The sequence below is a fragment of the Telopea speciosissima genome, chromosome 1 (assembly GCF_018873765.1).
Source record: "Telopea speciosissima isolate NSW1024214 ecotype Mountain lineage chromosome 1, Tspe_v1, whole genome shotgun sequence".
Taxonomy (NCBI): Eukaryota; Viridiplantae; Streptophyta; class Magnoliopsida; order Proteales; family Proteaceae; genus Telopea; species Telopea speciosissima.
In genome coordinates this window covers 12,804,242-12,917,131 of record NC_057916.1, presented here as the reverse complement: position 1 = coordinate 12,917,131, position 112,890 = coordinate 12,804,242, and the positions used below count along the sequence as shown (strand labels likewise).

General features: G+C 38.4%; 7 protein-coding genes and 1 non-coding gene across 12 annotated transcripts; 6 read left to right on the top strand and 2 right to left on the bottom strand.

Moving 5' to 3' along the window:
* Positions 1-12,512: 12,512 nt before the first annotated feature.
* LOC122663713 (serine/threonine-protein kinase AFC1-like) lies at positions 12,513-16,837 on the top strand. Its single transcript, XM_043859347.1, has 12 exons — positions 12,513-12,844; positions 13,642-13,810; positions 14,355-14,381; positions 14,606-14,759; positions 14,836-14,883; positions 14,992-15,107; positions 15,332-15,423; positions 15,593-15,749; positions 15,852-15,916; positions 16,200-16,297; positions 16,391-16,496; positions 16,763-16,837. Exons 1-12 carry the CDS (start codon positions 12,737-12,739, stop codon positions 16,820-16,822), a joined length of 1,200 nt encoding a protein of 399 aa, XP_043715282.1. The 5' UTR covers positions 12,513-12,736; the 3' UTR covers positions 16,823-16,837.
* A 4,684-nt stretch (positions 16,838-21,521) lies between these two features.
* LOC122663704 (U6 small nuclear RNA (adenine-(43)-N(6))-methyltransferase-like) lies at positions 21,522-36,795 on the bottom strand (the record flags this gene model as incomplete). Its single annotated transcript, XM_043859336.1, has 10 exons — positions 21,522-21,524; positions 22,701-22,713; positions 24,315-24,392; positions 25,587-25,656; positions 25,764-25,913; positions 26,004-26,108; positions 34,742-34,949; positions 35,058-35,508; positions 35,747-35,952; positions 36,563-36,795. Coding segments are annotated over 8 exons (1,491 nt in total), but the record flags the coding sequence as incomplete, so codon positions are not given.
* Positions 36,796-40,504: 3,709 nt separating this feature from the next.
* LOC122663693 (caffeic acid 3-O-methyltransferase-like) lies at positions 40,505-42,757 on the bottom strand. The gene is made up of 4 exons (XM_043859324.1): positions 42,345-42,757; positions 41,913-42,223; positions 40,915-40,979; positions 40,505-40,813 (listed from the first exon to the last, which is right to left on the bottom strand). The coding sequence occupies exons 1-4, from the start codon at positions 42,755-42,757 to the stop codon at positions 40,517-40,519; spliced, it is 1,086 nt and encodes a 361-aa protein (XP_043715259.1). The 3' UTR covers positions 40,505-40,516.
* Positions 42,758-54,061: 11,304 nt separating this feature from the next.
* Positions 54,062-78,737, top strand: LOC122663681 (serine/threonine-protein kinase AFC1). Of its 2 annotated transcripts, none has more exons than XM_043859312.1 (12): positions 54,062-54,068; positions 58,173-58,175; positions 60,871-60,897; positions 61,114-61,267; positions 61,344-61,392; positions 61,501-61,615; positions 61,840-61,931; positions 62,101-62,257; positions 62,360-62,424; positions 62,708-62,805; positions 62,899-63,004; positions 78,514-78,737. In XM_043859312.1, exons 3-12 carry the CDS (start codon positions 60,888-60,890, stop codon positions 78,670-78,672), a joined length of 1,005 nt encoding a protein of 334 aa, XP_043715247.1. In that variant the 5' UTR covers positions 54,062-54,068; positions 58,173-58,175; positions 60,871-60,887; the 3' UTR covers positions 78,673-78,737. The 2 variants fall into 2 exon arrangements, with proteins under 2 accessions (XP_043715247.1, XP_043715240.1); XM_043859305.1 differs by lacking the exons at positions 54,062-54,068; positions 58,173-58,175 and adding exons at positions 59,040-59,338; positions 60,129-60,297.
* Positions 78,738-81,580: 2,843 nt separating this feature from the next.
* On the top strand, positions 81,581-86,588 carry LOC122642671 (metal tolerance protein 11-like). The gene is made up of 6 exons (XM_043836219.1): positions 81,581-81,891; positions 82,593-82,702; positions 82,805-83,050; positions 84,246-84,326; positions 84,438-84,671; positions 86,157-86,588. Exons 1-6 carry the CDS (start codon positions 81,714-81,716, stop codon positions 86,502-86,504), a joined length of 1,197 nt encoding a protein of 398 aa, XP_043692154.1. The 5' UTR covers positions 81,581-81,713; the 3' UTR covers positions 86,505-86,588.
* Positions 86,589-89,791: 3,203 nt separating this feature from the next.
* On the top strand, positions 89,792-91,394 carry LOC122646454 (glutelin type-D 1). The gene is made up of 3 exons (XM_043840015.1): positions 89,792-90,011; positions 90,422-91,142; positions 91,236-91,394. The coding sequence occupies exons 1-3, from the start codon at positions 89,816-89,818 to the stop codon at positions 91,387-91,389; spliced, it is 1,071 nt and encodes a 356-aa protein (XP_043695950.1). The 5' UTR covers positions 89,792-89,815; the 3' UTR covers positions 91,390-91,394.
* Positions 91,395-93,399: 2,005 nt separating this feature from the next.
* On the top strand, positions 93,400-104,520 carry LOC122646462 (DNA repair protein RAD51 homolog 4). 4 transcript variants are annotated; one of them, XM_043840027.1, is made up of 10 exons: positions 93,401-93,724; positions 94,948-95,027; positions 95,108-95,223; positions 95,323-95,404; positions 95,533-95,667; positions 99,827-99,940; positions 100,024-100,114; positions 101,492-101,562; positions 103,695-103,844; positions 104,450-104,520. In XM_043840027.1, the coding sequence occupies exons 1-10, from the start codon at positions 93,637-93,639 to the stop codon at positions 104,486-104,488; spliced, it is 966 nt and encodes a 321-aa protein (XP_043695962.1). In that variant the 5' UTR covers positions 93,401-93,636; the 3' UTR covers positions 104,489-104,520. The 4 variants fall into 4 exon arrangements, 3 of the variants coding, with proteins under 3 accessions (XP_043695968.1, XP_043695979.1, XP_043695962.1); XR_006330625.1 differs by lacking the exon at positions 101,492-101,562 and having other exon boundaries at positions 93,400-93,724; XM_043840033.1 differs by lacking the exon at positions 104,450-104,520 and having other exon boundaries at positions 93,400-93,724; positions 100,024-100,145; positions 103,695-103,833.
* Positions 93,413-93,566, top strand: LOC122649269. Its single transcript, XR_006331236.1, has one exon. It is a non-coding gene; the product is annotated as a U12 minor spliceosomal RNA (small nuclear RNA).
* Positions 104,521-112,890: the final 8,370 nt, after the last annotated feature.

Here is a 112,890-nt window from a genome sequence, read left to right as displayed (position 1 = left end):
GTTTTCATAATCACATGCGATAATAGAAGGAAATAAAAGATTGGAGAAAAACTTTCCATAGGAGACAAATATGATTTCTCCCAATAGATCACGCTAATAGGAATTGGCCATACTCTATCAAAACTTGGTTTTAAAATTTTGGTGATAATCAAAATTAGATTGATTGATTTCGAGTTGAATTGATTGAATCGGTCAATTCTGATCTGAGTTTGACTACTCCGGGGTTTCGTTTAGAATCTTTTTATCTTGTCTTTTCTTCTTCTTGGTGTTATAATCTTTTTTTTTGTGGGGAAGCGCAATATCAAGTAGCATCCGCCACAGTCTATCTCTCTCCTTCCCAAGTGAAATGACCCTATATGAGAAGAGTAGAGAGAGACTGGTGCTTTCCTCCACAAATCACACTCTCTATTCATTTATTTAATTTTTGGGCAAGAGATTGTTGTTTGATCATGTAGTTATGGTGATCAATGAGAGCACATGCAAGGGGATATGCCTGAATGACATTTTTTATTTTATTGAAAATTGAGTGGTAATTTCACGCGATCTTGCATGTGTTTGAGCACAGAAACCACACGATCAGTAAGCGTTTTTTTTTCTCTAAATTTTTTTAGTGCATGCGCTTGTATGCAGGGCTTTATGTTCTATTGTTAATGTGCTTTGCTTCTGCTCTTAGTTGGACATACTGGATTGTCCACTAATAAATCCAGGAATTATAACCTATCACGGTATGGTGGTTGATAACAAATCTCTAAATAATCTCTCTCTTCTTTTTTTAATGGAAAGAAAGAACTTCATTGATAAAAATCTCTCTCTTCATTAGTTCATCCCGACCCCCACAAACCCCACCCTCCAACCTTTAAAAAAAAAAAAGGAAAGACAACTTGCCATTGTTGGATATATTTAATAAATTTGGGGGATGTTTATTTGATAGAACCCAAAATCTACCACATGCAAGGTGTTATGCAAATCGATCAAAACCTATCATTTTTTTTTTATTTGGTAAGAACCAAAGCCTATCCATAACGCATAAATAAACACAAGGTAACAAACAAAGAACAATCCAACTACCACAACACAATGATATGCATAGTTCAACACGGTGCCTATTTCCACATTGGGATGAGAGTGACTTCACTTATAATGAAGAAAAAGGTTACAAGCTCTTTCCCCCCCCCCCCTATGTAACCCCAAGGTCTCCCCTCCCCATCCCTTAAGTTCCAACTTAATTGGAGCTCTACCAAAGAAAAAAAACTAATTGGAGCTGAACAAATGGCAATATGAAGTTTTGAAATTGTGGTTTATGGGAGTAAAGGAGGGTGCATGTTGACACATGGATGGCTAAAAATACATGGGCGTAAGGATATACTCAAGAGGATATTTGATTAAATTTATATCTGAAATTTGACACATGATTAATACAGACAATTCACCCTCTCTAGTGAACGGTCAAATCATTAGATCATCATGTCCATGGCAAAACAACATGGAGCAACGAAACAATCTTATTGAGTTGGATCGTGAAATGGCAATATATATATATATATATAGAAGTGGGGGTGGGGTACAGGAGCGATGTGGGCAGGGAAGAAAAATAGTAGGGGTGGGGGGGATGACGACGATACAAGGAAGTGATGGGGTGTGGAGAAAATATCCGTAGAGTTGGGAGATGGGGGTGGGCCAAGGGAGTGTTGGGGTAGGGCAGAAATATCGTTGAGGTGGGAGATGGGGGTGAGACAATGTAGTTATGGGTGAGGGAGTTGCAAAATGGAGTAACAAGGGTAAGTAGTTGGGGTGGGGGAAAAGTATAGTAGAAGAGGGAGATGAATAGTGTCGTAGTTTACTAGTTTACGTGAAGAAGAATAGTTAAGATATATTAAGGGTAACATTGGAAATAAATTTTTTTTATTAATCTGATTAATGTTATCTTGATTTAGGTATCCCAAACATAATATGTGAAACAATATGTATCTTTGTTGTAATTATCTTTACTGTAATTTCAGCATATGACCGAGTCCCTAGAGATTTAATCTGACATGTTCTAGTGAAAAGAGGGGTGTTGAGTAAATATGTGGATGTTATTAACGATATGTATGAAGGCATGGTGACTAGTGTGGAATCTGTGGGAGGTCAATGCAAAAAATTATCAATTACGATTGGGTTACATCAGGGATCAGCCTTAAGTTTGTATCTATTTGCGCTTATTATGGATGATTAACTAAAAGCATTCAGGACGAGGTCCCCTAGTGTATTTCATTGATGATATTGTTTTGGTTGATGAGACCAAATGAGGGTTAAATGTTAAGTTGGAGATTTGAATATCAATTTTGGAACCAAGAGGCTTTAAGATTAGTAGAACGAAGATGGAGTATATGACGTGTAATTTTAGTCATACTATGATGGACATTGACTTGATGGCAATTGGGGAAAGAGGGATACCACAAAGTGATTATTTTAGATATTTGGGGTCAATTATAAATAAAGAATGTGGCATAGAGGATGATGTTTCACAAAGAATTAAAGTGGGATGGATGAAGTGGAAAGGTGCGTCCGGAGTGCTGTGTGACAAATGTATTCCTTTAAAACTTAAAGAAAAGTTCTATAAGATTGTTGTACGATTGGCTATGATGTATGAGGAAGAATGTTGGATAGTTAAGAGGTGTCATATTCAGAAGCTATGTGAAACTGAGATGAGGATGTTAAGACGGATGTGCGGAAAAACTAGGATGGATAAAGTAAGGAATGAGTGTATTAGAGTTGACTTGGGAGTTGCACCAATCAATGACAAGCTTCGAGAGAGTTGTTTGAGGCGGTACAACCATGTTCAACGAAGGCCTAGGAACGCCCTAGTAAGGAAGAATGATATGATCCCGATTAAAGGAGTCAAAAGAGCTAGGGGCAGACCTAAAATGACCATAGGAGAAGTTGTGAGGAAGGACCTGCATAGTGTAGGACTTATACCAAGTATGACATTGGATAGAGCCTTTTAGAGGGCAATGTCCATGTAGCAGACCCCATTTAGCTGAGATTTTTCTGATTGATTGGGCTGAGCCTCACTCCTCTTACCACCATTTTCATTTGTCATTTTTCAGTTTTCATTGCTCATCTCATTTTCCATCCCTCTTTTCCCCATCTCTTCATTCCCATTTTATGTGTAAGCTACAATTTTCTTTACACTACAAGAAAAATGATCTATGACGGCGTTTCTTAAACGCCGCTAGAGGGTAAAAATGTGCCACTGTTTCATTTTTCAATTTTTATAATAAACGCCGCTAAAATGCAGTGATATGTAATGCCGCAAATATACAGCGGCGTTTATAGCTTATGCCCGTGTATACATATTTTTCACGACATTTCTAAAGAAATGCCATAATATGGTAATTTACAACGGCGTTTATCATAATGTCGTTAAAGTATAAAAGTGCTTGTTTATTAACGACGTTTATACATAAATGCAGGGGGTAAATATCCTACAGCGGCGTTGCATTAATGTCGGTATATTGTTTGGAATTCTGCCGTTTCGTGGCGTGGCATTTATCTATAAACGCCGGGATATAAATCTGATTCAGTTATTTGGCGGCATTTGTAGGTAAACGCTGCTAACATTAGTTTTTTTTTTTTTTTTTTTTAAATCAGTTTCATATACTACTTCCATCCACATTAATCCTGTCACCTGTTTCATATATAATATACATCCATCCACTTAAAACAGTACTTTAAATAATGCCCAACATCCACTAAATATGAAATGTGCGTATCAAAAGTACTTAAAGGAAGTTCAAAGTACGGAGTACATCCATTAAATATGAAATAAAGAACAGTATCAAAAGCACTAAAAGGAAGTTCAAAGTACGGAGTACATCCATTAAATATGAAATAAAGAACAGTATCAAAAGCACTAAAAGGAAGTTCAAGGTACTACATCCACTAAATATGTTCAACATCAATTTCAGCCTTGACTTGACAAGAGAAAAGATAAGCCTCCAAAAGTTTCATCAACACCACCACCCATTTGGGACCAAACCAATTCAACTGCATGCTGTCAATTTATGCATATGAAGTTTTCTACATCTCATTACTTCAAGTTCGACTGCTATCCCAAGAATGAAAACTGCAATAAATACTGCAAGAGACAAAACAAGTAAAATCATTATCTTTAATTTCATGGTAAGTAACAAATATAGCATACAATCATTTGACATCACTACTGCTCAAGTCCTAGTGGGACTAGGACAGATCAAACCCCGCCAAAATAGGAATCATATAGATGAACAAAAAACAGTTCAAATTGGTCTACAGGAAATTAAATTATGTGGTCAATCTCAGGCCAAATAGATCAGTATAATATGCATGGTCTATAGGAAATCAATCTTGGAAGATTGCCTAAACGAGAGGCAATACTCCATGTACTTCCATCTTCCAAATAAGGGAGAGAGATTACCCAAAATGATAGATAGCCTTATCCAAAGAAAATAATAAATGGTTGAAAGGTTTCATACATGGTCATGTATGAACATGGTCAACACTTTAGCCCTTGGATAGGAATACTCAATTCTTGTGTGTCTATCCGACGATTGAGGTATTGATCACATTTCATACACGACCATATGTGAAAATCGATCCCTAATAAAAAACAGCAGCATATTTTACTAAAAGACTGACTCTAGAGATAGAGATAAGATGGAGATAAGTTGGATTGCTAACATCAAGCCTATTCTAGCTCAAGATAAGAGAAAATAATAAATAAGAAAATAAATAGAAAACAACTACTAAGACTCCAACTTAACATTTTGATGAGGTGGCCTTACAGCATATAATCTTATCATTGACAAAATTAGCGAGATCAAAATCCCTTCTAATGCAGTGCTATTCTCAAACCTGTGAGATTCAATGGGAGATATGCTTGTAACATGATCACACATAAGTAATAAAACCAGATTTCCAAAGAATTTTAACAACAAAGAATCAAGGGATCAGATTCAGGCAAAATTCTTGTCAAAGGCTCAAATTGGATGGGACAATATAATATCCGAAATCAAGCTTAATCCAATGGTCAGATTCTTAGGATCTAAAGATTACTACTTGAATAAGGAATTCTCAAATCTAAGAATCGATAGAAGGTTCAGACAAACCAGATTATAGATTGATTTCTGTATCAAATAACAAGCCATTAAGATAGTAAATCTTCAACAATGGCTTTGGTTGCTCAATCAATAGCACTAATAGCTCCTTCAAGGCTAACAATAACAACCAAACAATCACTAAAAATGAATAACTGAGATAGACTAAACTCATGGTTAATTGTAAATTTCAAACTCTACTTGATAGGTTGTAGAAAAAAGGTTTACCTGTATAGATTGACTGTCAAAATATAGTCCAGCTTATGAAATGGCCTCAATTATCAGCTGTTCAAATGAATAGGTGAGAAAATTAGTATATATAGTACTAAAGACCGATAAAGAAACCAACAAAATTTTACAATTTTCTAACTTACATAAGTTAACTGAACTCTGTGAACTACCTCTATTGGCCATCAACATTTGGGTGATAATATCTAGTTGGCGCTTCATTACATCCATTTTTGCCAAATTTTCTGCCAAATTTTCTGTCAAATTGGCAACTTGTTCCTTCAATTCTCTAACTTCTCTTTGTAATCTTCTTTCCTCAAATTTTCTTTTTGTGGTGCCAAAATCAGTTGGCCTTACACCCAGCCCCGCACCGCGCACTCGACCATGTGAATCAGAGCCAAACAAATTCTCGAATTGCTCATTTTGGACATCTCTATTTTCTCTCATTTCTGGGGGTAGTTCCTCCAATTTCTCATCAAGATTGTTCTGTAAACCATTGTAAAACATATTAACAGTGGAATAAAAAATAGCATACATTCTAACATGCAAATGCTTATACCATACTGATACAATCTAATCCTATTTCAATGCAGTATTTCAAGGTGCTTTTGATCTAATATAACGTGCAACTTTTATTCAAGCTATTCCTTATACAAAAAAGAACTCAAATAGGCTTCTTGTTGCATTTAGAAGGCTAAGAATTTCTAGCAAGGGCAAAGACAGCAAACAAAAACAAAAGAAGAACTAAAGAATAAAGAAAACAAGTGAGAATAATAAGAAACTTATATAACATACAAGTTAACAATACAATGGATGTTTCCCCATGTTTTCCCATCCTTTGAGGTCGGATGTTAGAAAGGGTAAGATTAAATTTGGTGGCTCCTGCCATCAGTAGTACATACATATTGGTGAACAAAATCAGCAGCTCCTGCCATTAGTATTACATACTTATGGTAAGAAGGTTTCGTCCATATTAAACCCAACCATCACTTTATTCCACGGTTCCAAAAGTCGGTTAACCTTTTGGGATTGGTGTGTGGTTTGTGTGATTACACTTCACTTTTTTTGTTGTTTCATAAAAAAAGAAAGAAAACCCAACCATTGCTGAACCAACTACCACCAGTCCCAGAGGCCACAGACATCATCTCTCCCACCACAATCAAACACCATAGTAAGTAGAACAGCAGTACTACACAAACCTAATACAATCGAACACCATGAATGATCCAATTTCATCAACACAATACGCCATAGCAATCACCATATATAAGCATTTTTTTTCATAAATACTTACTATGATATCTCTCGCAGCCTGATCTATGATGGTGCCATCTCTCCTTGTGTGGGTTTTCTTAAATATCTGTACTCTAGAAGGTGGCTCACCATTAGGGTTTTCAGCAATCTGAACAAGTAGATATGCGAGTTAGATCAAATAACTTCACAACAATTTATGATATTTACCAACTAGCTATGTGTGAAATGTGCATAAGAAACTTACTAAGTTATGTTCCACTTGTGCAAAAGACATCCTACCAGCTGTATGAGACATAACTTGTTTCGATCTGCTCTCTTTATTTTTTGTAGATTTATTCTATCATACATCAAACCCATCATTAAAATATGCATCATAAATAATAAAACAAAAGGAAATTAGATCAATACATTGATTAAAAAAATCATATTACCTGTCAAGCCTCAGATGTCCACATCCCAATGAGGAATTCCCACTGGGTAGCTGGAATGTCTATGGGATCAGTAGGGCGAGGGGCATCAAATAGATTAGGATATTTTTCCTCTGTGACTTTGTGCAGTTCTGCTTTGAAATCCCGTCATGAGTGACCCAATTTCATCATCACAATACGCTGGGCCTTGTCCGCTACATTATATTTTTCCAATTAAACAAAATGAATTAGTATGAGTCTAAACTAATCAACAATCACTACATACCTATGCATTATTAGGTCCTTTATATATTGATTATAAGATGTAATATCACCATACCTTAATCCTATTCCATATATGCATCTTCTTTGTGATGTCGTGGAACCAATCTCCAATCATTATAGTTTAATGGTAGAGATGTTGGGATCCTGGCAAAAATACCAGTGAATGTGGCCACTTCAGATGCGTTACTGCCAACCACTTGGTCGAAATTATTTAACTGAAGATCTTTCTTATCAGTACTTGGCCTATTAAGGACTCGGATGGCTCTTGTAGGACCTCTCTTACGCTCTACAATTCAAAAATGTAATGTTATTAGTGACCAAAATGGTGTTTATTTAATGTAATTAGCGTAATTATTATGTATTCAAACTAAAAATTGAAGGTCATACTTCTAGATGATGATGATGAACTAGAGCCCCCGGACCCCTGGTGCTCATCCATCTCTTGGTGCTCATCCATCTCCTGGTGCTCATCCATCTCCTAAATCTGCATTGGAACAAGACCTCTTTTCCATAAACCATCTGGTCAGGATGCAATATTGCAATTGAATTCTAGTTAATTAGAGCAATCAAGTCCATAGTGTTTAAGCTTGATGTTGTCACTGTCAGGTCTTTGATTCACGACCTATCTCTCCTAATGTCGTGACCCCATTCCCCCACTGTTCCCCTGTGTTATTCCCTGTTTTAATGCCCCATTTGGAACTGTCTTCTTTTTCTCCAACCCCCCCCCCCATTGTTGCTACTCTCTTGTTCTTTTAATTTTCTGCTTTACAGTGAAGGTAATGGACAAAACTACAACTTTATGGAAGCTGTTCACTAACTGTAGCCCCTAAAATCTAAGTGGTATTTATTTTTACTACCCTGTTCTTTAATTCCCTTTCACCTATTTTATGCTATAATTTTTCTGTGTTGGCAGTGTTGCTGTCTTGACATGAATTTTGGCTGAAATTCTTGCTATGCTTAATTAGTCTTACAATTGTTAGGATTCTTGAAAGTTCATGCATGCTAGAATTTGACTTGGTGTATACCCTCCCCCATAATACAGACCCCAACCTACCTCGCTAGTATTTGGGGTCAATATCAGTTTCTCTATGGCAAAATGAATACAAAACAATCAACCCACAATTGCTGTGATAACATACTTATAGTGGGAATTGCACCAACTAAAAATTTTCAAAGAAAAGTGACAAAATGAGAATGAATTTGCAAACCCCAAATAAATCGCCACATATAAGAGAAATCCAAACTCAAAGAACCAGAAATGTGATTAATAAACAACACTTTGACACCCACTTTAGTGGAAAATTTTTCTGATCTAGTAAGAGGGCAAACCTAATCATCTAAAATATAATAAGCTCTTAAAAGAATGCGTAATATGTTTACCAAAAAAAAAAGAATACGTAATATAGCCTCAAATACATAAGATTAAAAAATAGAAGAAATTTAAACATTCCAACATCCATCTACAATTAAATCGCTAACCTTAGAATATAAAGGGTATGGATGAATAGAAGCAGGAACCATAATATTGTTCAGAGATGGTATCCAATGATCCTCCCATATTGAAATATCCTTTCCTACCCTCAACTCGAAAACTTTTGCGATACTGTTCGTCTGTCCTATATTGCAGATCCTTTTTTCCTAAGAGTTGCCTCATGAAATAAAGACTGATTGTGGAAGTATCTAGCTTTTCAAATAGATGTACATAAAATAGAAGGGTTTTTTTAGAAGGCAATATGGCAAATTAAGGAGAAGAGGCTAGTTATGTATAGAAAACATAAAAAAGCAATAACCCAACCTTGGAATTTTGGCTTACACATGACAGACCAAGAGATAGGATACCATTTTTGGGGGGGGGGGGGATGAAATAAGAGACCATAGTCACGACATTTTTTGAAAAGCAGAATTGATAGAATCAAGGATCCTACACATTGAGGTAACAAAAAGCAAGATATCCAATAGGTTGGACACTAGTTTAACACATATTTAATTAACATACCTCTAGCAGATTGTCTTACTCTATTAACAATCTGCTCCTAGTTTGCCTGATTTCTAACCTCTATAGCATCCAATTGAACATTGTTTAGTTGAATACATGCAACCTATGATTTCTATTATTCATTGCTCACTGTTATTGTTGTCCCGCTAATGTACGTGCATCATGTATGTTGCTGCCCCCCCCTAACTAGACAGTCCTTAAGAGTGATTGTGCCTACCTTAGGTTAGCATGTTATCCTTGTAGGAAATTTTAGCATCCATTAGGTACATCTGGGTTTGGATTTTCAAGCTTGAAAGCCATGAAATAACGCAATAATATGTTGTTTATTGAAAAAGCCTAAGACTGTGTTACCATCACTATATCCGGTTGATTCCTCTCCATTGGTTAGCAGATCTCCTCCCGTCTCATTTCTATATGGAGTTTATTTAAAAAAAGTATCTTAACAGGAATTATACCTTGCATACATAAATTTAAGGAATGACATTCTGTATCAGTAGTAGACAATGGAGAATAAATGCATATAGAATAGAGAGAGAGAGAGAGAGAGAGAGAGAGAGAGAGGGAATACAGATCAAATCTTTCCGCCCACCATAATCTACGACTAACAACGCCTAAACAAGATTGCAAATGATGACATTTTTACCATGGATTCCTACATTAGAGGGAAGAGCATTTACTTTAAAGGGAAGTCCTAGAGCTGCTACGGATATAAGTAGCAGAACTAGAAGTAAAGGAATTGAATAGAGTTCTTCATAAATATTAACAGAATTTCAAAGAGGAAGATAAGTGGAACTTGTGTCTCAATTTATAGCTAAAAAGAGTGCAGTAACTAGAGAGATATAGAGATAGAAAGCAAGCCATAAATTATTCTAGAACAGGAGTATGCAGATTAGAAAAAGTAATAATAAAAATTAGGAGAAGAAGAAATGAAGAGAGAACACCTGATTTGCAGTAGAACTCAGATAGGAGAAGAAAAGCAATTGGACTTCTGGAATACCAATCCCGTATCAAAAAATCTAGAAAAAAACTTCATATCCTATGATCAAATCATGTCGAACTGATGGTGGATCCGTAGATATACATTTATATAACCTTTTGAAACTCGTAATTAGACTCATTAAATTACTCCTTATCACTTCCACAAACAGACATGACTTGTAGACTCAAAACGGAATACTATCTAAGCTAAAAGTATCCTCATCTAACTCAAATACTTAAGACACTAATCTCATGTACTACTTCAGCCCACTTTATATGCTTCTAGGTAAGGCCTAATGCAACAAATAACAAATAAACATCCATCCCAAGGCCCAAAGAACCCATCCATGCCCCAAAATAAAGTCCTCCTAATTCCTCAACTCTATTCCTTTAATTTTCTGTTGACCTTGATCTGTTCCTCTTTCCTCTTGTGAGATTTATGGAAAGGACACCATAGTGTTTGTCTCATGATCTTTATCTCTGTTGTCCTCCTCCTCCTCCACACATGTATGCAACACAAAATAATAAAATGAATTTAAAGCAGAGTAGAACAGAGGCAGGTGTGTAGTCAATCCTGGAATCCCTTCATTCAAAAAGCTAAATCCCGTAAGAAGGCAACCTTTTTCTCCTTTGCTACTCAATAAAAGACAAGTTAAGCACTTGAAGCCAAAACAGTCAGTTCGACAATATTCCATGGAGCCTTGGATTAATTATTACATAAACTAAAGAAGAAGAAATCTCCCAACTGCTCTAGTACCAAAGAAATCTCAATTCGACAGAAGGGAAATCTTCTACACCAATGCTGTCCAATTCTAGTGCTTAGCCTACACAACGCATGCTATTATTTAAATAAGAGAAACACTGAGGGGTCTTCCAAGTTTGAAATCTTTTTATAAGTGGTTATAGTAATCCATAATAATTAAAAATAGAAAAAAAACAAAATTCAAACAGAAGTTGCAGAGTACTGATCAGCATTAATTCTTTCAACCCAAATCCAAGTTAGATTTGGTCTTTCTCAGAGGTTCCAATGGGCGAGGGTTGGTTGTGTATCCGAAGAGAGAGAGAGACAGAGACTCAAACATACCTTCTGAAGCCCCAAATCCTCCACAGATGTTGCAGCGGGAGAGTGCCAAGCTTCTTCTGAAGCCCCAAATCCTCCACAGATGTTGCAGTGGGAGAGTGCTAAGCTTCTTCTGAAGCCCCAAATCCTCGGGAGAGTGCCAAGCTTTTTTCTGAAGCCCTAAATCCTCCGCAGAGGTTGCAGCGGGAGAATGATTGAAAGAAATTTGAGAGAGATTTGAGAGTTGATAATAAAGGGACGATTAGCGGGAGTGAGAATGAGAGAGATATGAGAGAGTATCGGCCTTGAGCGCGGAGGAAAGAGTGGGAAGAGTTTGGGTTTTGGTGGGAAAGGAAATATTATGCGGCGTTTCACAATAAATGTCGTTATATTGCACTGATCCTTCACCACCGACGTAAACGCCGTGGCAGCCGAATATAAAAATGGATATATTCTGACGTTTTCTAGCAAACGCCATTGTAAATAAACCAATTACGGCATTTTATTAAGAGGGCCGTTGAATATGCACACCAACAACAGCGTTTTCTAGAAAAAGGCCGCAGATTACAATTGTTTAACGACGTTACGCTCTAAACGTCGTTGTAGTGTGAGATAACAAGGCATTTATTTATAATGCCGTCAATTAGCCTATATATGACGACTTTTTAAAATAAATGCCGTTGAATATGCCTCTATGACGACATTTTTAAACAAGGCCGCCATATCTCCCGTGCTAAATGCCGTCCTTGATGCTTTTTCTTATAGTGTTACTTTGTTTTGTTTGGATCGATGTAGTCGACCCCATTAAATTAGGATAAGACTGAGTTTTTTTATTTTAAGTTGTTATGTTAGATGCCCTAGATGTTAGTTACCTAAATAAAAAACCCCAACCATGTATATGCCCTCTACGTGAGCTCATTGGCCCACACGCTGGCGCAGGGGCTAATGACAGTTCAGATCTGCTACCCACATGGGGACGAGTGTGGACAGATCTGAACCCTACATGGGGGTGTGGGACCCGTCTCTAGGATGTGGGACCAATGCCCCATGTAGAGGTCAGATCTGTCCCCACCTATCCCCATGTGGGTAGCTGATCCGGATTCTGACGGGTCATATCTGGATGGGTGCAAGTATGCAACGGTGGAAGTGGCATGGAAGAGCGAAACATGGTTTCCACGCCACACTTGGCTCGCGCGCACAAACGACTCACACACGGCTGGAAATTGGCTGAGGTTCCTCCCACCGGGTTTAGGCTCACTTTACTGGTGCAGCTCGCCTTAAAATGGGTTTCCAAAGCTTTTCAAAATCGAATCCCGTACCTATGTCGTGGTTGGGTTATTTTCACAGCAACCTGTTTCCGTTATCTGCAACTTCTCTTTGCGAAGTCAATACCATCCCGAATTAGGGTTCAATGGAGACTCAGTGGATTACGGAGCTTCCTCTAGCAAACATGGATAAGCGCCCTAGGAACCGGCCTAGATTAACATGGGATATGCCCCCTCCTATTCCTCCACCCCAGGTATTGTACTCTCCGATCTTTTGATCCACATTGCTTTTGATCATTCGTTCTAGTTGGAATTTCATTGTCAGTTCTTGAATTATGTTGAAGATTGAATTATTATGATTGTGTAGACGAAGTTCAGGTATCTTAATTCGTTTTGTTCTAGATATCCCTCTTACGTTTTGAATCTTCACTTCAGTCTCTCTCTCTCTCGTCCGCTCGTACTCCCTTCCCCTTTTGTATTTTTATCGTCTTCTGCTATGAAAACCCTCAAAATCTCCAGTCCTTCACATTTTTCGTTGCTTTTTATTTGTCGCCTCTCCGTACGATAATCTCTCCCCCCCTCCAAAAAACAAAATAAAAACAAAATAAAAGGGGAAGAGAGTGATAAAACCCTTTTTTTCGTGCTTCTTTTGATCTGGGGGTGTGTAATGCCCCTCGCTTGAATTTTCTGCATGTTATCTGTGTTTTTTCCCCTTTCTGATTTTGTTGGGAAATCTTTTTTTTTTTTTTAAGAAGTTATCTTCAATGGGTTTGTCTGGGTTTTCACCTTGTGATGTTGTTGTAGAGACTCTTCGTTCTCTTATTCTTCTATAATATATAATCTGCTGGAATATTCTCCCTTTATTGTTCTTGTTGCCCGGTTGGGGGGGGGGGGGGGATATTTGTTTTGTAATCTCTTATGCCCTTCGAGGGTGTTTGTTCTCATTTGCGGTTTCGGTTGCATGGTTACGTGAAGTTCTTGTCGGACAAAAACATTGTGGTGGTTTGGTTAATTAACTCCTATTATTAAAACAAAGTTCCTTTATCTGCAGGTCATTCCAGCAATCCACTGTGGGCAAGAGTATGCGAGTGTAGGAGTCTCCAACTATGCATATTCTTTGTATTACAAGGAATTGCCTCACAATGGATCACCTCCATGGCGAAATGATGATAAAGACAGCCATTATGTCTTTGCTATTGGAGAAAATTTAATTCCTCGATGTAATTATACTCTGTTAAACTCTCCACCTTCTGGGGGGGGGGGGGGCACTACATAACACTTGCATCCGTGAGATCTTTTATTTATTTTTTTAATGTTTTATTTTGATAAATAGCATAGGGGAAAGGATAATTCTGTTGTTCTCAAAGTGATAGGTAGGTTCCTGATGATAGTTTGTCTACATTGTCAATTAGGCCTTTTTAGTGTATTTCCATATTTTACTATTGAAGATTTTTTTCTGCTTTTTTTACACTAGTTGTTGGGTAGTTGGTACTTTCACTACTTTGTGACTGTTCTCATGTATTCAGATGGATCTGAATTTTTCTTGTCTCATCCTGACTTTCATTCGGGAACTAGAGTTGCTTTCCTTTTATGACTGGTTCACTGGTTGATCTCCATATGCCTCCTACTCTTTTCTTGCTCTCTCTCTCTCTCTCTCTCTCTCTCTCGCACACACACACTTTATTCACTCTGTCTCTCCCCCACACATGCCCCTTCCGTTCTTTACAAGTTTTTGTTCTTATATCTGGTTGTTGTTATATGCAGACCGAATTCTCAGCAAAATGGGCGAAGGTAATGGTTTTTTTTTTTTTTTGGTAAGTTCAATTTGTTTTTCATTCTCATAACATATGATTTATTCATCATCTTTTGGAATTTTTTTTTTTTCCTGTCAAAACTAATTTATGCATTTGCATGACTTTCAACAACAAGAGATTTTGAATTGGATTTAGATGTCTTACCCATGCTCTGGGATCAATCCATTTATTTCTCATCTCTCTGTGATGCAATCACTGCAGGGACATTTGGGCAAGTCTTGGAATGTTTGGATAATGAAACTAAAGAACTGGTGGCAATTAAAATTGTGCGTTCTATTCACAAGTATCGTGAGGCTGCTATGATTGAAATCGATGTTCTGCAGAAGCTTGCCAAACATGATGTCGGCGGCACTCGGTAGGACTTGTATTCTACCTTTTCTAGCTGCAGCAGTTCAAGGTGAATTTGGTATAAGTGGTTTTATTTTTTGCAGTTGTGTGCAAATATGGAATTGGTTTGACTATCGTAATCATATTTGTATTGTAAGTATTTGTTAGTGCTTTTGGTTAATTTGGGAGGCTGATGCATTTCCCTTGGTGCCTGACAATTTATGAGTTAAAACTTGTGGATGGATTTAAATGTTTTAACACGTTTTTGAGAAGCTTGGACCAAGCTTATACGATTTTCTCCGCAAAAACAGCTACCGTTCTTTTCCCATTGATCTCGTTCGGGAGTTTGGAAGACAACTTTTGGAGTCTGTAGCTTGTGTGTGGACAAATACTTGCACCTTTCTTTTCAATCTTGTTTTATTTGGTGCTTGAGTTCTTTCTGATGATAATCTGAGACTCAGGAGTCAAGGCTGCTACTTATTTTTTCCATATAAGTTGCCATGTTACATTGGAAGTAGCTATTGATAAGCATGGCAGTGGACTGAATAAAATTTTCCCTCTTCTTGGTTTGCTTATTCCTGCCACTTTTTATTCTTGCAGTTATGCATGATATGAGACTAATTCACACGGATCTGAAGCCAGCAAATATCCTTCTTGTTTCATCAGAGTATGTCAAGGTGCCTGATTATAAGGTATTGGCTCATTAGACAATTTTCCCTCTTGATTTTTCTGATCTATGTTTTTATTTGTGTGTCTGCATGTTGCACATTTTTCTGTGTGTGTGTGTTAACTAGGGTCAATGGTTCGGTAAGTTTCTTGTTTGTGACATTTTTTTTTGTTTCTTTCTGGGTTGCAATTAAGTTTCTGTCACGGTCAGCTAGGTTTGGTTCTTATTTCAAGAGCCTGCCTAAGTCTAGTGCCATTAAACTGATTGATTTTGGGAGTACAACATTCGAACATCAAGATCACAGTTATGTGGTGTCAACACGGCATTACCGCGCGCCAGAGGTTATCTTGGGTAATATATTTCTATCTAGTTTGAAAATTTTCTGGGATTTTTCTAACTCGTCATTAGTGTGAATGTGACATAACATTGTTTTTTTTTAATTATCTTCACCAGGGCTTGGATGGAATTATCCTTGTGATTTATGGAGTGTGGGTTGTATACTTGTTGAACTTTGCTCGGTAAATTCAGTTGAACTGATTATGCTTTTTTAACCATAACATAATGTATCTTTCTTGATTTAAAGAGTTAGCTAGTTATGTGGAATAAATTTTGTTTATTCTGCCATTCTGCTGTTAATGCAAAAATCTGGGGAACTTGTATTCATATGCATTAACAGTCAAGTTCCCGGTCATTCTGGAACATTATTCCACGTGGCGTGGCATGTCATGTAATGCATTCTGGTCATTTAATTGTTATCTTCATGAGTATCTAATGCTGACTTTTTTTTTGCTCGATATTTAGGGTGATGCTCTTTTCCAAACCCATGAAAACTTGGAACATCTTGCCATGATGGAGAGGGTTTTAGGCCCTATGCCACACCATATGATGATTAGAGCAGAGTAAGAATCTCTATTTTTTGTGTTCTTGCTTTTTATAAGTTCTTTGCAACTTTGATTCCTTCGGATATGTTATTTTCTGAAACTTTATTGCAGCCGCCGTGCTGAGAAATACTTCAGGAGGGGTGCACAACTAGATTGGCCTGAAGGTGCAGCTTCAAGGGAAAGCACGAGGGCTGTTTGGAAATTGCCTCGGTTACAGGTCTGTTTATGTCTCATTTTTGCTTTCAGGAAGCACTTTTGGTGTTCTTTAGCCCCTGGTGCATTTGATGTGCATGAAACATTTTTTGTTTACTGATCTCCATAAGTGTTTTTGGTGCAAAATGTACTAATGAATTTGGTAATCAGTACATGTGGTCCATGTAGATGTGATGTAACCTAGGGTTCAAAACCCTAATTAGGTCACTTGGACCCCCTTTAAACTGATGAGATCTCAATAACCCAGAACAAGGGTAAATCTGTTTTCAGGTAGGTTCTGGACCCTTTGGGACAACTGGACAAGTAAGCACAATCTGGACCAAAGGGTGAATTTCAAAGGTAAGGACCTTTCTGGATTCTGGAATTTGAAAACTTAGATCCGGAGGCAAATTAGGAAGAACTTGGAGTCAGAGGGCTTTTAAGGAATTACCAGAGAAATGTTCTTAAATGGAAATTAAAAAAAATTCCTATTCATCTTCATCCTTATTTATAGATTTTTGAGAATTCAGTTTAACATTGATGATTCTCCTTTAATACTCAACTAGTTAATATGAGATTTTAGGATATACTGATAACCCTTAGGCTTCTTGCACCTGCAAATATAAGCCCCAGATTTGAATAATTACAATTAACAAAATTCACTGTAGCAGGTCTGCAAATAAGATTGAAACTACAGAGGCTGTTTCTCAGGCTAATACTCTAGGGTCACTCTATGAAGAGTAAACAATGGCCGAAAACTGGGGTAGAAAGAAACCGGGAAAGAGTTTTCAGCTCCACCTCTTTCAATCCAGATTACGCCCGGACGAAGTATCAAAAATAAAAACTGAAATATAAGCTTGACGTACTTGACAAGATTCCTACTGAAATTCTAAAATCGATTTGAAAGAAGATAAAGGAGAAGATTTAGGTAGAAACTCAGTTCATCATGAACTGTTTCCTAGGTTGTCCATCAACTGTAGGATAGGTTTGCCCATTAAACTCTGTTTGACAAGAGACCATATCTGCCACGAAACCAAATTTCATTACCAATCTCTATTCTCTCGATCGATTCTAGCAGGTACAATTTATAACCTAAATTCTATCTAATGAAGAAAATTAGAAACTTTCAACTTACCTAATATCCTTCCCCAAAAACAAAACTAACATCATCTCAGCCCAGGCCCAAAAGGCCCATTGCATAATAACCCAAATATGAACACTCAACAACCCAAAAGCCTAACTACATCAGGATGCATGCACTGTTAACTGTATTGATGTATTTTTATGACACTCGGGATGATGGGGGTTGAAACTCTCATCAGACATCAGCTTAACATAAACTGTAGGTTGGATTCTCACCATAGTTCGAGAACTAGCGAGATATCGCTGAGTTTCTCGGTTTTTTGAAATCCCGAGACAAGACTGCCTACGAGTCTCAAAATGTCAATATCTCGCCGAGGTCTCGGTTTGACATAGGAAAATGCCCATCTAGGTCCTTTATATGAGTGCTAGATCTCGAGATCTTGCTAGAAATTCTTGGTATACAGACACCTATCTATGCCAGGAACCAAGACAGACAAGACAGATACTTATTTATGCCTAATATCATTTAAGTAAATGTTTTTGTATTACATTTACTTAAGATTTTATTCATAAATAAGCAAATACCCCCCTATTTGAATCCAATAAAAATAGTTAAAAAATCAAATTCCAAAAGGAAAAAAAGTCAACCCCCCAGTTCAAGAACAAAAACTGGATTTTCGGCGGTAGGTGCAATTTTCAACTTTCTAATGCTGGGGTTTTTCTCAAATCTAGAAATTCCATAAATCTTATTATGCTAAAACATTGCTAAAAACTAAAAGTTTAGAAATAAGAGAGAAAGATTACTTGCTGGTTCTGCAGATCAGTCAGTAGCTCGGAAAAACGAAAGAAGAAATAGGGAAGAGAGAAAGAAGTAGAAGAAATAAGAGAGAGAAAAAGAATCCTGCTAGTGCCACAACAACAATAACATAGCCTTATCCCTACTAAATGGGGTCGGCTACATGGATCCTTGCTCTCCAAACAGCTGTATTCGAAGTCATACAAGATACGAGACATAAGCTATGCATGTCTTTCCTCACCACTTCACTTAGGGTTATTTTAGGCTTGCCCCTGACTCTTTTAGTTCCTTCAATCTGATCACATCACTCCTCCAAACTGGAGCATCCCAAGACCTCCGTTGAACATGGCCATGCAACCTCGAATGACTCTCTTGTAGCTTATAATGTATTGGAGTTACTCCCAATGGCCATGCAACCTCGAAGACTCTCTTGTAGCTTATAATGTATTGGAGTTACTCCCAACTCAGCTCTGATATGATCATTCCTTAATTTATCTTTCCTAGTTTTGCCACAAATCAATCACAACATCCTCATCTCTACCACACTTAGTTTGTCTATATGACGCTTCTTAACTGCCCAACATTCCACACCATACATTAGAGTCAGTCGTATGGCAATCCTATAAAAATTTCCTTTAAACTTTAAAGGAATACGCCAATCACACAACACTCCGGACGTACCTCTCCGCTTCATCCGTCCGATTTTAATTCTTTGGGAAACATCATCCTCCATATCACCTTTTTTATTTACAACAGAGCCTCGATATATAAAATAATCACTTTGAGAAATCTCCCTCTCATCAATATTCACCACCTCCTTAACCACCCTAGTGTGGCTAAAGTTACACACCGTATACTCCGTCTTTGTTCTACTTATCTTAAGACCTTTTGATTCCAAGGTTGATCTCCATAACCTCCAACTTGGCGTTAATCCTTGTTTCTGTTTCATCCACCAACACAATATCATCAACATAAAGCATACACCAAGGAATCTTATCTTGTATGTCTATGGTCAAATCATCAATGATAAGCGCAAGCAAATATGGGTTTAAGGTTAATCGGTTGATCCTTGATGAAGCTCACTTGTAAGTAGGAACTCAACTCACTACCTTGGCCCCTATTGTTCTTACGCTAGTCACCAGTCACCACACCATAATACATATCTTTAATTATGTCCACATATTTACATGACAATCTTCTCTTCTCTAGTATATGTCAGATTAACTCACTAGGGACTCTGTCGTAGGTTTTTTCTAGGACAATAAAGACCATATGGATATCTTTCTAGCCTTCTCCATATCTTTCCATGAGTCTCCTAAGTAAGAAAATAGCTTCCATCGTGGATCTTCTTGGCATAAAGCTAAATTAGTTCTCCAAAACAGTAGTTTCCTTTCTCATGTGGGTTTCAAACTTTCAATAACTCTCTCACATAGCTTCATTGTATGACATTAGTTTTATGCCTCTATGGTTATTGCAGCTTTGAATATCACATTAATTTTTGTAAATTCGGCACCACAATGCTTCTCTATTTATCTGGCTTTCTCTTTGTGTTCGTAATCGTGTTAAATAGCTTGGTTAGCCAAGATAAACCATAGATACCTAAGTTCTTCGACACTTTTATTGGAACTCTGTCTGGGCTTGGTACCTTGACTATTTTCATCTTTCTTAAAGCTTCTTTTACTTCAGACTAGGGGTGTCAATAGCTGGCCCGCACCGGTAGGCCCGACCAATACCGATCGATGAAAAACAGTAACCGACACGATCGATTCCTAAATGTGCCGGGCTCATAAACCGACCGATTAATAATCTATTGTCCCCAGTGCATAAGAGAAGGCCGACGGTCGCCCGACTGACATGAACGAACGCATGAATGAAATCTTTTTTTTATGAAATGACTGAATACATTATCCATTAAAATATTAAAACTTTCAACCGTCATGGCTCAAATACTAATGTATAATATGTAATAGTGAGGATAAGGGATTGTGATATAATATATTATAACTGAAAATAGTCATCCTACACTCCCACCCACGTCACTTCATTTTACTTTTTACCTTTAAATTGCCCCACCACAACCAGTCTTGAATACCCATATCCCCATAACCTTTCTGTCTTTTAGATCTAGAACTTCTAACTAAGACGAAACCTCCTCTCTCTCTTATATCTCTCTCTTTTAGATCTGGATTATCTCTCTACCTATTCCAACTAAGACGAATCATACGCGAGGAAAGAAGAATTGATTTGTTGAAAGGAGCAGAGGTTTCGCAACCCTCATTGAATACAACAGGGGTTTGGATCTATCGTTACCTCCCTATGAACATCCACAAAGCTCCGCTTCTACACAAAACACATTCACACTTGAGAGATCAAAACCTCTGCGAAACCCCCTCAGCGGACCCAAAAGCCTCTACATCTCTCTATTAATCTCTCTTATTTTCATTTTTTGTTGTTGTTCTACTTCATTATCGTCTCTTCATCTAGAGTAAGGAGGACAACAAGAGGAGTATTTCATTTTAAGCTGATAGAATCGAGAAGCTCATCAATCTCTGCAAGTAGAATCATACGGGACCCCTTACCAGCATTCTGTGTCTTTTGAAGCTCGCCAATCTGATACTCTGACCTCACACCGATTATGACCCGATAACCGACCGACCGAATGTCACCATGTCCATGCCTAACCTTTCAGTGACCAATTCTATAAACAATCGGGAACGGTGCTAGGTTTCAAATTAGGGGTGCCCGATTAAGCCCGACCGAAATCGACCGATTGATACCCCTACTTCAGACACCCTAATTTTGTGTATATATCTACAACATGTGGTGTCTAGATGAGTAGCGCATCCTTCTGGGGCACTATTACTCGAAGATTCTTCATTTAGTAGGTTGTAGAAATACTTTTTTCATCTCTTTTTAATGTCCTCGTCCCTTATGAGTAATCTACCATCTTCACTTTTAGTACATCTGCATGATGGAAATCTCTACTCTTTCTTTCTCTTACTTTAGCTATCTTATAGATAGCTTTTTCCCCTTCCTTTGTGTTCAAATTGTTATAAAATCTTCATATTTCCTCGCCCTTGCTTTTCCCATAATTTTCTCAGCTTCATTTTTGGCAAAATTTATACCTTTTTAGATCCTCGACCTCTTTAGTCCTTTGCCATGACTTAAAACTAGCTTTCTTAGTCTTAATAGTTGCTTGGACCTCATCATTCCATCACCAAATCTCCCTAGGGATATGACGTTTATCTTTCGATTTCCCCTAGTACCTCTTTAGCAACCATCTTGATACAAACCGTCACCTCGTTCCACATCGTATTAGTGTTGCTTTCAAAGTCTCTCTTTATCAATGAATGAATTCAAGGAATCTCCTTTTAAGCTCCACCACCTTATCTTAGGGCAAATAGGCTCCCCTATCTTACGATTCTGCATAATGAGGCACATATCCAGGACCACCAATCTATGTTGTGGTTAGACTTTCCCCAGATATAAACTTACAGTCCTTACAAAACAATCTGTCTAACCTTCGTGTTAGAAAGAAATCTATTTGGCCGATATAATGCCCACGTTTGTAGGTGATTAAATGCTCATGTCTCTTTTTAAAAAAGTGCTCACAATGGATAAATCATAGGTCACCGCAAAGTCTGCAGTTGAGGTTCCCTCTTCATTCCTCTCTCCAACTCCATAGCCTCCATAGACGCCTTCATAGCCTCAATGGTCTCTCCCAACAAGACCAACACTAACTTTCGACTCGTGACAGTAACAATAGCTAGAAACATTAATCAGGGTTTAGAAGGGGAACTTAAAATACAAAGACGGCAGACTAGGTAACAAAAGTTTTTTTTCTATCAAGCACCGGAGAATGCTCACAATCAACACATCATCTGAAACTCTCGTGTTTATGTTTAGAGATGCAAGCCAATCTTCAAATATTGACTTTCATGAGTTAACTTTTCATAAGAAAAAAGAGCAGCATTCTATCAGAATACCAAAATACAAGAATATCCAAATGTTATAATTACTACGAAGTTGTGTACTTTTACTTACTCGGAAACACATAGGCTAAAGCTCCTTAGTTACCTCAATTGTGGCATCACCAAAGATTGAAAGACCATCTTGTTTGGCTACATATAGAGAATAGCTCTCGTCCACACCCAGATGAAGCTGCTCAGAAACAATACCATATCCGAATAAGTACAACATAATCAAACAGTGAGTGAGAATTAGAAATGATAGCAGGATTTGGGGGGGAAGTCAGGATAATCTCCTGGGAATCAAGTCTCACCGTTTCATTGTCCGACTCTACAAGGATTCTAATCTTGCTAAGATCATATACAGTTTTCCCTCCGGGACTGTGTTTAAATATAATCTCTCTATACCTCTGAAACGCCTCTCGGATAATGGAGGAGTCTCCGCCATTACCTCTGACTTTGAGCGAAAGACCGGGATCAACGGAGATGGTAGCGTTGCCATAGCTGAATTGTGAAGGCATAAATAAACCAGAGAATCATCTGATTCCGAGTTCGACTTGAGCCCTAGAATCCGCCCTTCAACTGTAACACCAAAAGATGCATAGAGAATACAGAGAAAAGCAAGAGAGATGAGAGCGGAACTCAGAAGTTCGTTTGACATCTGGTGGTCGTCACAGATGTTCCTATTAAGGGAAATTCAACTCAGAACTGGTAGGTGGTAGCCTTCCGAGTTGGAAACTCTTATAGTGGACTCGAAATTCATAATTGGGAAGGAAGTCGGAAAAGACAAAGAGAAGGACATGACATTAGTGTGACGATAGAAGACAATGACATTAACTTAACGATTATCATATTTGATTCGATAATTGAGTTTGAACATACAAAGAGTAAATTTTACTACACTTCGAGTTCAGAGTGGTCCGGCACTCAGCGGTGACCAAAAGGGATTAAACAAATTAAAAATCCAGCTACGCATTCATATTACATTACAGGGAAGCAGTTTTCTGTACGGATGTGTGTAGTCTACGCCAGCACTCTCATGTGTCTCTCTATCTTCTCTGGCGAGAAGAGAACAGCCAGTAGGGAACTAGACTGCACCGTAGATACATCGGATCATTCCACAACTTGAAATTCACTTTGACTGATGTACAGGCTCGAATCGCTTCGATTGGATTGAACCGATTTTGGTCCGATAATAAATCAAATCAAAACCAAACCATTAAACCAAAAGTTGGTTTCGCTTTTAATCCAATTTGAATCAGTTTTTTATTGGATTAAATTAACGGGTTCTTATAGGTCCATTATTGTCTGCAACCGTTTCATTTTCTCATATAAATATTAAAAAATACTAAAAATAATGGTTTTTATCAACTTTTATTCGGGATCAGCCTCTGCCAATTCCAATTTGGATTGAACCCAATCGGCTAATGAGATCCGCTTTTTTAATCTCCTAAAATGACATTACATATGCACACAGCTTTTTTATATCTCATAAAATGTGTCGCATAACTCCACTCTGGAAAGGTATTTTTGACCTCATACTATCATAGAATAGGAGGTAAGAATTACTGTTGACATTTTCTCCTCACAATTGGTGAAAGAAAACTTAATCTAATGGGGCATGCAATTTCTCTTAATCTATGGTGAAGAGAGAATCTCTTCTTCTAGGGAGATCTGATCCTTTGATTGGATAAGGGTATTTCAAACTTTCAACAATAGAAGGTGTGAGTTAATGATACATTCACTTTTCCTAGAATCCAATCATAGCATCAAATCACCATCAACGAAGATGAAGCTACAATGAAGAAAAAACTAAATTCATCACTATTGACCTTTTACAAGTTGTCTTAATCCTTACGATCTTCAAGAGCTATGGTTTCATCATCACTATGGATATATTTTAAGTTTCGCCTCATCGAATTCTGAGGCTTAAAAAGAAAACACTGGAATTGCACTTAGATGGAGATGACAAAACCATAATCCATTTGGGTTGTATGTCATGCCGCTCATCTTTTCTCTGTGAACTCCTTCTTGAGTACATCCTCTAGCCACTGGAATATTAGTGGAAATGCTCCTGTAAATAAGAAAACAATAAAAAATGACTTCCAGCCCCAGTTGCGTACAAATGAAATGAAGTAAAATAAAATTTTAATAGTGCAATGCAATGAAATGACAAAAAAGAACTTTTCTATGGGTGTTTGCTTAAAAGAGGGAAAAAAAATGTTCTGAACTTCATCTGGGTTCAAAATCTATTAAAAGGTCCACTAGAGGTCAGAAATTGTTGAGGAAGATGCTTCTATGGCTCTTGAACTGAATCATTTCCTTGTTATCTGAAAAGAACTTCCAAATTAAGAGGAAGGAAGCTTGATCGGAATGAATCAGATTTTTTTCTTCTATGATTGATCGGTATAAACATCAACAACTTCAAATTGGATCAGTATCTCCTCAACAAATAATTTAGCTACATGGCAGGGTGATGTGACGATTTTAATTGTTTCATAGTGGATAGAGAGGTCAAGGTTTGCATGGCCACCTATCAAATTTCAGGTTCAAATTCAAGCAAATACCATCCCATGCATGCAATTCATCCTAATATTTCTCCAGTGTCCATGTGTTTCCATTCACCCTCTTGTAGTCCTAGTTTTATTTGCCACTTGAAAAATGCAGTTCACGCAGAAACTTGACATGTATGGAGACCTTGGGGTCTACCATAAACAAAATTTAGACCCCATCCGATCTATCATATGGTAGATATTTGGCTATGTTTTGGTAACGTTTGCCCATCGTAAAAAAAATCTGCTGGTTTTAAATCACTTTGACGATTACTTCAACCAAATGGACTTTTAACATATAAACTAAAAAACCGCATTGCAAAAGGGAATAGGATCCTCTTTTCGTATCTTTCTTAGCTCATGCTTCGCTTCTCCCCTTGGGAGGCATGAAAAGGCATATGTAGTGATAGGCATATAAATACATCGGACAAGCTTTAATTAGCCTTCGATTGCATGAGTGAAACATGAGTACGGAAAGGCATAAGCAGAGGATCCATCCCTGTTGCAAAGACAGTTTCCACCAATGATCTGGTTGAAATGCATTTCATCAACCGAGACATGCAAGGAAACTGATGTGCAATAGCCACCTAATTATAATAGGGAAGAATTTGTTTTCAAGGCTAGCCCTCTACACGGTCCAAATATCCACCAGGTTTGTAATAATGTACCACATCAAGATCTTTGCATAAGGAACAGGGAAACAAGTGGATAACAACCTGATGTTGGATTTTGTCTACGATTTAATGATCCTCTCACTAAAAGCGTGCCTGGGATTTGGTGGAAGACCTGATGGCAGGAGTCATCGAAATGCCCAAGACATTACCAATCACAAAAGATTAAAGATTAGGAAGTAACACTAGTATTATGCCAAATCAGGGGGTTGTGGAACTTACTGAGACACGGAAGGATAGTCCATCCAATGGAGGCTGCAAATTACTTGGGCCGTTGGATCTTTCACAAATAAAGTGGCAAGTAATTGCTCCATCAGAGTCCAGTACCCCATTTTTCAGGACAGAGTCACAGTAAGCGCTTGATACAGTGATCTGTGGAAAATGAAATTGTGTTCCATATTAGCTAACAAGATATCCATCAGAAAGCCTTCTGTTCAATTTATTAATGGTGACAAATCTTACATCAACAACAAATGAGGAGGTATTCAATTTACAAGATGCACCACCAGAAAGGAAGGACTCCACAGATTTCAGTACATCTATAGCACTGAAATGACGTTGAACCCCCTTAAATAGATAATTACACTATCAGATTAACATGCAAAAAAAAAAAAACATATATTAACTTGAGATCAACATAAAATCCTTCTTTTTTATTTTGGATAAATTAAAATGTAGCATTTATTTAAATAAGGGGAAAAAAGGAATGGAACATACAGCTAGAGGCTAACACGAGCAATCCCCAAAGAAGAGAAATAACTACAAAAAGGAGGAAGATCCTACAGAGGAAACAACCTAGAAACCTCATTCCCAGCCAAGGAATCCACTACCTTTTAAGTTGCTGTCCAAGTCCAGTTGAATGACATATTCAAGGTGGACTCCAAAGCTTTAGATTATCTAAGACAATGAAATCTCCTCCCTCTTAGAGTTGCAAGTCCATACAACACAAGTCTCCACCAGTGAGAAGGTTTCCAGTCCCCAGTGAATAAACCTACCAGTCATTGAAAGATAAAAAAGAGTTTCCTCTCCAACCACTCGCTCACAAGTAGGGCCACGAAATATGCTCGCATTGATTCTAAGATTTTGAATCTTTCGCTTTCACTTTACTATCGTTTTTATTTGCTGATCCAATGATTCCTTCTAGAAAAATGTGTGTGGAGTCTAGACCAACCATGAATCTTCTATGATTACTACTATTAAAAATGTTGCAAGCTGCTCTCCTTTTCTTCAGAATATAATGCAGTGCTGACCCCAAAATAGGAGTATCCAGTGGGAGATCAGCTTACGACAGCATCAAAGGGTATGAAGACAAACCAGAATTGAAAAATATCAGACTATCAAAGGATCCAACCTGGTCAAATATTCTATTAGGTGCAGGGGAACAAACCGTCAAAATTCCAAACATTACAATAGTCAGATTTTAAAATATGTCAGAATCCTTCCTAAGATATGAAAAAGAAATTTCTGACAGGGAACTAAAATTTGACAGCAGGAAATTTGTAATTTCATAACAGATTCAGTTAAGAGACTGATATGCTGATTAAGCAGCAAACAGAATCCTTAACTGAAATAAGAAATCATAATGGAAAGATCGATCCAGAAAATAGGAGATTTTGTAGAGAAAGAAACAAACTAGGACTCTTGAAAACAATAGGATTATATTGGGTTTTTTAAATTGAAACTAAATACAAAGTACATGATCAAGAACCACCACCTGATCTGCAGGGCTGGAGCCATGAGGCGGTTACCGACTCAATAGGGGTTTGTTTACTAGTTTAGCGGTTATTTTTGTCATTTGTTATTTACTGTTTTTTTTTTCCTTTAAATAATATTTTGATCTTCCCAACTCTTCTAGCTTTTATTTTGTATATTTTCTCCCTCCTGCCGAGTTTCATCTGCAGCCATCCTCTGTTTCTGGCGGCATTGGCAGTCCAAAAAATTTTAAATCGAACTCTGTTGACTCTTCTCTTTTCTGCTTGAGTTTTCGTGTGTTGAATATACTCCAATGGAGACTTAACCTGCCCAGTTTCGCCCCAGAAGAATGTCATAGCGCTGAGACTCGACCCAGTTTCAGATCTGATTCCCGAACCTCCGCTAGGTTCAGTTTCAGCAATTCAACATTATTTTATTATTTGTTATTTGGGTGATTACCAGTTGGGATCAATAAGTCTTCAAGTTAGCGACCTTGCCCTCAAGTTTCAGATTGATTAGCCTTCAAACGAATGAGTTCTCACTCCTGAATCAAGCCTGGGTCTCCACTGTTTCTATATGAATCAGTTTCAGACCAAGGAAGAAGGATAATCTTCTTAATTACAAAGGATCAGGTTATAATACACATAACCCCTACTCTTCTGATATTTTGTTTTGTTTTGTTCCACCTTCCTCTAAAATTTCTAAAATTCCAGAAAAGCATTCTTTCACAAAATTTAATTACAGTACTGATCCAAGGCCCTTTATTCCTTCCAATAAAGTCCTAAATTGTTTTAATATTTACAGAACTGCCATTGACCATATACTTTTGAGTTACTTTCATCTTGGTGGGCCCATAGCAACCCAAAGCAAGGTATTGGGAACCCAGGTTGCAACAAACAACCACCAGTACCGTAACTTCAGAATCACCACAGCAAGGGGTTCGGAATCACCACAAAACCAAAAGGTTGAAAGCCAAATCCATTATTTAAATTCGTGTACAAGGTTGTAGACCCTTACAAACTTGTATAAAAGATTCAAACTCAAAAAAAGGAAAAGCCTAAACCAAGGACCAATCATGAACTGATAAGATAACTTAAACTTAAAAACTGAAATAATAAAGAAAAGAGCCTGAAACAAGGCTGGACTCTTAGAAACCTATTCCATCCTAACTAAAACACTAATAACAAATACAATAAAGAAATAGAACTCTAACTAGAGTTACTTATAAAGTAAATCCCGTATTCATTACTTCTACCCATATTTTATGTTCAATAAAGTGATCCATTACAATAAAAACTCATTGGATCAAAGGCCCAACATGTATATAATCTAATCCAAGGTTTTTTTCTACTAAAATAAGCCCACTTCTAAGTTTCATCTGCTTCAGAATCATTTGAACAAATTTTAACTTCTAAATAATTACTTAATAACACAAGTTTTCAACCTTTCTACTTTTAAATTTCTTTATTTCTCATTTATGGTTCTTTTGATGTCAACAGGACCAACTACTACAAACTCGTGGCTTTTGCCCTAGTCAACTGGTGATATTGGTTTCTGAACCCTTCCTTTTGCTGGGAGAGAAACTCTCATCAATAGAGAAGGGAGAAGGTATAACAGGCAATTTGCACCCTGATGTGTCCACATGTTAATGAGCATAAATTTAAGGTCCACAGGCAATACAGTCAAATAAGTATGTTGAAGTATTAGCGTTAGGGGCAGTTTGGTCTTTCTTTTCTTTTTTTTCTATCGGTTCTTGAGTCCTTTGTAATGTTGGTTGGTTGTAGGGGCATTATTGTCCTGTCTTTTATTATGTTTTAATTACAAATAGAAGAGGGACAGACCTGCGGCTAGAACAGAAATGTTGGTTGGTTGTAGGGGCATTATTGTCTTGTTTTTTTATTATGTTTTAATTATAAATAAAAGAGGGGCAGACCTACGGTAGAACATTCTGTTCTACCTGTAGGTTCTCTCCCACCTATGGTATACGAATTTTATAAACAAAGTTGCTGCTATTGTTGCTCCTCTTCTCCATTGATAAAGAAACCTTGTGTTTGAACGAGGAAGAAGGAATTGGTATTTGATCCGATTGACACCTTACGGTGGGAAGCCCGGGTGGGTCATTTGGTTAGTCTCTACATCCTCCATATTGATTTATTACTTTGAAGTCCTGAAATCAAGGTCTACCATCAACAGGTAAGTTTAAAACTGAAACCTGCAACTAGATCTACTTCCCTTCTAGAAGGTTACATGTTACGTGTTTTTCATGAGAATTTTGCCCAGCCAAATCTAACCGTTAGAACCTGCTGAAACTTTGATCAAATCATCTTCAAACCTTAACAGAGACTCGATCCAAGTTTCATATCCATCCACTCAGCCAATTGTCTGAAATTACCTTTTTAACCCTTTTCTCCTATCTCTACTAGGATTCCTAACTCCAGAATTAACCATCTGGTTTTGCTGTAACTTTGAGCAACTTTTCTCCCTAACCTAATCCATATTCGACCTAAAATTTAAGCCCATTTAACCATCCGATTTGCTATTATCAATATTTTCCCTAATCTGAACTATCCTATGATTAAAAGATTCTGTTTGGTTTCTGGTTTGCCATTTAGCATCCTTATGATCTTGTCCTAATAGCTGGTAAGTCTCCTTATTGCGATCCATGTTCCATCGCGACCTCCTTTATTGGTCTGAGACAACTGACTAACTTGATTCGGTTGGGATTTTGATCTGGTTGGTGTGCCAAAATCCTGAATAGACGGACTCTAAAATCTGCTTTTCCCCTGGTGTGCTTCAACCCTCCGACCTTGCCCCACCAAGCTCTGGGAAATTGGCTAAGTGCACCCCTACCAATATGTAAACACACTTCAATCGGTTTGACCATGGGCATAGAACAAAAGATGGCTTTGGAGCGAATTCCTTGTTAGTGCGTGCTATCAGGACCATTTTGTGATGATTGGAAAATCTGGACAGTCCAAACCAGATAGTCGGACCATCCAAAGAGCTGAAAACTACCATAGGGAGGAGGTTCAGAGTCGAACTGATGACCTCAAAAACCCCTAAGTGATATTTGATAGCATGCCAAATGCCCACTTTTTCAGGATTATAGCTCATAAATTATTTAATTCTTCCACATTATTTTATTTAAAGGATCACTGCCCGGTCTAGATGTTAAGTGCACTGACCTCTTGGGCCAGAACAGCACAAGTAATCCCCACCACTTTTGAAAGAAACAAAAAAAGTAGCCAAGCACTTTATGTAATATGCTACATGACATGTAATTATTGTACAATAATTAATTGTTTCAGTCTCATTTGGAACTGGTTTCCGAAAATGTGTTCTGGAGATTATTCAACAGTAAAGGCCAACTTTAAAGTTTCAGAACTCAACTCAATTAACACTAGAGTCTTTTTCCTACTCTAGCCAATATTACAAAACTGTATCAAGTAATTGATCAAGCCATTCGAGTATAAAAACAGCAGTTATTTGTCCTGCTAATATTATGTGATGATGAAACTCCTACAGTAAGATATCCTCATTTAGAACTGGTTTCTAAAACATGTTTTGGAGTTACTTGAAATTACACAATTATATCAAGTAATTATCAAGCCATTTAATTATGTAAACTGCAGTTTTGTGTGTCCAACTAATAAATAAGAATGATCAAACATGAAATCGCCAATACTTTGAGAGGAAAGAGAGTACTTGGGACATACAGCTCATAAAGCAATACCTAGATTATCAGAAATTCATAACTGCATAGTGAAAGGGTGAAAACACCACACAACCAATAATTCATTATCATCTACTAGTAAATTACACTGTGAAGGGCTGAAGGTAATATGATCATAAGACATAACAAACAAAATATGATCCAAAGGCCTAAAAAACTGACTAACAAGATTAAAATTCAACCACTAAATCTAGGGATTTTGAGAATTAAAAGACTTATGTCTTTCATGGTGTTAATAGACTTGAGACCTAAGCATTCCTAAGGAGCCAAACAACTCAAGCAGACTCCTTTGCATTCATATTTCACCTTAAATCTGGTGGTTTTGAATCTCATATCTCCTCAAGAGAATTCAAAATTATGAAATTAAACCCACCTTTTAAACAAATAAAATCAACTCTCAGAATTTTACAAGTACATGACCAACATCATAAGCTCTGATACAGTCATTGTAGATGTCAATTCAACTAAGAACCACTCTACAGTAGAATCAATGATAGGCCAGAATTGATCCTCAAAATTGTTATTCAATTGTTGGACAGAATAGGAGATCGATCACTTTGGTCAGCAGCAGATTTACTCATGGATCGTAGAACTTGTAGCAGATCACACAATGCAAATAAAAAAAAGGAAAAAAATTAGAAGATCACAGTCATCACACAATGAAAATTTAAAAAAAAAAATAAATAGAAGAAGGATAATTTGGATTGAGCCTCTCTCTCTCTCTCTCCCGGGTCTCTCACCCACGGCCTCTCACCGAACCTGTCTCTCACAGGAGCTGTCTCTCACAAAGCAATAATCAGATTTCATTCATCTTTAATCGTTGGCTGATCAATACAGCCTCTTGCCTTTATATATAATTAAAGCATGATTACAAATAGTAACTCCCCTTTTGGCTGTTGGGAGGATTACAAAATAGAAATTAAATGTAACTAAAAGGAAACAAAGGACTGAAATAGAAACTTCTAAATAAAAGTTAAGCCTTCTTTCTAAATCTGAAATTAGAAACCAGTACTAACTTGCTAAAACTGAATTTAGAAACTATCTAATCTCTTATTACCACCAAACTAGAAACTAAAAATAGAAACAAGGTAAACTAACATATCTAAACAAAAATCAGAACAAAGCTGTCCATATATGCCCCAAAATCATTGTTCACGTGAACAGTAACTCGGGTACTGTTCATGTGAACGGTATTTTTCCTTTCAAATTTCTGTCTTGATCCCTTCTTTTCCTTCATGCTTCTATCTGTGGGGCTGCCTTATGTATGTTCCATTGAACCAACAAAAACATGACACATCATCAGAAACCAGGCTGCCCCTCGCAGCAGTTGAATCCAACAACTACACTGGACTGGTTTTGGGGCTTGTTCCTGAGGCTACACATGGACCTGTGATCTACATCAGTTATATACCATTGTTGAGAGGTTAAAAACTTAAAATGTTGTCAACAAATTCAGTGAGTAAAACAAATATTGTGTAAAAACTAACAGCCACCCCAGCCCAACCCCTTTCCCTTAATATCTATGTTTTCCCCAGAACCCAAGGAGATTCAGTTACTCATATAGTGTTCTCCTCATGCCGTGCTTAAAGTTAATCATCAGGTTACTGCGCTCCATAATGGAGATCGCTGCTAAGATAATCATTCTTAAAAACCAACCTATGTTGCAAATATAAAAGGGCTCCGGAGTCAGAATCTGACATCATGCATACACACAATATAAATCCGTAACTGAAATTAATGATTCACATGTAATAAGCACTATATTCAATTAAACAGCGAGACAATCTTATGAATTGTATCACATGCACATAGACGAGTACAAATAGATGTGACAATTTTATTGCTGACATGCTGCAGCTACATAAAATTCATACGGCAGTCTGTACAAATTTAATTTGTTTATAAGTATGAACCTTTCAGAATTGTTGCACTAGAATATTTGGAGTTTCAGGGACCAAAAGGTGTCTGACACAAAAACTTCTTCCAATTTAGAGCAATCCATGCAACAAGAATCCAAGTGTATCCATTTAGAGCTGTAACAAATAGCTACTGATAATCATTAAAAGCTAATAAAATCTCAACTGCATCATGGCTTTCTAATATCCCAAGGACTGTAATATGCACAGACAGATGAATACAATCCTTTCTTAGTCCCTCTCACCATCAACTGTATCTTTGAACAGAATATCTGAATTCTACGGAGTAAAGGTAGGGAAGCTGACATTTCCCCTATGAATCCATTAAATTCATGTATATAGAGTTGGTATCTCCATTGTTATACAGGATAACCAAACACATGCCAGCTGAAGTGGATAGCAACAAAAATTGAAGTGAAAAAAGGAGAACAATAAGCTCCTCCAGTCCTACATCTTAATGTCACCGGTTGTACAAGGGTGAAGTGTAAGTATTAGGTTATCGAACTATACATCCTCCATAGCTTCTCCTATTTGATAAAGTTGGGAATGTTCATGAAGACTACTCAGGCGGTTGGATATGATCAAGGTACAAAGTAATGAATAACATTATGTAGCTGAAAAAAATTTGGGAAACATAGAAAAACCTTGAAATCCTATTGTTGACAATATATGATTAAGTGTGACCTCATAAGCATAAGTTTTCTATTCCTCTTTGATCCGGTTGGTTTAATACCAGTTCCGACAAACCAAATGACATCTTTGATAGACACTTCTATTTTCAGTAAGACTACCAGTTTCAGCAATCCACTCACACAAGAGTAATATATGACTAGAACCAGAATAGGTCTAATCCCAAGCAGGATCAAATAGAAAATCTCCAAAAGAACAAGAAAGAGAGCAATGGGATCCAAAAGAGAACAATAGGATCTCAAAAGAACAAGAATGATGAGATCTCAAAAGATAACCAAGAGACAAATTGGTTGGAGGAGAATGAGATGATCTCAAATCGGTAACCACAAGTGAATAAGAGAAATAAATAATAAAACCCACAAAATTGTAACTTGTTGAAGCAGCAATGATCTTGATGTGGTAATCTTCAAGAAATCGATGTGACACTCAGTTGAAAAAAAATCCCAAAAGCTTGTAACACTCTTGAACTCAATTTGACTAAAACTAGGGTTTGGAATCAAGAACCGATGGAAAGGGATGGGGGAAGGTTGGGGTTGGCTATCTCAGCCTTGGTATCTCACCCATCCTATCTCAGGATTTTCAACATTGCATAAGCAAACTTTTCTGTTCATTCAAATTCGTGTACAATGCTGGCCTCCCTTACAAACTTATATAGAATCCTCAAAAATAGACTTAGACACCAAAAAGGAAAGGCCTAACCCAATCTTTAACTAATAAGGTAACCTAAATTGACTAGGAAAGTGAAATATTAAAGAAAACATACTCAAAATAGGACTCTAACTAAACTCATGAAGTAAATCCCGTTTTCCTACTTCCTAACCCTATTTGAGGCTCATTAAATTGGCCAATTATAAAGTAAACCCATGGGATCAAAGGCCCAACACATACATAACCCAAGCCAGAGCTTATTTCCAATAAATTAAGCCCCTTAGATGACTTATCTGCATCAAAGAGACATCTAGTTTCCAATTAGTGAGAGCATTAACATTTTATGAAGACAGAGATGCCCTCAGTCACAGCTTCAAAGATCACATAGTGCAGGCTGTGCAACTAAATGGGATTCTTTAAACTGATGAAAATAGAAAGAATTATCTAAAAAAATGATAGCATGAAAGTAGTTACAGGCAGACATGGTCTTCTCGAATGCAAGCTGTAAGAATGTCTCAGACCTCAAGCATGAAGGACAAGTTATTCTTCTCTGCCACATGGGATGATATCAACTTCTTAGAAGGAGACATGAAAGACCACGCAATACCCCATCGACATGTTTGTCCTTGAGAAAATTCAGTAATCTTCACTATGGTGACCGCCACCTCCCAGAGCTTTGAAATTAGGTAATTAAGGTTAGATTTCCTCCCAATCAATGAAGTGTACCACCTATAACCACATCAGTGAAGAGTATGACAGATAAATGTCTTCCCTCTTTCATCAAAAGTACTTAGACTGAAGGCAACAGAAACTACAAAAAACATAATAAGATGTTACCGGAAAGATTGCTTTAGGACAACACTATCCTCGATAATACGAGTGATAAATGCCTTTTCTCCACCAGGACAAACCATCTCCTCATGTGTCCCACCACATGATGTCTTTGGATTTAGTCCTGCTTCCTCCATGCTCTCGAAAAAGGGAGGATTACACATACAGAAGTCAAAACTCTCAGCATCCTTGACAACACCAAGAAGTACAGGTGGTCCATAATAACCCTTCGTTGTATCTGAAACCACGTCCTGCGAATCTGGGTCTAATGCTTTCTCACAAGATATCTCTGATGTGCCTGCTTTGGCTTCACCAGAAACCAACTGATCATTACAATTTTCTTCCCTCGAGCAGGTCTGCCCCATGTTTCCAGCCTTCCTAATTTCAATCAACTCTGATAAATGTAGATTATTCTTAACATTCCTTTCCGCCCACTCTAGTGCAACATCAGTAAAATCTGAAACAAAGTTTATCAAAATTAGTGCCCTTGTAATAAATGTTTGATGTTCAAGCAGCATAAAAATATAACCAGAATGCAACTTGGCAAAAGATGCTAGTGCCCTTGTAATAAATGTTTAATGTTCAAGCAACAGAAAAATATAACCAGAATGCAACTTTGCAAAAGATGCTAATGATACAACCACAATGCAACTTTGCAAAACATGTTAGCATATGGAAAGGACCAGAATGCCCACCTGGCCCAATAAAGCTCCAACCTAGAAGAGATGCACCAAGAAGTGGGTATATGCAGTTCGCTCCAGTTCCAATATCGAAGCCCTTAACCTTATCTTTATTGGTTTTAGTATTCGCAGTGACTTCTGATGATAAAAGATCTTCAATCCAATGGATGTAATTGGATCTGTTAGGTACGGTAGGACAGAGTTGCCCATCAGGAATCCACCTGCAAATTGGCATTAGCAAATTTAGTATCTATTAAGAATTTAAACAGTCGCAACTGAACGATGGAACCCTACACCTTCAAATCGTAAACAAGGCCAATGCAATAGTCTTTACCACCCTTTTGTCGGGATTTTTTGTTTTTTTTTCTTTTTTCTTTTCTTTCTTTTAAGAAAAAGAAAGAATAAGGAGTAAAGAGAAACATCAAAAATCCAAATAGAAACAAATCATTTTAAAGCTATCAATTAAAAGAAAGATACAGAGACAGAGGTTCATTTTCCCCCTCCCTTCAGAAAGAAGAAATAAGGAATAATTCCATTCTTTAGTTACATTTCGTCGCCCAGAAAAATAGATGTTTTCAATTGAAAACAGCAAAGAAGGTGAGCCTCGTGATTAGTTTTCTACTGGATCTCTTTTCCACATACCGAGTTGGAGAGAGTCACCAGAACCAAAACAGAAATTTACCATTCTCGAGCGGAATTTTAAAATTGTAAACCTGGAATAAGGGATAAACCCTAGTGTGACTAAAGTCTACAGTCGAGAACATGAATTCCTAAAACAGGTACAGAGAGAAAATCCATAAAACACCAAAATGCTTTTAAACAGGAGATTACCATTTGACATTGTGATCATGATCAAGTAAGACCCTTGTGAGCTCTCCTGTGGCATTAAAATCGGTCCAATCGATCTTAGGGCGACCGTCTTGAGAATAGAAGACGTAGGGTTCAAATGACGGGTATAGCGACGCCAGTAGACGAAAATCCGGTGGATTCGCGAAATATTTGTTGCGCGGATGAATGGTTGGACGTTCTGGTCTCCTTTGCTTCTTGCTCGGCGTCTTTCGGTATCATCGGAATACGTATACGGCGGCAGTTCTCAGTCTTCCGACCGTTTAAGTTCCCGCCATTAGTAGAGGCTGACCTACAGAAAACGGGATCGGTGAGGTGTGTTTGAATCGTGCAGTTCAGCCTAGCTATAAGCATTGATTGGTAGCAAGAATACCACTGACCCCGAATCCCCCTGGCCTAGCTAATTGCCATGAGGAGTACCCCGAGACCTGTATAAGAATAATAAGGTGAACCCGTGGTTAGTAGGTTTGGGTAAAGCAAAGAAAATTTTTGATTGGGTAGGGTACAATGTTACGTGGTTTAAGGTATCGATATCGGATCCTCTGATACGGCTGATACTGCATGGTTTTAAAGGTGATCGTGATGAGGCATAAAACACCCCACCTATCAGAGGCTGCCACATGGCCAACCTGACCTCAGTCCGAGAACCGAATTGAGCCGAGCAGGAAACCGGGCCGACCCCATCTCCGATAAGTCACCTGACAGAGCCAGACTCACGCAAGCTAGCCGGTGTCTGAGGCCGAGCTCATACAGGTCAACCATAAACTCCTGGCCGAGCTTACTGCCGAGACCAGCCTCTCGGGCCCACCTCCCAGGCCGAGGTGACGGCCAAGGCCGACCTACCATGCCGCCCTCCTAAGCTGACCTCCGAGGCCGAGCCCTCCTCCACTGAAGCTGCCATAGCGCCCCACCAGGGATCTCCGGGCCACATCGGCGCATCCCGAGAATCACGGGATAAGGATCGAGCCACGATCCCAGCGCAACACGGAATCACACTCTACATGGACTCTTACCTTAATAAGAGCCTGATCCCGAAAATAGCTCTCCACTCCGCTCTACGCGAGAGAACCTTCCGAAAGAAGGACTCCTACCATACTAGGACTCTCCCAACCGTCTCATTTCATCCTCACTCTGTAAATACCCAGGTATGGAGCACCATTTGTCATCAAGCTTTTTACTAGCTATTACGATGTTGCACTGGTGATCTAACTTGAGCATCGGAGAGTCCTAGGCCGGAGCCACACCGGTTCCCTTGTGCTCATCACTTGGTCTTTGCAGGCTCATCCGTGGGCGAACCAAGCATCGAAGATTTCCACACGCAACAGATATCAATACCTAGCCAATATTGTATCGGTGAAATGGTGCAGACAATGGGTAAAGTAGTAAAAAAAAAACCCATTTTTTAAGAAAAAATAGAGGTAAACAGTATCTTATCAATTTTGAAGGTGAACGTTGCCGACGTACCGCACACTAAAACCATGGTAGGGTATTAGATGGACTTTGACATCAATAATATTTTTACTATGTATTTTTCAATCGCTGAATCAGTCACCCAAAGAGTTCTCAAAGTCTAATTTTCAAGTAATTTCAAAAACTATCTATACCTCCACTTTGCAAATGGGATTAGACTGATAATAAAATTTTTAGATGAGTACAACGATGCTAGATCAGTTTCTCATATGAGAATCATTCTCGTATGCTGCAAGGCGCATAGATGCAATCCACTCATGCACATGAAATATGACTTCACAAGGAGGAGCGATATTACTGGACAATAGCACACCCATAAAAGAAAAGTCAGACTATGACACTCAAAAGTTTTGCCAAACGGCAAATATAAGGATCTTTATCCCCTCAATTTGTATGCTCCTCAATTTCCTTAATTCCATCTAATAGGTGAGGCAAAAATTACCATCCTATCCCCTGCCCGAACACACTGCCCGGTGGGATCCACCTCCCTCTATTAGAGGAATTGAGAAAATTGACGGACAGGCAAATTGAGGTGATAATATTCCCAAGTATAATGGTCTTGGTCAGTAACACATCCTCCCCCGCCCCTTGCCCGCCCAAAATTCTTTGCCAGTCATAGTCATATTTCCTTCGTCTTCAAGTCTTTTTCTCCTCCTCTCTTCAAAGCTCCTTTTCCTAAAGCATTAATAGATGAAGAATGGGTCTTGTGAGGTGCATGCACCTCTCATATAGTGCTATAGGTCCTTAATCATGTTTGCTGGTTTCTTCAACTCATTAAATTCTGAACTAATGAAGCTCCACTGTTTAAAGGAGAATTTTTTATTTTATTTTATTTTTTTTAAAGGGAGGGAGGTGGGGTTGGGGTAGAGGATATGTCATTAATGCTTAGTTGTTAGGGAGAAGTGAATATTAAATGAAGATCAATGGACCCTATAGATTTCATAAATTTAACAAGTTGTCATCATGGGTGGGACATTAATAAATGGGATAGTTATCCATATAACAATAGAAGGTGATATTTTTTAAAATTACAAGATAAATCTTAGTCATTCAATTTTATATATTTTTTTTATCAAAATTGTCTAATCTCACCTAGAGTTGTGAGAGTAGATGGTAATGTTTAGAGTATTGGTACACATGCATTGACATGCACCAGATGTATGCGAATACCAAATTGGGTATTTGATTGAAGGGAGAGAAAATCATAAGGCTAGACACAAGAGGCGAGAGGACAAGGGGTTCTTTTATAAAGGAGGAGGAGAGAGGATGACCAATGACACATGTTGGGCATCCTGACAGCGTGCCCAACCTTTTCCCTTGATTGAATTAGACTTTGAAGTTTGACGCAACTAATTTAGAGTCTAGATAGACCATGTCTGTAGATTAGGCGTTTTGTAACATTTGAAAAAATAATAGACATCTGTGACAATAAAAATTGACCTAATAAATTATGTGCCATGTTTCATTAAATGAAAAAATTCTAAGCCTATTACGTTAGGTACCTGAAGTAACTAACTTAAAGGGATTTTCATATTGACACCTCTTATAATTTGTAACCTTATTGTTTTGCCCTTTTAGAATAATATACATTTTCTTTTAGTGAGGGTAAAAATCTATCATTTCACATGTATGTCTGAAATGCGGGCAAGATAACAAGAACTCTTTAAAATGACATAGGGGGTAATTTACGCCCACACATAAGGGGGCAAAATGATTGTCGCACCCCCCTTGTTGGATGCCCTTGCACGCCCCCTAATTGACCCCGCACTAGTGTAGGGGCCATGGGATGTTGCCTAGTCACACTCCCTTATGCCCGCACACAAGGGGGCAAAATGGCCACTGTGTGTTCATGCCCCTCTTGTTGGCTGCCCTTAGGCAACCCGGCCCTCATTGGCCATCATACTGGTGTTGGGGCCATGGGACCAGGTAGCAAACCCTTCCCAATGACATAATAGTAAGTACACTTACAAATTGTTATGAAAACCCATTTTTACCCTCAACTGAAAGTTGTTTTTTTTTTTTTTGGGTGGTAATAGACTTAAAGAACTCTTGGGAATAAAACAAAGGGCAAACAAAAGAAAGTTACATATTCAACATATACCTATAGAGATGTCATTCAGAAAGCCCCTAACTTTAAAAAAAAAAAAAAAAAAAAACCATATATGAAAATAAATGCACCCAATTTATGATTTATTAAAGGAACCATAAGAGTACTTCTTGCATAAAATAACTATTCCCTTCACCAAAAATATATATTATTCCAAGAACAACATACAATGAAATTGTATGTGCCTCTTTTAAGACAAACACTAAATTTATTTATTTTTTTGGTAATGACATACACTAAATAAGAATGATAAAAATAAGACTAACATGGCCTTGTATTGTCCACCCAACAGCAAAATACCTAGTACACCAATGCATGTAGGGCAAGTAAACTTTTAGTAAAAGTGGTACATAGGTTCACATCTATTTATAGAATTCCATGACTGAGGAGGCAAAAAGACGACAGATGAGTGTAGCGCCACTAAATCCAACACCATTTGCCAAGGCCCTGTATTCCTTATCTGTCCTCTCCTTTCCTCCACTGTGTTGTGTCATCATAATCAAATCCATTCCAAATCCACCTTTTGCCAGTAAATTAGTCTCAGGCATCTCTGGAAGAATTGTTTCCACAACAACCACCTTCCCATTTTCTGGTAACGCTTCATAGCAGTTCTTCAATAAACTCAAGCAATGCGCATCACTCCAGTTATGAAGTATGGTCTACATTAGTAGTTTTCAGAAGCATATATACAACACATTAGTGGTTACTCAGAACTCTGTTAAGCATTGAAGGAATTGAACAAGTATTCAGGTGCGCTCACCTTCATAAAGATGATGTCCCCTTTTGGAACACTCAAAAACATATCCCCTGCAATATGCTCCACCCCTGAAAACCAAAGTTGGAAAGCTATCATTTATCGTTCCTATTAAAAAATTCAAATAGAAAGATAGGATGTATTGAGGATGGACCTTGGTGCAATGGTTAGGTTGCTCCATTAATTGTGACCAAGTGGTCACAGGTTTGAGTCTCTTGAAACAGCCTCTAAGTGAAACAGGGGTAAGGCTGCATACACTATGACCCTCTACTAATTAAATTTCACAACATCTAACTAAAAAGCTTGAGCTTCAGGGTGAAGAGGCCCTCCTAAAGTCATAATTAAACTTAACAGCCGCACACAACGCAACCAATGTGGGACTAAACCCCCATATTCCTGAATCCTGCCCATGGAATGCACTCACTAAATCAACTCCCCCCCACTTTGGGCCATGAGCCCTACATGGCCAGTTCATGGACATCCCACTCTAATACTATTTTAGGGCATCCAACTCTAAAGTCTAAACTTCAGGATGGAGAGACCCTCCTAAGGTCATAATTAAGCTTAACAGCCGCACACAACGCAACCGATGTAGGACTAAACCCCCATATTCCTACCCATGGAATGCACTCACTACATCAACTCCCCCCACTTTGGGCCATGAGCCCTACATGGCTAGTGCATGGACATCCCATTCTAATACTATTTTAGGGCAACGAACTCTAAAGTCTGAACTTCAGGATGGAGAGACCCTCCCAAGGTCTAAGCTCAACCGTCACAAAACACCCGACCAATGAGGGATTAAACCCCTCTATTCTTGACTATGGAACGTACTCACTACAACACAATTTCTGACCGATTCAGCCCTAAACAATCGGATGCACATCGGTATCAAATCGATGGTGACAAATACCAATACCCATAATGTGAACTAAAGCCTTGGCTTTTCAGGAACCGAGTTGTGGATGAAAAAAGAATTATGATTTGTAGGGAGAATACAATACCAGGATAGGACGGTGCATTAGCTATCACATGAGGCAAATCAAAGTTAATGCCCTTAATGGTAGGGTACTTGGAAGTGATCAAGTTAAGATTCTCCCCTAGTCCTCCGCCCACGTCAACCACCACATTCACATCCTCAAATCCCCTATAAATCTCAGCTATTCCCTTCATGAGTGTGAAGGAAGAGTTAAACATTGCTTTATTGAAAATTTGGTTGAACCTTGAATCCTTCCCAAGGTATTCATAGATTTGCATTTCATAAGCCTTGTTAAATGGAATTCCTCCTTCAAGAACTGCATCTTTCAAGTGGTACCTACAATATTCATGAGTCAAGATATATGAAAAAGACTAAATTGTAATGGATTGGTACTAAAAGTGGTAATTAACATGTAATTAAAAAACTTAAAATTTGTATTATTTATAATAAAACTAACCAGCTCTCCATGTAAACCTTGTCTTGCATCAAGAGAAGCAAAGGAGACAACGAAGATCCATCTTTGTTTGAAACAAAAAATTTGCAAACAGGAGCTAAACCGTAGAGCCTTTGAACTCGACCATCGTCACCAGTGACCAGAGAGGAAGTAAGTATAGAATAGCTGGTCAAGAGACGCAACATACGATCAAGCATAACAGGAGCTTCTGGGTTCTTTATAGGGAGCTGAGCTGCTATCTCTATAGGTGAAAGGTGTTTCCCTGGACCAGCTCTTGCCATGATCTCTAGCAGATTTAGCTCGATGGCAGCTTTCAGTACCATATGAACCAACGAGCCCGTGGCTAGTTGTAAGGCGAATAAGCAGTCTTCTTCATCTTCTTTGAATGTTTCAGAGTGGTTTTGTGTTGATGACATTTCTAGTTTTTGAACTGGGCATAATGGCTTGGACAACACAACTGATATATATAGAGAGAGAGAATACGGAATCGGTCATTGGTGATTTTGATCCGAATCAGCTCCAAATCGGTCCTGAGATCCAAAAATAGGGAATATTTAGGGCTTTTAGGTGTGAATTCGATCGTGTTGGTCAAGTGGAAATCAGGATCAATCACTGTCTATTGACTCTCCGATCTGATTCCTGATTCTTTAAACCCTGAACATGACCCAGCCTTGTAACCGCGCGGAGGAAGCTTCTCTTGTCATCATTCCAATAGCGTCGGTGACCCGAAGTCTTCTTTACATGGACTACACGACCCTACCCTTACCAACAAGTGAAGAGAATTTATAGACTTGAATGTGATGGATACTCATGAATTCAAACCCGACTGCGGTCCATTAATGGTGTAGTGGCCTTGTGATGTGCTCTTCAATGGGAGGTGGAGAGTGACAGTTCGTGATTATGGCGTCACCACCCTTGCTGCTGTGTACGTGGGCTTCGACTACCTCGATCACAAAAAGGGATTTTTATGTTGGACTTGGATCCTCCGCCAGGGAAGTTTGCCCTTGGGCGGGCTTCGGCTTCCTCAATAACAACACGAGGGGTTTTTTAGTTGGATCTTCTGTTGAAGACTTTAACAATGATATTTTCGGAGGAAATTTACACATACCACCCGTGAGGTTTGACGAAAAGATATTTTCACCTTCAATTTTGGAAAATTCTGTGTACCCCTTGAGGTTTGCAAACGGTAACAAATACGCCCATTCTGTCAATTCATGACTAACACTATTAAAAATTAGACTTAAACTGACGGAATTGCCTTTCTAAGAAGAACCCAAAAAAAAGAGAAGAAGTGAATGGACAAAATTACCCTTATAAAGGAAAAAAAATAATAATAAATAAAAAATCAATCTATAACTCATCTTCCCCAATGATGAGTTGCAGGTTTCAAAACCATAAGGGTGTTGAAGCCCTGCCATGCTCCCAAACAGAAAATTAACTAAAAGAAGAAGAACAACTACATTGAAGATGATAATAATGAAAAAGAAAAAAAATTAACATAAAAAAAGGGGATGGGCGAAGAAGAAAGTAACAGAAGAGAGAGAGAGGGCAGGGGTACCTCCGTCTGCAATAATCCCAATCCCAATCCCCGTTTGAAACTTCAAGATTGGAATTTGATTTGATAATCTAAGCAAACCAAACACTAATGCAGGTGTTGTGAAAAAAATTCTTGCACCATCAGAGCCTGAAACAGTGAAACCCTTTGCGGCTGTCAATCTGAACTGGTCTCACCTCAAGAAGTCGAACAGCTAGAACTATCGCAAAGTTTGAAGGAGAAGAGAGAGAGATGAAGGCGTCAGTGAAGATCCGCGACGAGGAGCATCACTAGAACCCATTCCTCCGAGCAAAGATCCTCTTCTGGTCCTTCTTTCAGGCTCTTCTACAACCCCAACACCACCACCACCAATCCTTTCTCTCTCACCCTCAAGTCTGGAATCGGCCTTTTCCGTTTTCCCAATAACTCCCCTCTCATCATGTCCGCCCATTTCAATCTCCTCGGAAACCCTAACCCTACTTTCTCCCTCCAAATCAAGCCTCAAGCCGGCAATTTTTCTCTCAAGAAAACAACTCTCTCTGCTTCTAGTTCTACACCTATCAACGCCAACGATAATTCTAAGGAGAATGGTGGAACTCATATCATTGGATTTGCTTGGAGAGACTTGAGTGAATTTCATAGCCGCCCAGATGGGCTTTTGTCTAGGGTTGCAGTGATGGCAAAGACGGTTTTGCCGGTGACCAAATGGGCTGTAGTTAGATTCCTGTGGGGTGTGAATTTTCCCTTTGATTTTGGTGGGAAGAAATGACCCTTTTTGACCTTTAATAAGGTTGGGTATTGAGAGGGTTGAGCAGGAGCAGGAAGTAAAGTCCAAGAGCAATGTTAGTAGTGATTTGGGTGATTTGGAGATGTTGAAGGGTATGTGTTTGTGGATGGGTAGAGAAGTTGAGGTTTTGCAGATGGAGAATAGAGAGATGAGGGACATCTTTGAAGAGATTAGGAGATCAGGGATCTCTTTGAGGAATTATCATGGGGAAAGTGATCATCTTGGGAAGAAGAATCATTTGGCGATGCCAGTTGACATGCTTATCTGTGGAATTCCCTCATCCAAAACCTCTTCGTTTAGAGTCTCTATCGTGTACATTTCAAAATCTCGATTCCTTGTTGGGTAGTTCTGTGCAAACCAGATCGGGCAGCCATTGTTGTTCCTGTCTGGTAAGCCAACATCGATGAATAGGCGACGAGGGTACTGTTCTAAAGAATCACCCATTAGGTCAGGGAGGTATTTGGTCCTCTTCAAGTACTTGTTGCTCTGTTTCACTGAAGAAACTCGTGGCGGTTCAAGCAGGACGTCTTCTAGGCCATTCAATGCTGCCCTCTTGGCTTCCGATGACAATGTGCAGAGGCGCTGGGATGGTTGCAACTCATTTTTCCCAATCGATTTTGGAAAAGATGAGTTGCAGGTTTTGTTGTTTTGGTTTTTTTTTTTTTGGTTCTTCTTAAAAGGGCAATTCCGGCAGTTCAAGTCTAATTTCTAACAATGTTAGTCATGAAATGACAGAATGGACGTATTTGTTACCGTTTGCAAACCTCAGGGGTACATAGAATTTTCTAAAACTGGGGGGGTGAAAATATCTTTTTGTCAAACCTTAGGGGTGGTATGTGTAAATTTTTCTATTTTTGTCACAAAATCTTTCAAAAAAGAGACGGATATATAATATTAATTAATGTCTTGAAACTCCCACCCTCTCACGTACACGATTTACACGATCATTTATGAAAACTTTTCTCTATTTTTAATGTTGGCATTGAGAAGACTTTGATTCTTTTTCATCCACTTTTTTTATAAAAATAAAAATGGGAGACTAATTGGTTAGACGAAAAGATCTCTTGTGCTTCTAGAATCTACTGTGAGTGAAGATAAAAAAAAAAAATGAAGGAAGGAGGGGTAGAGAAGAGAAGGTTCTCTTACGGTTATTGTATGTGAATTGTAGCGTGACGGTGTGTTCTCTGTCAACATTTGTAACATCGGTTTTGAAGTGAGAGTACTATATTCTTGAGAATCTATTTTTGTTTTTGAGGGGGGTTTTCTCTTGGATTGGACTTCTTTACTGCACGAGCTGCCCCAACTGTCACATTGCGTAGACATTGGACCACATGCAATGACCGCCTTACCCCTATCAGAACGCCTTGCCTGAGTGAGGGTAATGCGATCATTACACGTGGCCCTGTGTCTACGCAACACGGCATAGTTGGGGTAGCGCACAATAGACGATCTGAATCCTTTTCTCTTGATGCTTATTAAACTCAGCCACAGCTATTAGCTAGAAAGAAGATCTTGAAGTCCCATTATTAATTACAATGGTAGATTTTACTTGGACCAAGTCCATTGACTTCCCTTCACCGAAAAAATCCATTGACATCCTTTTCACTTTTAGAAGGTTTTCTGCATTACATTACTATGTTCTTTGTAGTAGGTTTAATTTGTTTCAGTGTATTATTATTTTACAAAAAATTAATTATCATTATGTATATATAGATTAATTTGCATACAAGTGAAAAATATATATATTTTTTTCAATACTTTTAACTTTTAAGCTCGTGAGACCCTAGAATTCTAGATGTCTTCATTAATGGCTTTTGGATTTTTTTTGACTTTTTCTACTAAGATGTTCTTTTGTAGTAGGTTTAATTTGTTTCAGTGTATTATTATTTTACAAAAAATTAATTATCATTATGTATATATAGATTAATTTGCATACAAGTGAAAAATATATATATTTTTTTCAATACTTTTAACTTTTATGCTCGTAAGACCCTAGAATTCTGGATGTCTTCATTAATGGCTTTTGGATTTTTTTTGACTTTTTCTACTTAGATGTGTCAATCCTAAGGCCTTCCTTCGAGGCAGGCTCATTCCAACCATCCAGATGGCATCCACTATGTGTGGGTCCCATCATGTGGATACCATCTGGATGGTTGGAACCCATTCTTGTATGAGAATGTGAACCCAACTCCCTTCTATAGTATAGGGGGCTGAAAGGACCAAAGGGAATCTTTTGTTTGAGTGAATGTTGAGAGGAACATCGGTTTTTTTTCTTTTGTTTTTTGGGTCTCGATCAGGAGGACCATCAGTTTTCACTAAAATTAAATTCATAGGTGGATTTCAAAATGGAGAACTGTAATAAGGGTTCATGCATTAATCATGCGACTATGTAAATATATATGATTTTATCGTTTAATTTTCTAAATAAATATGGCATATAAAACATAGATGACATAATGGATGCAATTCTGGAGGACTCCACAAGTCCATATCTACCTTTTACCATTGTAACGAATCATTCAAATTCAACTTTAAAAGTTCCAGTTCAAACTTTGAACTCACCGTTGATATAGTCAAACACTAAAATCCCTCCTACAACATAGGAAGAGATATGTAAAGGGCTCTTATCCTTTGTAACAAAATACTTGGCTGTAACATTGGAAATACAATTATAAATATACATTTCCCTATCAAAGAACGATAAGGGAAGAGTTTCACTCACATCTAATCTCTTATACGGTATCATCGATGCCACTGACTCACGTCAACAGCAAGCCATGGGTGATTCAAACAACTCTTTCACCACCGCTGCAACAGCCAACACAGAGACCTCCTTCGTCTCCCCAACCAATATTGTCTCGTTGCTTCCTGCCAAACTTGACAGAAACAATTACCTACTTTGGAAATCTCAATTTTTACCTCTTCTCCATGCTCACGATCTCTACGGATATTTCGACGGCAGTACACCTGCCCCACCACAGTCCCTATCTCCTTCACCAACCTTTACATCCACTGATCCACTTCTTCCTAACCCTGCTTATTTAGCATGGCGCAAGCAGGATCAAATAATCCTCAGTTGGATTATCTCATCCATGACTGAGAGCACCTTGGCTCAAATAGTTGGTCTCACATCATCCCATGCGGCATGGAGCACCCTTGAAAGAACCTGTGCCTCTCAATCTTAGGCAAGAATCATGCAACTGAAATATCAGCTCTTGCAATTGAAGAAAGGTACATCAACTATGGTGGAATACCTGCAACGCATAAAAAACTTGGTTAATAACCTCACTGCTGCTGCTCATCCAATCTCTGAATCGGATGTGATCCTTGGTATACTTCAAGGACTCGGCCCTGAGTACAAGTCTTTTGCCACCTCAATCACTAGTTGGCTAGAACCACTACCACTAGATGATTTCACTGGACTTCTTCTAAGTCAGGAAATCTTAAAGGAATAGAGGTCCTCTCCTCCTGACTTACCAACAGCTAAAGCCAATGTTGCAGCCCGAAATATGAACAATTCATATTCAAACAATGGTCGTGGTCGTGGAAACTATAATCAATATAGCCACGGTCGTGCTGGTCGTAGTTCAACCAACAACATGGGTCGAGCAAGGGGATTTCCAAATCAGCAGCCCCAAAATCAACAAGTTCATGCAAACCTTGGCTGTCAAATTTGCCATAGGAATAATCATACTGCTGCAACATGTTATAATCGGTTCAACCCGAGTTATCAAACTCCGACTCAACCCCCAGCTTCCACTCAATCTGAGGCATTACTTGCTACTCCATCAGCTTCTTTTGACTCAGCATGGTACCCGGATTCGGGTGCCACACACCATATCACATCAGACATGGCCAATCTGAATATCAACTCTCCTTACACAGGATCGGACCAAGTCCGAGTTGGAAACGAATACTGGCACTTCTCTCATTATATCTCGTTTCCGTCAATTTACTCTTACTGAAGTATTGCATGTGCCTAAAATCACCAAAAATTTATTATCTGTCAATAAATTTACAAAGGATAATAATGTTATTTTGGAATTTTATCCTACATGTTGCTATGTGAAGGATCCACGCACAGGGATCACTCTGCTCAAAGGATTGATTAAAGATGGACTTTATCAACTTCCACATCCATCCTCCACCTCACCATCATCATCACTATTGCCCACCATTCACATTGGCGAACGAGTAACTAAGTCGATTTGGCATGATCGACTAGGTCATCCGTCATCAAGGTATATGAATCACTTGCTCCATCAAGCATCCTTACCGCTGCAAGCATCGTCTACTACCTTTGTTTGTGTTTCCTGCCAGATGGGCAAGGCACACAAACTTCCATTTGGCATAAATAAACCAGTAGCTTCTGCACCATTTGAATTAGTGCATTCCGACATTTGGGGACCTGCACCTATCACATCAGTTCAAGGATTTAAATATTATATTTTATTTATAGATGACTTCAGTAGATTTACTTGGATTTTCCCTCTTGTATCTCGATCTGAAGCTTTATCTATGTTTATGCAATTTAATGCTCATGTTCAGAACATTTTTAAATGTGAGTTGAAATTCTTTCAGCCAGATGGAGCAAAGGAATATCAATCTATTGATAAATATTTCAAAACACATGGCATAGTTCACCAGTACTCTTGTTCTCACACATCTGAGCAGAATAGAAGAGCAAAGCACAAGCATCACCATATAGTAGAGATGGGCTTAACTCTCATGGCGCACTCTTTAGTCCCTATGTCATTCTGGGCCTCAGCATTTAACAAAGCTGTCTACTTGATAAACAGACTCCCCACTCCAGTATTGGACAATCGGTCTCCATATCAAGTGCTATTTAAGAAAGACCCCGATTATATGTTGCTAAGAACTTTTGGCAGTGTTTGTTATCCATGGTTGCGCCCATATAACAGGCAGAAACCGCAATTTAGATCCACCAAGTGTGTTTTTATTGGCTATAGTGATTGCCATAAAGGGTACAAATGCTTCGATCCATCTCTGGGCCAGACTTACATTTCACAACACGTCACCTTTGATGAAGCATGTTTTCCCTATGCCAACACCACCAAGCCCACTCCAAATTCCTTACCTAACCCTTCATCACAACCTCTTATTGTCACCAATGACAATATAGTTTCAGCAGCCTCACCAACAAGTGCTCCTCCACAAACCAATGTTGTCCCACCTATTACTCAAAATCCACCACCGAATATAGCAATTCAACCACATGAAACCATACCCATACCCACTGCCGAGCCTACAGCCACTCAAGAATCTCCACCTGCACCTCTTGAACCACCACCTATTCCCCTAGTTGCTCCTACACAACATTCCATGGTAACTCGCCTAAGATCGGGGGTAACCAAACCAATTTCAAAACTTAACCTACTAGCCACCCGCTACCCTATCTCATCTGCTTACCTCACCCAAACCCAGCCCAATGACGTGGAGCCCACGTCATACACTTTGGCTAGTAAGGATCCACTGTGGAGAATGGCAATGGGAGAAGAATTTAATGCCCTCTTGAAAAATGGAACATGGCAGCTTGTACCCAGGCAGTCTTCAATGAACTTGGTTGGAAACAAATGGGTCTACAGAATCAAGAGAAATTCAAATGGCACAATCTCACGCTATAAAGCACGTCTCGTGGCCAAGGGGTTTCATCAGCGTGAAGGGATTGATTATTTTGACACATTCAGTCCGGTTGTGAAGCCCACCACAATCAGGATGGTTCTATCACTTGCAATGTCACGTGATTGGGTCCTAAGGCAACTAGATATTCAAAATGCCTTTCTGAATGGTGCACTCCAAGAGGATGTCTATATGTCACAACCCCAAGGGTTTGTTGACCCAACTTACCCAAACCATGTATGCCATCTAAAGCATGCCCTATATGGCCTTAAGCAGGCTCCACGAGCTTGGAACAACAGACTTTGAATGTTTCTCATTTCAATTGGGTTCCACTCCTCATCATCAGATTCGGCTCTGTTTGTTCACACATCAAGGGCCAATGTCATATACTTACTCGTCTATGTTGATGATATAATTGTCACGGGAACGAGCTCTCATCATGTGCAAGCCCTAGTACAAAAGCTTGGCATAGAATTTGCCATTAAGGACTTGGGAGATCTAAATTTTTTCCTGGGTATAGAGGCCAATCAAAGCTCTACAGGGTTGCATTTGTCACAAGCAAAGTACACCCTAGACCTTCTAAGGAAGGCCAACATGACTGAAGCCAAGCCCATGGCCACCCCGAGTTCTACGATGTCACTAAGTCCAAGCACAGGATCAACATTCAAAGATCCCACATTGTACAGGAGCATTGTTGGAGCCCTGCAATATTTGACACTCACACGACTAGACATTGCATACTCTGTGAATAGAGTTTGCCAATTCATGCACAATCCCACAGATGATCACTGGGCTGCAGTGAAAAGAATCTTATGCTACCTAAAGGACACCATTGACTTGGGAATTCAAATTCGGCCTTCATAGTCTACCCAACTCCATGCCTATACGGATGCAGATTGGGCTGGCTACCCGTATGATCGATGGTCCACGAGTGGATATTGCATCTATCTTGGTGACAACCTGGTCTCATGGAGCTCCAAAAAGCAGCATACGGTAGCAAGATCATCAACAGAATCTGAGAACAAGGGAGTCGCTAATGCATCAGCGGAGTTAATTTGGCTATGCCAATTACTACTTGATCTTGGTCTGCAAACACCATCACCAATGCTTTATTGTGATAACATCGGGGCAACGTACGTAGCAGCAAATCCGTTGTTCCATGCACGCACGAAACACATCGAGATAGCGTCCAATTGTCTATGTGTTCGGTTTGTGCTAAGCCAAGATCAAGTGGATAACATACTCACCAAAGGGTTACCAGGACTAAGGTTCAAAGTATTGCGAGACAAGCTCACTGTTTGCAAGCGGCCATTTCGCTTGAGGGGGAGTGTAACGGATCATTCAAATTCAAATTTAAAAGTTCAAGTTCAAACTTTGAACTCACTGTTGATAGAGTCAAGCACTAAACTCCCTCCTACAAGATAGGAAGAGATATGTAAAGGGCTCTTAGCCTTTGTAACAAAATACTTGGCTGTAACGTTGGAAATACAATTATAAATATACATCCCCTTATCAAAGAACGATAAGGGAAGAGTTTCACTCACATCTAATCTCTTATAACCATAAATAAAAGCAGATTGGATATATCTTTACCCTTGAAATGAAACAGGACACCATAATACCATATACTGGTCAGGTGTCAAATTTGGGCTTTTAATTCAATTATATGACTCATTTTGCATAATATTTAATGATCCAAAATTTTACAAAAGATTTGCTTCTTTTTTTTCCTTTTTTTTTTTCTATGCCTGGTGTGCAAGCTGCGCTATACACATGGGGAGTGGGCGAAATGATCGCACCCCCCCCCCCTTGAATGGTGGAATTAACACCCCCATGTGTTTATGAGCAACATGCGTTGTGGCATAGAGAACATCGACCATTTTTTTTCATTTGATTTTGACGCTAGATAGGATCATGTTGAGTTTGAACTTAGTATATAAGTGGGAGACAATGAGTATTGCATCTCAGCAAAATTTGGGTTCTACACCTCTACCTGACCTGCCATGAGGCAAATATTAGGGCTGTAAATGGATAGTTGGAAATTCGTATCTGGTCCGTGTTCGAATCCGGAATTTTGATTTTCGAAAAATATCTCAATCCGTCTTAAAGATATTCAGATTCGGATATTTCAATTCAAATCTGGATAAATATCCGGTCAATTTACTATCCGATTGTAAAATGCGATTAGTATTTTTTAGTTTGATATAATATGATACCTTTCATCAGATATAACATGAATATTTCATTGTAAAAAGGGAAAAAACATAACAAGACAAAAATCATGATGAGCGCCAAAAACTTGTTTGAGTTTAAAAATTACAACAAGCGTACGGGTCAATCGTAGCTACGGGTCGAATACGAGGAGATATACGCCACTCTATTTAACTAACTTAAAAGTAATGCAAAGTGAACCAGATTAAAATGTTAAATTAAATTAACTAAACTAATGAAAATTAATGCATCCTAACTCATAAGCATCTAACAAAATTAAGGGATTAAATTGACGTCCTAACACATGAGCATCTAACCTATCAAACTAACACAAATTGGAGGGAATAAAAACAAACTATAAAACTAACGCAAATTGAAAGTAATGAAAGTGCAGCCACACATCCACAACCACATAAACAAAATAACCTCATAAAAAAAAGAAATAAAAAAAATAGAGAGAGAAGAAGAAGAAGAAAGAAAGAATGAGATAGAGAAGAGGGAGAATGAGATTGAGAGTTTAGAGAATGCAAACCTAGATGCGCTTGAACTGGATTAATTGAAGCAGTTTGAATGAATACTTGCCTGAACTTACCATGGCCTCCTCTTCTAAATCTCCAAGTCTTGTCATCAATATAGGAGCTTAGACTAGGAAGCTTAAAACTGAAACTATTACAATCATATTGAAGACATTAAAGCATAAACTAATCCTATTACAACCATTAACTAATCTTATGAAAGCAAAATTAAGAACTTGAAATAACTAATCTTATGAAAGCAAAATTAAGAACTTGAAATAACTAATCTTATGAAATCAAACTAAGAACTAAAGTCAAAAATAGGAAAAGACGAGAAAATTTCACTAAGTGAATGAACAAAAAATTAAACTAACAACTGAATTAAAATTGAACTAAAAACTGAACTAAAAAACTAACTTCTTACAACCCAAAGGGCAAGGGGTATTTATAGGGGGAAGAGAGGAGAAGAGAGAAGAGGAAAGTGTAGGAGAAATATTCCCTAATAAAAGAGAATATTCTCTTCTCCTTCCTCTTTACAATGCCTTGAATCCTAAGAAAAAAAAGAAAAGAATAGAAAGAAGAAGAAGAGAAGATTGTTTACATAGACTTTCTATTTCTAGAAAAGTAAACTTCCAATTCTAACAAGTGATTCATTTTCTTTGTAGATATCTTCTCCAAGCAATAAAATCAAAGCATTTTTGATTTTTCAACTTTCCATAGGTGAGAGAATATCTTTCAAAATAAATCTATCCCAAGTAGAATTCCAGAAGTGCCCTTGAGAATTTGGAGGAGAGAGAGAGTAAGGGTGATGACTAGGATTCCTTCAAGAATAAATAAAATACCCATTCTGTCCTTCAGAAAACGTGGAGTATGGGATGCTTATATAGGCCTCACCATTGTGTTCCTTGCGAAAAATCACCCAAAATAGACCAAAATTTCGTCCAATTTGGAGTTCGAGAGCCCAAGATATCTCAAGTTGAAGTTGGACTGTCCAGAGCCCTCCAAATGGAATCTTTCGGGTAAAGGAAATATAACTTCTGGTTATTGCGCTAAGGCCCCTAGAATCCGAACTTTTGCTTCATTTTGTCTCCGCCCGACTATCAATAATTACAAATAAACCCCTATAGACCATTTTCGTGCTTCGTTACGGAAACGGCCGTAACTTCTTCGTTTCAACTCGGAATCATGTGCCGTTTGAACCGTTGCGAAGCTGACTCGATGGGCTACGTATCTAAGCCATTAACACCTCTAAACAACTTAAAAACATTTCCTTAGCATCATCTACTCGATTTTCACAAGAATTCACCTAAACACTAAAAAGCACAAGAAAGCATCGAGTAACTCTGTCCAATGTGGTAAAATGTATGCTTTATGCCCTAAGATTTCACACATAAATGTGCTCATCAGATATCTTTTCTCAATTTCAAAATTTTTTTTTTTTTATATTTTGAAAAAAAAAATGTTTTGTACACAAACATGCATCATGCACTGCCAAGCACAGACCCTTGCCATTGGACTAAGGGTGTCAAAATGAAATCGGAATCGATTGTTTACGATCGGACCGCACTGTATAAAAATGATGTGATTTTGATTTTATAGGTTCTATTACCAGTTTGGTTCGATTCAAAATCGAAAAAGCGTCGGTTAATCGACTAGAAAACCAATATTAGGAATATTCTTATTTGTTTAAGAATGGATTTATGCACTCTAAAATATTAAGGCTCCTTACTGAGATTTTTTTGAATTTCAGTTTGAATGCCAAATTCATGAAGGGACAAAAGGTTTTAGTACGAGCATGTCTTAGTGACTGTTTTAAAGAATTGAGTGGGTTATGGATTGGTGATGTCCTCAGAATGGTTTCCCTTGCGGTACTTTGCGGCCTTGAGTAATCATTTAAAATTATCATTGCAACTAGCATGTCTAAGTGAACTTTGCCTAGAGTTAGATGTGTATGAAACAATATAATTTATCCCACATAATAAGCACATGGAAAATAAAATTAAATGGTACAAAGGTGAAACCGGTATTACAAACCACATGTAAACCGAATAATGAAAACCAAATAGAAATCGCTAAAACCGCACCGCATATAAACGATTCTTATTTTGGATGATTTTTTATCTGATGCGGTTTTGATTTCTACTTTGCAAAATGTGCATCAAATCGAAACCGCTTCGTATATTCAAAATCGCACCATTTGACACCCTTACATGGAGAAGACAGGTTAAAATTACCATCTCCTTATTTGACACATCATCACCCGTCTTGCCTAATGTGGCCGTGCATGAAAACCCTCCCCTTTTATTTTCTTTTCATTTCTTGTTTTCGAAACATAGCCTCAAAGATGGCAGTGGTAAGAACACCACTTTTCTTTTCCCCCAGCTCAGATTTCAAAAGCTCTTTCACATGATTCACATGATGAAGACAATAGACTTTTTTTTGGGTAAACGATGAAGAGAATAGATTCAGAGCTACATGCGCTGAATCTATAAAAAATGAAGAGAATAGATAGGTATAGTGCAGAACAATGGTTTGTCTTCACCCACACCCTAGGCTTTAAGACTTTGAATCGATATGAGATTGAACTCCATTGATTCAGACGTGGTCTCGATTTTAACCGTTCCGGTATTGGCCAGACTCGGTCAAAACTTGGTTTTAAAATTTTGGTGATAATCAAAATTAGATTGATTGATTTTGAGTTGAATTGGTTGAATCGGTCAATCTGATCTGAGTTCGACTACTCCAGGGTTTCGTTTAGAACCTTTTTATCTTGTTTTTTTTTTTTTCCTTCTTGGTGTTATAATTTTTTTTTGTTGTGGGGAAGCACAATATCAATTAGCATCCGCCATAGTCGATCTCTCTCCTTCCCATGTAAAATGACCCTATATGAGCAGAGTAGAGAGAGATTGGTGCTTTCCTCCACAAATCACACTCTCTATTCATTTATTTAATTTTTGGGTAAGAGATTGTTGTTTGATCGTGTAGTTATGGTGATCAATGAGAGCACATGTAAGGGGATATGCCTGAATGAGATTTTTTATTTTATTGAAAATTGAGCGATAATTTCACACGATCTTGTGTTTGAGCACAGAAACCACATGATCAGTCACCTTTTTTTTTTCTCTAAATTTTTTTAGTGCATGCGCTCGTATGCAGGGCTTTATGTTATATTGTTAATGGGCTTTGCTTCCAGTCTTAGTTGGACATACTGGGTTGTCCACTAATAAATCCAGGAATTATAACCTATCACGGTATGGTGGTTGATAACAAATCTCTAAATAATCTCTCTCTTCTTCTTTTTTTTAAGGAAAGAAAGAAAAACAAGGAAAGACAACTTGGATATATTTAATAAATTTGGGGGATGTTTATTTGATAGAATCCGAAATCTACCACATGCAAGGAGTTATGCAAATCAAAACCTATCATTTTTTTTTTATTTGGTAGGAACCAAAACCTATCCATAACGCATAAATAAACACAAGGTAACAAAGAAAGAACAATCCAACTACCACAACACAATGATATGCATAGTTCAACATGGTGCATATTTCTACAGTGGGATGAGAGTGACTTCACTTATAATGAAGAAAAAGGTTACAAGCTCTTTATCCCCCCTCGCCTATCTAACCCCAAGGTCTCCCCTCCCCATCTCTTAAGTTCCAACTTAATTGGAGCTCTACCAAAGAAAAAAACCTAATTGGAGCTGAACAAATGGCAATATGAAGTTTTGAAATTGTGGTTTATGGGAGTAAACTATGGAGGAACAAATGGCAATGATGTTGACAAGAGGTGGAGGGCTAAAAATACATGGGTGTAAGGATATACACAAGAGGTCATTTGATTAAATTTATATAGAAATTTGACACATGATTAATACAGACAATTCGCCCTCTCTAGTGAACGGTCAAATCATTAGATCATCATGTCCATGGCAAAACAACATGGAGCAACGAAAGAATCTTATTGAGTTGGATCGTGAAATGGCAATATATATATAGAAGTAGGGGTGGGGTACAGGAGAGATGTGGGCAAGGAAGAAAAATAGTAGGGGTGGGGGGGGATGACGACGATATAGGGAAGTGATGGGGTGTGGAGAAAATATCCGTAGAGTTGGGAGATGGGGGTGGGCCAAGGGAGTGTTGGGGTAGGGCGGAAGAATAGTTGAGGTGGGAGATGAGGGTGAGACAATGTAGTTATGGGTGAGGGAGTTGCAAAATGGAGTAACAAGGGTAAGTAGTTGGGGTGGGGGAAAAGTATAGTAGAAGAGGGAGATGAATAGTATCGTAGTTTACTAGTTTACGCGAAGAAGAATAGTTAAGATATATTAAGGGTAACATTGGAAATAAAAAAATATATATTAATCTGATTAATGTTATATTGATTTAGGTATCCCAAACATAATATGTGAAACAATATGTATCTTTGTTGTAATTATCTTTACTGTAATTTCAGCATATGACCGAGTCCCTAGAGATTTAATCTGACATGTTTTAGTGAAAAGAGGGGTGTTGAGTAAATATGTGGATGTTATTAAAGATATGTATGAAGGCATGGTGACTAGTGTGGAATATGTGGGAGGTCAAGGCAAAAAATTATCAATTACGATTGGGTTACATCAGGCATCAGCCTTAAGTTTGTATCTATTTGCGCTTATTATGGATGATTAACTAAGAGCATTCAGGATGAGGTCCCCTAGTGTACTTCATTGATGATATTGTTTTGGTTGATGAGACCAAATGAGGGTTAAATGCTAAGTTGGAGATTTGAATATCAATTTTGGAACCAAGAGGCTTTAAGATTAGTAGAACGAAGATGGAGTATATGACGTGTAATTTTAGTCATATTATGATGGACATTGATTTGGTGGCAATTGGGGAAAGAGGGATACCACAAAGTGATTATTTTAGATATTTGGGATCAATTATAAATAAAGAATGTGGCATAGAGGATGATGTTTCACAAAGAATTAAAGTGGGATGGATGAAGTGGAAAGGTACGTCCGGAGTGCTGTGTGACAGATGTATTCCTTTAAAATTTAAAGGAAAGTTCTATAAGACTGTTGTACGATCGGCTATGATGTATGAGGAAGAATGTTGGATAGTTAAGAGGCGTCATATTCAGAAGCTATGTGAAACTGAGATGAGGATGTTAAGACGGATGTGCGAAAACACTAGGATGGATAAAGTAAGGAGTGAGTGTATTAGAGTTGACTTGGGAGTTGCACCAATCAATGACAAGCTTCGAGAGAGTTGTTTGAGGCGGTACAACCATGTTCAACGAAGGCCTAGGAACGCCCTAGTAAGGAAGAGTGATATGATCCCGATTAGAAGTTGTGAGGAAGGACCTGCATAATGTAGGACTTATACCAAGTATGACATTGGATAGAGCCTTTTAGAGGGCAATGTCCATGTAGCAGACTCCATTTAGCTGAGATTTTTCTGATTGATTGGGCTGAGCCTCATTCCTCTTACCACCATTTTCATTTGTCAATTTTCAGTTTTCATTGCTCATCTCATTTTCCATCCCTCTTTTCCCCATCTCTTCATTACCATTTTATGTGTAGACTACAATTTTCTTTACTTTGTTTTGTTTGGATCGATGTAGTCGACCCCATTAAGTTAGGATAAGGTTGAATTTTTTTTTTTTAAGTTGTTATGTTAGAAACCCTAGATGTTAGTTACCTAAATAAAAAACCTCAACCATGGATATGCCCTCTAAGTGAGCTCCTTGGCCCACACACTGGCGTAGGGGCTAATGAGAGAGTTCAGATCTACTACCCACATGGGGACGGGTGTTGACAGATCTGAACTCTCCATGGGGGTGTGGGACCCATGTCCCATGTAGAGGTCAGATCTATCCCCACCCATCCCCATGTGGGTAGCTGATCCGGATTCTGACAGGACATATCTGGATGGGTGCAAGTGTGCAACGGTGGAAGTGGCATGGAAGAGCGAAACATGGTTTCCACGCCACACTTGGCTCGCGAGCACAAACGACTCACACACGGCTCGAAATTGGCTGAGGTTCCTCTCACCGGGTTTAGGCTCACTTTACTGGGGCAGCTCGCCTTAAAATGGGTTTCCAAAGCTTTTCACAATCGAATCCTGTACCAATCTCGTGGTTGGGTTATTTTCACAGCAACCTGTTTCCGTTATCTGCAACTTCTCTTTGCGAAGTCAATACCATCCTGAATTAGGGTTCAATGGAGACTCAGCGGATTACGGAGCTTCCTCTAGCAAACATGGATAAGCGCCCTAGGAAACGGCCTAGATTAACATGGGATATGCTCCCTCCTATTCCTCCACCCCAGGTATTGTACTCTCCGATCTTTTGATCCACATTGCTTTTGATCATTCGTTCTAGTTGGAATTTCATTGTCAGTTCTTGAATTATGTTGAAGATTGAATTATTATGATTGTGTAAACGAAGTTCAGGTATCTTAATTCGTTTTGTTCTAGATATCCCTCTTACGTTTTGAATCTTCACTTCAGTCTCTCTCTCTCTCGTCCGCTCCTACTCCCTTCCCCTTTTGCATTTTTATCGTCTTCTGCTATGAAAGCCCTCAAAATCTCCAGTCCTTCACATTTTTCGATGCTTTTTACTTGTCGCCTCTCCGTACGATAATTTCTCCCTCCCCTCCAAAAAAAAAAACAAAATAAAAGGGGAAGAGAGTGATAAAACCGTTTTTTTCGTGCTTCTTTTGATCTGGGGGTGTGTAATGCCCCTCGCTTGAATTTTCTACATGTTATCTGTGTTTTTTGCCCCTTTCTGATTTTGTTGGGAAATCTATTTTTTATTTTTTAAAGTTATCTTCAATGGGTTTGTCTGGGTTTTCACCTTCTGATGTTGTTGTAGAGACTCTTCGTTCTCTTATTCTTCCATAATATATAATCTGCTGGAATATTCTCCCTTTATTGTTCTTGTTGCCCGGTTGGGGGGGGGGGGGATATTTGTTTTGTAATCTCTTATGCCCTTCGAGTGTGTTTGTTCTCATTTGCGGTTTCGGTTGCATGGTTACGTGAAGTTCTTGTCGGACAAAAACATTGTGGTGGTTTGGTTAATTAACTCCTATTATTAAAACAAAGTTCCTTTATCTGCAGGTCATTCCAGCAATCCACTGTGGGCAAGAGTATGCGAGTGTAGGAGTCTCCAACTATGCATATTCTTTGTATTACAAGGAATTGCCTCACAATGGATCACCTCCATGGCGAAATGATGATAAAGACGGCCATTATGTCTTTGCTATTGGAGAAAACTTAATTCCTCGATGTAATTATACTCTGTTAAACTCTCCACCTTCGGGGGGGGGGGGGGCACTACATAACACTTGCATCCGTGAGATCTTTTATTTATTTTTTTAATGTTTTATTTTGATAAATAGCATAGGGGAAAGGATAATTCTGTTGTTCTCAAAGTGATAGGTAGGTTCCTGATGATAGTTTGTCTACATTGTCAATTAGGGCTTTCTAGTGTATTTCCATATTTTACTATTGAAGATTTTTTTCTGCTTTTTTTACACTAGTTGTTGGGTGGTTGGTACTTTCACTACTTTGTGACTGTTCTCATGTATTTAGATGGATCTGAATTTTTCTTGTCTCATCTTGACTTTCATTCGGGAACTAGAGTTGCTTTCCTTTTATGACTGGTTCACTGGTTGATCTCCATATGCCTCCTACTCTTTTCTTGCTCTCTCTCTCTCTCTCTCTCTCTCTCTCTCTCTCGCACACACACACCCACACACCCACACATACACACACTTTATTCACTCTGTATCTCCCCCACACAGGCCCCTTCCATTCTTTACAAGTTTTTGTTCTTATATCTGGTTGTTGTTACATGCAGACCAAATTCTCAGCAAAATGGGCGAAGGTAAGGGTTTTTTTTTTGTAAGTTCAATTTGTTTTTCATTCTCATAACATATGATTTATTCATCATCTTTTGGAAATTTTTTTTTCCTGTCAAAACTAATTTATGCATTTGCATGACTTTCAGCAACAAGAGATTTTGAATTGGATTTAGATGTCTTACCCATGCTCTGGGATCAATCCATTTATTTCTCATCTCTCTGTGATGCAATCACTGCAGGGACATTTGGGCAAGTCTTGGAATGTTTGGATAATGAAACTAAAGAACTGGTGGCAATTAAAATTGTGCGTTCTATTCACAAGTATCGTGAGGCTGCTATGATTGAAATCGATGTTCTGCAGAAGCTTGCCAAACATGACGTCGGCGGCACTCGGTAGGACTTGTATTCTACCTTTTCTAGCTGCAGCAGTTCAAGGTGAATTTGGTATAAGTGGTTTTATTTTTTGCAGTTGTGTGCAAATACGGAATTGGTTTGACTATCGTAATCATATTTGTATTGTAAGTATTTGTTAGTGCTTTTGGTTAATTTGGGAGGCTGATGCATTTCCCTTGGTGCCTGACAATTTATGAGTTAAAACTTGCGGATGGATTTAAATGTTTTAACAGGTTTTTGAGAAGCTTGGACCAAGCTTATACGATTTTCTCCGCAAAAACAGCTACCGTTCTTTTCCCATTGATCTCGTTCGGGAGTTTGGAAGACAACTTTTGGAGTCTGTAGCATGTGTGTGGACAAATACTTGCACTTTTCTTTTCAATCTTGTTTTATTTGGTGCTTGAGTTCTTTCTGATGATAATCTGAGACTCAGGAGTCAAGGCTGCTACTTATTTTTTCCATATAAGTTGCCATGCTACATTGGAAGTAGCTATTGATAAGCATGGCAGTGTACTGAATAAAATTTTCCCTCTTCTTTGTTTGCTCATTCCTGCCACTTTTTATTCTTGCAGTTATGCATGATATGAGACTAATTCACACGGATCTGAAGCCAGAAAATATCCTTCTTGTTTCATCAGAGTATGTCAAGGTGCCTGATTATAAGGTATTGGCTCATTAGACAATTTTCCCTCTTGATTTTTCTGATCTATGTTTTTATTTGTGTGTCTGTATGTTGCACATTTTTCTGTGTGTGTGTGTTAACTAGGGTCAATGGTTCGGTAAGTTTCTTATTTGTGACATTTTTTTTTGTTTCTTTCTGGGTTGCAATTAAGTTTCTGTCACGGTCAGCTAGGTTTGGTTCTTATTTCAAGAGCCTGCCTAAGTCTAGTGCCATTAAACTGATTGATTTTGGGAGTACAACATTCGAACATCAAGATCACAGTTATGTGGTGTCAACACGGCATTACCGCGCGCCAGAGGTTATCTTGGGTAATATATTTCTATCTATTTTTAAAAACTTCTGGGATTTTTCTAACTCGTCATTAGTGTGAATGTGACATAACATTGTTTTTTTTTAATTATCTTCTCCAGGGCTTGGATGGAATTATCCTTGTGATTTATGGAGTGTGGGTTGCATACTTGTTGAACTTTGCTCGGTAAATTCAGTTGAACTGATTATGCTTTTTTAACCATAACATAATGTATCTTTCTTGATTTAAAGAGTTAGCTAGTTATGTGGAATAAATTTTGTTTATTCTGCCATTCTGCTGTTAATGCAAAAATCTGGGGAACTTGTATTCATATGCATTAACAGTCAAGTTCCCGGTCATTCTGGAACATTATTCCACGTGGCGTGGCATGTCATGTAATGCATTCTGGTCATTTAATTGTTATCTTCATGAGTATCTAATGCTGACTTTTTTTTTGCTGGATATTTAGGGTGATGCTCTTTTCCAAACCCATGAAAACTTGGAACATCTAGCCATGATGGAGAGGGTTTTAGGCCCTATGCCACACCATATGATGATTAGAGCAGAGTAAGATTCTCTATTTTTTGTGTTCTTGCTTTTTATAAGTTCTTTGCAACTTTGATTCCTTCGGATATGTTATTTTCTGAAACTTTATTGCAGCTGCCGTGCTGAGAAATACTTCAGGAGGGGTGCACGACTAGATTGGCCAGAAGGTGCAGCTTCAAGGGAAAGCACGAGGGCTGTTTGGAAATTGCCTCGGTTACAGGTCTGTTTACGTCTCATTTTTGCTTTCAGGAAGCGCTTTTGGTGTTCTTTAGCCCCTGGTGCATTTGATGTGCATGAAACATTTTTTGTTTACTGATCTCCGTAAGTGTTTTTGGTGCAAAATGTACTAATGAATTTGGTAATCAGTACATGTGGTCCATGTAGATGTGATGTAACCTAGGGTTCAAAACCCTAATTAGGTCACTTGGACCCCCTTTAAACTGATGAGATCTCAATAACCCAGAACAAGGGTAAATCTGTTTTCAGGTAGGTTCTGGACCCTTTGGGACAACTGGACAAGTAAGCACAATCTGGACCAAAGGGTGAATTTCAAAGGTAAGGACCTTTCTGGATTCTGGAATTTTAAAACTTAGATCCGGAGGCAAATTAGGAAGAACTTGGAGTCAGAGGGCTTTTAAGGAATTACCAGAGAAATGTTCTTAAATGGAAATTAAAAAAATTCCTATTCATCTTCATCCTTATTTATAGATTTTTGAGAATTCAGATTAACATTGATGATTCTCCATTAATACTCAACTAGTTAATATGAGATTTTAGGATATACTGATAACCCTTAGGCTTCTTGCACCTGCAAATATAAGCCCCAGATTTGAATAATTACAAGTAACAAAATTCACTGTAGCAGGTCTGCAAATAAGATTGAAACTACAGAGGTTGTTTCTCAGGCTAATACTCTAGGGTCACTCTATGAAGAGTAAACAATGGCCGAAAACTGGGGTAGAAAGAAACCGGGAAAGAGTTTTCAGCTCCACCTCTTTCAATCCAGATTACGCCCGGACGAAGTATCAAAAATAAAAACTGAAATATAAGCTTGACGTACTTGACAAGATTCCTACTGAAATTCTAAAATCGATTTGAAAGAAGATAAAGGAGAAGATTTAGGTAGAAACTCAGTTCATCATGAACTGTTTCCTAGGTTGTCCATCAACTGTAGGATAGGTTTGCCCATTAAACTCTGTTTGACAAGAGACCATATCTGCCACGAAACCAAATTTCATTACCAATCTCTATTCTCTCAGTCGATTCTAGCAGGTACAATTTATAACCTAAATTCTATCTAATGAAGAAAATTAGAAACTTTCAACTTACCTAATATCCTTCCCCCAGCAACAAAACTAACATCATCTCAGCCCAGGCCCAAAAGGCCCATTGCATAATAACCCAAATATGAACACTCAACAACCCAAAAGCCTAACTACATCAGGATGCATGCACTGTTAACTGTATTGATGTATTTTTATGACACTCGGGATGATGGGGGTTGAAACTCTCATCAGACATCAGCTTAACATAAACTGTAGGTTGGATTCTCACCATAGTTCGAGAACTCGCGAGATCTCGCTGAGTTTCTCGGTTTTTTGAAATCCCGAGACGAGACTGCCTACGAGTCTCAAAATGTCAATATCTCGCCGAGGTCTCGGTTTGACATAGGAAAATGCCCATCTAGGTCCTTTATATGAGTGCTAGATCTCGAGATCTTGCTAGAAATTCTTGGTATACAGACACCTATCTATGCCAGGAACCAAGACAGACAAGACAGACACTTATTTATGCCTAATATCATTTAAGTAAATGTTTTTGTATTACATTTACTTAAGATTTTATTCATAAATAAGCAAATACCCCCCTATTTGAATCCAATAAAAATAGTTAAAAAATAAAATTCCAAAAGGAAAAAAAAGTCAACCCCCCAGTTCAAGAACAAAAACTGGATTTTCGACGGTAGGTGCAATTTTCAACTTTCTAATGCTGGGGTTTTTCTCAAATCTAGAAATTTCATAAATCTTATTATGGTAAAACATTGCTAAAAACCAAAAGTGCGGTAAAATATTCATTTGTTTTGATGTCCAAAAAATTATTTTCATTCAGAGCGATTTTGACAACATTCGTGCACACCGAATTAAGTTTGACCAATACATAATTCTTTCAATATAAATCAGATTTTTGCAATCTTGGACTTGTTGGAAAGCTTTCTTTTATAGAATTTTTAGATTTGAGAAAAACCCCAGCATTAGAAAATTGAAAATTGCACCTACCGCCGAAAATCCAGTTTTTGTTCTTGAACTGGGGGGTTGACTTTTTTCCCTTTTGGAATTTTATTTTTTAACTATTTTTATTGGATTCAAATAGGGGGTATTTGCTTATTTATGACTAATATCTTAAGTAAATGAAATACAAATACAAAAGCATTTACTGAAATGATATTAGGCATAAATAAGTGTGTTTGTCCTGTGTCTGTCCTGGTTTCTAGCATAAGTAAGTGTTTGTCCTGCCTTCCCACTAACTGAAACTCCTATTTGGACTTTGTTTTTGCCAAATCTGATAGTGCCAAAATGTTTAAATGGCCTAAATTAGGCTGAGTACCAAGTTTTAGACGCAAACTAGGTCTAAAACCCACCGAGATGAGGCTTCGAGTCGAGAAAAAAAAAAAAGGTGCACCAACGGTGAGATCTCGACTCGACTTGGTTTTTCAAGGGTCCGAGTTGGCACCGAGACCCGAGTTTTCGAACCTTGATTCTCACTGCCATTGGTATTGTCATGTTCCATTATAATTTAAATCTGATTCCAGAATTTTGTGAGAACTGAAATTTAACATCATTTCAGCCGCTAATTTTATCTGTGTGACTTTAGGAGAAATGGTGAGTGGTGAGAAAAGATATGCATGGATTAGGTTTGAGAACATATATGACTTTGAATTGAGTTCAATGGTGAAACAGGATCGATAGTTGGATAAGGCTTAGTTGAGCTGTAGGTGGTCTGAGTGCCCACTATAATGTTGATTACAAATAGATGGGGAGTCGACTATAGTGACAAATGATGCCCGATCTTCCCCACCTGACAGCCGAGACATTGTAAACCAGACGTCCAAAGGTTTGGCTTGTTGAGGATCCAAATAGAGAGCAAACTCCTAGAAGCATACCAGAATGGCCTGAAGTTCTATGCCATTTGTTGTTATTGTCGTGTTTCCTTTTTCTCTCCCCCCCTCTAAGAATCATTATTTTTCTGATTACCAACCGATTCTGCTAAAATCCTTGATAGGCATTGGGTGCAATGGGTTTTACCCCTTAAGATGCCATAGAATTAGGTGTTTGTGGGTACTTTCTTTGAGATGTTTATTTATTTTTATGAGTTAGTCCAATGGTACAACCAAGCACCTTTTTCTTTTATGGGAGAGGGTAATGTAGTCCTAGATAGGTAGGAAACCTACTAGAAGCCAGGTAGATTAAACCCTCACAAAGGTGCTGGCCGAATGGGTAGAATTGAGAGTTTTAGGTCAAAACTAGGGTTAGGTTTGGGTGAATGAGGTAGGGTTTTATTTAGTAAAGCTAGGCAGGTTTTTAGAAGCCTAATGATGTAGGTTGGGTGAGGTTTGAGTGAAGATTTAGAAAACAGATAATTAGGGTTAGGCTTTCGGGTTTTGGGGGAAGATGAATGTGGTGAATTTTAGGGTTTAGAGTTGGAGTTATGGGCAGGGATTCAGGTCGAGTTTCCCAATGGCAGAGGAGGTCACTCGGCCAAAGTTTGATGTTTAGATGATGGCTGGAAGTGGTTGATCTGTAATTTATGGTTTGGGTTTTAATAGAGGTGAAGGGGGAATTAGGGTTTAAGAGCTAAGATGGGCTTGGGGTTAAAGTCGAGTGAAGGGGATGAGGTAAGGTTGCTGTGGTTGAATTTTGGAGGAAAACTGACGGTAGAATTGGGCTGGACAGCTTAGTGAATGTTTAGGGTTTATAGGGATCAATTAGGGTTAAGTGGAGAATGAAGAAGAAGAAGATAATATCAGGAAAACCAAAAGAACTTACTGGATTTGCAGAGATCCAGAAGCAGCAGCTTGAAACAGCTTGGTGATTGATTGAAGAAGACCTCCTGATCATGAACAGATGCATGGAGTCACTGGAGTCCACCAGCCCTTCACCTTGAGATCCACAAGGCAGCACTCACGATTGAAGCAGAGCAGCAGCAGCAAAGGCAGCAACATAAATCGATTTTTTTTCAAACTTAAGCTGTGGGGGAGCCTCCCACGATTCTGTTTATTTAAAATAAGGCTCCTAATACAATCTAAACTCTTCTCTCTTCCAAAATCGTGGAAGGAGTGTGAATTAATTAAAACAACTCAAAGTAAAAGACTTAACTACCCCTATTAATTTAAAACACTTGAAACTCTTAAACTAAGAGGATTCCTCATCAACCAATAGGATATAAGATCCTAATAGCCAATAGGAACACTTCACTTAAATTAGACCAACTTAAATTGAACCAATTGGATGCAACCAATTTGAACCGGTTCAATTAAAACACATTAAAATAGAACTAAGTATAGAATTACCTAAAGCTGAAATAAAACTAAGTATAGGACAATACTATGGCTCCTACTATGATCCTATGCTTAGGGTGGCTTCTTCAACTCGAGAAAGGCTTGGATCTTCAATCAGAGGGTTTCCTAGAAGGGTAATGTAAGAAGGAATATGCACATTACAACCAATGAGGGGTTGGAAAATGGTATTATTCATAATTTCATATGGGGCGTACATAGGGCTCACATGGTAAAATAGGAGAGAGAAATGTCAGTAGTGTGGGTGCCACTGTTTATTATGTGAGGAGGGTATAAAGGAATCTGTACAAGGGCAGTGTAGCAATTTTTCCCCTTTTATATTCTCTGAAGATGAAAATGATGTTTTGTGGCTTTGAATAATGTCAGGAATGCTGTCGTACTTGATTTCTGTTCTTCCTAATGATTTTTCACTTTCTTTTTTGGGAATGAAATTTTCTTCCTAATGAGTTGGTTGACCTGTGTGTCACTGTCTTTTTCCATCATTTTTTAGTTATATGGTAGAAGTTCCATGAGAAAGGCTTTTGTTATTTGGTGACACTATTCTTGGGACATAAAGATGAATCATGAATGTCCTAGCTCTTTTAGCCCTCAAATCTGAATCATCACTCCTCCTTACTGGTGCATTTCGAAATCTTTGTTGGACATGTTCCCTGAATGATTTCCTTTCAACTTATCTTTTATTGGAGCTACTCTTAAATTATCTCTGATGTGTTCCTCTTATTTATCTCTTCTAGTTTTGCCATTCATCTAGCTCAACATTCTCATTTCGGCTATACTAGTTCAAAACCTAATTTATCTTCTGATGCAGTAATCTTTTTGATAAAGATGTAGTTGCGATTACTTTTGAGCAACTTCAGAATTGTTGCTTTTCTCTCTCATCAAGTAGCATACACGTGTAATAAACTAATTTGTTTCCTTTAAGCACCTTTAGATTTCTTACTCTTCTCCTGGAATGCCAAAATATTCTTTTTTTTTTCTTTCTTTTCTTCCTTTTGTTGGCAGTAGTGCAGTGCTATTCTTGAACCGGTGAGAATCTAATGGGAGATCAGTTTGCAACAGGATCCACAGGATAAGGACAAAGCAGATTACAAGAGGAAACCAATAACAGAATAAATATAAGTCTGATTCGGCCAAGGTTCTTATGGACAGATTCTGAAATTTGAAGGAATCCTATCATGATTAGGACTCTAGATAAAAAGTCCAGGAGTGCAAAATTCTATGGCAGAATTTACAAGTTATGAAATCAGATTTCAGACCAGGAATTAAGCAGCCATTCAATCCAGTACTTAGAAACTGAGATTAGAAACCAGAGAATAGAATTTAAGAAATCAGATTTGAAGAAACCTGTTTGCAGTAGGATTTCAAATAGCTATTAGGATTTTTGGTTTTCAATTGAACTGAGAGCTAAAAACAGAAATAATAGCAAACTGAAGAAGAATAGAGCAAAATTTCTAATTTAATACTGAATTTGAAGAGTCAAAACAGAATCTCAGAGAATAAAATTCCATATTAGGGATATTAGTCATTTGACAAAATCAAGCCCTCAGATGGACCAGATATTCTGGTCGAGTTCTCCTTATAAGTGGTGTGACCTTTGCTGAAAGTTTCAGCAAGATCCAGTGGATAGATCAACAGATAACAAGGAATCCAAGTTAGACTAGGAGGGGCAAATTAGTCAATTCAGTTATCAGATTAAGGAACAGACGGTTAATAATCTCAACAGAATCAGTAATTACTGTTAGTTTCAGAACCAACAGAATATATGTTAACAGATATCGATCTTGGCAATTAAAGCTATGAATATTCAAAATCTGGAAACAAAGGGCAGATTCGGGAGGTATTAAGGCCCCGTTTGGTTGCACTTCTGTTCTGTGAGAATGCTCTTTGGCTGAAGAATAACATTTGGTAAAAGTATAACTATTTCAGAAGTGTTCCTAGAACAGAAAAAGAAAGGGTAAATTACTCAAACCTCCCCTGTGTTTTGCACGAAACTGAGGCCACTCCCATAGATGTCAAATATTACTCAAACCTCCCCTAAGTTGATTACCTTATTACAATTCAGCTCACTCCGTTAGTCCGTTAGCTGATCGCAGTTAAGTGGTGATGTCACTTGGTCATAATTTTTCTAAATTACCAAATTACCTTTAGTGTTGGGGCAAACTCACCTTTTTACCCTTCTGTTCAAAACCCTCGAATGAAGTACCCTTCCTGCTCTTGCTCTACGAACTGCTACTCACCGATCCTCTGAAGAACTTCGAGCACATCATCGACCTCTATTATCTCACGACCGGCGACTGCTGAAGCATCCTGACAACGACCGACGACTAGCAAGCTCAAGGACATTAACCATTCTGTAAGGTAAGTGTTTCCCCTTCTCTTCAAAACCCCCTTCTGAAATATCTTTCCTGCTACTCACTATTCAACTGTGGAACTTCAAGCTCACCTCAGAAACCTCTACTGGTGGATTGCGAAGCATCTCAAACGGCCTGCAAAATCAGAAGGCAAGTTTTTCCCCTTCTCTCTATTCTCTCATTCTCATGTACCTGAGATTACTAAGGGTTGTTGATATTTGAATAGAAACGAAAAAGATGACCTGCAAGCTCTGCCACTGAGGAACTGCAAGCTAACCGACGACCTGCTACATCATCGGGCACTTGCGAAGCACCTTGTCGACCTGCCATTCTGAAGGTTACATTTCCCCCCTTCTCTCATTCTCATGTATCTGTGATTACATGATTTCTAAGGTTCAGATGGAAAAAGTCCTTCTCTCTATTTTTGTTCAATGGAATTTATTATCCTCCCTGCTCTCCATGGTCGGAGTAATTTTCCCTATTTGGTTTTGGTTGAGCTTCATTAGCTAACCATTTGCAAGGATTTGTTGCATAATTTCCCTCAATGAGCTAACCATTTTATAGGATTTGTAAAGTTTTGCTAATTTTCCCCTAAATGATTTGTTCCATGAATGGATTTCACTAACTATAACCTGCTAATTTCCCCCTAAATGATTTGTTCCATAAACAGATTTCACTAATTATAACCTGCTAAAGCTCCGTTTGTTTCGATACATGTGAAAATTTCCAATGTTTGTTTTTAAGAGGTAAAATATGGAGTAAAAAATATCATTGAAAAGTACAATGCTGCTAGGAAAAAAATTGAACATGTAATGTTCACAAATCTGTGGATCCAGTCTTAAGCACCCATATGCAGGAATCGTGTCATTAGATCAGTGTTCTCTAAAGTTTTAAAACGGTTAGAGATGAACACCGCAAACATAATGCTCCGCAGGAGTCATCCCGTAGTCTTTGCTCATTGATTTGAAAACAAGTTCCATTTGGGGATTTCATCAAAAACTCGGTAGGCATCTATTGTACTACACAATTTGCAGTACATCTCGACCACTTTGTCGAAGATGGAAATCTGGATATGTAATAATTGAACCCTTCTTCCAGATTCTAACAAATTCAAATCAATACATGCCTGCAACAGTACTGGAAATTTGTTTGGAACAATGTAAAATTTGCGTCTTTCCATATCGACCATAACTTCGAGGTCTTCTTCTACTCTCCCTTCTCTTTATAAACTTTCAAATCTGCATCTGATGCCATCCATCCACATAAGCGGTTTCTCTTTGAGATATTCCTAAAAATTCGAAAATCATCGCAAGTACTTCATGAGTTGATACATGAGAGGTCAAGTTTGTGTACATTAGGACTTCTGCTTTTGGAGAAGGAACAGATAAACTGACCATTGACGTCCGTCCAACCATTGTACACTGGAGTAGCATTTACAAAAAAGAAGCTTTGAGAATAATGAGACTTCGGATCTGAAGGCTCACTATTGAAGAAAAGGAACTTGAAGTTGGAGAAATTCTTGCGAACGCGCGATGCGGCCTCGTTGAGGGAGTCTGGATGTGTGAGGGAGGTGCGATCTAGGAGCTCCGACCATGGCGTTGAACGACTCTAAAGCTCTATTTCTTCCAACGACCGACAATGAGCAGAGAAAAGAATAGAGAGATACAGAGAGAGCACTTGACGGCTCTTGAGTGTGTTTCGAGCAAATCCCAATATGCGAGGAAAATTTTCCCTATAAATTTGGGGTAAAATTTACACTCGTCTTTTCCGGAAAACATGGGTTGTTCGGTTCTCTAAAAGCAATTTCCAAATTACAAAACAAACAGTGGAAAATATAATTTTACAGTAAAATTTGTTTTACCGAGTATTTTACTCTGAAACAAACGGAGCCTAGATGATTTGTTGTCTTGACAGCACTTCAACAGTAATAAAGTCTGTTCCTATTATGTTGAGACTTTAATATTTTGACTGCCGGTCTTTTTCCACAGTTACATCTTATGTTCACAAACATTAGTGAACCTAAATTACTGTCATTCACGCTAGATGATGACATTTTATCTGCAAAATAAAGGGCTGTACCCAGTGCACAAGGCTCCCACGTTTCGCACGGTCTGGGTGAGGTAGATGGTAGGCAGCCTTCCCCCCTTCACGGAGAGGCTGATTCCGAGGACTCGAACCCGCGCCATTGTGCTGGCGGTAACGAGACCTTGCCATTGCACCAAGCGACGACAAATAGAAACAAATGTTGACATAAAGAGAAACAAAGGGAAGGGAAGTATCTCCTTGATAGACTCGAGTAAAAAAATCCCAGATGAGGGGTTCAATTCTTTCTGTTGGGTCATCACAATGAAGAATGGAAAGTATCTTAGGGTTTAGACTTCCCTGGGAAAAAAAAAAACTCACAGTGAATGAGCTTGTATCCCCAAAAATTGCCCACAATGCATGAGCTTGTATCCCAAAACAATTGCTCATAGTGAATGAGCTTGGGTGAAATCGAACAGTTGGTCGCCGGTGAGAGGAGAGGGAGAGAACAGAGAAAAGAGGATAAGACGGAGAGGATCTTACCATTTACTCTTAAAAATATTTCACTTACCTTTGCTTGCAGTTTGCTGGTGGATGAGTTGCAGGTCGCTGAGGGATAACAATCGTACTTGCGGAAGGGATTCTAGCAACTGGCGATATCACGGAAGAAACAACACGTGAATCTTCGATGACAGAAGATTCCATTGAAGAAGTTTACGGTGAAGAAATCAAAGCAGACAAAACTGAAATAGTAAAAGATGAGGTGGTGGTCTAGGACATTCCACAAGAAATCGTCCACATACATGATTATGTTCTTGAAGAGGTAGAACTCGTGGCTCAACTCTTCGGTGAGAAGGCTCTCAAAGTTGAAGACTCTATGGTTTTGACATTCAAGGTTGATGCTGATTCAGAGATTGAGCATATACAGTTCGTAATGCTACCAAAGTTCTTCGAGGAGAAAGCTCCATGCTTTGAAGACTTTATTCCTAACATCCTCGAGCTACCGGAGGTCTGTTATGGTTTGAAGATGGATGTTCATTACACAATGTTGGTTCCTCGATTTTGCCAAACTCGAGGTCGACTTTTTCAAGCAGGGGAGAATTGATGCAGATAATTCACCTAAGTGGGCTTGTTTTATTAGAAATAAGCCTTGGGTTGGGTTATGTATGTGTTGGGCCTTTGATCCCATGTGTTTTCATTGTAATGGGCCACTTTCATGGGATTAGACATGGTTCTTTTTAGTTTTAAGTTGTTTAATAGGCTTTGAGTTCCCTAACCTTGCGTGAGAAGGTTTCCTTTTATTATTGTGCTTCTTGTTTATGTTGCTTAGAAATAGGATTTTTAATTTCCTATTCAGATTAGGATTGTTATTCAGTTTTTCTTTAAATAGATTGTAAGAGACTAAGGCTCTCAGATGGTTTAGATGAATAAAATTTTGAAGTTCTCTTCAATGGCAAGCTGTGCGATTCAGTAGATTGTAAGAGACAAGGCTCACAGATGATTTAGATGAATAAAATTTTGAAGTTCTCTTCAATGGCAAGCTGTGCCATTCAGTAGAGGGTGGGAGATCTTTGGAGGACAGTGAGATTCTGATCCTTGTTCTTGGTGGGAAGCCATTAAGCTATCCTTCTTATTTTCTATTTTTTCCCTTTAAATAAGTAGTACTGTTTTGATTGATGTGGTTCAAGCTTGTTAGAGACTGTTTTAAGCTGAGTTTGATGTGGAATTCTCTTTTAAGTTGCTGTCTTAGTGCTATAATATAGAGAATTGCATACCGAGCAAAACCTTCCCCATTAAACCTGTTGGATGCTCTGTTTTTAGCCTTTTTATTTTCTTAACTGAAAATGAGATTTGCTTTTCTAGAGAATCTGTCCATTAATTTTTCCCATACTTTAGGCCATTCAAGGACCACCCAAGAGGGTCCTTCGACCAGGGTTAATTGTTGATCTGATTTGCATATCTTGTTCAATTAAATTTCTCCTGATTCTGTCTATTTTCTGTTTCAGACATTGAGTGTCTTTAATTACTTTGATTCTGGCCCTTAGTTTTAAATCATATTTTGGGAATTGATTGATCCAGCCTAGAGTGACATTTGACCTGAATAGCAGGCTGATCTGACTCTTGGATTTTGAGTAATTAAAATTCTCCTCTTTTCTGAATTTGTGTTTCAGATTTGAGTATTCTTCAATTAGTTTTAATCAGAATATTGGATCATCGCTGTTTTCTTGGGATATCATCTAATCTATTTGTTTGTGAGTGATTGTTAGAGTTTAGCCTTCATTTGAGGAGGTTGACTTTTCTAGTTTGAGTTTGCTTGGGATCTTACAAGGGAGGTATTTTAGTCTGGACCTAGGGGTCACCCTATCTACCACCTTCCACACATAGGACCAGGATTTGAAAGGTAATCCTTAAAGATCCCTAATACCCTTAATACCAAAGGAGAGGCTCTGTCCCACCAACAAAGTTACTGTTTGCGATACTAGTATCCACAGTGGAGATATCAAAAGGCACCAAAACAAGGATAGGAAGCCACAGAAGCATGACACAGTTTACCTCCATCTCTGCAACACTTTCTTGCCGCAACGATGTCATTGTTGTTGTATGGTGACCCTTCTCTAAAAGAAGTGACAATAAGTTCTAAATTAGAGACCTGCGGTGGGAAGAACTTGATAACAGTCTTGTATCCACAAACCGTAACGAGAATAAATAACAATGCACAAAGGCTTAATTATGTCAAGAATTTCATCAGAGACCACCCCCAGCTCAATGAGTTGCATAATATCTCAAGGTCCTTTTGTGCATGCTTCAAGCCACCTGATCATCAGTTTGGAATCATCTTACATCTCCACTTGCATCAACCCACGTTGAAGAGCAACCACAATACACTGGAAAGCCTCTTTCAGCTCTGCTGGGATCTTTTTATCTTTGTTTTTACAAGTGACATAATATGGGAGTTGTCGACACATCATGAATTTTGGTTGAATGCAAGAAAATTAGTTACTGTATACTTGTAAATTCTACTATTCACATAATCTGGGAAAGGACATTGAAGAGGGATCAGCAGCTATAATCCTCCAAAAGGACCAAAATGGTCTTAGGGAAAAAAAAAGTGGTCCAGAAGACAAGTCAATGCCCTGAGCATGGAGATCAATGTCTAGTGGATCCCACTAGGAACCAGCAGTCCAATGGACCAACTAATGATGTAACAAATACAGGGGGTTGCTTCTTCTAGAATGGTCGGTCCTTTGTGCTTTTTCATTTAGAAACGAACTTAAAAATATCGATATTCATGGGAAGAAAAAGAGCATCCCAGTGCACAAGGCTCCCACTACTGCAGGGTCTGGGAGGGGCAAATATACGCAGCCTTACCCCTGCTTCGCAGGAGAGGCTGTTGCCAAGTTTTAAACCCCGCAACCAACAGGTTGCAATAGCGCAACTTAACCGTTGCGCAAAGGCTCGCCCACTAAAATATCGATATTCATGATAGCAATGTTATTTTGCAAATTTATTTCAATTTCTTGTTTAGAATCAGTTGATACAGTGTGTAAGCAAATCATGGAAGCTAGGATAGTATAATATATAGGTTCAGAACAAGAATCAAGGCATATCTAGCAAGGGGATCTCAATATGGTTATCAAATAATCAAATCTAGTCTCATTGGAGGGTGTATTGTGTATGAATTTAGTTCAAACCTTATATTAAGAAGGTGGGAGAGCCAGGTGGAAAATATAAAAATCTTACCCTTCTTCAAGATGTCTCAATCTCTCCTAATTACACAGATAGAGCACATGAGTCTTAAATAGCATTTGTCAGTTCTAAATCAAAGGCCTACTGTGTAAATGCCTATACCTTCTCAAATGAATTTCCTTCAACTTATCTCTTGTCGGGTCTACTCCTAAATCACTTCAAAATTTACCATTTCTGATCTTTTCTAGTTTTTCAACTCATACATCTCAATGTAATCCCATAACTAATACCAAATGCAGATCTGCTAATTAGAAATTGGAATCAATATATATTTTGAAAGTATGTATTAAAATCTATTGTGCCCATCCAATGCACTAGAACCTAATCATATAACAGATACTATAATAAGAAATTTGGGAACAACTCAAAATTATCAATAGGTAGATACCTCAGAAATCATATCAATATAGGTACATATTGTAATAAGAATTCCTCCAAAATCATAAAGGGTACACTTTCCAAACATATAGATAGATACCTCAGAAATCATTAGAAAATTTATTAAAATTTTTCCCTCTCTCTCTCCAGATTCAAATAGCGTACCTCTTTGATCAACCAAAAGAAAAGTTGGGAGAGCTCCAGGTTTTGCCTTGAAAGATATTCCCAACTTGTCAAAATCCTTGCAACCCTTCATGTTCTGCTTTGGATAGACAACCGTCCCTTCCGTGCTCCCACCATATTGAGGTATTCCAAAGTTTCCAATGAAGTTGTCATAAGTACCTTTAATACTATCCGAAGATGTCACAGTTAAGCTGTTCTTCTCCACAATGAGCCTTGTTGTTGCCGGCGATGTAAGAAAATACCAAAACAACAGTACCTACCCTAGACTAAACCCTAGCACTGATCTCCCTGCCATGTATGAATTCACGGAGCTAAACACTGGTGTTAAGGAAGATGGGCGAGAGATTACAATTCCAATATGCGATGATGTTTGAACATACAACTAACCCTACTTCTCCAGGTCCTTCAACAGAGCCTCAAGAATATTAATTTCTTTCTCTGAATGTGATTGTGCATCTGTGAGATGGAGAGGAAATTATGCGAATAACAGATCTAGAATCTTATATTTGATGATGCCGGTGTTGTATGGGAGCAGAGCTATCGTGAGGGAGGAAGACGATGGGAGATCAGCTATTACGAGGGAGGAAGGTGTTGGGAGCAGAGCTTTCGTGTGGAGGAGACGATGGGAGCTCAGCTTTTGGTCTGTAGTGTACTGAGGGGTTTTTATCGGGAGAGTTTTTTTTTCCTTTTAAGTTGTTCTTTCCAATCTGATCGGGAACAGATAGAACACCAATTTGTTGTTCTGTAATCATGTTCTCAAGGTGTTCTTTCTTCCTGTTCGTTCCTCCAGAATGGAGAACAAGCCGGATTTGCCAAACACGTTTTCATTTCGTTCCCATAGAACACAAGAACAGCAGAAGTGTTCCCGAAGAGTGCAGCCAAACGGGTCCTAAATATCTCTAGATCAGCAGGTCTACTCTTCAACAAATTATGGTTGAAGCTTCCCTTAAGGTATAAGATCAACTTCTCAAAAAATTGGGGATGATCTGATGGTCAGATTTCCTAAACAGTAATTCGAATAAAAAACCCTTACATGCAAATCCTTGGACATAATGTAAAATTTGCAGAAAACAGTGGATGAGTTACCTGATCAATGAAGGAGAAGAAGAGGAGGGCATACCACGATAGGCAGCAAAGACAAAGCTTCCATTCATCAAAATTCATGTACAATGCTGAACTCCCTTACAAACTTATATAGAAAACTCAAAAAACGGATTCAAACATTAAATATGATAGTATAACCTGTTCCTTAGTTAATAAGGTAACTTAAACCGACTCAAAATAGGGCTGGACTTATAAAATCCTAATTCAGCCTAACTAAAACACTAATAACAATTAACTAATTTTGTATAACTAGCCTTTACGCATATTATTGGCCCATTGAAATGGCCCATACAAAGAAAACACATGGAATATAAGACCCAACACATACATAACATCAAAGTGGCCCATACCAAGGGGTATTTTTAATAAAATAAGCCTACTTATGTGATTTATCTGCATCAATTTCAGAGACTCTGTAATCAATGGAGAAGAAAAAGAGAATAGAAGGAGGATAATCACGAATCTCACCTGATTTGCAGGCTGGAATCTCACCTGATTTGCAGGCTGGAATCTCACTAGTACTCAAAGAACCTGGAATCCCACCATTGTTCACTACTGAATCTCACAAGTTTAACACTCTCGAATCCCGCAAGACTTAACACACTTGAATCCTACAGATGCAAGCCTAAATCTCACAGACCAAAACAAAGCAAAAGCCTTCCGTAATTCATTAAAATTCGTGTGTAGGGTTGAAGCCCTTTACAACCAACCTTATATAAAAGACTCAAAACAGGACTCAAACTAAGCTTAAAACTCCTCCAGACAATAGCTTGCTATGGAGGTAGTCTACTGCTTCTAAAACTCAGGCTAAATAAACAAAAACAACTTAAAACAAAGGGTGGACTCACAGAGACCTAATGCAGTCTAACTAAAATGCTTTAATGACATAAAATAAGAAATAAAAGACTCAAAATGACCATAATAAAGTATATCTTGCATTCCTACCTTCTATCAATATTTTAGACCCATTAAGTGGCCTACTACAAAGGAAAACCATTGAACCAAAGGCTCAACATATATGTAACCAAATCCAAGGTGTCTTTCCACTGAAAATTAGTCTTTTATCTGCATTGCAGCTTTGGCGATTCGTTACAATCATGACTGTTCTAGTAATAGTTTGGCTGTTCAATAACAGTATGGTTACCTCATTTTTTGCCCGTCATCAATATGGATTTGTCCTATAATCTGAGTATAAATTTCAGCACCTCAAGGGGAACTTCGTATCAGAGATAATTAATGTGGAAGATTTTACATTTTTTGAAAATTTGCATTCCCTTTACTTTTTCAAGGATATTGGGGTGCCACACTTGCACTTTCTTTGTTTCCTGTATATATATGCTAGTTTAACTTTGGACTATATTTGTGTTGCAGAACCTGGTAATGCAGCATGTGGATCACTCTGCTGGAGATCTAATTGATCTATTGCAAGGACTTCTCCGCTACGAACCAGCAGAGCGTCTTAAGGCAAGGGAAGCATTGAGACATCCCTTCTTTACAAGAGACTTGAGAAGGTGTGGCTATTCATTGTAGCTTTAATGGCTTTAACCGTGAAGAACTCCCATCCAAGTTTATAGTGAGCTTGAGTGCCTATAAACAGTGAAAATGGGAGATTAAGGAATACAATACAACCTGCTAACCTCACTGGATTAGTTGTAAGATTACTACTACCTGTATAGTGAGTCTTTCCAAACCCCCTACCCGTGGGTGTGGTGTTTTGTTTAACTTAATTTCTTGAATCCCTTTGTATGATTTAATCTTCTTTGACTGGGTCATCTATGCGAAAAAATGGTTCAGTTTGATGTTTGCCACGCTTTTTCACAGTTTGCTACATTGCTGCATGAAAACACTGGAGAATTGCAACAGAGTTACGCAGTTATCTCCATTCTTTAACTTACTGTTGCTGCACATTTCCATCTACATCGCCGAATGAGAAACTTCAGGGCTGCAACACGAGTCACTCAATTATTTCTGTCCATACCCTTTTGTGTCTCCCCTCTGTTTTGTAGTCTAGAAGACTTGCTTACTATGAACAGTAAACAAAAGAATATCTGAAAATCCACATCTCATTTATGAGAAGTGATGAATGGTGACTTGGAAGGAAGCTAGGATTAGACTCGGTTTGATAATAGGTGCAGATTTCTGAGCTTTTTTCCTTGTAGTCTGGAATCTGTAGCTTCTAGACACTGTTAGATAGTGCCATGCCAATTCAAACGAGTTATTTTCAATATCATTTATGCAAAAGATTACCTTCCATATCGCTGGTTCTCTCCCCTTCTCTGTTTCTTGGGTGTGGTTATTATGAGGAAACGGAGAAGCACTAGAAAACTCGTGCCGTCCTAGTCAAACAGGGAATGGAAGATTTAAGCTGTGTTTGATATGCATTTTCAGAATAGATTCTGGGTCTTGAACGCATTGTGGAAGCCAAAAAAATGTAGAAAAACTGAGTTTCAAAATGCATTTTAGACCCAGAGTTTTCTGAGAATGCATACATACCATGATACCAAACACAGCTTAGTCTAACCATTACGGGTGCCTATTTGTTTGTCTTACATGGGGATAATTAGGTAACTTCACATATTGCGTACCACATATTTTCTAACTCACATTCTGTTTGAAGCCTTTACTGCAAATATGACACACTAAAGGGTGTGGTTTTTTTTAATGAGGGTGGGTGTTGGTGCAAGCCTTTCTGTGAATGCAGGGGGGAGGAGAAAGGGGATAGTACGTGTGGAACCGAGGCTTGAAACCGAGACCTTAGGAGGCCTAACTGCCTATTGTGTTAGCCCATTCCAGCTGTGCTAGGCAGCTAGCTGTCCACTATAACGATTAAGACTTCATATTGTGAAAAATATGCTTTGTTTTGGTCCACCGCCTGTTCATGAGGAACATTAATGAATATTGGAAGATTGCTAGGGAATTAAAAAGAAGGGAAGAAAAAAGTTTCAAACTTAAGAAAGGAAAATTTAAAATTATTACCCAACACGATTGGATGTAATTTTTTATTATATTTAGTAATGATACTTTTTTAGATGTAATTTTTATTTCATTTGTCAAGGATTTAGATATAGAGTAAAGTGAAATTTAATAGCCAAATATGAAATGATTTGAAATTAGGAATATAATCATGTGGGGTTAATTATTTCAAAATTTTCTTTATTAGGTTTGAAAATTTTACTTTCGTTCCTTTCAAATTCTCTTGCAATCAAATAGAGCCTTAATGTCACAAGTTCCATGTGATAGAAAACTTAATAACTATTTGATAAAAACTTTAGAGAGTTTTCCTCGATTCTCTTGGAATTAAACATCAATGAATCTATCATTATTATTACTCCCTTTATTTGTTGGGGGTCCGAAATATCCTTCATTGTTCCTAATATCCATCCAAGTGCAAATGAACATCGAATGTGGCTTGAGATTAACTTAGCCCCAAACTTTAGTCTAAAATAAGCATGCTATAGGAGTTTAAATTTGTTTTCTGCAATTCACTCAAGACTCCATTGTTGCACACTATATATATTTTATGTAAAAGGAATAATAATTTTGTCAAAGACTTATTATTGAGACCTCCTTGATAACACATCAAATTTGGCAATTCATCTTACACATATATCCCATCATGTATGAGTTGTTCCCTTTCATTTTTCAAGAAATTAAAGATGAAAGTTCTAGAGTTCATGTCATAGATTTTTAAACTTGTTTATTAACACAAATTAATCGGAAAATTTTGAATCATATAGAAATAGTAATGTGGATCACATGTCTATTAAAAGAATGATTACCATATATTTACCAAAAAAAGAATAAATACCATATATTAATAATAAAGCACCTATGAGGTGCTTCCTCTGCACGACTCTCGTCACTACAAGACAGGTATCTAAGATATAAAACTGATCAATTACTCTACACTTCACTCTACAACTGAATGAATGATTGACTGCCACGTCTCGTCATGGCTTTGATATAAGGATCTCTGTCACTATCACTTACTCTTTTGGGACTTTGGACTCTCTCGAAAGTCAATGGTGGCGGCGTTGTATCCTCGCCATCTTCATCAATTAAGTAGGTGTGGAAGTTTAATTTACTAAGATACCCCTTACGGGTATAACATTCTGATGTTTTAAAACTTTTTCAGTAAAAAAAGGGTAAAGGACTAAAGGGCAAGAGCGAGACAAGCGACACCGTAACAGTAATAAAATCTCCGTTTCGGACTCTCGGTCTTCCCCGAAACAGAACTTCAGGTACTGAGTACTACACAGCAAAGGTGTGAAGGTGAGAATCTCTGCGGTTCGATCTCATAATTTCGTAACTCCTCGACTTGTCAGCTGCGCCATTTTCTTTCTCTTTCTGTCTCTGTGGATTCAAGACTTCCAGTCGGATAAGTAGTTGAAAATAATCTGGCTCTTCCGACAACAAGAAGTAGTTTAGTTATTCGTCGCCTATATTGATTCATTGAATGAATCCCTTAAAAGTATCGAATGATGGATTCCTTGTGATATGATAGGAAGTTCTGCTGCTCTCTTGTTCGCCTCAGACTTCTCTAGGGTTTCTTCAAGTCCGGTGGCTGCACAATGAAGGAAACGGAGATGGTCGGCAATGATCTCAACGGCTCGGAGGAGGACCTGCTACTCCCCGATTCCGGCAATGGTGGGGAACGCTCCTGGCGATTGAACTTCGACGGTCTTCAGCTATCTGAGCACAACAAAGAGAAACCACCTCGGGGTCTTCATGACTGCCTCGGTGTCTTAGGTCATCGTATCCGTTCCTTTCACCATTCTAGTATTTTATTCGAGCAAGCTTTTTTTTTTTTTTTCTCCTCTTTTTGAAACATATTTCATTCGTTCCTTTGTTATTTTTTTTTTCCGATTAGTTTTGTGTGCTGTCCTTTTCTCTTTTACCTTCTTCGGTCTTTGGCTCTTTATTGGAATTATTCTGTCTGCTCTATCTGTAGAATTTCTTGATACATTAGATTCTTTTTTTTTTTTTTTTTTGATGAATGATTCTATTTCTTTGATCAGGTTCATATTCGTAGTTCTATTTTTATTTCTATATATTTTAATCCATCCCTTTCTTTTCCCCCTTTCAATTAGTGTTTGTCCTCATCCTTAATATTACTACCTTAATTCCCATCTTAAAAATGGAATTGCCTCTTCTTTGCAAGGAAGCGGAGGATTTTATGTGAGTTTAGTACTCTGTCTATCCAGGGATAATTGACGTTAAAAACTTGATGAGCATAAAGTTGAAATCATTGTCTTCTATATCTGAGTTTAGTACTTTGTAACAAACTGTAGGTCACAGTTCCCACCATTGCATTTTGTACATAAGTATGGGAATAAATGATGGTAGGGGAAAATTTCTGTTTAGATAACGCCTTTACTACAAATAATGATTGAAGAAATTGGATAAATTCTCTTTTTTCATAATATATTTGTTTTGCTCATTGATTGCAGGTCCAGAGGATGTTGTGGCTGAATACTACCAACAACAGGTAGAAATGTTGGAGGGATTCAGTGAAATGGACGCCTTAACAGAACGTGGTTTTCTTCCTGAAATGTCTCAGGTTTATATTTGTGCTTTCATTATCTTTCCTCTACAAGAGCATTTTCTAAGTTTATTTAACAGCAAATATTTTCAATTGACATGGTCACTGTAATGGTTCCAGGAAGAGCGGGAAAATTTGGCTAGAAGTGAGACAATGGCCATTAGAATATCAAATGTTGCAAACATGGTTCTTTTTGCCGCCAAAGTTTATGCATCCCTTAGAAGTGGTTCATTGGCAATCATAGCATCAACGTTGGACTCACTTCTTGATCTCTTATCAGGTTTTATCCTGTGGTTTACTGCATTCACCATGCAGACACCAAACCCATACCGGTACCCTATTGGAAAGAAACGGATGCAGCCATTGGTCAGTGCCTTCATGTGTTAGTTGCTATTGATTGCAAAATGCTTAATTGGAATAGACGTGCATACAAATTTGTATGTTTTAATGCAATATTCCTTTGTACATTTAAGCATCTATGCTTCTTTTGGCACTTCTACATGCACATTAGTTTATGTGTATACAATCAAGCGTGCTAGTAATAATAATTGTCAATGTATGGCTCATTGCATTCCAGGCTTTGTGCAGTAATAGTGTCTTTTAACTAAGAGATGTTGTCTTGATGCTGGTCAATGAGTTAATCTCCTAATGCTTGAAACTGTATGACGTCTGTAATTTCAAGTTCACTGTGTCAACTGTTAAGGAGCTTAGCTATCTAGTACTAGATTATGACATCTCTTACCAATGCAACAGGTAGTGTTGTTTGGTGCTTCTTTTGCTTGGGCTAATAGTCCCTGATTTCTTTCACCAAATAGGTTGTAGTGCATGTTTGCGGGCATGGCTGCATGGCCCTGTGTATTTATTTGTTTTCATTATAACAGGGTAACGTTGCATGTCATCATCTGATATATTTAGGGAAGGTTGTAAGGGATGGTTTCTTCCAAACCACTTAGGGTCCTGTTTGGACTGAATAGGATTTGCCAGTACTGTTTACATAAAATATATTGGGAAATAAATGAAAAAGTTCAAAAGATTAGGCAGGCTGCTTATTACCCTTCTTTTTTTTTTTTTGGTCATTGCCGCTTGGAATTCCTTATCTGGTAAAGGATCCTCTTATGCCTTTATATTAGCTACTCGCTTAAGTAGGGAGGAGACTGAGATAACCTATTTTTGAGGAAGAGAATAAATTTGTTCTGTAAGTGAGATAGGGTCTATAACTGTTCCTTGTCTTTTCTTCTGCATATGAAAAAGTGGATCTGATTGATGCTCTATTTATTGGATCCAAGTTGCATTTAACAAAATTTCATGCTTTTATAGTATTTAAATGGAGTAATGTTTAATCCAGCAGGCTTATTTCTGCACCGGAGAAATTTTTATGAAGTGAGGACCCTTGTCCATTTCTCTATCATAAGGCATGGCCTCAATTTTAGAATGTGATCAAAGTGATGGAAATATGTGAACTCCCAAACCCCCCCCCCCCCCCCCAAAAAAAAAAAAAAGAAGTCTTGAATAAGAGTTGTTTGTTTCAATGCTCAATCCTGAGCCAGAGAATTTTATGCAGGGAATCCTCGTATTTGCATCTGTTATGGCTACACTCGGTTTGCAGATAATCTTGGAGTCAATTCGGACGCTGTTATCTGATGTAAGTAGCATCTGTTTTCTTAATTTGACTCATAGTTTTAAAAAAATAAGTTTTTTTGGTAATTCCTAGTGCTAACTCAAGTTCCTGGCATTTCACCCACTATCCTTCCAGGAAGGTGAATTCAATTTGACCAAGGAGCAAGTGCAATGGGTGATTGGGATCATGCTCTCTGTGACACTGGTTAAGCTCCTCCTAGCTGTTTACTGTCGCACGTTCACCAATGAGATTGTCAAAGCTTATGCCCAGGATCACTTTTTTGATGTCATCACCAATGTTATCGGCCTTGTTGCTGTTCTTCTTGCCAATTATATCAATGATTGGATGGACCCTGTTGGAGCCATTATTGTAAGTTATTGTTTTGAGATTAGACTTTGTGTCCTCAACTCCACTATACAATTAATACACTGCTATCAGGACTTACCATTTGATGTGTCCATTTGAAGGGAAGTGAAACAGAATAAAAACAAAAACAAAATGATTTTTTTAATCATTACCAACAATGATTGTTTTGATTGATTAAGTTTAACAAAAATACTAGATATAGTAATTAAATTTTGGGGAAAGTGTCTCTAAACCACCAGTGTAGCCTACACCCTGTCGTGCAGAGTTCTTTTTTATGAACTTTTCTCTTTCCTAAAAATAAAATAAAAAATTCAACGTGAGAGGGTGTAGGCTATGCTAATGGTTCAGAGAACCCTTCCCCTTAAATTTTATTTGACTTTTCAACCAAATAACTTGGATTTTAGTAGCAAATTATGATAAGGCTTGGGAATCTATTTGAAAAGTTCTAGGACTCTTGGTTCCTCCATGGCCCAAATATTTTCCATGTGGCATATTGGATGGGGTCCAAATTTTGTGGATAGGTAGATCCTTAGGCCCCTGCTCACATGTCAAATTCAGCCCATGCCAAGTGGAAAGATTGACCTTTGAAAATCCAGGACTGGGAGAGTGCACAGTAGTGTTCAAAGTACCAGAAGGCATGAATGGACATAGATGGGGAATGAATGCCAATACATGGGGGTATTTGCTTGTATTAGGCTCTGAAATACATTGCTAATCCAGACCATGCCCTTTCTAGTCAATGGTCAGAGTAGCAAGGTTATCTGTTGATGTGGCACAGTGAGTGTGGGCTGCATGGGAAGCCCTTCCTCAATGGGCTGTGGAAATGCCTTCAGTAAAAGTGTATTACCATAAAGGGTAAGAATTTAAGGTAGTTACATAGTTATGATTACAAAAGTTTTCCTTTTCTTTTTTAAATTTATTTTGCATCCGTCTGGTTGCAAGAAAAACAACGAAAATGAAAGGGAAATTGGTTTGAAAAAGGAAACTTTTGTAATCATGTTTGTCTAACTTAAAACTCTTACTATATTTGGTAATTATATTTTCCAGATGTAATATGTATTTTGTTTTTCAAATCCAAGGGATTTGATTGCAAAGTAAAGTAATATTTAATGACCAGATTTGGATTTAGCTACACAAACATGTTAATTAATGATTACAAAAGTTTATATTTTAGTTTTGATTTTATTTTACTTCCTATCCTTTTATTTCCATTGCAATGAGATGGAGCGTCAACTTTTAACCAAAAGTTGACCTTACTGGTACTAGATGATGAGACTAACCTTCTTTCTGACTCACCCTCTTAACATTCACAAGATATCTCTGACCTCCACATGAATGCTTTTCTGATTGGGTTGATTTTCAAGTAAATGATATCATTCTTCATGTGTGCCATGAGTTATGGTACAGTCAGAGTCAAGCTTCTTTCTTCTCTGCCATATTTTTTTCATATGTTTGCACTGGTTGAATGTGAGCTCATATTTTTTGCAGCTTGCCATATACACCATCCGTACATGGTCAATGACCGTGCTGGAAAACGTGAATTCCCTAGTAGGCAGGGCAGCTGCACCAGAGTACCTGCAGAAGTTGACATATCTTTGCTGGAACCATCACAAGGCCATAAGGCATATTGACACGGTGCGTGCGTACACCTTTGGGTCTCATTACTTTGTTGAGGTTGACATTGTGTTGCCATCTGATATGCCATTGCGGGAGGCACATGATATTGGGGAGTCCTTGCAGGAAAAGCTAGAGCGTCTACCTGATATTGAGCGTGCCTTTGTTCACCTTGATTATGAGTTCACACACAAGCCTGAGCATGCTCAAGCTCACTCTTAGCTCTTAAGGGGGTTGGGGCTTATGTGTTTTGAGTATAATATGACCATTTTGTCTTCCTCCCAGATGAATAGCACTTCCTTTTTTTGGGAGGTTTGGGGGGGGGGGGGGGGGTTGTGGTTGTTGGGGTGGGGTTGATGTCAAGATTTGAACGTTTATCATTATATATATTGTTCTAGCAGTCACTGCATCTACCAGAGAATGCTAGTGATGCCCAAAACATAAAAGTAAAAGGCAAAAATGAGATGCCTCTTTAAAGTTTCCTTGAGCTTCCTGTAATCTTCCCTCTCTCTCTCTCTCTGTCTCCCTCCCACCCTTCTCTTCCATAACTGGTTCTTGATCAGTTTTTGAATTGCCTTTAACACAACTTGAGTCTGTGTAGAGAAAATTATCTTCTCCAATTCCCTATAGCTCGGCAGTGCGACAGTGCTAGTATGGATGTCCGACACATGGCAGCTTGGACATCCGACGGTCCAAGCTCATTGACTATGTTGAGCTCAGACCGTTAGATGTCCGAGCTGCCACATGTCGGATATCCACACTAGCACTGCCGCACTGCCGAGCTATAGGGAATTGGAGAGGATAATAATCCGTCTGTGTAGAGGGTAACCAAAATGTCTCTGATCTTGGAAAAAGCAATAGCTCTCGCAAGATTTGGGGGGTTACAAATGTTTCTGTGAAGTCCATATTGATTGATCCACAAGACTATTTATATCCAAATTCCAGTGATATCTTAAGCCCCAGTACTGTGGATTGGGCAGCTATTACTTTTTGATTGGTAAAAATGATTGCTGAGTAGTCATGCCCAACCTAGATAAGGTTGCTGTTAACCATGTGTCTATTTTCAGCGATCTGATTTCTCCATGTACCTTGTTCAATGGTCTTCCCCATATTTTGTCTCTTGGAAAGTATTAATAAGCATGCTTATCTATTACCAATCTACGCATGAATATCCCAACAATTTCAAAATTTAATGGATCCATGTGACATTAGCAAGCTTGGACTTCTTGTTGTCCCTTCTTGCTCTTATTTGGAGATCCTAGAATCTATAAAATTTCTGTCATTGCAACTACCTGATCCCTTCCAGAACCAAATTCTTCCACAGTCTATTTCCTTTTCCTTGTTGCAGATGTATGCAGTGAGGGAATTCCTTTTTTTTCGATCTAATAAAAATAAAGTAGTAAATGTTATAGATACCAGATGGATCAATAAACGAAAAAATGTACAAGACAGGGGAAGAAGCCACCTTGCAAAATTTAAGCACGAGGAACAAGTCGTGCTTCTTGCTTTTGTTTGTAAATAGGAAGTACATTATCGAAAGGTTTGCTTTAGGTCATTGAAGTGTTGGGACTTTAGCAGGTTTTGGGTTTTGCATATTATGACAAATGCTCTTTGCATTGCCCACATAAAAAGGTGTTCTTCATTGTACCACATGGAAGGGTGATGTGAACTCCAGTGTGAGCCGAATGCTGTTATTTATCATTCCATTAACATGTTTTTTGATCAATTTAAAATGACCTACTATGGCATGCCAAAATGACAAATATTAGGACCGCATAGGAAGGCATTCCTATGTGGCTATTCAATAAACCACACCTCAAAAAGATACACGGCAAGAAATGGGAAAGAAAAGGCAAAAGGTCCACCTAGGCAAGAGGGGTCTTGTTCGGCGTAAACACAGTTGGCCAGGTTGCGTGGTGCTTGTGCCAGCGTAGGGGTCAATGGGAAGCACGCATGGAGCACGGTTCACCACCATCCTAGGGTTCACAAACGCTTCCTAGGGTTTTAGTCTGTTCCAAAATACCCTCTCGATACCCATTCTTGCTCTCTCCCACCCCACGGTGAATGAAAACTCGGTCAGAGGAAAAATCTCCTTTTTTTTCTAGTCCTTGCCGAAATTGGCTTCATATTAAATTGTCTCGATGTCATTTTCTTATCTGCAAAAGTGGGGGTTTTTTTTATAATAATAATGACATATGCTCAATTTAAATCCCAAATAGCTAAGCAATTTAGTTCCAAATTTAATCCAAAGTATTTTTAAAAAATTTTCAAACACATCAAGACTAACACCCTACTCCCCCCACCCCCAACACAAAAGAGCGCAAGAATTAACGTACATGATGGTGATCCATAATTTTTTTTTTTAAATAATGGACTTATCTTTGAGTTTTTTCTTTTTGGCATTTTTATTTTTTTCCTTCAAATGGTTGAAATCTACATCTGCCATTATCATCTTTTATGCAATATCTAAAATACTTTTCTCCTACAATATCTAAAGTTAAGAATTCTAAGATATAAAGTTGATTAGGATTCTTACCAAAAAAAAAAAAAAAAGTTGATTAGGATTACAAGATTTAAGGGATATGATTTTTTTTTGGGGGTGGGGAGTGAATTCTTTCATCCTTTTCCTTCACCATATTTTCATACCTTGATGGTGTGGAGACTGAAGAGTAATATCTAAATCCAATCTAACTTTCCTTTTTACTCATATTAAGGAAGCCGAATTCAAGCATAAATTAGTTTTTCTCTTAAATTTATTGGTTGAAAATCTTCTCCCAAGTTAGTTAACGCAAGTTGTCATTGGCCAAAAACAAAAAAAAAAAAAGTTAGTTAACGCAAGCCAAGAACCTGCGAAATTAATGCAAGTATTTTGCTTAGAGATGTCAATGGATTGAATTTAAATTCAAATAGAATATAACATTATCTGTATCCGATTAGTTTTCTATTCAGATAACTGATTTTTCTGATTTTTCAAATACAGATTTCACTAAACGGATATGAATAAAATACTATCAATTTACAACTGAGTGGAAACTAGAGAGTGGAGTTATGAGTAATCCACTAGGATTAATGTTGAAGTCTGATATCTTTATGAATTTTTTTCTTTTATTTAATTTTCATACGGGTTCGGATAGTTCTCACAAAACTGTTTTTTTAAATATGGATCACATAAACTTATAGGGAATTAGGGATACAAATCGAATACGGATCTTGGAGTATCCATTTACATCCCTAAATTGTTCCTAGCCGGTTTGGAGATTAGCTTATTGTCAGGGTTAATCTCTATCTAATGCCTGGTCCTTCGCTCCTTCGGTAGGTCTCATCCATAGAGAAAAACTCTTTTCGTACAATGACTTCATTATCTCTCCGATTCTATCAGTCACAATGGCCTATAAATTCCCGGTGCATGAGCATCAGATTCATTGTCAGTGATAAAGAACTCTTTTTGTTGTCTCTTTCTTCTTCTTGGGCTTCCGATTACACAACGTTGTGTTTGTTTGTAGCGCATCTGAGTGAGATTTGAAAAAGAGACAATGGCAGTTGATCTCTCTCCCGTGTTGGCAAAGAAACTCTATGGTGGTAATGGTGGATCGTACTACACATGGTTACCTTCTGAACTTCCCATGCTTCATGAAGGCAACATCGGAGCAGCGAAGCTTGCCCTAGAGAAGAATGGCTTCGCCCTTCCTAGTTACTCTGATTCCGCTAAGGTCGCTTATGTTATACAAGGTATATGAATTAATAATTATTAGAATAAATAAAATAATCCGTCTGGTTTTTCTAGTCTTTCTTTAGGTTCAGAATCCAGATTGAGATAGAAATTGGGATTGGTTTCCTCATCTCTCTCCCCCCTCCCCCTTCCTCTTTCTGATCGTCCTTTTAGTAATTTTTAAACCGATAATTCTATAATGATGTCTTCAACACCTGCAACCTGACTCAATCATGCCCCTCATCTTCTATCGATGATTTTTGTAGCTAATTTCTTGATTTAGGTTTCAGCTTTGTGCATTTCGATCATTAATATTATTTCTCTGAATTGTGTGGTTTTTTGAGAGGAAATTACGATCTCGATTGGTATGCTCATCTTGTTACTGTTGATATTGATCATCGATTAAATATTTTTGGATATGATTTTACAGGATCCGGTAGGGTTGGAATCGTTCTTCCCGAATCTGAGGAGACGGTGATCCCGATCAAGAAGGGTGACTCACTTGCCCTCCCATTCGGTGTCGTGACCTGGTGGTTCAACAACCAGGACGAGGAACTCGTCGTTCTGTTCCTAGGTGATACCTCTAAATCTCGCAAAAGGGGTGAGTTCACCGAATTCTATCTCACTGGTTCGAATGGATTCCTCAATGGGTTATCGACCGAGTTTGTGGGCCGAGCATTTGACCTGCCGGAGGATAAAGCGAAGGCGCTCGTTGGAAGCCAACCAGGCACCGGCATTGTGAAGCTGAAGGAAGGATTGAGCTTGCCAGAGCCCAAGGCAGAACTCAGAGAAGGGTTGGCTCTCAACTGTGAGGAAGCGCCCTTGGATGTTGACATCAAGAATGGTGGTCGTGTTGTGGTGTTGAACACTCAAAATCTGCCTTTGGTGGGACAAGTTGGACTTGGTGCGGATCTTGTCAGGATCGATGGACATGCTATGTGTTCCCCTGGTTTCTCTTGCGACTCTGCCTATCAGGTGACTTACGTGCTGAAGGGCAGCGGCCGTGTTCAGGTCGTCGGTGTTGATGGTAAACGTGTTCTTGAGACCACTCTCAAGGCTGGTAACTTGTTTATTGTTCCAAGGTTCCATGTGGTCTCCAAGATTGCCGACAATGATGGCATGCATTGGTTCTCCATCATCAGCACTCCAAAGTAAGTTCTCTCTCTCTCTCTCTCCCCCAATTCTTGAACATCTTTTCTTTAGAATACAAATTCCAATTTGATTATTAATGGTGGTGCTTGCAGTCCCGTATTCACCCATATGGCTGGGGCTACCTCTGTGTGGAAAGCTTTGTCTCCTCAAGTGCTTGAGGGGGCTTTCAATGTGGATCCTGAACTAGAGAAACTATTCCGATCGAAGAGGACACAAGATGCCATCTTCTTCCCTCCTGCAAATTAAGGAACCGGAGAAGACTGGCCAATTTTATTTTCAAATAATGAAGTCCACTGTAGTACTCACTGAATCTTTCCGTTTTTCTTATGGTTTAGGCCTTTTGTTTAGTATTCTGCAACAATGATTTTAATAAATTTGTTGGAGATCTCTTTCTTCTCTCAAACATGGAACATGGTTGATGGTACTAGATATTGGTATCGCTGGCGAGTTCGGTCCTCTGCACGTATAATTTTGTTTCCAATATATCGGGAATGTTGACTTTAAAATGGTTTATTTTTCAATCGATATGGACACCAGTACCGGTACCAATAAATTTTTATTTTTTGTTGGGTAGAATACCGGTACCAATAACTATAGCTAAAACAATGCTTCCCATATTATTCCAATGTTGTGTGGTGCAAAAGTCTTTTTAGGGGTATACATGTAGACCTTTATAAACATCATGGCACATCTGGTTTATCAAGTAAGTATATATCTCAAATGAGAGGTTTTATGTGGTAAATTGAGAATGAGGTAAATTGAACCCGATAATAAAGTGAGGTGTTTGATGTGGTAGAAACATTTGCAAAGTGAACAGGGGTAAGTAAGGAAGGGCATAAAAAAATGGTCACAAACTCTGCAACTATCTAAGGATTTCCCAAAAAAAAAAAAAAAGAGACTGGGTTGATTAAAATTGAATCAAAATCGAACAACCAAATGTTTAGGTATTCGTTTCGGATTTTAGAATCTGTACGATTTGAGGTGAATCTAATGGAGCTGGAAAGGGATCTGGAACTGAAATAAACATCTTTTTAATGTTCTGTCTTTGGGATTCATGCTCTGTTTCTGCCATCTGCAGTTCTTCTAAATCAGATTTGGTACTACATAATTATCTAGAAATAATCAACCCAGCTTGGATTTTCTCCCTTCTTTTCCGTTTTTGGTTCTTCATCTCACATATGTACTCTCTCTCTATCTACTCCAAATTGCATGATTTTGATCTTTAATGGGACATCTTCATGGAGGAGGCTTTCATTCCCTTTCCTTTGGTGTGGTTGAGTTTCTGAGGACCTCTCTGTGGGGTAATCAGTCACTGGACTACAATCAAAAAAGCTAAAAAGTCAAGTCTCTAGCTGATCTTTGTTCTACATGTCATGAACTAATCTCTGATGAAGACAATCCAACCCCCTAGAAGGCATGAGTAGGCTAGAAAGATGCCACAAACTCATACAGAAAGACCATAACCCTCTACTCTCATTTTGGTTTAGGTAAGCAGACATGGTAGCTGGTTTTGTTACCAAGCATTAGGTATCTTACCAATAGCCAAAAGCTCCTTAGTGATGGATCGCAAAAGAGAGCCCTTTAACCTAATCTTATGCTGAGTTGGCCCAATCTAATGCCCAATACTTAGATTGGACTCTAACCATTCCTTTAGAAACTAATATTCTGACAAAAGATTTTGTTGTTAATTTCTTTCCGTTTACATGCTCTTAGTCCCCTGAAACGGTATAGATTTCCAAAGTAATTTACCATCGGTACCAAGAGAAAAGAGTAAGTGTAATAAAATTTGCAACCATAATCATATGGTTAGATATATTTAGATTTTTCTTGCCAATATCATTGTTTAGTTAGATAAAGCTACTACAGTTGATCTTCTTATTTGATATTTTAAAATTTGTTAATGTCATTGTGTTTAAATGACCCAAAGGAGACTGTATACCAAGTTTCATGATCTAATTAGATCAAAAGCCCACCAAAACCTGGTTTCAAATTATAAAAAATACACCAATTGTCTAGATCTCGGCCAAACTCAATTTTCTGCCTGTCCAAAATTGTGCCTTTGAACCATGAGCTCACCCTTGCGGGATCGCAAGTTGCGTCCCTTTTTCCGGTCCATTGTAGCACGTGTGACACTCACGGCGTAGCATGAGTTCATGGCGTGAAGGGAAACTCAGTAAGGAGATTTAAGTTGATAGTCCCATACCGGAACTGAAACAGAAACCCATGGCTTAGACATGCTATATATATGAAGCTCCAACTACATTACAAACCGCCTTAAACTAATGAGTAAGGAAAACAAAGCGAGTGGTGGGAGCCGCTCGCCGCGCTAACTGATGTTGCGCAAGAATTTTTGGAGGGGTTATAGGCTGACCGAGCGTAGACGCTGCTTACTTCTGCAGAACTAGCTTGTGTGGGCCTCCCTTAAAACCCAAAACCCCCACTAAATCTTCAGTAAATCAAAATTTATTTCTGTCATTCATTACAACGGAACTAATGCCACCATTGAAGGCTCTGGAGCGTGAATTTTCCGAAATTGACTCTAATTTTCAGCAGTTCTGTTCTTCTCAAGGCATACTTTCAGGTGTGCGTTGTTTTTTATTATCTTGAACTCTTTGGCTTCGCTTACCTAGCAGTGACTATTGCAAAGTATAGGTCATACCAATTGAGATTGATCACTTATTTGAGGTCTCATCAAATTTTTCTACTTTGCTTAAAACCTAGTTCATAATTATGTAAGAGTTGGGATGTCGTCGTAGGGCATCATCTGGACTTCAAATTGGTATTCTACTACTCTTGGGTTTGCCGAGCGTGACGAAAGTCATAGGTGAAATGGATAGATCTTCGAAGAGGATTGGTGTGCCGGTTGGGGAGTCTAGTGCGGAATTTGTAACTTTCTGATTCACTGTATATGGAAGTCTGTCATGACCGGGGACGAAGCTGGTGGATGAGTCTAAACAGGAATTTGTAACTTTCTGATTCACAGTATCCATGAATTGCTTGTTATACAGATCCGTAATTTAATCTCCTAAGCATTTTCACAAACTACTTCGGGACGAAAGTTAGATATTGGATCCTGTTCTGCCCACCTTTCCACTCTTTTAAGACCATTTTTGTTGTTAATGCACGATTCGGTATTTATTTGCTCACCACTTCGACCATGCCCTCATTCGCTAACTAGTGCGTTCAATTGTCGACTTTTAGCTCATTTCTGATTCTGTCATTCCTAGGCTTTGTTTGGACCAGAGGACAGCCAACGTTTCTTGCTTTTCCTGGCTATGCCTCGTATCTTGGCATCTTGCTTGGGTCGTGCGTGTTTAGATGAGCCTCTTGAAAATGGCTGGGCAACTGCAAAAATATGGCTGGCCGGCGTTGAACTTCACTGACCTGTGGACAGAAAGTTGCTTTTAGCTTGGCCGAAGTCCAAACACAAATAGAGTGTTGCCATGTCCATCTCAACACCCCTGTCTCAGCTTCTTTCAATGTATCCCTGTTGTACATTTAGCTCTGTACACAATTGCTGGACTTAACTGCTGTTATGGAATTCTTCACCCTTCAATTTTAATGACAAGTCATATTTATCCATTTGCATCTGAGGAAAAGAAAATTCATTTCACAAATGAGAGTGAAAAAGGGTTACGGTGAACTATGGCATGGTTGATGATTTATTCTTCTTATGCTTAAGGGGTTTGATTAACTTATTTATCTTTCTTTCTGTTCTTTGTTCTTAATATTTTGATGATATGAATGAATGACCAGCAAGAGGACAGAATATTCATTCTCCCTAGTTATGTCTGTTCTGTGCAGTGGAAGATTTCCTTGTTCATGACCTTAATGTACTAGTTGCTTTTGCAGAGCAGCATGACACTTCAAAGAAATTGAAACAAGTTAGTGTTAATATTAAATTATATTTCTGTATGCATGAATTTCTAAAAGGACTTCTACTTATGCTTTTGTTTCTAAATAGGGAATTACGAGAATCCTTTCTATCATAGACAATCATCATCAACCATGGTTAAATGGTATGAAGTTGTTGGAAGATGCTCTACAGAATAAGCATGTCTTGTCAACTGGATATGAAGGGTATCTTGAAACCCAGAATTTCCTTCTAGATTGAAAACGTGGTAGGGATTTTTTGTCTATTTAGAGGCATCATTTAACTTGTAAAGATGTGTGGGACAGGATTGATCATCTTCTTCAAGGTGGATTGCATCAAGGACAGTTAACAGAACTAGTAGGGCCATCGTCTTGTGGTAAAACACAAGTAAGAGGATGTGACTACTACTTTTAAACTTTCTATTTTAAAAATGTCTCTAATATTGCTTTAAGAGTTTACTTGAATTGTGTGGACCTCTTCAGTTGTTAGATCATAAACCCTATTTACTCATTCAGATTTGTCTTCAAGCTGCATCTAATGTTGCGGACAAGTACACGGGTGCTGTCATGTTCTTAGATACGTGTAACTCCTTTTCACCCAGACGCATTGCATGCTTTCTCACTCGAAGCATGAGCTCTTCTTCCAAGGAGGTCAAACTTATTCTTGCTCCTATTTCCATTATGTTTTTTTCCCCGCTTTGTTGGTGAGCTATGATTGTTATTGAAGAACAGTAATGATTAGTACCACATTAAGAATGAAAGAACAAGACGAGAGAATAAGAGAGAGACTGGAGGAGGAGGAAATATTGTTAACTGTGTTTTCACTTCTTCTGCATCTTAATACCTTTCCAATATAACTTCATAATTTTTTGGTATTTCCACTAAGTACGCCTTAAAACAGTAATGTACAATAAGTGCTTTTGTTCTGTCTTCAATGATTCACAAACAATTAATGATCAGCTTGGGGGTGCTTGTAGCCAAAAATTTTCTTTTCTCTGTTAGATTGCTTATACCAAACTATGGGTCTCTGTTTAAATTTCTATAATGCTTTCTTAAGTTTACATATTATACTTGCTGCCCCTAAAAAGTGGAAGGTTGATGGCGAAAGTTCATACTATTATATTTACTTCTTGCTGCAAATTAACGTGTTTCAAAGCTTAACAACTAGAAATGATAAAACAACTGTAGCAATAAGTTGTACAACTTCAGACTGGTTGAGGAGAGTGGAGTAGAAAAAGAGGAAAAATTGCATGGGTCCATCGTGTTGATTGTTGGTGGAAGTATATTTTTCATTGCCTTCTCTTCATCAGAGAGTTGATAGAGTTGAACTTTTGAGGGGAAGTTATATGAAGCACCAGAGTATGATCAATATGCTTAAGAAGGAAGAGGAAGTTGACAAACTTTTCCTGTTTGATGGGTGACAACAGAAGCACAATTTGGGGAAGTTTCTGATTCACAGCAATGCTTAAGTCTGCTAATGGTCTTGTTTGATAGGAAGGTTTACAATATCATCACTGATGGGGCTAGCTGTGAGAATTTGTCTTTCAGAGGCAATGGCAAATATCAAAGGACAAGTTTCTCTAGACTGGAACAAATATCTGTCACGTGGCAGATAGTATAGAGCTGAATTTTTTTGGACAGATGGACCTGAAGGTCCTCTTCTCACATGTGAAGCTTGAGCTAGAGCAGAGTTGGCGAAGTGGCAAAATAAGGTTTCATGGAACTTCTCGAAAAAGAAATTGACGGCTGGAAGTACAAGGGAATATATCAAAGCATGGGAGAATATATGGTTGGATCCAAGTTTGAAATTTGACAGGTGGCCAATCTAGGCCATTTTCTAGATATCCATGCAGTCTAGATAGCCATATCACCCTTCCCATGGCAAAATATGATGTCACTCTAGACATATTCTATAGTCTTGCCGGACTAGGACAGATTTTGCCAATATAAAATTGCTGAGAGAAAAGCATCCTCACCCTCATGTCATCAATCGATTTTAAGAAGTTGGAGGTTCCCATTGCTTCCTATAGTTCAATAAGATTTTTTCTTATTGAAAATAATTATGAATATGGCGTATGGTCTAATATGGACTTCATGGACACTGGTCATATTTTTATTGGAAGGCCATGGTTATTGGATTTTGATATGACAAAAGACAAGGCGCAAAATTCCACACTCCTAGGGTGTTGGAGGAAATTGATGCCACTCCTAAGAAGGAATAAACTGAGAACTTCAATTTATTGCTGGTTGGGAAACCAGCAGGAAGTGAAAGAGGAATGCGGCACTAATGGAGAAATTCAAGGAATTGATTTGTGGTTTCTGGAGAGTTAACAAATGTTCTGCCAGTGAGTATTAAACATTCAGTTTTTTTGCTTTCTGGAGCTTTTGTAAACTAAGCAAGTGGTCTTTTGCATCTTGCTTGTGCATGACTTTGGGATCATGAAATGCTTCAATGCCAGTGCATCTTCCTGAATATAGGTTACAGATATTATATATTAGTATTAAGCAAAGCAAGCCTCCTACTTTTATGGGTGTCAATGTGAGACTAGACCTGTTTTTCAGCACGAAAATACCCTTTAATGGATTAAGTACGGACAAATACTTCATTTTTTTTAAATGAATAACTGAAATTTATTATCAACAGTGTTTGGAAGGAAGGTCTGGACCCAAGCGGAGGTGCTCGAAGCTGCTTCAAGATCTCATAAGGAATCCTTCTTGCCCATCCCCCTCCTAAGAAGAGCATGGCTAACACCAGCACCGACCAGGTAAGACCAGCAACGAGATGGCAGCCTCCTCCACAAGGAATTCTGAAGGTGAACTACGATGCTTCTAGAGACCCAGGAATGCAAAGATGTGGCGTTGGTGTGGTTATCAGAACTTCGGATGGTACTCCTATTCTGGTTATCTCAGATGTAAGCTCTTTTGATGATGTTACATTGGGAGAAACATCTGCAATCCGATGTGGTATCCTTGAAGGAATTGCCTTGGCCGTGGACGACCTCATCATCTAATCGGACAGCTTGGAGGCCATTTCCTACATCACTGAGCCTTCCAGAATTGCTCCCTCCTTGATGCAACCGGTGGTGGATGACATAAAATATCTGGCTAGTTGTCTTGTTTCTTGTAACTTTGTTTACATTCCTAGAGAGGCAAACACTGTTGCGGACTCTCTAGCCCGGAAGGCCCTGTCTATGCAGTGTAAGACAGTATGGCCAAATTCCACTCTGTGGCTGCGGGAAAATTGTATCTCTCCGGCCACCAGCCCAACACTTGCATCTGAATAAGATGTCCCTTCACCAAAAAAAAAAAGAACTTAGTGTTTAATAAGGATAACTCCCCCCCCCCCCCTTTACTTTAACCATCTCTCTCTCTCTCGCCCAGTTGCGTAGAGCAAGATGAGAGGAAATAACCCACTGAACAGTGAATACAATTGATAGGATGTAGAAAATCTGAAAATTCCTTCTAATTTAAATGTGTATTTTTTTATTTGTTGATTACATTACCTGCACATTTCAATTATGAGTTGTACATGTGTCTGACACTTGGACATCATTTACATGTTCCTGAGTTGAATCCAAAAGCCTCCCAACCATGGTTTTGTTCACTGTTATAAAAATTTTATTGTTCCTGCGGGTGAACCACTAATTCTGGGAACATTCCCCTTGACAAGTTTTGTTTAGCGACTGGATAGTTATGACCTGGCTGTTCTGTGTAGGTTGATTGGTTGACCTAACCCAGAAAGATAGGACCAGACAGCTTAAAAGCCTTGTTTATCTCACTCACCATACTGAGATCTATTGTTTGTGTTAGCACCACCTCACGATATGTATACACGGAGATATACACATATGTACCACTTGTCAACAACAGAAGAAGTAGCTCATTGACAAGGTTCTAAAACTCATCTCGACCAGTTCGAGACAACCGAGATGTTGAGATCTCGACGAGACTTTTCTTTTTCGGTGGGCAAATGGCCATATTTGGCTCCAAAACTTTAACGTGCTGGATCGAGTCCACTCATGGTCCAATGGAGGCAACGTGCATTGTCCTCCGTCTACATGACATATGAATGCCACGTGTTGGATCGAGTCCTCAATTTGATATATCTGAGATTTCGAGATTTCGCTGAGATTTTCGAGATCTCGTCGAAATTTCGGTAAACTCGACTGAAACTATGTAAGTTTGAGATCTCGTATGCAATCTCGTCTCGACCAGGTCGAGATCTCTGAGATTTTCAAGACCTCGGTGAGATCTCGACGAATTTTTAACTATGCTCATAGACCAGTTGCTTCAACATACAGACCAAGTTATATACGAGTTTGGATTTTTGGCTATTCGGTCAACTATGCCCTACTAGGTGTCTACTGGTACAAGACGTCAGCTGATCTAGTTAGTCAACAATTTTGAATATGTTGTTAAGTTGAGGTAGTAATTTTCATATTCTATATTTCATCTTACAGTCTGATATCAGCCTTCTTTTTGTCGTTTATCGTTCATGTATGTGGAGAGAATATAAAAAGGCTTCTGAGGATTGGAGAGAATGATTTCGGAAGTAATCTATTACATCATTTAACCGTAGTTTTATACATGTTTGGTTAAATTTTTACGTACATCTATACTAATAAAAAAAATATATATTTGAATATTTATAGAATGAATTTTTGTTACCTAAGAAGTTGCTAGTATTCAAGTATTCAACATTGTGCCATGGTATTTGTCCTTACTTCTGTATGCTTCAAATATTTATGTATATTTGTAACAATTTCTTTAGTGAGTAAGACTCTGATCTTAATGCTCTTTTACTTTGCAGGACAGACAAAGAAGTCTTGAAAGAGTGCTGAGAAATATATTTAGTTATTCAGTTTTTGACATTTTTGCCCTGTTGGATGTGCTGCAGCAGGTAGAATGCAAATTGAAATCTCAGGTTTTCATCCAAATAAATCCCTCTCAAAGTTTTTATTTTAGAAATCAATTTCCTGCTATTTTATATCTGTCTATTTGCCTCAGGCCTTCACTGGAGATAATCAAGTGCAGTTGCTTATAATTGATTCGATCTCCTCCCTCATAACCCCAATCCTGGGAGGCAATGGTGCAAATGGTATACATCCTTGCACATCAAAATTTCCTGGGTATATATTGGATATACGCAAGCTGCTTTAGCAAATACCTGAATTTTATTTAACTAGTCAAAAAATTATATCGTACTTATGGCCCACCTTGTCTTCTGAACAAAGTTGTCATGCAGGGTAGTAAACAATGAATTATCATTGTTTTTATGGGTATTGTTTTTTTTAAGGTGTTGTCGTGTTGGGAGTGGATTTTATGGATGGGTACATCCACAGGGTGTCTATGGACAGCACACCTAGTGTCGTCTGGCAGGTTGGATGGGGCTGAAATTTTGTTGACAGGTAGACCCAAAAATCAACTGCCCACATGTTAAGCTTAAGCCCATGTAGGGTTGGTCAAGTGGCTAAATAAAAACTTTGGAAAATCTAGGATTACCAAAAGTATATGTGAATAGATGGGAGGGTATATGATTGAATTTGGGTCTGAAATTTGTCATGTGGCCTATCAAACCGTTGCCTTGATAACTAATGATTGGAATTGGTTTATCACTCTTCCACATTGCAAATCTAGGTGGGCCATCCATAGATACCCTCACTGCACCGATCTATACTTTTCCAATGGCATGCACATAATTCTGCTATCTTACCTCTGGACAATTATGTATTTTAAATCTTTGGTCTCTCTTGCACACCTTGGGTTTGGTATGAGCTGAGCTTGCAATCAACGTAGTTAATATGAGCTTCAGTGGATGTATGTCCATAATCATAGTAATTGTGCGTATATGCATAGTTGTCAAGGCGGCCTAGGCGAGGTGCCCCACCTAGGTGTTCAGGTGCCTTCTTGGGTCCAAAGCAACGACACGCCAACCGCCTTGAATGCCTAGGAGTCTCCTTGTAGCCTTGTGACAGTATGCATGATATTATATCAGATTTTGAATACTTCAGGAGTTTACGTTGATTTATGTTTATTGTTCTATTTTTTTATGAATATGTTTATATTATGTCTTATGCTTTATTTCTTTTATATTGATTTTCTCATATTTGGTCATTACTAACATAATTATATCATATTGCATTGATATGGCTTCTATGTTGCATATAAGCATAATTATATAAAATTATCATTGCTATATTACTACTGCACACCTAGGCACCCCTCCAATGCCTTGGGTCGCCTAGTCTTCTTGATAGCTATGTATACAAGTAACTGCTCGAAAGGATGTATATGTTTGCTACCTTTCCCTTGGTTGTAAACATTTTGGTGTACTCTTTCTTGGATATATTTGATTCCTTTTATTTGGTAATAACCATGTTGTTTGTACTCTTTATTGGATATGTTTGTTGTACTTAAATTATGCATGCATTACTCAAACTTGACAAATTTGTTTGTCATTTTTATGGGCTTGCAGGACATTCTTTGATGACTTCAGCTGGTTTGCTTCTAAAGAAATTAGCACATGAGCATAATCTCTCTGTATTGGTCAGTTACAGTCTTGTAACCCAACAATCATACTCTTATAACCTAGGAAAAGGAAGAGGGAAGGGAGCCCGGGGGGGGAGGGGGGGGGGGCGGGGGAAGAATCAGATTCCTTTGTAGTATCTAAAGCAGTGACCACATGCATGGGACTGGTTATGTTTATTTGGTGCAGTTGGTGGGTCCCTCTACCCTAAGACATGGGGTTAGATTTAACTAGGGATACAACTTGGCCAGGCTATAACCTTAACTTGATCAGTTGGTTCCTGATTTTGACCCAGGTTAGGCTGGGCTGGGATAGGATTGGAAACTCAAATCTTGAGGTCAGGCTGAACTAGGGCTAGGGTTAGAGTTGAGGCCCCTGGCTCAGGCTCACCTAACCCTTAACCCAACCTACGTATATGCATGTATACTTACCCACGTTAGGAAAAGTTAAGAATCACTGGTGGTGATATTTCGAAACAGCACTTGACAGCAAATGCCCTTACTTGTAGGATGATGCTGGCAGTTGCAACGTATGGATAGACAGGTCAAGGTCTGGATTGGCAGCATGTCTAATTTCAGCCTCTAATTCAATCATTTACCCTCCAGTGTAATGGCATATATGTCCATGCACCTCCTCGTAGCCACATGCACCCTTTTCACAGTTTTGGATTTTTCTATGGTTTGTTATGCACTTATGCCAACTAGCTAACTTGAATTGGACTGAAATCTGCATGTGGGCAGGGGACCTTGGGGTCAACATGTGCACAAAATTGGGCCCATCGGAGCTGCCATGTAGCAGATATTTTATGTCAAGTGCAATTTATTTTACCACCTAAGTGGGTGTCTCATAACAAGACCCTTCATTTTTTGTTTAACAAATATTACATATGTTTTTGTATATTTCTGTATGTCATATAATACATATTTATAAGTACCATTGACTTGGTATTATAACAAAATATTTTCATTTTCAACTCAATAAAATGAGCTGTGGAATTATGTACATACAACTGTCATTCATGATGATAAAATATAACTCAAGGGGTAGGATACAAGAATCCTGTTTCCTATTTAACTCTATCTACTGTCAGGAGTATTGCCATTCAAGTTGACTTTAGAAAGAGTTGAATGGAAAAACTTGATTCTTGTAATCAAACCCCATTTAGTCGAGACAAGGCTATTTAGTATGACAAGCTGCAATATGATGGGCGATTCTGGAGGTAATTTTTTATCCTTTGATAGTTATTTAGATATAAAAACCAAACTTTTGTAATGTAGGAGGCAAGTGTTTGTTGTGGTAAAAGTATTTTTGAATTGCTTATGTTATTTGACTTAAAAAGCGAAAGATTATTGATGAAATTGTCCTTATATTAAGAATTGTGTAGATGAAGTGGTGTGGAGCTTTTGGATTGTTATCCGGTTGGTGCACTTTCTGAAATTGATAATAATTTCTACCAGAAAAAAAAATTGAAATTAATAATAACTTTATTGTGCACCTATGAGACAATGCTTTCTGGAGTTGAATATTAGGAAGGAACAACAATATTTAAAAGGAGTAGCTAAGTTGGACATATTTAGATGGTCATGGCAAAACTGTGGTGTAATTGGAAATCAATGCATTTAAGAGATCTCACTTGGGAAAGGTTCCAACTGAGGACATAGTGGGTGAGATTTAATCGAGATGGTCCGGCCACCAAAGAATCCTCCAGTGGAGGAGTTATATGCTTATATGCCTACAGTTGGAGGTGCTAGAAGAGCAAGGAAAGGCTGACGATGACCTGCAGGAAGTGCAAAAAAGACATGAATTCTTTCAGTAGCAGATATGGTTTTAAATAGAGTTTGATTGCAAAACAGTATACATATAGCCGGCTACCTAGTTGACTAACATAATTTTAGTCTAAAAAATGTGTGCAAATTGCAAAGGAGTAAAACTTTAGTATAAGTAAAGATTAGTTGTTGGAATAGTATATGAGAAATTGTTGTCTTTCCAGAATGTTCTAACCTAGTGGGAATCAGTGACATAATCAACTATATATAGCTGGAAACCTACTTCCAAAGAGCAATTTGTCACTTTTGACTAAAATAATATTTCTGCTTTCCATCATGGTTTCTTAATCTTATATAGAGTGACTGTTAATGATGCATTGATTAAGGTGACAAATCACATGGTGGGAGGAGAGGGAGGTTCCCTTAAGCCTGCCCTTGGAGAAAGTTGGAAGAGTGTCCCACACGTGCGGATACTGCTCTCCCGTGATCGTGGTGGCAACTTGTGCGATGCGTCTTTGCTAAAGCACCCAAGTGTGGTATGTATATTATCTTTCTTTCATTTCTTGTTATCTGTAAGTTTTGTGGAACAGTTGATGATGCATCCTAACATGTTATATGCTACAAGCATGCTAACAGTTAAGCAGCTCACACTCAAAACTCCTGGTGAAAAGCTTCACTGTTTCAATATCCCTTTATGATTGTTGGCCTGTAAATTTGGGCTGAGACAGTTAGATTGGTTTGTTCCCTAGGGAGACTTGTTGAATTGATTGTCCATCAGAGAGGCTGCAAGATAAAAGTAGGGATGGCAATGGGAAGGGTTTATCCCAAGTCCCACTTAGTACATGCCGTTTCTATAGAGGAAGGTAAGGTTCAACTTGCAGATGAATCTGCAGGACGTTGCTGGCTGTTACCATGTAAAATTGGCACAAACCCGAGGAATTCTAAGGGACAGTGCAAATGAACCACCCTGTGCCTGAGCGATTGCCATTCCTATTTAGGTCTTGTTGAGTTTTGCCCCATTGAGATTTTTTTATGCTATTGGAATTTTGTTTCCTCTCTGGAAGTTATCAGAGGAAGTTGTGTGCATTTATTTATTATGGTTGATAGTTGTGCCTAAATTGTGCTGGTGTCCCTTGTGTAGGCTTCTGGACGGTTTGTGAGGTTTATGATTGAGGATTGAGCGACTGGAAGGTTGATGAAAAGGAAAAATAGGAGGAAGGGGTGTGGAGGAGGACATGGAACTTGGACAAGAGCGGGACAAGAAAATATTTGTTTTGTTTTATTTCAACTATGGGCCTCAGGGTTGGGGCCAAGAAGAAAGAAGACAACTGCAACGATACTACTACTATAAACATAAATATAATTTAAAAAAAAAAAAAGTAAAGAGGACAAAATTTTCACGTGTCCAAAGAAGAGGACAAAAATGTTTCTTTGTTTTTATAAACATTTTTTTTTTTTTTAAAGAGATGTAGATTGATTTTCAAATTTGGAGGCTTCTATTAGAAATTTACACTTAGGAAAGTTATCCGGCAAATTGACCTTCCAGCAGCCTACCCTGGAAATTATTCGACAAAACGACCTTGAATTTTACTTATCCAAAAAATTGGTTTGTGTTAAATATTTGAGCAACCTAGGAGACTAGGAAGGCCTGCCCTGTAGGTAACAGGGCCTGACACTAGAAATGAGAGTAATCCTTTGCTTCTTATAGATCACCTTGTATTTGAAAATAAACTCAAAAAACAGAGAAATTTAGAACGTAGGAAGCCTTGTTGGATGGCTCTCCCCTCGGCTTCCTGTGTGATACCGGTTTTACTTTTACATTTGAAGTGTCATAATGGGTCCTTGAAAAATTTAGACTGTTTGGTATGCATTCTAGGTCGATTTTACATTCTTAGGCAACTATTTTTATCATTCGAGAGTATGAAATCAACTTAGAATGCATACCAAACGCTACCTTAGACTTGTAGAGAAATATTTGAAGTTAATAGTTTATGAGCTAAATCCATTCCTAAATAAGCATCTAATTCTCAATCCCAAGTCCTAGGGGTCCTCGGACTTGGATAATGGGCAGGACATGAGTAATTGCCTTTTAGTCATTTACCACCCCAGAAAAAAAAAAAAAAAAAAAAAAAAAAAAAAAAAAGGGGTAAAAAATGCCTTAGTCTCTGAGAGATGATTGCCACAAAAAGTGCAAGAGTCATTGATTGGGTGCAACTGTTTTAGTATGGATTTGGTGACAAGCATATTGTGTTTAACGTTCCATAGTTTGTGAGTTCCTGTTGAAGCTAATGTGATGCTTTAAGATGTTGTTAGTTGTTACCATGAATCTAATGCAAAAAAACAATATTGCTATCAGAGGGAATTTGAGTCGTTTTCTTTGTGTTGAGGATACATGTGTGTTTTTGTTCAATGGACAAAGAGACAAGATTGACATATTTTTATCATGTCCTTGGTATTAGGATTAAGATCAGAATATCTTCAAGCTCCGTCCCTATGTGACCTTATGTATAATTTGTTAGTGCCTAGTTCATTTTCCATTACCGATAAGTGTTACTTCATTATAATCTTTTCAATTACATTTTATTTCTTGGGGAATGCTAGGAACAATGTTCTTCTCTCTCAAAACCAATTCAAAATCTCCTAATTTTTTCTGTATTTGTTGATGGAAACTCATACTTAATTTTTTCTATGACTGATTACCTTAAGCTCACTCAATATGGATCTGCTACTATTGTGTGTGATGAAAGCTTTGTTAAGGACTCAAGGGGACTAATGAAGCAAGTTGGGCATCATTTATTATTTTTAATATAAATTTTTTTTTGTTGCTTATATGGATTTTGGATATACAAGGAGTGCTCAGGAAGTTGGGAAATGCTCTTAGCGTTGCAAAAAATAGGATCATTGGGAACCACATGCATAGACATTTGGTTTAATTTTAAGGAGTTGATTAGATGGGTGAAACAACATACTTCTCAATGGTCATGTGAGAGTTTTTATTATTTGTTGGGTACTTAAAATTTGTATTAAAAAGAAAGAAAGAATATTATCGAAGTTCTCACTTTTACAATTTTCCACCCCCACCCTGATACGAACTTGGAAGAACTCAACCCTATAAATCGGCTTACAAGGTGAGAGAATCCAAGAACTTATCAACCCACATTAAGTTTCTTATACAATTGATGTGGGATAAATGAGATCGTAACATTCCATCATGCTCCGCAGGCTCGGCGCCCACGCGGACTGACTTTGCATTAACTATTAGTCCCGGTTGAACACTGTCATATCGACGTCACCACGCGAGCTGCACAATTACACCTGAAAGACATGGTGCTAGTTCTGATACCACTGATACAAACTTGGAAGAACTCAACTCTATAAACCGGCTTACAAGGTGAGGGAACCCAAGAATTTATCAATCCACATTAAGTTTTTCATACAACCGATGTGGGATAAATGAGATCGTAGCACATCCCTCCACTTCTGTGACATATTTTTATGTGGCAGAGTTAATTAAGGGACCCAAATGGTGGATGGAACCACCCCCTCATCTCCTCTCTATTTCCCTCCAAGTTAAGGTGAGGTTTTCCCCATCAGTTTTAAGAGGTACATTGTTCTGTCCCTTTTCAAAAACTGGACACTCTCTATAAGAATTACAGCCTCATGCATGCCTTGTGAAAATCAACAATGGCAATCTTTTGCCCTCTGTGCCTTTTCATTCTCTCAATTGGAATCTTTTCTAGAAGCTAAAAATTCATCCAAAATTCAAAGTTTTTCTTTGGAAATGTTGTCGGAAATGTTTTCACCAGATCTTACCTCATTAAATTTATTCACACTTGATGGACTCCACATGCACATGCGTTATGTGTCTAAATGCCGAGGAATCTTTATGACATCTTTTCTTTGAATGCCTTTTTTCTCGTGTTATTTGATTTGCTAGTCCCCCATGGATCTCTTCTCTTTCTTCATTTTCAGCACTATTTTCCTCCCTTTCCAACCCTCCATTTTTCCAAGCTTGAATCAATTTAGATTTTGGAAATTGGATCAATCATCTTATACTTTATTTGGTCAGAGAGGAATTGGGTTCTCTATAGTTAGGAAGCAAGGCTGAGATTGAGAAGAGGATAGAGGTCGAAATTGAATTTGAATGCTTTCCCTTATCATCATATGTGATAGGGTGCAGTATATTTATAGATTATCTTCTAATGTTACACAGTAATACAAGGTACAAGAGTTTGAGTTTTAGTTACACTCAACAATCTCCTATTATGTAGGATTAGGATAATCCTTGGACGATGGAACCTCTCCAATGTCTAATGACCTTGTGAAACCTTTCGAAATTTGAATCTTTGAATTTCTGCTTACACACCCCCTCAAGCGAATCGGCCGGGCACACACGATGAGCTTGTCTCTCAATAATTTGAACATTGGTCCTGGTAATCCTTTCGTTAGAACATTGGCGACCTGATCTTGGCTAGGCATGAACCGAACACAGAGTTGCTTGGACGCCACTTGTTCCCTGACAAAGTGGTAGTCTATCTCGATGTGTTTTGTTCGTGCGTGGAAGAACGGATTGGCCGCAAGATACGTTGCACCAATGTTGTCGCAGTAGATAATTGGAGCCGATGATTTTACCCCAAGATCACACAAGAGCTGACGCAACCGTATCAATTCGGCAGCTGTGTTGGCAAGCCCCTTATATTCAGACTCTGTTGAGGACCTTGCTACTGTAGATGTTGAATTTTGTCACCCCTCAGAGATGATGACATCAGGACACGGACAGACATCGATATCTCTCTCAAGAAGGACTCTTGTCCCTACATCTGAACCAAATCACCCTAACATCCCTAAAATGACTTATCAGACCATTTTACTAAACGCTGAAGGAGGTACTGCTCACCCTACCCCACCAAGGCACCGTGGGGGCCCACCATGGTACCTATATACTTTTTCCACGGCGCCATGAAGGGGTGTGACATCAGCTTGCTGACATCACCCATGGCACCGTGGACATCTCCAAGGCACCGTGGAGGGCTTATCCAGCCAAGGGTGAGGGTCCCCCCTTCCTATAAATAAGAGGGTCCCCCTTCCTCATTTCTCAAGCTTTTCTTGGGTAAGGAGACCCTCCAGGGCTTGTTTTGCCCCCTTTTCACCCTCTTTTTCCCCATCTTTTCCTCATGAGTATGTGAGTGAGTGGAGTTCTTCGACCTGGGTAGATCCTTCGGTTACCCATCCAAACATAGAGCGATTCTGCTCGTAGGTATTGTTATCCCATCAGTGTACGGATAATGAAAAACCCCCTTCACAACCGTTATTCTGTCTGTATACAGATAACGAGAATCTCTTATATAGCCGTTACTCTGCCCAAAATCTGAGTGACAAAACTCATCTCGTATAGCCTCATTCTGTCCAACAAGAGAGAGACAAGCCGATCGTTCGTCTCCACCTGAGCCGTGGGACATCACATATTTTGCCCTCGGTGCGCTTTCATTTATTTCTTGCATTTTTAGACAGGTATCTGTCTCTTTCCCTCTCATTATTTTTGGTATAATGTAGACAATTAAAGCAACTCGTTTAGTGTACATAATAAATGATTTTTTCTTTCTTTGTCAAGATTAGTGCATCATAACTTAGCCTTACATGTTAGTATATATAGGATATATTATCAAGGGAGAATATTCGAAAACCAGCATCTAGTAGAAAGATCGATTTATTCGGGCGAGGTGGGTGCCTAACACCTTCCCACCCTCGTAACCTGACTGCTTACCCTGAATCTCTGACCAGACCATATGGAATCACGTAGCCCTTTCCGCTAACCTCCGATGGGGCTACACCCATTGGGTCCTAGGCCCTAATCCTAGGTGGCGACGCCATTTCTTTATAAAGCATGATCCTAATCCCCATGATGATATATCGGAACGATACGCCGTTATTCATCAAAGTCTATCCTTGTCACCAAGAGGCTGAGGAACCTTCATCCTGAGGACCACGGTACTTACAAGTATGTTGTTTCTTAGAACTCCAAGAGACCAAATTGTCTCCCTAATAAATGCAGTAACCACTTGTCGATCGCCTATCATATGGGCACCCAACCCAATCGGCGTCTGTATACGCATAAAGCTGCTGAATATTGGATGGCCTCATTTGAATTCCCATGTCCACCGTATTTGAGATATCGGAGTATTCATTTAATTGCTGCCCAGTGCTCATTGGTTAAGCTATACATGAATTGACAAACCCTATTGACCAAGAAGGCTTTGTCGGGCCTTGTTAGGGTCAGGTATTGCAGTGCCCCCACGATACTCCTATAAAGGGTTAGATCCTGAAATCCAGTCCCTGTGCCTGGAGTTAATGCAACTGTGGAACTCGGTGTGGGCATGGACTTAGCTGCTTCCATGTTGGCCCGATGAAGGAGATCCAGTGTGTACTTGGTTTGTGACAGGTGTAGCCCTGTTAAATTTTGAACTGCCTCAATGCCGAGGAAGAAGCTTAAGTCCTCCAGTTCTTTGATGGCAAATTCCATGCCAACCTGCCGAATTAGATCTTGTACAAGTTGCAAACTTGAGCCAGTCATGATTATGTCATCAACATACACCAATAAATAAATGGTGTGGTGTTTGGATTGGCGAACATAAATGGCTGTATCTGAAGAGGAATGATGGAACCCAATTGAAACTAAGAATGTCCCTAGTTTGGTGGACCATACTTTAGGAGCTTGCTTAAGCCCGTATAGCGCACGCTTCAAGTGGCACACATGGTGTGAAAATTACTTATCAATGAATCCTTGAGGATGAGTCATGTAAACATTTTCTTCTAGCGCCCCATTTAAGAAGGCGTTTTGAACATCAAGCTGTTTAAGCACCCATCCATTTGATATAGCAACCGATAGCACAGTCTGAATTGTATTGGGCTTAACAACTGGACCGAACGTATCAAAATAGTCAATTCCTTCTCGCTGGTGAAATCCCTTTGCTACAAGCCACACTTTGTAGCGTGAAATTGATCCATCAGAATTTCTCTTAATGCGAGACACCCACTTGTTTCCAACCATATTCATCGATGAGTGATGGGGTACTAGTTGCCATGCGCCATTTTTTAAAAGGGCATCAAACTCTTCACTCATGGCTTGTCTCCATTTGGAGTCTTTACTGGCCATTGTGTAGGAGGTGGGTTCAATTTCTGTGGGTTGAGACTGAGCTAGGTAGGTCGTGGTGATGGGATATCGGGTTACAAGTAGGTTTAGCTTTTGTACTGGTTTGGTGACCCCAGATCGAAGCCTAGAAATCATCGAGTGTTGGGCTGGTGGGGGGGGGGATGGGTTTGTTGGACTTGGGTTAGGTGATAATATTGGTGGGCTCGATGTTTCTGGTTGGGCCATATGATCGGTTGGTATGGGTTGGCTGTCAAGCTGGCTGTGAGTAGGACTGTCAATGGGCTGAATATTTGTTTCGGTGTTTACTAGAATGGATGGTGCGGGTAACTGTGGGGTGGGACCTTGGTGGGTGGGTGATATAATGTTGTCATTTGTGACAATGAGTGGATTCACTGGGTTTGGGCCAAATGGTTTGTTGGTTTGAGCCTTGATGGCAAAAGGGAAGCATGTTTCATCAAATGTGACATGGCGAGAGATGTAGGTTCTCCCAATAGAGGATCAAAACACTTGTACCCCTTGTGACTATTGTTGTATCCAAGGAAAACACATTGAGCAGATATGTACTACAACTTATGCCTATTGTATGGTCTCAACCATGGGTAGCAGGCGCTACCAAAAGTGCGAAGCATCTTATAATCAGGGTCCTTGCCAAACAATACTTGGAATGGTGACTTGTTTCCCAAAACTGGAGTTGGTAATCGGTTTATGAGAGATGTTGCAATCTCAAAAATTGAATCCCAAAATGTTAAGGGAACAGAGCCACGGACCATAAGAGTTAGACCCATCTCTACAATGTGACGGTGCTTTCGTTCAGCCTTTCCATTTTGTTCTAATGTATGGGGGCACGAATATTGGGTTTTCGTTCAGCCCTTCCATTTTGTTCTAATGTATGGAGGCACAAATATTGGTGGACTATTCCATTTGCTTTGAAAAACTTGTCAAAGGATTGATATTCCTTGGCTCCATCTGATTGAAAATTTTTCAGCTTATGTTTGAAAAAATTCTGAACACGAGCATTGAATTGCAAGAAAATGGATAACACCTCAGAGCTTGATACAATAGGAAACACCCATGTGAATCTGTTGAAATCATCTATGAATGAAATATAGTACTGAAAACCTTGCTTTGACGGAGATAGTGTGGGTCCCCAAATATCCGAGTGCACAAGCTCGAATGGAGATAAAGCCACCAAATTATTTGCAGCAAAGGGTAGCTTATGTGCCTTTCCCATTTGACACGAAACACAAAATGGAACCTCTCCAACGTCTAATGACCTTGCCAAACCTTTCGAAATTTGAATCTTTGAATTTTCGTTTACATCTATGAACAGGACAAGCCAAATCCTCATCGTGTTCTATTCCATATTCATTAATGGAATACCACCCTGAACCATAAGTCACCAACCTCCTACAATGACACTTCTCTACATGAATCCCTGGAATCTTCTACCCCTCCTAAAGCTATATATCGGATTACCTCAAAAAGCTCGACTCCCCCCCCCCCCCCAAAACGATCATTTTGTTCTTATCACCATTGGGCCTCTATAGTACATCTTAATGAAGCGTTGTATATATTTTTCTTTTGATTATGGTAATGTAGATTCAGCAGACGAAGCGGAAGGAAAAGCAATCGAGCAAGGAATTCCGAAAGCACAGGAGCAAGGCATCAAGCACCTAGCTATTGGGACCGACTCTTCTCACTTGATCGAATGGCTGAAGAAAGAAAACTATCACAGATGGCCATGGGAACTATTTCATCTTCTGGTCAACATTGTCTGATAGGTATGAGCCAATAGGGCTAGAACCACCAAGACATGTGACTCTTTTACTAGTTGTGATTTTGAACTCTGTATCATTTGGTTTCTTTAATCTTTTGAAAATGGATTGAGTTTCCTTTCACCCATGGTTTATCATAACCATCTGTACCATTGGATTGCATTAGGGAAAGGGATTTTCATTTTACAAATAGGGGATGGTACCATTGGATTGCATTATGGAAAGATAATTTTGACTTTATAAATAAGGGTGAAGGTGTAATGATAACACAAGACTCCAATAACGGAGTCACATCACTAGTGGAGTAACCTTCTACATGGCAAAGGAAAACTAAATGGGTATTTGATATGTATTGTCAAAATAAATTAGAGGTCTAGAATGCATTTTAAAACTTAGTTCTTCTCTATTTTTTAGATTCCAATATGTACTCTAGACCCAAAATCTATTCCAACAAAGCATACCAAATACAAGTTTAGTATTTTTAAAATAGTGATCGATAGAATTTGTGTTTACAATGTATGAAACATATGCTCGCAGTTTTTTAAATTGAATTTTAAGAATATTATTGAAGTTTAGATCAGTTTAATATTTGTATCCATACCTTTTATTTTTCCTGTCTTATCCTTATTTAACAACTATAGTTTGTAGTATTGAGAG

What these genes read in the sequence shown, in the direction of transcription:
- LOC122663713 (XM_043859347.1), top strand. Translation starts at nt 12,737, where the DNA reads ATGGAGACTCAGTGGATTACGGAGCTTCCTCTAGCAAACATGGATAAG. An exon ending in TATCGTAATCATATTTGTAT is followed by an intron (nt 14,884 to 14,991) that starts TGTAAGTATTTG and finishes AATGTTTTAACA; the next exon opens with CGTTTTTGAGAAGCTTGGAC. An exon ending in CATATGATGATTAGAGCAGA is followed by an intron (nt 16,298 to 16,390) that starts GTAAGAATCTCT and finishes ACTTTATTGCAG; the next exon opens with CCGCCGTGCTGAGAAATACT.
- LOC122663693 (XM_043859324.1), bottom strand. Translation starts at nt 42,757, where the DNA reads ATGTCATCAACACAAAACCACTCTGAAACATTCAAAGAAGATGAAGAA. An exon ending in AAGGTTTACATGGAGAGCTG is followed by an intron (nt 42,224 to 42,344) that starts GTTAGTTTTATT and finishes TGAATATTGTAG; the next exon opens with GTACCACTTGAAAGATGCAG. An exon ending in TAATGCACCGTCCTATCCTG is followed by an intron (nt 40,980 to 41,912) that starts GTATTGTATTCT and finishes TTTGGTTTTCAG; the next exon opens with GGGTGGAGCATATTGCAGGG.
- LOC122663681 (XM_043859305.1), top strand. Translation starts at nt 59,231, where the DNA reads ATGGAGACTCAGCGGATTACGGAGCTTCCTCTAGCAAACATGGATAAG. An exon ending in AGAAAACTTAATTCCTCGAT is followed by an intron (nt 60,298 to 60,870) that starts GTAATTATACTC and finishes TGTTACATGCAG; the next exon opens with ACCAAATTCTCAGCAAAATG. An exon ending in CATATGATGATTAGAGCAGA is followed by an intron (nt 62,806 to 62,898) that starts GTAAGATTCTCT and finishes ACTTTATTGCAG; the next exon opens with CTGCCGTGCTGAGAAATACT.
- LOC122642671 (XM_043836219.1), top strand. Translation starts at nt 81,714, where the DNA reads ATGAAGGAAACGGAGATGGTCGGCAATGATCTCAACGGCTCGGAGGAG. An exon ending in TGACTGCCTCGGTGTCTTAG is followed by an intron (nt 81,892 to 82,592) that starts GTCATCGTATCC and finishes CATTGATTGCAG; the next exon opens with GTCCAGAGGATGTTGTGGCT. An exon ending in ACCCTGTTGGAGCCATTATT is followed by an intron (nt 84,672 to 86,156) that starts GTAAGTTATTGT and finishes TATTTTTTGCAG; the next exon opens with CTTGCCATATACACCATCCG.
- LOC122646454 (XM_043840015.1), top strand. Translation starts at nt 89,816, where the DNA reads ATGGCAGTTGATCTCTCTCCCGTGTTGGCAAAGAAACTCTATGGTGGT. An exon ending in GGTCGCTTATGTTATACAAG is followed by an intron (nt 90,012 to 90,421) that starts GTATATGAATTA and finishes ATGATTTTACAG; the next exon opens with GATCCGGTAGGGTTGGAATC. An exon ending in TCCATCATCAGCACTCCAAA is followed by an intron (nt 91,143 to 91,235) that starts GTAAGTTCTCTC and finishes TGGTGCTTGCAG; the next exon opens with TCCCGTATTCACCCATATGG.
- LOC122646462 (XM_043840027.1), top strand. Translation starts at nt 93,637, where the DNA reads ATGCCACCATTGAAGGCTCTGGAGCGTGAATTTTCCGAAATTGACTCT. An exon ending in CTTCAAAGAAATTGAAACAA is followed by an intron (nt 95,028 to 95,107) that starts GTTAGTGTTAAT and finishes GTTTCTAAATAG; the next exon opens with GGAATTACGAGAATCCTTTC. An exon ending in TGCTAAAGCACCCAAGTGTG is followed by an intron (nt 103,845 to 104,449) that starts GTATGTATATTA and finishes TCCCTTGTGTAG; the next exon opens with GCTTCTGGACGGTTTGTGAG.